A 121,896-nucleotide genomic window follows, 5' to 3' on the forward strand; every position below is an offset into this window, starting at 1 on the left:
TATTCTCTGGGGCCTTTGAGTCCTGCTGAGATAGTATGCTAGGTGTGTTCTCAGAAAAAAAAAAAACTGTGCGTCCATCCATGTGTGTGTGTGCGTGTGTGTTTTCTCAGCAATGCTTTTGTTGACTATGTGAAACAGACACTTTTTAAAGCTGCCTTTTGAAGTTGTAGATCCTCAGAGAGAGAAGAGCAGCGAGACAGAGTGCTTGCAGATAGTGACAAAGCAAAAGGTAGCAGGCGTGTAACAGGACAGGACACACAACCTTGCAAGACATGTGATCACCGATACACACATTTACTCCCAGCTTCTCAGCAGACTGCCAGATTCCCCGCTGAACAAGCCAACGATGAAACCCAAAGCTAACGTGTGTGTTCTCTTTCTGACCACAGCTGCTCCGCTCTCACGCTCCCTGAGGTGTGTCCCTCGCACACACATACACAAACACACACATACGCTCAGACACACATGCAGAAACACACACAGGAGCACGCAGCGTGCAGGGACGAGATAGTGACTGAAGATACAGAAACACACAGAATTTTATAAGCAGAGGGAGAGGGCTTTTCTTTTTTCTTCTTGTCACCGCTCTCATCATCGTATCATTCAGAGCCAGGTCACGACCAGAGAGGCATCAAAGATGAACTCCCAGTGAAGCCACAGAAGAAGAGAGAGAAAGGGAGGAAGAGGTCATGACCACAGTGGCACAGAAATGAACCCTAGACTGGGATCGGGAGACCAAGCAAGAAAAAGAAGAGTTAGATGGAGGTGTGTTGCTAACAAATTAGCTTTGGCTAGTCTTTAGAGATTGGCCTTTTTGATTGGTTCTTTTGGTCTCTTTGGCACACAGCAATTAGGAACCACACAACCCCTGCTCTCCACAGAGAAAAAAGCTGGAGACACCACTTCTGCTCTGCCATGCTGACTGAATCCTGGACAGTTTTTGGTAGGGGGGCAAGAAATAAACACACATTTTCATGGTTTATGGATAGAAACAGAAGGAGGTATGGAAGAAGATCCTCTACAGGACAGAATGGGATTGAATGCATCATGGTTTTTGCACAAGTTAGATGGCGGGAGATGGTTTGAATGCATATAATATGTGCCTAATGTCAGATATTTTTATTCACTGTAGACTCCAGTCATGCAGGCTTGGCTTTATCTGTGAATAAATGTTTACACTCAGGACAGGACACTGTCCTGGTGTTATTGACCAATAACACCAGGAAACCAGTGTTTTTGGATGAAGATGGATGTAGTCAAGCTTGATCAAATAAGAATAAATATGAAAGAAAAGAGATAGTGGATAGTTGTGTAGAGTAGCTGGTGAGCAGATGGAGGGCACCAAACGTTGATTTCAGAGCTCTGCATTTGATTGGCGGCTGGTGTGAGCATTTCAGACTGATATTTTTGGTGTGAAACGTATGCTGCTCTTTGTTGAAGGTGACCATGGCCTTTGCATGTGTGTGTGTGTGTGTGTGTGTGTGTGCATGTGTGTGTTGAATTTCTTGCTCATTTCCAGTCATAGCAACTGCAGGGCATCACTGTGTGGTTTCCGTAGGGTGTCCTCCTGTCCTCCCCTCTCTTCACCCACACCACCCCTAAGCCAGTCTGACATATTCACTGTCCTGTTTTCATGAGCATGCTATACGTGGGTCTTCGGACTGGACAATTCTTTTTAATTGAGCTTAAAACGCAGCTTGAATGAATTAAAATTACAATCCATGATGACATGATTTAAAACAGTTTGCTTTATCAGGAGTTTCACAGCTGGTTTATCTATGAAATGAATCTGCTGACTGGTTTGGCTTGGGGAAAAAAAAAACCTGCATCTTCTATCCTGTTCTGCACCCAGACATGGAGACATTGAACCTCCAGTAAAGTTCCCAGAGGCGAATAAAAGACAGGAAGGGCAAAGCTGCCACACCACACTCTGGTAAGGTTCTCCAGGACTGGTAAATCTCAGATGGGATCCCACAACTACTTCTGTAAGTACCTGATGTCCATCCATCAGTATTTGGAAAAAATTGCTGGACTAACAAAAACTGCAGTTCTTCTAACGGTCGCACCCAAATATGTCAGTCAGCCGAAAGACTCTGGATGCCCAAAACCAGCAGAAATAAGCATCCTTGCAGCCAAGTACAGAAAAGAGCTTCTGTAATAATTCTCCAGGGAGTGCATATTTTTACAACTTATTCATTTAAACATTTTCAAGGCTTAAAGTCAAGGGCTCTGCTTAGTGTGACATTTAGATGCCGACACATGTGGCTGGAGCTGGCTTCTCAGTAGGTGACCTTTTTATCTATCTAAGGCCAGCACTTTGCATACATGGGAATGGATAATTGGACAGATAACTAAAACCTTGTGATAGTTAGCTTCAGACATGCTACTGCTCCTATGACAAAATCATTAGTAGGTATCAGTAGCTATTGTACAGTGTAGCACAGCTACTGTACAGTATCTAATGGTTATTTACTTAGTTACAGCTGAACAGATTTGCAGCGTTAATCTTGGTAAAGGAAAATGAAGCACATTAAATAATTTTAAATTTGTTATCTTATATTTAAATGATAATAATAGACACACATCCAGACAGAAAATAAAATCTGCAAAAATACAATGTACAGTTTTAAAATGAAAATGAAAATAATTAAATAACATTTAATTATTTTTAAATGTTTTTTTTTTTTTAATCATACATTGAATTTTACCATTTACCATTTGTAAAAACAAACACACACTTAAACAAAAAACATGTAATGACAGAAAATTACCAGGACATTCTGTGTTTTTTCTGAGCAGTTTTTGTTTTCAGTTGTAGCATGGCCTGGGTGCGTGTGCTCCTGTGTAACAGCTGTACTTTTATTTGCTTGCTATAACAACACAAGACACAGGACAACAGTTTACCTCCTGAATGTGATTTGATTTGTGTTAATTTGATCATTTTCTTTGTAAAAATGAACACATTTTCCTCTTGTAGTTCACATTCAAACATCTCCAATGTGCTGCTGTCTTGATATGTACTTTCACTGTAAGTTCTTAACTTGACTATGTAGCTCAGTAACTGGTTTGAAGGTGATACAAAACAAGCTGAGCAATCCGCTTGGGCCAATTAAATTTTCTCATTATCACATCATTTTACTCGCTTCCTCCCAATTCTCCCCTTCGCTTCCTCTCTCCGCTCTCTACTTCTCCACACGCGCAGAAAGTTACAGAGAAAGTTTGCACAACTCCTGTGGATTGGGTGGCTTTTTATTGTGTTCTTTATTCATGTGTTATTTGTTTATGTGGATTAATAATTAAAAATTTGGTGCATTTTACAAAGGTTCAAGTCTGCAGATAATGATTCCTCTCCATTCTCTCCCAATGGGTTGTGTTTGTAATTTTCTTGAATATAAAAGTTGCATAATTCATGTGTATCGGCGGGCCACATCTATTAATTATGTCAGTCTTTTAGGTGCTCGCATCTTTACCGCATCTTTTTTTCCCTTTCATTCTTTCTCTCTTGTCCTCTACATCCCTCTTTTGTGATTCACTGCAGTAATAACAACTTTTGGAGTATATCCCCCCCCTCTTTCTGTCTCTCTTATTACTCAGTTCATGAAGGTCAAATGGACTGTGTTCAAGTTTCATCTAGAAAAAGATAAAAAGAAAGAGCGGAGAAAAGTAAAAAGTTTGCAGTGCTGCTGTGATGTAAATGCCCTTATTTAGTAATTTATAGAAGAGGGAATTGAGCACAACTCTGTGGAGATTCATAAACTATTGATGTGTCTAATCTTTTAGATCCTGCCAACACGATGATCATGATCTGTGTTAGCGTAAGATGCTTCAGCCCCCCCACCCACCACCCTCTGCCTCTCATTCTTCTCTCTCCCTCCCCCATAACTCTTAATTCTGTCACTTTCGCTCCGACTCGCTTTGTCTCCACTTTTACTCAAAATAATTAACTTTCTCCGTTGTCATGTGGTAATGACAATGGCCAGGTCTTGAATACCTTATTGCACTACGTGTCTCTGGCCAATGATAATATCATTGAAAACGTTTGGCATTGAAAATGTGAAAAGGTTTTTCTTTTTGAATCTTATGTATGTACACTCAAAGACCAATTCACCAGCTCATTAACACAACTCAATCAGCTAATTACAAAGCAGCAACTCAGTGCATTTAGGCTTGCTGACGTGATCAAGATGACCTGCTAAAGTTCAAACTGAGCATCAGAATGGGGAAGAACGGTGAAACTAGAGACTTTGAATGTGGCATGGTTGCTTGTGCCGGACAGGCTGATCTGAGTGTTTCAGAAACTGCTGATTTGCTGGGAGTTTCTCACACAACCATCTCTAGAAAGGATGGTCTGAAAAAGACACAAATTCATATTAGCGGTAGTTCTCTGGGAGAAAATGCCGTGTTGATGCCAGAAGTCAGAGGAGAATAGAAAGGATGGTTGAAGCTGATAGGATGACAAAATTAAGTCACATAACTATTTGGTATATCAAAGGTATGCAGAGGAGCATCTCTGAATGCCATGTCAAACACGGAAGGGGGCTACAGCAGCAGAAGCGCATGCCAGGCGTCACTTCTGGAGCAAAGAACAGGAAACTGAGGCTATAATGCACACAGGCTTAGTGAAATAGAAGACCTTTGGATTGCAGCGAAAGACATCATGGATGTACTGCCAACAAATCTGCAGCGACTGTGTGATGCTGTCATGTCATTATGGACTCTGAGCACCTTGTGCTTGTTCAGCACCTTTTTAAATTTGTGCCTTTAAGCATTATAAGGAAGTTCTCAAGGCAAAAGCGGGTCCAACCTTTTGCTAGCACAGTGTACTAGCACAGTGTAACTAACAAAGCAGGCGATGAGTATATGTTTGTATTGTTTTAAACCTATTAAAAGTCTTTTAAGCCACTTGTCTTGGAGTCATTTCTTTGAACATGTAACCTTTCAACAGTAGATTTCTCCTTTTGCAGATGTGTAAATGATAGTCATAATGTATGTCAGCTCTCAGCTTGAATGATCTCTGACATTCAACACATCACCTCTGGCCTTATCTCACCCTGTATACAGTCTAACCCAGACATGACTACTTGTAAACATGTACTACTCACTGTGAATGCAGGCAGAGCACTAACCATATTTGTTTTATTATTTGTTTGTTTTGTTTTGTAATACAATATGAAACCAGCAGTTTGTGTAGACAAAAAAAACCCCATCTTTTCCATCATGTGCACATCTCAATAAGCTTCACTCCTCGCATATTAAATTCTTTTCCATCCATCACTTGAAATAATGGGTGGTATAATCAGACGCAGTTAACAAAAGCAACAGCAGGAATAGGAATAGAAATCTATGCACATCTAAATAATACAACCATCAGTATATGCCAAATCTCTCAGGCTACAATCTCCCCCCTAAGGGTGCATGCCTGGAGCTGATTTGTATACAAAACAAATCTAATGTATGCTTTCAACACATATTTAACATATGCCACTCACTGATAAATTATTCAAGAAAAGAGGCTTACATTTTTAATCGTCAGCATTTCGTCTTCCCAGTAAGTGATGAGGAAATGGGAGGACAATGGGTCTGTAGAGAGAAATGAAAATATTTTGTTGACATTAATTGAATGTAAAAGTGACACTAACATAAAATAATAATGTGCTGTTTGTTTACTTCTCATCTATCTATCTATCTATCTATCTATCTATCTATCTATCTATCTATCTATCTATCTATCTATCTATTAGGGCTGCCACAAACGATTATTTTGATAGTCGACTAGTCACCGATTATTTTTGCGATTAGTCGACTAATCAGATCATGCATCCATTGGACGTAAAACCTACATCTTATTGCACCAGCATGCATCTGTTCTTATATAACTATCATTAGCTTACAGCTTTAAGTGTTTAAGGTATGTGCTAAAAATAAAGACAAGAGGATAGTTTATTAAATTTTAATGACATTTGCAGATTGTTTCGGTGGAGTTTAACAAACTCAGCCGTCTGCTCCTTGCTATCTAAAATATAACAGGACACCAGAGTATATTCTCGCGCATCTCACACTTCTGATAATCAGTTGTCTGCTTGACGTTTATTCAGCTGTGTAAAAACTATAACTTTAATCTCAGCCAAATCGATTTACTCAGGAATAAATAAAATACTAAAAAAAAGCCAAACAATAACATTTTTAAGTTATCTAAGTGACTTATATTACATGTTTAACCTGAGTAGCGAAAGACGGCGGTGGGTTTGAAAACGATTTGCCGGGAGTCCGGTGTTCTCACAAGCTCTAGTGAGCCTTGAACCCTGGCTCGCTATCGAGTTGGTGAGACGTCTGTTACCCACGTCGGAGCGCAAAATGTCGGAGCGCAAAACGTCAGAGCGCTTTTGAAAATATGTGGTGTCTTGATAAACTGAGCAGATATTTGAGGTTTACACAACTACATTCTCGCCTGAAAATATGTTAAACGTTTATTTTGTGACCCAGAAAGAATAATATGAGTAATATAAAAACTAACTTGCTGCCGCCATTGTTGACAACTGAGCAGGGCCGCGCTATGAATTCTGGGACACAGCTTCTTCTTCTTCGGGGTTTAAGGGCAGCTGGCATCCTTGTACATGCAGTGCTGCCATCTTCTGTTTCAGTCCGTTATTACACTCTTAAATACTACTACTTATTCCTCTCTTTTGGGATCTTACAAAGCTTCAAACGACGCGTCGACTATTAAATTGGTCATCGACGATTTTAATAGTCGACGTAATCGTGACTAGTCGACTAATCGTGGCAGCCCTACTATCTATCTATCTATCTATTAGTGGTGCAACAATACTCGTATCGATATTGAACCGTTCGATACAGTGCTTTCGGTTTGGTACGCATATGTATCGAACAATACAAAATTATTTATTTATTTTATTAACTTTTCTTCTGACGATGCTGTCTGTGTTGAGCGCGCAGTGGATCTGTGTTCGACTACTCCGCCTAGGTTGAACTGTCAAGTGCAGATCCACTGAGCGCAGCGCAAGCTAGCAAGACAGAAGCTTAGCTCGTTGCAACATGGCAACTGCCTCAACGCTACCCGAAATTGAACCTCCCCCACCCTCATTCTGGCGTTTGCAACTATCTTGGTTTTCATGTGAAGTATGACCCTGATGGTAAGCGCGTCATGGACAAAAGTAAGACAGTATGTCGGATGTGCCACGCAATGCTCAATTGGTGGGAACTAGTCTGTTAGCACAGTTAGCTTGTTAACATGTTGACACCGTCTAGCCCCACGCACGGGGCGATCTGCGGTAACTTGTTAATGGAGATTTGCCGCGTTATGCCATTAATGTTATTTTAATGAGATTAACGCTGACAGCACTAGTGGGATCACAACGAATATGACTGTACATTTACGCTGACATCATCCTAGTGCAAAGACAAGTGGAAGCAGACAAAAACAACAAGCACGCATGCTACAAACTTTACCCGAGTCATTTAAACAGCCGTTAGCACATGATTCTCCTTATGGGGACCTGATATGTTTTTTATTATGCTGCTGAGAATATAGCCCAGAAGAAGCATATAGTATAGCTTTTATTTTGGAAAGAGACATTTCTCTGTAATAAACTCTCTTTTCCAAAGATGTGTGATTTCTCGATCAGATAGATTTTTTTATTATTATTATTTTGTTGTTTTAGCAACATTAAATTTAAAAACTGTACTAAAATATATTCTATTATAATATATATTTATAATTTTAATTAAAGACAAATTAAAAAGGTATGAACATTTTTTTGTATTGAAAAAGTATCGAACCGTATCTATCTATCTATCTATCTATCTATCTATCTATCTATCTATCTATCTATCTATCTCACCTCTACATGCAGAAATTCACCCCAGTATTGTAAACATACAAACAGAGCAGAGAGCAAACCAGCAGTTAATTTTTCTCTAAAAGTCTATATACAGAGACCACTGCAAAAGATCTCCCCCCCAGCATAAACATACATGCACGGGGGGTCCGTACAAGTTGGCAACCCACATCTGCGCACTGACTAACACGTGAACTCACCCAGAAGTTGAACCATGAAGGTTAGTTGTGTTCAGGGGGTGATTTGTGACACACAGATGATTCATAATGCAGCCATGCAAACTGTTGTTCAACATAATAAGTATTCAGATGCATGGCCAAAAATAAACACAGGCAGACAGACTTGGAACCAAAAGGACACACAGAAGCAAGTAAATTTCTATGCGTAAGTACATAAACAAAGGCAAACACATGCACACACACACAAAAACACACCTGCTCTCTTGCAGGAAAGTCCATCTTGAAAATGCTGTCAGTCCATCTTGCTTTGAGATGTAACTGAGTGTTTCAGTGGCTTTTGTCTTTGCCACATGCCTGTTGGCACAAATGTGAGCACACGTGTAGTCGCTGTCTGTCTTTACCCTCAAGAGTCTTTGGCATGTTTCATGCTTCTGTCACGATTAAGGACAAAGACACCTGATATGTCTTGACCTGATAGTATTCTTGTAACATGAACGAGCAGGATAACCGAGAACACAACTTTATGATGAGCAAAGAAAGACATTTATGCAAGTCAAATATTATACAACATAGACAGGATATGGGGAGTCATATAAAAGCATAAACATTAGGCACTGAATTGTTTGTCACGGAGCAAATTTCTTCACTTATGTCAGCCAATTAAACATTTGGCTTTGGCAACTGTCACCATAAGTTTAACATGAGCACAGCCTTTCTCTAAACTTAACCTATAGCCCAAATGTGTTCCACGGAAGTTCCAGACAGAGGTTACATAATTATTCATCATTTTTGGTCTTTTTCAAAGCCTCTGACAAACAATGTGTTTTTTGTCTTTCATGCTGTGGAACAGTAAGCAACTCATTGGCCTACTGCCCCGAAGCCATCAAGGTCAAAAAAGTCAGAGCGAGATCTGCTCGGCACACTGCAACAGCAAATCAACATGGCACGGAAATTTAGAGAAGAGCAACAAAAGAACTAATAATGACCCCTTCCCCACAATAACCTTTCCTCCCGCTTTTGTTCTTTTTACCCACACTCTTCTCGTCCCTTCATAATTTTCTCTTTCACTAAATGCTTGTCAGGTCTCTCACGCCTTCCCTTGCTTTTCTGTCCCTCTCTGTCTGTCTCTCTCTTTCCCCTCTCTCTGGGTAAGAATAAGGAGCAGCACTGCTATTCAGACCAGTAATTACATTTCTGTCCTTTGTTGGAGCCGAGTGTTATTTTCCATTAATGGTTGGACATATTATATAAGCAAGTCTTTATGGAAGTGATAATGGTCAGGGACAGAGGAGATGGTGAGCAGGCGAGTGTATCAGTGTTGCTGTTTTTCACAGAAGGGGCACAGCGGAGCTTTCATTAATCCTTCAAGAGTGCACACCTAACCCTGCTGTAAATGAACACACACGTACGTACAGCTCGACTGGGATGCAGTGACACAAGCGTAAGTACACAACACAGCTACACTCGCATATTCACATATGTGGTTGGCCGCCACAAACATCAGCCATCACCAACCCCACTCCCCATTCAGAAAAGCAGAGAAATAGGCCATGGTGATACGCTGATGCAGAGGTTATGCCCACTTTCACCATATAATTAATTCATCTGTTGTTTGCAAAATGCTGTATAAAATATAGATGGTCTGAGTTTGGCTTTAATGTTTCATACAACCCCGAATGAGAGAGCAGAAAGGCTGGGAAAAATGGCCCTTACTGCACACTCTGTTAAATCATACTGGATGGATGGATGGGATGAATGGATGGGATGGATGGATGGATGGATGGATGGGATGGATGTTAGCCACAGCAATTATCTGACCAATAATATGTAGTTTTACAAGTAGCTTGTTGAGTTTTGTGAGTTAAAGTGCTGGAAATGTTGCTCAGAGATTCTGGTCCATAACAGCTTCAATCCACGATTTTAACACAGATTTGTCCATGATGTGACTTTCCCTTTCCACCACATCCCAAAGGTCCTCTATTGGGTTCAGGTTTGGTGACCATATTAATACACTGAACTCGTTGTCACGTTCAAGAAACCAGTTTGAACTTTTGATACAAGGCAGAATGGATGTTTTCATGTTGTTGACTTCAAGTTTTGACCCTTAATGCAGCAGAAATCGTGACTCATCAATGAGATGTCAGTCTGGAAGAGGAGATGTCCATGAAGTTTTCCAGTTTGTCTCAGTACATTATAAAGGAGCTCTGGCTCAGACGAGATGGCAATGTTTCTGGATCAAGTTGTAACCTAAATTTGTGGATGCTACAGTCAACTGTGTTTACAGACAGTAATTTCTGGAAATATTCTTCAGCCCATGCAGTGATTCTCATGATAGAATCATGTCTGATTTTTGTCCTTACGCAGAGATTTCCTCTTCTGATTCTCTGAATCGTTTCATCATATGTACTATAGATGATGAGATATTCAAAGTCATATTTTTACATGGGGGAACATTATTCCAAAACTGATTTTTGCAGACTGGTGAGACTCCCAATTCTTTCCTGCCTCTACATAGTTCTTTTTGTGCCAAATCATGATACTGATTAGTTGCCAATTAATCTATATTTAGTTGCAAAATCCAGCTGTTTTAGTTCCACTCATTTTTCTAGCCTTTAGTTGCCCCATCACAGCTTTTCTAAGACATGCTGCTACCATCATATACAAAATGAGGAAACATTTTTTTCTGAAATAATAAAATGTTTCATTTTAAGCTTTTAATCTGTTTTTTAATGTGTTATTGTGATTAAAATATGTTTTTATAAGATTTACAAATAACTGCATTCTATGTTGGCTAAAGTTTTTACTACTATGTACAGCAGTAAAAACTGTACCCAACTGTAGAGGTTACTACAGATGAATAACACGTGATGATGTTAATAGCTAGATTTTGTGTTCTCACCTCTTCAGCATACTTCTTTAAGATTTTGGAAAATGTTCTTCTACTTGTATTTTTGTAGTTTGGAATTGAAACTGTACTTAATAATGTTTCGCACAGCATCAGTATGTGTTATTATTGAGTTTGGCTGCATAAATAAATAGCTGACATGTAGCATTTTGTTTCACTACAAAGCACAACTGGTGTTTTCTTTCTTATTAGAAACCAAAAGTCTGTCTTCTACATGATAAAGGTGGATAGGTGGGATTTATGGCTCGTTCATGAATCAATCTTTATGGATTGTCTACAGCTGTTGTTTTCTCGTGAGGGCTGAGCGTGAAGAAATCAATGTGCTTTTATAGAAAGTAAAACATAGTCCAGATCATGTATTATCACTTTGTCTTCTATAGCTGACAACGCAATCTCTTTAAAAGAAAAAAAACAGCATATGTTGGACACCTTTCATTTTCACTTCACTATAAGAGGCAGTGTTGAATTCAAAACAACAAATTAAAAATGATAATAATATAGTTGTGCCCAGCTGGGGAAAAAATAAACATACATGGCAACACACCACACACCCATGTAGCATCACTTTTACCTACTAGAACACAACATGATGGAAAGTGACAGCATTGCTTCAGGCAACATCAGCGAAAGAGAGAAGACAGAAATGGAAAACTGGAAAGGGAAGCAGAGGATACGCAGAGCTATACTGTTATATCAGTGTACATAAAAATGCACATACCTATAAACCATACCGCAGCTAGACACGAATCTGCTAGTCTGACATGTTTTTATTTAGAGATGATCACAGTGCTGGGGAAAACAACTGGGAATACCACACAGGTGGGTTGTTGTAGGTTGAGGTCCAACACTGGCTGATAACGTGAATGTATGACCTTGGGCAGAGCATTAGACCCCATGTTTCCGGTGTTAAGTTAATCTAACAGACTATCGCCCCATGAATATATAAATGGTATCTATCCTCTTATTCAGCTCTTAGCAAACAAATGTAATAAATTAATTTTCCACAATGTCGCATCATTATTATTATTATTGAATAGTTACCGAGCAGTTTAATTGCTCCTGAGTGGGTGTAAATAAAAATGTAGTGATCCTTACTGTCCATCCATCCATCCATCCATTTTCATCCGCTTTATCCGGGGCCGGGTCGCGGGGGCAGCAGCCTAAGCAAAGAGGCCCAGACCTCCCTCTCCCCAGCCACCTCCTCCAGCTCATCCGGGGGAACACCAAGGCGTTCCCAGGCCAGCCGAGAGATATAATCTCTCCAGCGTGTCCTGGGTCTGCCCCGGGGCCTCCTCCCGGTGGGACATGCCTGGAACACACCCAGGAGGCGCCCAGGGGGCATCCTTATCAGATGCCCAAACCACCTCAGCTGGCTCCTTTCGATGTGGAGCAGCAGCGGCTCTACTCTGAGCCCCTCCCGGATGGCCGAACTTCTCACCCTATCTCTAAGGGAGATGCCAGCCACCCTTCGGAGGAAGCTCATTTCCGCCGCTTGTATCCGCGATCTCGTCCTTTCGGTCACTACCCACAGCTCGTGGCCATAGTTGAGGGTAGGGACGTAGATCGACCGGTAAATTGAGAGCTTCGCTTTTACACTCAGCTCCCTCTTCACCACGACGGACCGGTGCAGCGTCTGCATTACTGCAGCTGCAGCCCCAATCCGTCTGTCGATCTCCGGCTCCCTTCTCCCATCACTCGCGAACAAGACCCCGAGATACTTGAACTCCTCCACTTGGGGCAGGACCTCATCCCCAACCGGGAGTGGGCACTCCACCCTTTTCCGGCTGAGAACCATGGCCTCAGATTTGGAGGTGCTGATCCTCATTCCCGCTGCTTCACACTCGGCTGCGAACCGCTCCAGTGATCCTTACTGTCTATCACTATAATGCATGAGGTAAGCAAGAAATGACTAAAGTTCAGTTTAATATGTAGCGTTGCTTTAAGGCTTCACTTTAAGGCTTGCTGAGGGTCTCAGCAAGGAAAACAAACGAATCAGGAAGACATCGGTGACCTTTTGGTAAACCTTGTAGTAGACACACACATTAACACTCAAGTTTCCAAAAAAGGGGAAAAAAGCATCCCATATTATACTCTGAAAGTCAAGTTGTTTGATCTCGTATCAAGACGATGCAGGTGATTGAGTACATTGCGCTGAGAAGGATCTAACCCTGGTGTCCTTCAGCCCGCTATTCTTACATGTGCCTGCAAAGGTAATATTGCAGAGTAATCACAACAACATGTCTCCCACATAATGCCCTATAATGAGATTTCCAGTCGCACATCCATTGATTTCAGCCTATCTCGACCCTCTCAGACAGAAAGAGGGTGAAATTGGTTTTGGCACCAAGAGGTACTAAAAAAGACTCAGAGAAAGAGGAACGAGAGAAAAGGCAAAGTCGCCGGACAGTCGGTCCTTCATTTTTGATATTTTTTTTAGCGGTGAGGTGGTGGAAGATCATTGCAGAGTGATAGGATGAGGTCTGTGTTAGGTGTGTAGAGAAAATGTTTATGAGTTTGTATTTACAAAACAATATATGAATATATATATATATATATATATATATATATATATATATATATATATATATATATATATATATATATATATATATCATCTGCCCATGTGTCGATGGCAAATGCACAAGCAGCCATGCATATAGATGTGTGCATTCATGCATGCACGTGTTTACATTGTGTGACAAAATGTGTGTAAATCCAAAGCTAAATGATGTCAGAATCTTGAAGCGAGGATGTCTACACGTTATAAAGACCTGTAATTAGAGGATACAGTGAATCATTATCAAGATGACACTTATGAAAGAAACCAATTTGTGTGTCATCTTGTCGTACATGACCCTTTTTTAGTGTGTTTGTGTGCGTGCGTGTGCAACTGTATATATGTCTGTCTCCCAGTATTTGTCATGTTAGGCAAGAGTTGACGTTGCCAGCAGGTTTTCTCATTAGTGAAAAACGAAAGCTCTTTCGTGCTTTTAACCCACGAGACTTGAGAGATAAAGGAAGAAAGACAGAATGACAGACAGGGGCTGGGAGGGGGATTATGGAGAAAGAGGCTGTGATTGACTCGCCGAGCAACTTAATAAGTTTTTAAATGAGAGACAAAAGGAAAACAGGATTGAGAGAAAACAAAAAGCTACGCTCGTGAGGTCGAGCCGAAGGGAGGCAGACAGCGCAGACAAGAGGCATAACATTATTTATGGGCTGGGAGTAAGGTGAACATGAAGCTACTTCACAGACTGGAGATGTCTTCTAAAAAGCCATGTGAAGGTTCGCTTTTTCTCCCACTCTAAGTTTCTCCAAACACTCATGAATGCTGACAATGCACAAGCACAGCCCACACACACACCTTTAATCCCATTCACCTATCAATATTTCAGCGTGCCAGAGGACGGACACGATTGTTACCAAGCAGACTGAAAAACAATCACAAGTAAAATGATGAGAATCAGCAAGAAATTACAAGTTACAAGAAAAGCTGAGAAGAGGAAGGATAACATGTTTCAGTGGAGTTGTGTCGCTTGTACCACCACTGCACCCATCGCCCCCATTGGTCTGGCATCGGGAGACAGAGGGCTTGCAGGGCTGGGTGGAGGGACTGAATCGGTATCCAGGGAGAAAGGGTGGGAGGTGGTGGGGGGGGGGTCACATCTGGACCACAGACTGAGCGAGAGGAAGAGCAGGATGAGGAGGAGGAGGGGTGGAACATAGACTCAGCTTAATGAATCACTGCCCTAACAAACACACATGCAGTCGTGTTTCCACCACTTCAGAGGACACGGACTTAAATGCACTCCCCGGAGACTTTTCCTAAGCGCGAGCATAACTACTGCTTTCCAAACCCTTGCCCATTAATCTAGATGTAACCTTTAAATCAGACGTTCACTGTTACATTTAACAGTTTAAATTATGAGGGCTCGCTTTTTATCCCAAAAGAGAGGCAGGTCCCAACGCTGTGGCTGTGTAAACAGCTTTACTCACCTACAACATGAGTAATACACATGCCCTTCCCCGGATGCTGCATGTTTCACCCTGCAGCATCCACTGCTGTACAGCTGCCTCCCCCACAACCCCCTTCTGCTTTTTAAAACAATCTAACACCGACATAGTTGCAGTGTTTTCCCCTCACATAGACACTCAGATAGCCATACGCACACCGTAACCAATTTTATTTCCATTCATTATTTTGGAGATTTAACACCAACCCAACTCAACAAAGGAGAATGTCACAGAACACCACATTAACACGCTCTTTCATCAGCGCTACATTTGCATCTATGCACAGCTGAAAATTTTAGATCAATTTAAAGGAGCGCCCCGTGGTCATGTTTGCCCTGTTGTAAATATCAACTCCCAGCTAATGGCATTTACAATGACATTTCTACCACTCTGCTTTTTTTCTTCTCCTTCTACTTCACAGATGGCATTAATGTCTTTAGTAATGCCCGGCGTGCTACGAAGCTTCTCTGTAAGAACTTTGCCCCTCAGCTTTTTCCCTGCGTTTGTGTTTCCGTGTGCTTTTCCACGGATATGGAAACACACATTCCACAGTGAGGCAGTCAATGGAGCTCCAGCGTGGTGCGGTGATTATGCTGGTCAATGTGCTCCGCTGTGTGACTGCATGCCCCCAAGACTGAGGCTGAGTCTAGACACGAGTCAGCCAAGCCGCCCTGCTGACCTATATCCTACAGTTACACAAAGTGAGAGACATAGGGAAACGGGGAGAGAGAGAGAGAGAGGGAGAGAGGCGAAGTGCAGGGGAGTAGAGAGAGAGAGGGAGAGGGATGATGGGAGACAAGGAGAGAGGATGTAGAAAGTGAAAGGGTGCAATAAAGTGAGAGAGCAAATTCAGAAGAGAGGGGGGGTGGAATGAGGAGCACGCGAGACAGCGAGCAAGCAAAGATGCAGACAGGAAAAAGGGGGATGGAGAGGGGGGGAAAGAGGAAGAGCGAGGGAGCGATGCGTCTATGGATAATTCAGAATGAGTTAAAAGGGAGAAGAGATAGGAGGAGAGGAGAGATTGGAAGTGGCAGCCACTAAAGCAAAGAGAGAGCGACGGCTAAGTACAGCATGTAAAGCAAAAGAAACAGAGGAGAGAGCACTGAAAAAATCCCAAGAGATGGACACCAACCACATTAAACCATCACCATGATATCAGCACCGAAAAGATACAAAACCTGCACTGGGATATTGTCCCAGCCCATCTTCAATATGACTCCTAGTCTTTAGAATCCAAATAACATTTTTCAAAATTTGCCATTGCACCTTAAACTCAATTAACGTGTTATTAAATTGCAGCGCGGTGTACATGTATGACTTACAGTTCTATTGTTAAAGCTCTCAAAGTTTCCAGTAGCATCAGTGATTTGATATACACAATCCTGTCATTTGAGCTGCAGCAGTCATCCTTTTGTTACAGTACACATGTACACATCGAGATTCAGTAAAGCCACTCTGAAGTAACTCAGTGTTTACCATCTCAACCATGAAGCTCAATGGACAACTCATCATCTATGTCCTCCCAATTTTTTTCTTTCTCTTTTTCCCATTACTCTTCCTCCCAGAATGAGAGACTGAATAGGCCCAGACAGAAGAGGACAAAGACTTAACATGTTTTTCTCTCTTTTCTTCTGCGCATTGAGAGGATGAGCTGGACTGTACTAATAGTCTTTGTGTGTGTGAATGGGACAGAGGGCTTTTTGTGTGTGTGTTCCAGACAGCGGCGCATAAGGCAGGACTTAAGTAGATGTTCGCCAAAGCGTGCGTAATGCCAGGGAAATATCAACTAATCCCTACACTCTTCTACCCTTTACCCCTCCCTCAACATCCATTCTTCTCCTCCTCCTACTCATCATCAGCATCGTCACCGTCATCACCATACTGTGCCGCTACGTTAAACCATTTAAAATAATATTTACAAATATGATTTGTTTTTTATCTTAAATGAAGGATTCAAAATTCAGAGATGAACATTCAGGCATGGAAGCCCACTGTACTGTACTCTCCCTGTCACACACACATAAACGCACACACACAGGATGCACTCCATGGGGGATTGTTGTTGTTTCTTAATCCTGGTGGATTAAAAGACTAACAGACTCATTTTACCTCAGCCCAAACAAAGAGAGATGTCAAATCATCCACCCAACGCTAAAGGTGACGACTGTATTAACATGATGAAGCTGCGTGTGTGTACTCGTGTATGTTGGTAGGGGGTAGGGTGTGGTGGCAGGGAGTTATCTGGCCTTTATTACTACTAGGGGGAAAAAAAGGGAAAGGGTGAAAATCACAACTACTGTTGTGAACGTTCATGATCTTATTCAGACACATTGTCGGTTTCTGTTTTTCCACACAACACAACACGCCAAAATGCGTCCACACGCATCAGGCCACAGTCCCGAAGCATGTGCCAGCACTCAGATTGCATAGGATGTCATTAGCCAATGTGCTAACTCCAATATTCTCACAGAGCCGTGAATGTAAACTGCTTAAAGACGTAATCGTATATACCCTGTGGGACACGGTGCGTTCTGTCAAACAGTGGTGCTGCAGAGTATCCACTAATCCACATGCTAGACTCCAGATTAACAGGAGGGGATGGGGATGTGGGCAAGGGAGGGGTTAAAAACATGCCGGCCAGACCCACTCCCACCCCAACAACATCATCGCGCACATACACACACACACACACACATAATCATTCCCCCTCCCCTTCAGATTATATTATGCTTAGTGCTGCCCCTGTGCGACAGACAGTAAGAGGATCTCTGGATGGCGTCCCCCTGGGCTCCGTTATTGGTCTTCTGGAAGAGCCCCCCGTGGATTGGACACCTATAGACAGGAAAGGGTTCAGAGGTCAAGGAGTAGGAGTTGGAAAGGTTTAAAATGAGGTGGTTTTAAAGATACATCTGTTTGTTTTGATGAGTGGGATTACTGTAAATCAATCCAGTGATGTCTCATGAGAGCAAGGTAGAAAAAAAAAGCTTCAAATTCACTAAAGCATGACATGTTAGGAGAAAGGGTATGAAATCTGATTATAATGCAGCGTCACACACACACACACACATGAAACAGCACACGACGTGATCTTTGATTGTTCTGGAAGGTGTAATTTGCACACGCTCGCTAAAATCTGACACGCACATTTGACTTGGTCCTCTTCAATAAAGACTAATGTCGGGGAGTGTTCCTCTTTAGGCCGACCCGTCTTTCACAAACAATCTGTGAATATTAACCGGAGAGGCTGATTTGAAAAGCTGTTTCTGTATCCTCGGCTGGTTTGTATCATTACATACTGCTTCAGAAAATCAACATAAGTATCAAGTAGCCTTGAACATGAAAGCCTCACACAGTCCCCGTTTGCAATTTCCTCCCCATTTCAACGTCAACATTTATTAAGCTCTCCCAGAGAAATCAACGACGACTAAATTATTTTGAGAGAGAGCCTCGGGCTACAGAGGCATATTCGATATGCCTAACGAAAAAAAAAATATATATTTAAATATATATGTATATTAAGAGGAACAAGGATAGAGGAGAGAAGGGGGAAATGAGTGACTCAAAGTAAAACTAGATTTAATATCTTAATGGCTTTGTGTGGAAAAAAAAAACAGATAATAGAGAAATCCAATTAAAATCAGATGATTGGCACTGTGAGGTAGAGACATGAAACTGTTTGTCTGAACCACTGGCTCTATATAAAGCTTTGATTAGATGATGCTCGTAATAGTAGCAGCCAGACTAATAGGTTGTATATTTTTAACGCTGATATACCACAGGCTCTGAACACTTAACACAGATATATAACACTAGTATTAAAAAAGGAGAAAAAAAAGAGGGAAGCAGGCAAAGTGGCTGAACAGTGGAGTAACTCATTACAGAACGACGTGAGCGTAAAGTTTCAGATTTGCATGAAGACTCAAAATTGTACTGTACCGTATCCAGAGTGTGTGTCTGCAGGAGTGTGTGTGTCTGTGTGCGCAGTGGGTAAGCGTTTCCCCTAATGCCTCTCAAGGTGACTTGGCCTTCCTCCTTCAGGGCTTTCCTTTCAATTCTTTTTGGGATTGAAATTATGATGAAGTAATTTTTCTGCAGAAATTGCCTATGTCACTTGTGGTATCTCTCGGCAAATTTCTCAAGTGTATTTTCAATCTCTCCCTCTCTCTGTGTCCTCTTCTTCCATCTCTCATCTCTCCCTTTTTTCTTTGGCTTTCCTTCTCTTTTCTCCGAGCTCTCGCTTGACATGTCAATGTGTCAATGTCACATTACACTGAGGAAATATGTGTGAAACAATTTCTTGCATGGGCTAATGGAAAAAAAAAACGAACAAGCTCTTTATTTTGCACCAGCAAAACAGCCTCGCATGACAGTATACATTTATGATCACATAGTGCAGATGTGTGTATCTGTGTGAGTCCCTGCAAACAAGGATGTGTTATAATAAAACAAGACACTTAGGAGCGCACTGCTAGTGTAGCTGCGCACACTCACTCAAGCTGCAGACCCACATGCTCATACATGCACATGCATATATAGTTTTACTGGGAAAAAAAATCACCTGCTTGTTTCAGGGGAAAATAAGAGGCAGTGTGGAACATGTCGTCAGATTGAGAGGGAGATTCCTCAGAGACCTGTGGCCTAATTTCTTATTTTCAAGAGGAAACTTATCTAATTATATATAAGTTAACTTCCTAGTGGTCGATTCAAGGGCAGCACTGAATGAACAGCCTTAACAGAAAGAAGGATATCACCTCTAGCTCTTTCCTGGCTGGTCGTTTTCTCTCGTATTTCTCCACCGGTGTCTTGTTCACACATGATGTGCTCTGTTTTGGTGTCGTTGCGCGTGTGCATAGACACCGACAACATCACCTCAGCACAGGAGGCAGCGTGTTAAAATCCTCTGATGACGGTTAACCACTGCGATGCATTTAGTGACATTTTGTGAAGGAGGTATAAAAAGCTTAAGTAGGATTTGCGTGTTACTTTAATGATGCAGATTGAAAAAGTCAAACAGGAATGAAATCTGCTGCTAAGTGCTCCATGAGGCTGAACTTAAGCGACGTTCTGTGTTAGTTTACCATGTTAGCCCACCAACAGCCTGAACCATGAAATAATTACCATAAAATTCACATTTTTTTTAAACTGGAGTATTAATTGAACCTTCTGACAAATACATTTAAAAAATAAATTAAATATCAATTGGCATATATGAAACATAATAAAATATATAAGTGGGTTAGGGTAACAAATCACACTGATGTCTCTCAAACTAATGTATAAAATATGATACTCTTGGCATTACAGGGCTAATATTTGCTAATTAGCACTAAACACAGCTGAGGCTGATGGCAGTGCTATTTGTTTCGAGGGTATCTCTGCTGTAACGACTGATTGAGGCATAATGCCAGCTTTACTCTGAGGTTATTTCATTGTAGTCCATCTAATAACTATTGAAATATATATCTAAAAACCACAAATACTAGCAGAGAAGGATGGCAGTGACAAGCTGAGACATAAAAAGTATAAAAAACAACTGGGTGCAAGCATGAAAGGATAATGACAGACACGATCATCTCAAAACAGATCCACAATCAATCAACCAAGCAGTTCGACCTGACATCCTTCAAGGCAGGAGGACCATAGATGGGTGAACAGACAGACAAAGATGTAGCAACGGGATCTTGCAGCCAAGAGAACCAGACAGCGAAACATAAATGGCAGAAGGACCCGAGATCCCATCTCAGAGGAGAGTGCTTCTTTCTCCAAGTTCGGCCCTTAGGCATGGCCCGGTCTGCTCCCTTCCTCCCTCTTTACCACCATATGGGCAGAGCAGCCATTATATCTCATCAAATGCAACCTTTATGTTCTTGTTCACAATTTCTCGCCCGGCAGACGACGTAGTTCATGTTCATGTTTAAAGTCATTTTTCTGCTATCTCTGTGGCTTTGGGAGGACAGTGAATGGTTGGCAATGAGGGGTAATCCTTCTTAATGGAGTCCCCAGCCCTCAGATGGATTCAAGTCCACACAGATCACATAAAGACACATTTTATTGCATTGACAAAATGGGGAGAAACCTTTATTGTATTCTTAACACACACCCCACCCCCCTCAATCGTTTTTTGAACCCTCCTCTCCCCCACCCCGTCTATCTTTCTCTATCTCATCTTGCCCTCATCTCGTCCTCCTGTCTGCCTGTCTTCTAGAGTGTTTCACCCTGACCAGTCTGCGATTTTATCATGCTTGCTTTGGTCATTACATCACAATTATGGAGCTGTTGGTACGGGAGAAATAAGAGATGGGAAAAAAAGAAGAGTGGAAAAAAGCGACAGATGAAATGTAGGTCAGTGGAGATGTGCTTGGGGCAGTTTCTCTCTCTGTGTGTCTCTCCCAGGGCCAGAGCTAAAGAGGCTAAAAGAGACCAGGGGTGAAAGTGCCTCTCTCTCTCTCACACACACACACACACACACACCTGCCTCCGTTCCATCTTGCACACACTGACAGTAACAGCGTTACCTTTTAGAAAACCACTCTGATGGCAGATGCCTATGACTGAGTGTGATGCTAACTGTGACTGACAAGGGTGGCTCTTTTCAGCATTGAGTGGAAAGACACTCACTTCTTTATTATCTTGTCGTTTTGGGTTATTGGGTTTTTTTGTTTTTTTTTAAGTTTTATTTCATTTATTCACATTTTGTTAATATTTTACGAAGCACAGCACCAGAGGTCACCATGAGTCAGTCCAGGGTCAAAGATTAGCTTTGGGAGGGTGGGGGGCAGGTTTTTCCTCTATGAGTTTGAGAGTGTGCTGAGGTTGTAAATCAGCTGGCAAACACTGAAACATAAAAAAGGAGACAGATGGCTTAATTATCCCTTTATAGTTGAAAACTCACCAGGAAAGATCATATGTTACCTTAAATGACTTTATAACAAGTTTTTAGAAGCATTATCTCATGTCCTACTAACACTATTTCACCCTTTTTACTGTGTTAAAGCTTTGCTATCTGACGACAAAGCAACTGACACCGGTGTTTTGTAAGTGCATAAAGCACTGGCTACAATGGCTTTACAAACCAGTCAATCACCTGCTTGATATATTTATTTAATCCATCATTGTGATACTCAAGTTTTGATTGTCATGACTGGGTCGTGAACTTTTGAATTTTCCCTCAAAGTAAAATCCTGCTGGTTAAAAAAACATCTTAAATTGTAAGTTTTCATATTTAAAATAATCCTGCAAAATTAGTTAACGCAGTTATCAACATGATTAGAAATCCAGAGCACCTGGCTGAAATTTTGATCACACACGCAGACATTTTAATACCTTGCAGCATACACCTGCTTAGTCAACACACAGTGCAGCCATGGTCACAGAACACAGACCTTCTCTTTCATTGTCCAGTTCAGCATTTCAGTGATTCTCTGAGGAAGGACAGCACCCCACCCTGAAAATCATCCCCGAGACACCTGAGATGCCTACTGTGATTTGAGCTGCACTTCTTTTGTTGCATAAGCTATTTTCACCTTTGTATGAGTACCCTGGAGAGAAACAAAATGTTTTATCGTCTTTTTAAACATAATTACCTTCAATATAACTGATATAAGAATCGTAGCTGTGTTATTTAGTGCAATCACTATGATTCAGTGTGAACATCTGCAGAGGTTGAAGTGACAAAGTATCCTGCTGGGTGCAGTGATCCATGCACATATGCAAAAACTGTTAAAGTTTCAACAATTCAATAAATTAAAAAAAGGAAAAAGAAAAGCTTCCATTCAATAGAGACAGTGTGTGTGTGTGTGTGTGTGTTCATATTTAGAAATTATTTTAAACATTTTTTAAAGGAATTTTTTGAGAATTTGGTTTAAACTTAAGTGCAATCATGTGTTTCTTTATTGTTTGTCATTATCAGGCTAATGCATATCTCTCATTTAGTAGCAAATTGTACTTCTTTTTTTAAACCAAATTTTATGGGTTTTTTTAACTTTTGCTTTGCACGCCAAAAGTAACCTTTATTCATAAAATCTACTCTGCAGCCATATGAAAGATTCTGCAGAATTATAAAGCCTTGACTTGTAAATTACTTTAGTCAACCGATAATGAGAAAGTGTTTTTGTTAGTGTGTGTTTCTATGGATTTTATTAAAGCAGTAAAAACGAAATAGCACCAGGGGATCTATTCTTGCTGGGCAGAATGTTAGATCTCTATAAATACGAGACCAGATCAAAGACTAACTGTTTATGTGTATAGATGAAAAGTGCCTAAATCGTATAAGATTGTTGTAATTGGAAGGTGAGGTTAAAAACTTCGCGGAGACTGCCAGTGTCTCGCACTAAGAGTGGGTTCGGGCTGTGCATGTGTGTGCGCGTGTTTGTGTGTGCAGGTTCCAGGCTGCAGGCTGAGAAGGAGAGAGTGGGAGGAGCGGAAAGTGCTCCAGTCCAATCCGGGCCGCCGGGTAAAGCTCTCCTATACGCTCTTCCCTCCCTCAGCCCGCAGAAAATAGTGAAACCCTCCCATAGAGGTGAGAGCGCAGATATCATGAGAAAAGCGGCCACACAACCAGAGCGCACAGACCGACGCACCAACCGACCTCAGCCCGCCTCCCTGCGCCCCGCTCTGGGATGCTTTTAGCGCAGAGACGCTTCCACTCAGGGCAGCCAGTGGACGTCGACGCACATCATCTACACTCCTTTCGTTGTTGTTTTTAACCGAGGATCTTTCACCACCACCACCACCCGCAGCCCCTTCTTTTATTTTAAGTGTTTGTTTCTTCATGACTGCTGCTTTGGGAAGCGAGCCTCAGCACCAGCTCCAGCAACACCGACACGATGCGAGGTAAGACCATCCCACTGTGCTCGCACTTTCTCCCACTTAACACACAGTCACACGCGGCACGACGAGCTTTTATCACTCATTTAGCTTTGAAAGTTTATTCTGGGAGGTTTAGGCGAAAATCTGAATTTGTCTCTTTTTTTTTTCAATGTTAAACTCAAGGCAGTATGTTTGGGGTTCTCTGCAATCTCATCAGCCACCTTAAGTAGTCTGTAAAGTTTATTTGGATCCCTCTCCGTGTGTGTTTTGACTCAGGAGCGTGTGTGTGGAACAGGCGCGCGTTCCTGCAAATTTTACTGGAGTCTGGGATTGGAAATTAAAAGTGCCGCATTATATTTAGCTTAATCATTTGAGCTCCACTCCACTCCGGCGGAAATTGCGGATAGGGTGGTAGATCGGATTAGATTAGCCCATGTGCAGAAGAAAAAAGGGAGAAAAAAAACTTTATTCCGTTATGTTCTGGTGGTAAACTTTATTGAATGTTTCAGGGATGTGCACTTTCCACTAACCCATTTTCCCGACTCTCTGCGCCGCGCTGAGAATGTTGAAATTCATTATCAATGCCGTCCTCTGGACGCTCACGCGCACGCACGCAATAAGCAAGACCTGTCTCGTTGACGTTTAAATTCCGTAAACAGCAGAAAATGCGCGTTTTTCGTTTCTCCTTCATGACTATTTGCAGTTCATTAAAAGTCCAGCGCGAAGGCTTTAATATTTAACCTTATTATTATCAGCTTAGTGTTTTGGAATTCGCTTTATTTACTCTCGACGTTGTGCAATTACCGCTGGCGCTAAAGTTGCAACACTCGTTCAGCTGGATGATTTGAACTCTAATTTATAAGACAATCTGTTTTAACTGGCCGGACCGCTTCTTACTGGCCTCAGAAATAAGTTAATTAGTTTATGAGGTGGCCTTTATAATGCCTGAATGTTCCTATATTGGAGGTGAGAAATTATTGGAAAATTTTGATCCAAGGGTACAAAGTCGCCTTCAAAGTAAAGGCATGGCACAGAAATCCACAGCCTGTGATTTGTCAAATTATAGCTTTTAGCTTAAAAATAAAATACTCGTTACTTTTCTTTACATGGAACAATATTGTTATCATATTTTGCATTGTATGTATGTTCGGTCAGAATAATTATTAAGCAAACTTGCGTTACCGTTATTTTAACATGCTTATTAGGTATGATGGTAAACAACAATACTCTGTAATCGGATTATTTTATTGCAGTTATAAAAAAGATCAAACATCAATCTATTCATGTGTCCATGTCATGTAAAGATGTAAAGCTATCTGCTGCCTCAGCTCCAGGCCATCAAACCTTAGGCAAGAAAAAGAAAAAGAAAAAACAGTAGGCCAAACATCTTTTCCTCTTACTCTCTTTCTGCAATCCCATGGCAAACTCCTCTGTCACACACCTTGTATTTTATCCACATTTTAATGGGCCTTGCGACTACTCTTGTGCATGGGAGGCTTTGGAGGGGTATACCAAAAGCTCCTGCTTTCACTTAATAGCCATGGTTGGCAGAAGAGGCCCCTGAAGCGTCTCTCTCACCCCTTTTTTACCATGTCTATCTCTCTCTTTCTCCCTCGCTCTCCATCTTCCTCTCTCCCTCTGCACGCCCCAAAGGGTTTTGTCAGATAGAATTAAATCAGTGTGGGCCGTGCGGCCCCCACTCCCAACCTGTGTGTGCGCGCGTCTGTGTGTGTGGAGTCTCGGCTGCCCTTGCACAGAAACGTGCTCACAACCACAAGGTTTTAAAAAAATAGAGGCCCCTCATGAGCCGTGGTAATTATCATTTAACAATAGCCACAGCTCCTGAAGCCCTGACCGAAGATGATGTCACGCCATCGCCCGGCCTGGAAAAGCCAGAGAAATAACATATAATATAATCATAAGAGGCCTTTTCGGCTTCTCTGAAAACAAAGCTTGCTCAGTGCTGTGTAGGATGTTGTAAACAGGCTCATTATCTCTGTATTTTCAACAGCGATGTGGTGAAGCTCTGCTGTAAGAGGTGTTCCGTTAAAACCCATCAAATGACATTAGAAACAGTGGCAAGTGGCCATATATATGTGTTTAAGTGGCAACAGAGTTTTAGTTTTTACGTCTTTATAATAAGACAATAAATGAATTATAATTAAGTAATTATGCCCTATTTATTTGGATGAATCGTTTTAGTTATTGTAAATGAATGTTTGATTTTTTAAAGTAATTTTTTGCAGAAATTAGTTTAACCTAAAGAATGTCTGAGCTAATCAACAGCAACCTCCTACCAAATCCTTTATTAATGCTATAATCAATAAGAGATCAGAGCCCTTCTGTGAGATTAGCATATGCGTGCTTGGAAACATACACAGCATCACACAAGCATGAACTGACATGTATTCTGCAAGTGAGTAGCTTCCTGTGTTACTCAGTGATCCCCACAGTCTACATTATCCCGTGGATGTGTATCCTTTTTATTACTGTTATAAGCCTAAGTGCTTCCAAATGCACCCGGGTCAGGCAGGTCCACAAGTTCAGCGATGGAGGGAGCAACAGTGGAGGAGGGGCCACTTCTCCTCTGTTAGCAGTATGCGCCAATCACCATCTCTCATTCTCCTAACACTGGGATAAGATGGGATGACAGTAAGTGGAAGAGTATGAGAGCACAATAAAGTAGTAAGATAATGGCAGGAGATCCAGAATAATGTGTGGGTGGGAGTGGGGGGGTCATTAAAAATATTTGTCTCAAATCTACAAGAATTAGTGGTCATTTCCATTTCTGGCATTATTTATGTTACCTTGAAAGGCAGCATGTGCACACATTAAAAATCCGAAAGCTCTGAAAACGCACACTGACACAAACAGCTGCAGTACTACGCATGACGGCCTCATGCCAATAGAATTAGTCCCATCCTGCTTTGCTTTAGAGACTCGTTTGCGAATTGATTTGTCCAGTTCGAAAGCATCCCGGGATCAATTTTTAGTCAAAGACAATGGAAGCAGTCTGTTTAGATAAATCTGTGGCACACAACTGAAATGGCTTTAGTTTACACTGGAGTCTAAACATCTCTATCTTTTCTTTTTTCTTTTTGTATTTTTTCATGTTTGTTCCTATGATTTCTTTTTTTTATAACAGTTTGAAACTATCAAAGAAGCACCTTCACCATTTAGTGCTTTAAGTGTTGTGGCTGTCAGTGTTCAGTGTTTACTGTTGTTTTTCTCCTGAGCACAAACAAGCGGAAGGCCGATGTACAAGCACATGGATGACAACACAGGAAGACTCATGTGAATACATAGAAATGATGCAGAATAATAAACACAGATGTTCACAGCTACACTATGGTTACATTTAACTGCCAGTATTTGTATCATGTGCCATTAAGGGGGATAAAGTAAAAGGTTAAAGATCAGTGGCGCTAAGTTGTGCCTGTGTTTCACTTTCAGTACCAACTATGAGTAACAACATGGAAAATATAAGTTGCCATTATTCGTACTGATTTAGAAACTGAGCCCAAAACTTAATTTATACCAAATCACTGCTTTCCATTGTCGCCATGAAACCTCTTTTTGTGCACCCAGCCTGGGTGAATCTTTGCTTTGCACTGTTATCACTGCATGTGTGGTCTGTTGTCCAGCTCGGTGTTGTTGATTGTGTTGTTTATTGTGTGTTTGTGCTGAGTAATGGTCTAGTGTTATGTAAGAAGAGAGGAGAGATTACCCCAAGCTCATGCAGGCCACACTGTTAATCCCTCAACACAGCCCCACTGACTGAATCGGGTACCGGCACCAGAGTGTTGTTGCGACACACACACACTTAAACACACTCATTTTGCATTCAAGACTCACCGTCTACTCCTCACCTAGTGTGTCTTACCTGACCTTTAGATTTTTTTTCAAGCCATCTACTTAAAACATCCCACCATGCTTTGTGCGTGCGTGTGCTGCCTGGATAGCACTTCTGCGGTCCCACTGAGCCACTATCATAGCCTGTGTTTGTTTTGCATGCGCTCAGCATGCACCCAGTGTTGGTTTTATCCCTCCGCGGCCGTCTAGGGGAGCCTAGGCGAACTGTTTTTCCTCCTCAGTCAATTCTCCCTCTTTCTTAAATCTTTCCACACACAAAGCGTGGGCTACACGGCACGCTTCAGTTTGTGTCTCCACTTTATCTTAGCCAGGAGGGATTTCTGCCTGAACCACTCCTAAACTCTAAATCTGCCTTGAAGTCATAGAGTCCTCTGACAGCTCCTTCTGTTTTGTCAGTTTTACTCATCCATGAAGGCAGCGTGTCTCAGTGGACGCACAATGATATTCAATATTCACATTTTCCTCTGATTTACACTGAAGTAAAAACCGGGGGAAGAGGGTGACTGCGCTTATTAAAACACAGAAAGCGAGTAAAATATGACAAAGATATCATTGGAGGGGTTCCTTTTATAGGAAAAATATGCTCACATCAAAAGCGGGAATTATCATATCATCATAACAAATCAGGTTCTGGGGAGAGGGACATCGAGTGCACCGACTGATAGTCCAAAGTCAGGGAGCATTGCACACACACTTTTACAGTAAATTCTGATTTCCGCTACTCTAGAACAATGTAGAGGTTTGGTCATTTATTCAAGTTTAGTCACTTTATGAATCAATTCATTTCGTTTTTAGGAGGTTTCCTTTTTTCTATCTGCTTAAAGACCATGAATCGAGCTAAGAATCTATAGGGCGAATACACAGAAAATGAAAGGCGAGACAAACAGAATGAGAGAAGGGAGACTATGAGCAAGTGAATGAGTGAGATAAGAAAAAAAGAGGGCAAGTATAAGAGAGAGAGAGACTTAAGAGTTATATAATAGTGCAAGTGTGGACGTTTGTGTGCGTTTGCCTAAGCAAGTTAGTGTGTGCTTGTATGAAATGGTGAGTTAGGGTGCAAAACTAAATTTTCTTGCATGCATACTGGTGCAAATGCACACAGATACAAGCTATCTTGTTCTCATTGCACTTGCACATTCTAGCTGCCTGAAGCAATGAATAACATGCAGTACCTGTTATAGAGGTATCCAAAGTCCACACTTGCTAACCACCTATCAGACTTCAGCTAACATTCAAAGCAGATTAGTCCATAAACTGAAGGTGTGTGTCAGCTTACCCTCTACGCTACGCATAATCATGTACGTATATGATTTGATTATGCACAGCACTGATTACTTGGAACTGCTGCAAGGCCCTTACTTTTAAGAGGTTTTGCACAAAAAGTGGACTCTGGCTCTCCAAAGTTATAGACAAGATGTGAAGACGACAGAGGAAGTGGCACATTATATCCCTATACTGTGAAGGTGTTCTCTGCAGAAAGCTGCAATAAGCCTATAATATGACTTAGCCTACTGCGGCATCTTTTCTTAATGACAAAGATTAGCCTGTTTTAGTGCTTGTAATCTCATTGAAGGGACTCTTATTAGGTCTGCCTTTCTTCCCTCTCTCTATCTCTATCTCTCAGTTACTGTGTCCAAGTCATGAGATACTTCTCTTAACTCTGTGCGTGAGAGTGCTCACATATGTGTGTGTGTGTGTGTCCACAGCACTTGCTGTTGATGTGAGGGATCTTGCCATTCACATGAGGATGCAATTCTGAAACCAAGACGGCTGCCGCTGTTGCTGCTTTCGCTCACTTAACTCAGATTTAATGTTCATAACGCATTCTGTTAAATCATCCCGCTAGAGACAAAGAGAGAGAGAGAGAGAGAGAAAGAGAGCAGGTAAAGAGCAGAGCAGGCTGGGTCGAGCCGAGCTGAGTTGTGTGATAGTCTTTGTGATCAATTTGCCTCTATGAGAGATGCCCCTGGGGCCACTTTGGGGAGAACCTTGTTAGGCTGAGTTAAATTGTTGCCCGAGGCGAGCTATTAGCGGCCATCCCTGGGAGAGGACACACACACATATAGGCACACATGTGCATGCTCACACACTCGCTTAAACAGAAGCACTGAAACACAAGTACATTGAAACCTTTTTAGTACACGCGTAAACTCAAAGGGAACTCGTTCATATGCTCGTGTTCACACTCGAGCTGACAGCCTGTTTCACTACCAGGGGTTTCATGAACTCACAAGCAGCAGGGCAAGAATCTCTAACTCAACACTTTGGCTCTCTGGTCTTGAAAGGTGTTATGCAAAAAGAGAGAAAGAAAAAAAGCAGCAAGTAATAGCTGGAGGTATCACTGCAACATTTAAATTGAAAAAAAAAAGGACATTTTGGTTGAATGCTTTGGGAAATGTTGAGCAGAAACCAGAGTGGTCCTTTAAGAAAGCATTTATTTTTTGTTTGATCATTATTATTAATATGATAATGGGTAAACATAGTTTTAAATCACATCACCTCTCTTTACATAATGTCAGGTATTTTATTTTAGCTTATGGAAGAACATCTTACCATGTACACCCTTCTTTTAAGGGTCAGATTATTTAATGAAGTTAAAAATGACATCTTCTAGAATAGCAGAGACTTTATATTAAAGGCATATGCTTAAATAAATGCTATTAGCTTCTGTTCACCCCTACTCAACAGTAGGACGAATATGTGTATGCAGTTATTAAAGCTGTATTAAAGCTGTACAAGTGTATCAGATGCAGAAGTAAGCCTTGTTAACTGAATTTAAAACAGTCCCACAGACGGGTTTTCCATCCTCTTCTTCGTACTCTAATTGTTAGCTAGTCACATTAAGTGCTCCCCTTCTCGTCAATGCTTTAAAGTCCATTCAGCCTCTCTCATCTTGACACTGCCGTTTCCCTGATTTTATCTGCTCGTCAACTGATTCTCACTAGAAAGGATGCGATTCTGACAAAACTGAGGGCAAATTTTTCTCTGCCTTACGTAAGAAGTGAGAGCAATTTCTGCCCATCTCTCCATGGATGTCCCTCTCTTTCCATTTCTCTCTTACACTGTGATAGCCACCTTTTCTCTCCCTTCCCCCTCAGACACACACACACACACACACACACACACACTGTCATCTACAATTAGACTCAAGAGAATCACCATAGTAGGAGGAGCGTGAGGTTAAGCAAGAATGGCCAATGCTAACATAGTGTTATTTTCTTACCTCAGGAATAAAGCGATGGTTTCTTAGTCAGTGTTTGTGCAAACATATTCTTCCCCGCACCGACTCACTTCACCCAAACAAAGCCTGAACGCTGCTCAGTGTTTCACAGCTCAGTGTGCATCATAGGTGTATGCTAGCATGAGGGCAAAGGTGCGAGATGAAATGGAAAAAAGAGAGAGAGACTGAACTCTAAAGAGTCTTTTTGCTTGTGTTTTCCTGTGTGTATGCATATATTATCACTGTCTGATTTTAGAATGGTAATGACCAGATGCAGGCCTCTCACACTTGGACTTGTTCCTTCCACTCTGATTTCTGAGTCTTTAAGGAAAGGTCAGAGGCTATCAGGGCCTCATAGGTCACCCAGGTGGTTGGAGTGTGCACACCTGTGTACAGTGACCATGAGAGGGGTTCAGTTTACCCTGTGGATTCTTTTCCCACACCTCCGTCTCCTTCTTATCTATTTGAGGACACATGCTGCACTGGATGGGAGACTATGTGTGTGTGTGTGTGTGTGTGTGCGTGCCGTGCATGTCTGTGCGTGTATTGGATTTAGGATGGGAGCAGTGTGACCATAAAAATCATACTGTAAAGTCTGCTTTTTTTGAAAGTGGTATGCAGTAATGTGTTCTTTCAAGCATGTCTCAATGTGCGTCTCTGTCTGTCTGAATGTGTCTCTGGGAGCATGTTGGGGTGCGTGTGTGTGTGTTCATGCCTGTGCATGTGAATCGATGCTCTGGATTACAGCCAGTGGCCCCCTTCTGTTCCCTCTCCGCGGCGTCCAATCACACCACGGCACAATATTCTATGAGCAAACTGCAGCTGATCCCAGACCTGCTATCTGAGCAATTACCCAGAGTGCTTTGGGGCCGCACGGCAAGCTGGACAAGCTCATGCCCTCTGACATACAGCATGGGGGGAGGGCGAGAGCGGCACTGTTTTTTTCTGACACTTTTATGCGTGTGTCTATGTATTAGGTCAGGAAGGGGGTTGATGACAATATACCAATGGGAAAAGCAGAGGCGGGGGGTATTTAATGTATGCTTTTGCAGCAACAGTATGACTGTAAGTACTAAAAAATGGACAAAGACATGTTTGGCGACAACATCTATCACCAAAACTCAATGCACAGCAGACTGTGGAAAAGAAGGGACCGGTGCACGGCTGTGCCAACTTACAGTATTTTAATGAGACTGTTTCATGTCAGCATTATCTTTATTAGTTCAGGCCAGGTCTGAGGTCAGTTTGCATCTAGAAGGCTGAAGCTGGATAATTGTTTCAGTTCTGATTTTTGCAAGTTGTTCCTAAATTAGTGTTACAAGCACCAAAGCTGACTCGAAATCAGTGAAACTTCACCTAAGATATAAACATTATTTTAAAATGAATAGAAAAAGCAGACCCAGCTGGGTATTGAACCTTAAATATGTTTTGTCCCAAAGAAACAAACAGAAGCCAGCGAAAACAGCACTAAGCATTGTTAAACTTTGAAGGTCAGGATTAAGGAGAGAATAGACAATACAGACAGCGATGACTGAGGAGGAATGTGTGCATCTAGCCGGGCCACAGGGCACCTAAAAAATTAATTTGTGGTAAGTACTCAAGGCTGAAAAACGGAGCGGAAAGTCCATCAGTCCTATATATATATATATATATATATATATATATATATATATATATATATATATATATATATATATATATATGTGTGTGTATGTGTATATATATATATATATATATATATACATATATATATATATATATATATATATATATATGTGTGTGTGTGTGTGTGTGTGTGTGTGTGTGTGTGTGTGTGTGTGTGTGTGTGCATTTTAATGTTTCAGACAGTAAAACAGGAAAGAGGGAAAGTGTGACAGCACACACAAGCGCAGAGGTCCGTTTGAAACCATATGCCGTGGCAGTGTTTCATTGATTTTAATGGGACAGTATGATGTGGAAACATGACAGGAAACACAGGGGAGATAACCCAAGAAGCACTGCTATAAACTATTCCCAGCTGTGTGCATTAATCCGCTCAGTGATCACGCCACCAAAAAGTTTCCTCAGTGTTTTTCATCATTGGCAGAGAAGGAGAGAGAGGAGAAAAACCTCCGCTTGTTCCTCTAAGTTCTGTGAGACAGGGAGACAGAGTTTCACTGAGAGATGGAAATAGATCATGAAATACAGAAACTGAAATGATTTCCCAGTCACACAGCCACTTACAGCGAGGAGGAACACACGAATGAAAAAGTCAAACAGACTGAAGCGGAGTGGATGGCGAAAAGTGATAGCGTAATTCACAGTATATAGACATCTAAGACCAGCGCCAGAGCTGTTCAGATTTAACAAGGAGGGGTGTTGGTGGGGGGTAAAGTGCTGATCTCCTTCATTTTCCCAGAAGATATCACGTTAACTGGGAAGAAGCTATGCATATTTTTTAATGAAGTGGAGATACCACCCACATTCATCCCCAACAAATCAACCCCTGGGACTACAGTAGGAGTCATGTTTGCATTTCTGAAGTGGCTTACACTGGCAAAAGTTACGGCAGGAAAGTGAACACCAGTCTCTGGTGTGCACTGTGTCGCTGTAAACTGCGTGATATTGTGTGCTGCTTCAATTCGTTTCTCTTGTAGACCCATCCTACAGGCTAAATGAATGAAACATGCATGTCCATTCTGCCCTTTTGGAAACACACACCCATACTTGCACACACATACACACAACTCAGACTTGTCTAGCAACACCTAGTGGCCTCACTTTGCTGTTACATTGTCAATATAAACAAGCTCCTTTCAGATAGCCGCTTCATTCTCTGTGCATCTACATGTGCATTAACTCTCAGCAAGCCCTGTGTGTGAGCTACTTATGTGCTTTAGAAATAAGTATTGCTAAGATATTGGTGCAAGGCTGCTGCTTTTTTTTTTTCCTGTAGTGCAATATGGATAATTAGGACTCTATTTAGGGAAAGGGCCAGCCCAGGAAATTCACAGGAGATCCTCACTTCATTAAAAATCAATTATCACAACACACGTGCTGGTGCAGTACAACCCTCAGCAACACACACTCACACACGTGCGTGACTCACATTACAGCAACTATCTTTGCCTTCCCAGATTCTTAAGCGAAATTCATCTCTAGCTGGTTCGCTCCATCTTTTTCTCCCTCAAGAGATTGTGCAGGCCTGATCCTCCTCTTAGCTGAGGAATCGCCAGCGCTGCAGTCCCGTTCTTACATAATAACCTCAGGATAATGCTCGTGCTCCGGCTGGCTGAGGACCTTGTCACTCACTGGGTCAGCTCCGGTTGGAAAAAAGTCCCACCCACCCTCAAGAAAGGCATGTGGCTAGGAGCGAAACAATCTCGAAAAACAGAAATGAGTGGCTTGTTCCTCTAAGAGTGGCTAGTGAAAGAACTGCAATAGACTTGTTCATGTTAAGTTTTCATCTGTTTTATTTCCACCGCTTCTTTTAAGGTTTAAGTTTGCTTCTGTAATGGAAAATCATGAAATCCAACGCCCAAGAAGTATTATCATACATTCCAACTTTGAAAACAATAAGAACGCAGCTTTTTCTAAACAGCCAACAGATAAACACGCCTTTAATTCTGCTACATGTATAATCCACTGCTGCAGCTACAGTATAGTCTGTATTGTTGACTGGATGTGGAAGTGGGAGTCCTTAAGTGAACAATTCAAAAAACCTCCGCTTAGGGAGGGCGACAGGACGAACGGTGATGATACACCAAGTTGGCTCCAAACACCAATGACATCATTTCCTTTAAGATTGTGACAGCTTAGCACATCATCGCGGTGACAGCCAGACGAGTGCAGCGAGTGGGTGGTCACCCTGGCAACAGCTATGCTGTCATGACCGTCTCCCTATATCCTACCTGACAGTCCCCATTGGCAATGAGCACAACACACACACATAGACACAGTAAACAATGCACACACCCACACATACACTCACACACACACACAATTTACCAAACACACACAGACATGTGCACATACTTTATCTTTCTGAGTCTTTTTTTTTATAAGTGAAATGCTCACTCAAACCATCCCTGAAACACACACAGAAACAATGCACATGCCCACACGCCCGTGCTCTTTTGGGCATAATGATTTGATACAAAGACAAATACAATCTCCCATGGGGTAAAAAGGAATTCAGTCAAGATATAATGTAATCAGTGTAGAGGATGAGGAAAAAATGTAAAGCGCTTGTTCTGAGAAATCAACAGAAATAATAACGCCGTATATCCACATCAGACAGCAGCAGGTGTGGGCTGAACGCATTCAGATTGTCTAAACCCACGGAGATTAACTTGCTTCACGATTAACATTTTGATCAAAGAGTTTGACTAAAAGTATGGGACTAACAGTGCCAACCGGAAAGAATAAGAGGATTGCGAGCGCTAAGAATGATTAGAAGCATGGCTGATGCACTGTTGTACTGTCTTCTGGTTATACACAAAATGTGGTCTGTTGATACCGGCCATGTCCTGGGTGCAACTGACCTGTTTTACAGACTAAAAATAGGGGCGCACAGGCCGCGTTCATTGACAACTCTGTGTATGTAGTCTGTGTGTCATCCCAGTCCAGTGCCTTTCTGTGACCCAGTTTGGAGAGCTGGCCGAGAATTGGTGGAAATGGGTCACATCTTGGGCTGCACCAGAACTCAGAGTATACCTGTGATACCTTAAGCACACATTCAAACAGTGTGTCATTTTGTTGCTAAGGCTGTCATGGGTGGTCTCCTGAGACGGATCAGGAGCTACTAGGGATAGATAAGAGGATTAAAGGCCCTTTTACATCATCAGTTATAACTATGGCGATATGTGTAACAATACATCTTGAATCAGAGTACATAGTCCAGGATCACAGCAGCATGTAAAAAACGTTTCATGTCTCTCAGTGGCCACCAGGGGGCAGATAGGCAAACATGAATATATAAATATATATATTTATTTATACATATATAAAGATGCTGTTTCATTCTAATTAAAGAGAAAAAAAATCAATTACCTGGGTAGATCTACTCCTATGCCCTGTTAAAAAAAATGACTATGAATATGCAAATATGTTTGGGGGGTTTTTTTGCTTTTTTTTATAGCAATTTCAGATGTCAGTGTTTAACCCTGGCTCTGTTTTCCACAGCTTTCCACACCTAAAACTGAGAGAAAGCATAGAGTAACTTTTCACTTTCTGGAAATTTTTAAAACATTTGAAAGCTTTCTTTCTTTTAGTGCTCCTGAAACATAATAATAATGGATTGGATTTATATAGCGCTTTTCAAGGCACCCAAAGCACTTTATAATACCACTGTTCATTCACACACTGCCCTGGGGCAGACTGACAGAAGCGAGGCTGTCATATCGCGCCATCCAACACCAGTAGGTGGTAGGGTGTCTTGCCCAAGGACACAACGACCAGGACAGAGAGCCTGGGATCGAACCCCCTGAGCCACGGTACAAGAAGTATCACTGAAGGGCAGGGGGATTACATTGAAGTGATTGTACCTGCGCAGTTGCTAGACAGAAAACTGCTTCCATTGATCCTGACAAGAGATTATCCAATTATGTATACTGCAAACTCATTCTGCCAGACACTTAGCATGCATATATATATATATATATATATATATATATATATATATATATATATATATATATATATATATATATATATATACCCACAATCAACTCTGCCAAACCAAAGCACCTACACAAGATCAATGAAATACAAAATTAATACTACACAAATCCAAAACTTGTAAGGTTGCTCTTCAGTGTGCACCCACATACTTTAGACATACATCCATCGATGTTGTACGAAAGGTTTGGTGGCACGCACAAGAGGAATCAAATTTACAAACACGAACATACGTTATATCTGAACTTCTCAGGAGATTCCTAAAATGTACAGAATTTCCCACAGGTGGGAGTATGCAAGGAGATTACATGTGAATGGCTATTTCAGCTGTGGCTAAGCCAGCGCTCAGCAGAGGAGGGGAAGGAGCTCGTCGGGAAATAATTTAGGATTAGATAGGCTGTCTAATCTCTTTATAGAGACTGTGCCATCTCAGCAGCATACCTGCCTACCTCTACACCTATGTCATATCTCTTAACAGGAACTGCAGCTTTCACTTTCCATATAGTATGGACGCTAAGTTCAAAGGCACCCATGACAGGTGCTCGTGTGTGTTGAAATAGTTTCTGTTGTTTATATTCAGTGCCTTTGGTTGTGACTGTACATGGAGCTGCCTATACACAGTGAGTAAAACCTAAAATGAACAAAACGTAGTTAAGTTAGTGCACATGTAGCTTAAGGGCTGCTAAACACTAACAGCATTTGAGTTGGTGGACCAAATGTGTTTGTATATGCGTGTGAGTGTGTGTTTGAAAGAGAGAAAAGATAAAGGTTGAAGAGTAAGTGTGATCCTTTGGTGTTTTCTCATTATGGGCAACCTTTCTAACCCACAGGGGTCTGTCCTTTAAGCGTAACACAAAGAATGCACATGCACAATCTTGTTACTTTGTGCGTGTAACCGTGTGTATGCAGTCCTTGGTGTCCCATTCATTAGAAAACTCCTAGAAGCACATAATAATTGCCCAAATGTCACTGTGCCCTTGTGAATTTGAAGTTAACGTGACACAAATGCAGTATGCAGGCACACTGTTATCTCAATGAGGTCGTACACCCAACTGGGTTATGTACATTTACCATCAAATTAGACCACCAGCCGAGGTCTGACATCTGTGAGATGACTCAACAAGGTGTTCACGAAACTCCAAACTAGGCCACATCCATCTGATTAGTAATGCAAGTCTTTCTTGTTCTCGCTTTTTTTCTTACAGCCCAAATCGAAGTTATACCATGCAAAATCTGCGGAGACAAATCATCAGGAATCCACTATGGCGTCATTACATGTGAGGGATGTAAGGTGAGATTCTATATGGCTGAATCAAAGTCTGATTCATTTGCTCAGAAACATCATATAGTCTATGCTCGACGGGTACCTGAAGCCTGTATTCTCTGCTGACATGTAACCAGGGTTTCTTCAGACGTAGTCAGCAGAACAACGCCTCCTACTCCTGCCCCCGACAGAGGAACTGCCTCATCGACAGAACAAACCGCAACCGTTGCCAACACTGCCGCCTGCAGAAATGTCTTGCCCTAGGAATGTCCAGAGATGGTGAGGTCCAGTAAATACATATTTATATCTATGGTGCATGAGTGTGCAGGCAAATATTTGCAAACAAATACATGTGCAACCCTCTCTGTGCAGAACAGCCAAAAATAGGATCATATGCAATCTTCTCTGATGCAGTCTGAGCTAGTGGAGCAATTTCTTTTCATCCTTCATTTTATTTTTTGTCCCCATAAAGCGGTCAAGTTTGGCCGCATGTCCAAGAAGCAGCGTGACAGCCTATATGCAGAGGTGCAGAAGCACCAGGCACGGCTGCAGGAGCAGCGGCAACAGCAGACAGGCGAAGCAGAAGCTCTGGCACGCGTTTACTCATCCAGCCTAACCAACGGACTTTCCACCCTTAACCATGAAATTGGGGGCACCTATGCCAATGGTCACGTCATTGAGCTACCCAAAGGTGGCCATGGTAATGGAGCAGGAGTCCCCGGGGGTTACTATGGGATGGATTCCACCCAGCCGTCTCCAGACCAGTCAGGTTTGGACATGTCGGGCATGAAGCACATTAAGCAGGAGCCAGTGTACGACCTGACACCAGTACCCAACCTGTTCAGCTATGGAGGCTACCAGGAGAGTCAGCTTGGGCCCAATAATGTCAGCATGGGAGAGCTGGGTAAGAAAGCAGAATCATTCAAAGCTACCTGACTTAGCCACGTGGAAATCTGCATGTCTGCTCACAAAGTAGTTCTTTCAGCAGCGTGAGTCAGGGTCCTAATCTGAGAGCCGCACAGGAGATCAGACAGGCTTAAATTTACAGCTGACAAGGTGTCATACTACCGTATGCACAGCTAAGGCTGCTAGCACAAGTTAAGATTTATTTAAGATTAAGCACTTCAGGCTGATTCTAGAGAATATAAAATCAAGCAGAAAATGTACAGCAATATAAAAGGACGATAGATTGCCCATAGTACTTGCCGCCCAATGTGCACAATGCTTCAGATTAATGTGCAAGTCTGCTTGTACCTAAACTAACACACTCCATATACTCCTATATGCTATATATATAGTAACATTGTGCAGGGAAATAATACGTGAATAATCAGCATGAATGAATAATCTTCTTTTCCAGACCGTATTGCTCAAAATATCATCAAGTCCCACTTGGAGACATGTCAGTACACAACAGATGAGCTGCAGCAGCTAGCCTGGCAGACACATTCCTATGAAGAGGTCAAGATGTACCAGAGCAAGGTGAGGTTTGATTTTATGGCACCATCGAAACATGACATTTACAATTACAAAGTACCTTATATCTTATACACTCCCTATATTTGGGTCTTTTTTCCTTTCTAGTTACATCAATTTAATCAACAGCTACTTCTAAAGTACTGAAAAGGATTAAGAACACACACACACACACACATATATATGTATATATATATATATATATATATATATATATAGTTTTCAATGTCGTAATGCTTTGAACTTTCATTCAAACTCAGTTTACTGAGTTAGTGGGGTTTATTTTACTAGTAATAGAAATGAAACACATTTGAAATCACAGAGCATGTCAGTCATAGAAATGCCGTTTATTTTATTTCCTCACATGAAATAACTAGGCACAAAAGTACACAAACATAACCTGGGTCTTTGGTTCTAGCCCCGTGATGTGCTGTGGCAGCAGTGTGCCATCCAGATCACCCATGCGATCCAGTACGTGGTGGAGTTCGCCAAGCGCATCTCAGGGTTTATGGAACTGTGCCAGAATGACCAGATCCTTCTTCTAAAGTCAGGTGAGCCACGTGAGCAGGCCAGGCCTATCTCTTTATGTAAGCAGAGGTCAAACTGTCAGTCAGCAGACAGTAAATATACTGTGGCTTCTTACTCTGGTTGGCTGTTAGTGAGTATATCAACTTCAAATTTATTGCTCTCTCTCTCCAGGTTGTTTGGAGGTAGTCTTGGTGCGGATGTGCAGGGCATTCAACCCTCTCAACAACACAGTACTCTTTGAAGGGAAGTATGGAGGCATGCAGATGTTCAAAGCCCTAGGTAAGATATTACTAGCTAAACATTTTGTCTTGGTATGAACGAGGAGTGCAGCCAAATATTATTAAAAAAGAAGTGAGAGATAATTTACATTTTTTTTCTTACTGTCTGCTGTTCCCTGTGCCTCCCTCCAAGGTTGTGATGACTTAGTGAGTGCAGTGTTTGACTTTGCGAAGAGTATGTGCTCACTGCAGCTAACAGAGGAGGAGATTGCACTGTTCTCAGCAGCTGTACTAATTTCCACAGGTCAGTGTGAATCTGCTTATAATAATATATTATAATATTATAATAATGCAGGACGCAATGTGCATGGACTTGAATTAAAAACACTTTAAAATAAGGTAGTGACTCTCCTTACATTATTCTGTATCAAGCAGCATAATCAGTCCTGACCACATAACATTTTATACAGTGGCCTCACAGCCGTATTAATTTTACATTTTGCCCTTCAATCAACTCTGTCAGCATTAAAAAAGTCTATTCTTCTTTCAGATCGACCGTGGCTGATGGAGCCTCGGAAAGTTCAAAAGCTCCAGGAGAAGATCTACTTTTCTCTGCAGCACATTATGCAGAAGAACCACATGGATGAAGATGCACTGGCCAAGGTAGGGCTGGAACTTATGGTGAGAGAACTTAGAACGGCATAGAGGCCTAAAATGCATGAATCTATAGGGTAAGACCAAAAGGAAAATCAAACATGAAGACAGGATCTCCTTTGGTAGGAAGGACAGGTGATTCAATAGAAAAAAAACACACAACAGAAGTAGCAGAACAAAGACTGACTTATAGCTTTGTCCTCATCTGCACTTTGGCATTCCTTAAATTTCCTCATCCTTGATCATCTCTCCCTCTTGTCTGGCAGCTGATCAGCCGAATCCCAACGTTGTCAGCCCTGTGCACACTCCACACTGAAGAGCTTCAGGCCTTCCAGCAACTCCACCCAGAAACAGTCAATGTCCTGTTTCCTCCACTCTACAAAGAACTCTTCAACCCAGACCCAAACTCTGCCATGGCCATGCCCAAGTGACTGCCTGTGGTCCACATGCAACAAATGACGCCAGCAGAGGACCAAGAAAGTAAGACAGCCGCATCCAACGAGACGAAAGCAGCTATGTCGACTACGTCATCATCATGGCAACCACATATTTCCGAGCCCCCCCAGGCACATTTCAAGCTGGTGGGTGAGGAGTCATCTGCTAGCAGCTTAGAGTTGCCGCCAACAATACTAGGAATGTCCAGCACTTATCCCATTCTGTTCACCGATACAGTCTGAAGAATGTATATACAAATGAAACGTGCCCCAGGCCACAACCTGAGCGGGGCTTCCACCTTTCTCCTGAACTGAACTGACTGACCAGTAATGTACAGACTTTAAAATATCTAGGAACAATTTTAAGCTGTCAATCTTTAAACAAAACAAAAAAAAGAAATTGGTAAGTTAAAATGATTTAACTTTGAAAAAATCATTTGAATTATTTTCCATGTGAAGATGGTGAAGCTGGATGGGGGAGGGAACTGTGGATTTAGAGAAGCTATTGTAGATATTCTTCTAGTGGAGAGCGGATTCCAGTATTACTTCTTGTTCTGTTAAAATAAGTTAGTCTTAATTTAAATATACAGCAGTCCACTGTGGCTGACTATACCGTGTCTATGTGTTTTTATTTTATTTGATAGTTTCTTGTGTACAGAATTTGTAAAGTTGAGACTTGTAAAACAACACTGGCTAAAAACCGGGATTCAATTTGGGTTTGTTGATATATAGAAGCCTTGTCTGGATTTTGTTCATATGTAAAGAAGGTACTACATCCTTCTGAACCTATAGTAATGTAAAGAGAGCATATGAAGGATTTAAAAAAAAATAATGGCTACTGCTACTTTTCAAGCTGGAGATATATACAGAAATATTCTATTTTGCAAGAAAAAGAATCTGGCAGATTTGCCATCTTATCAATCATTTATTTCTCGCTGCAATAATTACGTCCAATAAAAGCTGGACTGCTTTCGAACAATCAGCCACACACAGCTAATCGGAGACCAGGACCTTGCAATGAACCCCAAATCTCTTCCCAAATTCTCCATGTACCCAGACCTTTATCTCTCATGTATTAGGACCTGTCCATAAAATTCTGGCAGATATAAGTGGATAGAAATCACGGTGAAGGCGTGTATAGCTATCCACCAAAATAAAGGCAACAAAAAATGAAACAAACCTGAATTGGATTCACAAATTTCCAGTCACTCAAACCTGTATGAGTGCTGTATGCCTCATCCCTACAATCACTATTTGCACAATCATTACAGCCCATGGGTGACAAAGACCCTGTGGGCTGTGAATATGTAGGACCCTTTGTCTAAAGAGCAATAATTTTCACACTGCCTTTCTGATCTTATTCCTTTCCTCCTCTTCATGCTTTCAGTTGTTCAGACCAAGGTAGCTGTTTTAACTAAAATGCACTATATTTCACTTAATGGTTATGCCTAACAGTCATTTCCATCGGCGGTACTCATTCCACCACCACAGACTCTGCAGTGTTTTCAGTAAAGAGAGCATTTACTTAGAGTTATAAATTAATCCAGAATAGCCTCCAATCATCTGCAATATGGCATTAACAATTTGAAAAAAAGGAAAGTGTGATAGACAATCAATTTTTGCTTTTTATGTAGTCATTCCATAATTTTTAGCACTTACATTTTGTCTTAGTTTCTATGTTTTGTTGTTTGTTGGCCACTTTTTAAAAATCACATTGGCTCCACTGGGTATTTATCCAGGCATGTTGTAATTGGTCTTTTCTGGTGAAGGAATAATTTGAAATCTCATTGCGTAGACATGTTTCAGTGGTTTCTGCACACTAGAACTAGAAGATGCTCTGTGAATCTCTCTTGGAAAGTTATAAGTGCTGTGAAATCTCAGCAACGCGGCTAAAGAGCTCTCTTTCAAAATGAGCCCAAAAAAGAGACACTTGACAGAACATTAGCGCATGATGATGATACTTTCATTACCTGAAGACATGTTGGACTGACTAGTGACTAAAAATCGCACTTTTACCTCAGTTTTGAATGCTATGAATAATGGACTCTGATCTAGTGTTATTTAGGCAATTTTAAAACATTAAGCTTTTCTGATTTTTGCAAATGCACAGCGGCCAAATCTTTGACTTTCCATCAAAGTTATGTACCCCTGAAGCCCGCTGGTATGCCTAACATTTATTATCCTTCCATCATTTTTTTCCCATGTGGAGAACAACCATGAGGGAGCAAGTACCAATGTTAACGTTAGAAAATCAGCTTATACTGATCTGTTCCACGCTGCATCTATTTAAAGGTTCCCCGAAAGTCCAGCATTTTTCCTCCGACCCCTGACCCGACCACAGATCATAGGCCAGTGACTCTTTAAAAGACAATCACTTGCTCATTAAGGCTTGATGCACTACAAAGCATCTCTCAGGGAGCAGCTCTTTTTCAGATTTTGCATTAAGAGGGTTTAATATTTTTGCAAATTTACAAAAAAAAAAAAAGATTAATTATAAAAGAATAACTTTTTAGGATTAAAAAAAGGCATACGCCACCAGTGTATGCCAGCAATGAAATCTGCCCAGACAAGGCTTTGACAGATGTATGTCTGTGTGTATGTGTGTGTACAGAGCATGAATTCACTGTCCAAATATCTTTAGACTCCAGATTATATAGCAAAAATCATAATAACATAGCACTAAAAAAAACAACAACTTGTATATCAGTGTGCTCTTTTCACCACTGTACGCTCATGTTTACTGATTCTTTTTGCTGCTTTTGGGACAGTGAGGGAAGTCCAGTAGTAAGCTGTGACACAAGCGCCATCACAACACCGCAGGGACAGTGAATTCCAACTCTGACTATGAAGTTTTTGTGTGTGACGTTTTTATTATCCCTTGTTAAGACTGTGAATCAGAGGGCGGGGATGGGGCTGTAAGGGGAGGTGGGGTGGGGATGTGCCGGCAAGAACGAGTGGCAACGCAACACTGTAAGTAAGATACTGTAGCAATAAGAACTGGAGGCATTTACTACTGTCATGTTTGCATTGTAAGATTATTTTTTATTTTATTACTATTTACTATTATTATTGTTCTTATTATGACTACTATTCTTCTATTACTATTAGCCTATTGTTGTTCTGTTCTATTTGCATGATGTTTCAGAGCAATGAAACATTTGGGGCTTATTGTGTTTTCTCTTCTCATGATAATGTGGGTTTCGTGGGAGAGGATTTTTTCTTTTGTTTTGGTTTTTTTTGGCAGGGTGGGGAATGGGTTGTGGGCAAATTCCACATCAATTTAGTCGGTTCAAAGCAATTTTTTCACATACTGAAAGGATTTTTAAATAAATGCTCTAATTTATACGTGACCAATTTTAATTTGTTGCAGGATTTGAAATGTTTTGGGGAGTTTTTTGTTCTCAACCTCTGAATGTGTGCGTTGAACGGCCCTTTCTGAACTGGCCTTACTGAATCGGATAACCCTTGAACCTGCTGTGGGAGAATAATCGATTCTGAATGTTATGGAGTAGTTTGTTCAGTGTGAGGGGCTGAACGCATCATGCGCCTTTACCACTCCATCAACACAGAATGACATCACGGAGCGCACAAACGAGCAGTCGTCGGCTCTTCGACGTGACTCGGACAAATTGCGCAGACAATTTTTTAAAACATGCTGAGTTTGAAATGTTTCCTACACTTAGTCGAACACAATCCAAACCTTCTTCTCCCTTTCCTGAGAAAAACCTGTGTGCGCGTGAATGTGTGCGTGTGAGGAAGAAAACGAGATGTGAGATGATGTTCTGCTCTACCAATGCTTTGTAAACTTTCTTGATGCATTACACATTTGTGCAATTGGAGTAGTGTTGAAAATTTGTTAATTTATTGTTTAGAATGTCTTTGCATCCCAGCAAGAGCAAATAAAACAAAATGTAGCAATCTGTAACCAAAACCTAAAAGGTACTTAGGCTACAGAACCTCTTTTACACAGGACTAACAAAACAACAACAACAAGGACAAAAACAGAAAAAAATACAAAAAAAGAGACATTTGTTTGTTTTCAAAGTGCCATAGCTAGTGAGGAGTGGAAGGATTGGCAGAGTGGGGCGTAGATGCTTTACGGTGTGAGTTTACTTGAGAAACCAATCAAAAAAGGGGAACTCTGAGGAAAAACCTGTATGTGATTACGCTGATGAACCGTTTTTACATTTTATGCTTTTTCATTTGGTGAGGACTCTGCTTGACTCTGAACTCTGACTCTGCCATAAATCCACGAACTCTACTGTCCAACGCTTCATTTTCAGACGAGAACGAAAGAGTGACCGTGTGTGTAAAAGCATGCATCTGCAATACAGTGAGTCACGCCCATAAACGATGGATCAGACTGGGTTGAAGTTCAGAGCCATGCAGGGGCCTTAGTGAGTTCTCCTTTGAGATGTATATACAATGTGAAGGTCTGAAGTGATTTTTTTTTTGTTAAATTCTATATTTTATCGCTTTTGTAGACATTTTGTTGTGGGAAGAAAAAAAATAAAAAGAAATTTTATGGGTGAGATTCTGCTTCATTTTTCTAACTCACATACAAATCATAATATTATATATCAGATTAATCCATAATGTCTCCTGAGAAAATACACCTATTAGTTATATACTGAACTAAAAATAGTACAAAAACTGCTTTTTTTTACAGTTTTTTCTATCACGAATTATCACATACAGTTAAATAACAAGTTATATTTTTATCTTTTTATATAAAGTTTTATGATTACCGCTTTTCCTTCATTAACCCTGAAAATCTATAAACATCCTTAGTGCAAAATCTTTGGTATTATCAAGGATCTTTTGTGAAGAGGCAGAACTTGTGTTTACGGAAGACACCTATAAAAGTTCCCATGCTTTCTTTTCCCTACTTCCTGAGTCAAAGGTCACTTCCTGGTTTCATCGTCTTCTTGCTCTTCTGTCCCCGACGTTGGCTCTGCATCAGTGCTGTTCTCGCAGCTGTCCGGATGGTTTCTTAAATCTGAACAACAGAAACATCAGTTAGCGACATGTCGCTCCAATAACACAGTCATTACCACAAGAAAGAGAATACTGACAGGCCTGGGAGGAAATCCACGCATCCAGCATAAATAATTTGGTTTGATTTGTTGGTGAAATCTTGGAGAGGACACAAGAAGAGGAAGAGGAAACACAACATACCTTTGAAATATCAAAACAACTGTGTCTGAGTGTTTGCGTGTTTGTTTGCTGGGCTTGTTTGTTTGTGAGCACAGTTTCTTTCCGCGCAGTTATCCTCTAGATGCCGGTATCATGTCTACCCAGAGACGTTAATTAATAGCTAATCAAAGCTAATGTCTCAGCAGCACATCGGCAGCACAAAGACATGATTAATACATAATCAAAGGCCGCTCAGCACAAAGACGGGCCCTCCCTCATGCCTCAAACACTACTGTTGTTATAGAAATAAACGAACACTCGCAGCTTAATTAGCTGGCTGTTCGTGTGTGCCGTCTTTATTTGAAGTTGCTGGGGATTTCTCTCTGAGCCAAGCTGGCCTCCTGAGTGACGACACCGAGGTGACATACAAAGGCATGTATGCACACATGTGCAAAAACAGGTACATACAATGAAATGCTAATCCACATGTCACACACTGGATCAGAAAAAAACAGTAGACAAGGTTTTGTATGTTTCTGACCTTTTAGACCTAGTCTGTGGCACCAAGCGCTGCAAGAGTGTTTCTGCAGGAAACCATTGATGCCAGCATCTCCAAGATTATCAGGTCCAAAAAGCATCTCACCCCTGCTAACACTGCAACAGAGTCAGTCAGAGTGCAGACTTTCATCAGTACATATGGGATAAAATGTGAATTTCTAAAATCAGAGAATATAAATATCACTTATACGCATAGCAGAAATGGTTACTGCACCTCTGGTCCTCTGCCATAATGACTGTCGGATCAGTCAGCTCCTCTCCCACTCCTGTCAAAAGGAATAAAGGAACAGATTTTTTTTAAAAAGACTCAACATCTCACGTGTGCGACTACAAACATGCAAAGTAAAGTAAAAGTATCTGCCTTGTATGTCGAGCACCAGCAGCTCTCTGCGTGAGTACTCGTAGGTCCAGTGGGAAAAGGCTAGAAGCATTTCTTCCAGTGAACAGCAGGGGGTGATCTCTTCTCCCGTGTTGTTGTTGTATTTCATGAAGTCACCAGACATGTTCCTTTCAATCGTCAGCCACTGACCATTAGAATGCCAGAGGACCAGTGACACGTCAAGAAATCTGGTGGATAGAAGGGACAGTTATTAAATGCACGGACACACCTAACACACACACATAGGAAAGATAAAATAGTGACCTTGGTGAGTGGTGCAAATCATCAGGTTTGACTTGGTTAAACACTTGCATCATCTTCTGGGCTGCTCTCTGCTGCTGTATCTCCTTCACAAACAAAAATTGATCATAGTGTTAGAAGTACTTGATACTCAATTCAAAACTGTGAAAAGTAAAAGATTTGCTAACCAGCAAATGTAGACGAATCCTTGATTACTTTAAAGATTTACCCTTAAACAAAGCTGCAGTGCTGTGCTACCATGGAAGTACTTCTTACAGACACGAACCACCTCTGGTCTGAAACCTTTCACCACGTATACCAGACCGGGTCTGAGCACATCCTGTTCTGCCCATGTACAGAGAACTCGGCGGCCCTGCCGGAGGCCCCCATCCAAAGAGCCTTCTTCGCTCAAGAGGGGCTGCAGGATAGCAGACAGGCCTCGTGATGACCAGGAAGAGACTGAGCTGGATTCAGGGTCAGCATCAGAGGCTACTTCCTCCAGAGAGTAAATGCTCACCTCTTCACCTCCTACAGAGAATGTTCAAAAACTTGATTAAGTGCACAGAAATGGATTTTGGGGTAAAACAACAGTAATGAAAAAAGAAATAAATCCTAAATCAAACAAGCAAGTTACCCATGATTGAGACAGGAGTGAAAGGGATGGTCTGAGCCAGTCTCATCAAATTGTTTCTCTCCACAGCTGTTAACACACAGGCACGATACAGGCAAAACTACAGATGAGCTAATGTACGAGTATAATCACTGAAGAAATCACAAAAACAATAGATGCACAATAGATGATCCTTTCAGGATCTATTATTTAATTTAGATAATTTTCTGCAGATTGTGTAAATACCTGAGTAGTGTGGATACAAACTGTCAGTGGACTGGAATGAGGAGTTCTTGGCTGCAGCAGGTAAGATTACAGGGCATTAAAAAACAAAACAAATACATCTCACTATAACAGACACTACATGACCACATGTTACAGAAAATGTTTTCAATCTGTACGTCCAGAAATACCTTCAGCGGAAATGCCACTCTGTATTCTGCAACAGGCATCAAGAAAACATTGTTACGTTTAAGTAAAAAGTTTGGATAAATTCAGGGTAAATCTGGAAGGCTAAAAAAGAAAGGAGACTTACGAAGACCTGCGGCTCATGGACCTGGCCCAGCTGTTCCAAGCTGAGTGCGTGGGGCTCCATACATCCTACCAGTAATCAAAGCAAGAACACTGACATATTTTACACTAATTATTTTAGCATTACTATCGCTAATGTTCCCACAAATTACAAAATATTGTTACCACACTTTACCACATCTTTACCTGATGTGAAAAGACCTGTTTCTGCAGCAAATCCAGTTGTTCAAAATCTGAAAAAATATTGATATTAGCAGTTTTTAAGTAAAACATGAGAAACTTCAAGTGGTTGATAATTTAAACATCGCACATATACATATCAAACTTTGTTTCTTTTAATATGAAAAAACATCCCTTGTCGTTCTTCTTGTTCTACTGTACATATATACAGAGGAAGCAGAGTGATGCATACTAGCAGATGCTCTCTGAAAGCTCTGTGTACAAATACAACATGTACTCTATCTAAATGCAGGTCTTACTGAGCTGACTGAGGCTGGTTGAAGCCGACCGACTTGTGGGTTCTCCTATAAACCTCCGGCGCCTTCCCCAGCTGACATCAGACAACTGGGAATGCATGGCTCCCTATTTTCCAAAACAAATAAAGAGATGGAAAAGCTTCTCTGTAAAGAACCACCAAACAAAAATGAAAAACCCATTCACAAAGATAGCAGGGATTTAGTTTTATGACTTTGTGCCATGTTTTGCACCTGACTGATCCTCTGCTATGAGGAGCACAACTTTTTTCATATTACCAAATCTAGATTGCTCTCTCTTATCTTCACGGTCTTTTTGTTTTTGCCTTTGCTGTCCAAGACCTGAGTAAAGTCAGATGATTTGGACCACTCTGCAGAAACACAGATGTACATTATCTGTTATTGTGTGTAAATAGATGATAAAAAAAAAAAATAGACAAGGTACACACAGATTTTCAAAATTTCCTTTTGATCATTTTCATCAGGGGCAAGATACAGAGCAAATGACTGCTTATGACCTGAATGAGCCTTAAAGTTATTTTATAACATTGTTGGTTCTGACTTGCAAAATTGTTAAGATTTGCATGTGCTACATATGACAAAGCTCTTCATGCAAACTCATTGCTTTAAACCATCAGCGTCCAAAGATTAACTTGATTTTCAAACCCATGCGTTATCATACCTTGGCTCCTGCTGCATCTTAGTGATGTATTGTTCTTTAAACCCCTCCTACCAAGCAAACTCTCATTGTTCATTGATTCATTGAGAGAAGGAAAGGATCCCCTGGTTGGGCTGAGGGGTGCTCCAGCGAAAGCCATATTCTCCATGCTGGATGACAAAGATCTGCAGTAGCCATACGGACGGTCCCTCGACAAACATGCCCACCTTGGGGATTTTATGGGTTTTCTCCACTGGTTGGAATTTCTGGACCGAGAAGTTGGCTGACTATCATCACAAGAAAAGGCAGGATTTGTCAAACCCTCTGAGATGTCTTGTGGGTCGAACAGAAAAGCACTGCTGGAGGCTCGGTGCACGTCTATGTTAGGTGGTTCTTTCTGTGTCTTTTCCTCCTCTTTCTCTTCTCCTTCTTCCTCTACTTCATCCTCCTCTTCCATGGATGTTTCTTCCTGACTGGTAAACAAATATGGCTCACAAGTCCAGAATTTAAAATGGAGTGACTCCAAGCCTCTGGGAGAAAGAGGAGACCCACACTGGGATGGTTCACAGGACTCACAGGGTGTCTGATCTCTGACCGAAAAAAAATCCTCCACTGTTAAAGTGGGAGAGGGACGCAAAAGACCCTGGCTCAGAAGCTCCATGCTGATTCTCACATGGATGATCCTATGGGAAAAAAATAAGTGATTAACAAAGTATTTTAAATTCTTTAAGTCAGTGGTTATTTAGTTTTAATGTTATAAAGCTGTGAAGAGAATACATCACATTAAAATAAGGACTTTATGGATACTTTATGGATCTCTTTTAGCTTGTCTCCCTCTAAAGGCCATGTTCAGGTTTGCAACAACTACCCCTCCTTTCAAAGAGTCTAAGGATCAAAACATTGTATTTCCAATTAAGTGTGAGGGAGTAGTGCATTCTCTTTCCTTCTTGTGAAACAACATTACTAGAAGACAACAGTAAGCACCTCTCTTGCCCTTTCTTCTGGTTCTTCTGTGTGTCCATATCTTCCTCCCCTGCTTCCCCTAACTCCTACATGGCACTCCTGTGATTCCCGTCTATTTCCTGCCAAGGTGTAGCCCTTTAGCAATGAAGGCGGGGTACTTTTATATGGCTTGGCCACCAATCGTTGTATATTAGCCGCATCACCGTCTGCTCCACTTCTGTGTGGAGGGGTCCAGCTGTGAGAGATGGCGTGCTGGGATGCTGGGATGAGTCGACACTGAGCCAGGCGTGTCTCCTCCTGATGTAGGTTGTTGGATGCAGAAAGAAGAGTGAGGGTGTCCACAGCCAGAGCAGAGAGGTCCTGGAGATGACCGAGCTGAGAGTCTAAGTCTGACAGGCTATCCTGAATGAAGTTGACCTTCTCCGAAACCTCCCCCACCATCATGCACATCTCTTCTGTTCTGATGGAACAAATATGAGCAAAAATGGTGAATGACGTTTTTACGATTTATTTACTGACATTAAATGCTTTTTGTACACTAAACACAACCACATGTTCAGCTGTAAATTCACACCACAAAAGGCAAGGGAAGCCTGTGTTAGTAGGATCACAATACAAGCACAAGCTATATATAAGCTGGTATGTGAGACAAAGTAAATAAACATTTAAGAATCGACCTACCTACTTACTTTTTTGTAAGAAGGAGCATTGGAGGCACATTAAAAAAGTACTTTGAAACATGGAGATTAAAGTTATCGTTTCAAGTCAAACTGCCACGGCTGCTAAACCCTCTACATAATGTCTTGTGTAGATGAGTTAGTGAAATCATACTTCAGAGTTGGTTTTAGTAACAAGGAAATTATTTATTTTTAAATACATAAACACGGTGTGGTGATAAGCACAGAAATGCAGTTTTAACGCAGAAAGCTGCATCTGGTCAGAAGGAAAAAGGAGTTTTATGCAAAAATGAAATAGCTGGCAATGACAGATGCAAGAAAATCAATGGTTACACCCTAGTGCAGTAAAGGGGGTTTATGTTGTATCACAAGACATGATATGAAAACTGATCAAGGTATTTCAGTAACTCTTCTACACAAGGCAATTTGCAATGTTTGCAATGGGTGCAGCAGTCATCGCAGTTGTTTGACTTAAAATGACAACTTTAATCTCCACATTGTAACTTTATTCTCAAAATAATAATAAGTTTAATCTCAAAAGTTTGGCTTTATTGTGAAAATGAACAATAATATTTTATCTTAATGCGCCTCTAATACTTCATTTAAATCTAGTTACATGAGTTAACTGCTTTCATCTTGGCACAGTATGTATACCTCATTATTTATTATACTTATCAAACTTATCAATATTAAACTTAACAATGTGATGACAGACAGAGCGATTGTTCGTGTTATAGAAGAAATAATCTATTGGCTCTTGCATCGGACACAAAAGGAACTCTACATCAAAGCAATGATCCTGTGCATGGCTCCCAAACAAGACAAATTTACAAGGCTACAAAGTTTCCAGCCATAGTGATTTGGCAGGTTGGAAAGCGAGACACAGATCCAGCAGAAACACACAAGCGCTTGTAGCTCATCTTAAATAATCGGACAAAACAAAAGAAATGAGAAGCCCCTTGTTTGCAGTCCTACCTCTCAGCTGTGACTTTGATCCTGTTCTTTTGACTGCTGAGCGGGCATTCACTCTTCTCATGAAAATAGGCCTGCACACATTTCTCCTCAAACTCATGCAGCTTCTTGCGATCCTCGTGGCCCAGATAGAGCTCTAGTAAAAACAAGTGAGACAGAAGAAGTGACAAGTGTAGAGATAGCTGCCAAACTATCACCATTTTTCTTCCTTTCCAGAAAACATGATGTGGTACTTACTAAGTCCAGAGGCTCTCTCTTCCCGCTCAGCGTCGCCACTAAATTTCTTGTAAATAGCTCTCAAACCCAGGTCCATGTGACTGAGGAGGTTTAGGGGCGGTGGCAGCCACGGTCTCACTTGATAGGTCATAATGTAGCGGTACCGGTTGTACTTCCACAGCTTGTTGGATGTTGATGCCATGTCAAAGTAGACGTTGCTGTTAACAAGAGTTTGGTTTATTGAAGGGTAGCCCCTACTATAAACTAAGATTTTTCAATATGCTTACTTGAAAAATGCGATGAGGATGTTGACCATGATGATATACTGGACAAACATATACACAGCCTGGAGAAATGGTGCAAGAAAGGATGCAGGAGGACATGAATCATCTTCCTGACATGCTGCTGACACACAAAAATACGCAGATCTTACACACAGTGCAATAGTTTTTTGTTTGTTTTTTTTTTAATTCTTATTCATCATACAAAAACTACCAGAGACTTGGTATGAATCTCCTTCTGCATCATGAATGCTAAATTAGAACCACATTCATAGAAAACTCTACAGGGACAAGAAAAGGGCACAGAGTCTCGCAACATATGGTACAGCTGACATGGAGCTCAGATTTTAACATCACTCAGTCGGTCTGAGACATCAGAAGCAACCGAGATTGCCTAAATCCACGCTGGAGCAGAGTACATTAAAAAAATCTTAAAGTAAGAGAATTGGCACTGTTTATAGGGTAAAGTGTGACAGACCTTGCACTGATTTGTTTACTGCTCTTCTTATGGAAGACACAGACATAGCTCTTTGGAAGAATCCAAACTTTATTTTTTGAACAATCTAAGTTACACCTTCAACTAAAAGCAGCAAAAGGACCTACATGTACTGTAACTCCCTTAATCATTTATACCAATTACATTTTAAGTGATTTTGTTATTTGCAGCATATTTTTTATGCACGAAGAATCAGCCCCTGTAATAAGTGAAGTTGTCTAAATTCTGAAACAAAGAACTCCTTTCAGCTGGAGTCAATAACAAGCACTGCAATACAAAGGTGCGTCAAGCAAAGCTCACCTTGTGAGGTAAGACTGTTTGAATGACCTTAATTCAAGTGGAATAGGATAAGTGACAAATTAGCCTTGCAGCAATCTTCAAGTCAGTATTTCCAAGAACTCAGGGCAATGCAAAAATCATAAAGGTTAAATTCTACTGCTTAAAAAAAAACCTTTGGTTAATAAGTATCTAGTGTTATTGGGCCACTAACGGTCTATCTCTGATGCATAGACCTCTCCATAGATCATCCAGTAGGGCTGGAAGACTATGTCTCGAGCCAGGCTCCATGATGGCTCCTCATCTGGTGACAGGACAGCCTTCCTGGATACTCCGTAGGTCAGCAGCACTATTGCCATCATCACCACAATGTAAAACATGTTTCTGGTCTGGGCACAGAGAGAGTGAGAGGCTACTAAAAAATAAAAAACACACACACACTTCTCAACTTTTTATGTTTCCAGTGAGTGCTGTGCAGTCTGTACACACCATCTTAGTGATCATGGTGAGGTAAGGGCCAGCATGCTGATTAACGGCCAGTAGATCCATCACCCTGATAAACCAGAAGATGATGTCCAGGCAGTATGTGAGGCGTCCTGCTGTCCGGTAGGGATCAGAGTGCCAACGCATTGACAGTCCCGCCACGAAAAGCAGGATGGCGATGAAATCTGATATGTTCCAGTATTCTGAGAACCAAATCTTCAGCTTCTGGCTCAGTTTTGTTGCCTCAGACATTAATATCTAATTACAAAAGATAGAAACTTACATTACTACTGACTTGTGATTTTATGTTCTCCTGTAACACTTTTTAATATATCCTGCTAAGAACTGAACCTCTGACCTCTCTGGTTTTCTCTGCTGCAGTTGACAAGATGTATGCTATAACCAGCCACTCCTGAACACTGGGTTGATCCTCCATCTTCACAAGGACAACATAGGAGAATAACATCAGAAAGGCCAAGTAGGACATCTACAGTTGAATCAGAGAAAAGACATTCAGACAGAAGGATGAGAACAATGTATAATAATCATTTGCATGATGCACTTTGAGAAAGAGAAATGTTTTATCGTGTGCTAACTAACATAAAAAACCTACCGTGTGAAACCAAAACTTGACAACAGGAGCTGTGTAGAAATCATAGAGTGTTGTGATCCAGGAAACACAGCGCACAGTTATAGAGGACATGGTTTCTGACACAGGACCAACACGTTTGTCTTGGAAAGAGAGTCCTTGCTCTGCATCATGACTACCCTGCATGGGTAGAGTAAATGAAAAAAAAAAAGAAAACCATACAAGTGAGGTGAAATACTATGAAATACTGTAAGATATTAGCCCGTTGAAATTTGAAAGTACTGCACTCCTACTGTACCGTGTGATCTGAGCCCTTGGTGCCTGGTGCTGGCTTGACTGAGTCGAGTCCAAACAGCATTGCCTCGTGTGTCTGTGGTACGTGACACATTTCAGCTTTGCTTTTAAACTCCAGAAGTAGGATGGCAGGAGGCAACAGAAGGCTCAAAATGATCTAAAAAAAAAAAAAAGGAGAGTATGTCTGCCTACTTTAACAACCTCCAACAAAACATACTGCTTTGCAAAATATGAAAAAAATAAAACACTTAAGGTAAAAACACAATCATTTAGCACAACCAGGCTTTAATGGGGGTGATAAAAGCAGCTGGTGATGTGTGAACCAAAAGAAAACAGCAAATAATGGCTGAAGCGCTCCCTCACTCTACATGACAGGAAGATATAACAATGAATGAAAATTACCGATGTGGTTTTGGAGTGGAAAAACATGGCTTTAAGTTCGACCCTAGATATCAAATCCCAGGCAGAACTTCATTATGTGACAAAATGCTAATTCAAGATTGACAACAGTTAAATGTAAGTGCAGAACACCATCCTCATTGATTGCTAATATGTTTAATCCAGAACACTTTAACAATCCCTAAGGAAATTATGCAAACAGACAATGTCAGAAGTGGGATTCGAACCCACGCCTCCAGGGGAGACTGCGACCTGAACGCAGCGCTCGGTCATCCTGACTTCCTGCCTAATGGATTGTAAATTAGAATCTGGGACCTGATGAAGGTCGACAGGACTGAAACATTGCAATAAATATATTAGAAATAATGGCAAGCTTTTGCAGAGACAGTCACATTTAATTGCTTTTGTGGAATCTTACTTACTTACTGACAATACTGTGCAGGCTCCTGTCAAGTTAACAGGTTAAGTTACTTTTTTGTTAAACTTAAGTGTTAAGCAGTTGTGCTATAAGCACTACTTAATTTCGGATAGTTTTGTGCTTACATTTGACTTATGCTGTGTCATTATATACAATGCTGTGTCAGCACTATGACATTATAATACTGCTGCTGCTACCAGCTTGTAGCAAGAGATTCAAACTTTGAATTAGCTAGTCAGTCATCAATGATAGCAGGTAATAGGAAAAGAAAGATGGAACATGCCCTTCATGGACTAAAAATGCTGCATCCTGTGAGCTGCAATTGCTGATAAGACATATTCACTATTTTTTTCTATAATTCTGCTGAAATATTTTTGTATAATTTTGAAGCTATATTGCCCACCCCTACCCTGTACAGGTTTCAAGAAACATCAAGAAATCAAATCTGATTATATTAAATACAAGTTTAATTTTTTTTTTATTAAAAAAATAATAAATCGCTGTTGGTCTCTTAAAATTCACCTGGAATGCTAAACCCACCTCCTATCTTTATTTTTCTTTTTGCAGTGATGCAATTAAATGACACTGAAATGTGAATTTTATCTGGTTTATCTGCAAAGTTTACCTTCAAGAATGAGTTTTTTCTCATGTTAAGTGGACCGGTCCAGAGATCAGTGAGGAGAGTCTGGGTGCAGGAGTGTGAGACGAATGGTCTGTGACATGAGGAGACAGCCATCTGCAGACAGGTGAAGTGGCTCCATGCCTCCATCTCATAAGTCAACAGCTTCATGGCCATCTGCTCGTTCTGACGAAATGCACAATCTAACACATCCACCGCCAGCTTACCAAACTCACTGACACACAAAGACAGAAGAGATATGTGCATGTCAACTCTGTAATAATTCTAAAAATATGAAAGAACAAAAAAAAATTGTACCCATATCTTCACATATACAAAGTAACATGAAGTCCTGAGGGTAAAAAAGTGTACTGCATGGTAACGGTGCTTCACAGCTATAAAAGGTTTGGAGGTTTCTTGCATTTCAAATCTTCCAAGAGCATTTCAATGAGACTCCAGTCTGGATATTGCCTAGGCTGTTCCATTCAAGGTCAGCTTCAAATTAAACAGTTTCAGACACACCTTATCCTTAATATATCCTTCATAGCTGAATCAATGACTGCAAGCTGCCCAGTTGCTGTGAGACCGAGGCAGTCCCCAAAGCATAACCTTTCCACCACGCTTCAAAGACCGCAAGAAATTCTTCTCCTAAAAATAACTCCATATTTGATTTGTATGTCCAGAGCACATTATGTCAAACGTGTTGCTTCTGTCTCTGTGTTCACTGGGAAACTGTAGTTCTGCCTAATGTTCTTCTTAGACAGCACCTTAAATGCAGGTCAAATATGTCAATCTCTATCCGACTGTAGACGCAGGCACTTTGACACCAGAGTTACCTGCAGTCACTGTGATGACATTTTGAGTTGTTGGAGATTTATTTTTGCATCATGCTGTATACCCTTGAATTTGCTTGGGCAGTCAGTCCTGGATAAATTAGCATTCATTTAAAATTGGTGCCACTGTCTTATACTCGAGTGATTTATTTCAACTAAGTTGGAGACATTTTAAATCCCTTGCTAGACTCACAACACAGGCTTAGAGAGCTACTTAAATCTTAACACGATGACATCACATATTTCAGCGGAAGAGAGAAAACCAGAGCTTGGAAAATCAAAAGGTATTCCATTATGTGCCACTTTTTCAGAGTGTATCACTGCTATTAATAAGCAATGGATCACTGCTTGTTTAAAATAAGTCATACAGTTCAATGACACTCACAGTGAATACGTCTTGAATCGCTCTATAATGTTATCATCCAGGCTGCTTTGACGTGCTTCAAAGGCCATGGAGCGGTAAAGCTTGCAGGCCACCGTTGCACGTGCCAGCGCTTCTTCTCCATGTTGCCACAGGAACAGTGCCATTTGCTGCCTTTGCTGAAGGACTGCCCACACAAACAAGTCGTTGAAGTTGAAAGGAACCAGCAGTGGAGTATCATCAAGGCCTGGACTAGACACCTCCCCACTGGTACTGGGCGACACATCTTGCTCCTAGAAGAAAAAGTTAGATGTATGAAAAAAAAATAAGGGACAAGGAAATGAAAAAACAATAGATGGGAATGTGAGATTTTTTTGTCATAAAACAGATAGAAAAAATAGGAACTGTTAATCTAAATCTTAAAAAAATAACTCTAAACCAACCTTGCGTTTGTAAGGCTGGGCGGTCCTAAAGAAATGCAGGTCCTGGAGGCTCCTGTTCCTCGTAGAGCTTGGCATCAGTCCATGTCTGAGTTTAGAAAAGGTGGCTGAACTGTCTCGTCTACCATTCTACAGGCATCAAAACAGGCATTTGTATGAAAAATGTAAAAGTCATTAAACCAAAGGATTTTTAAATGGCTTTTATCAGGGTGCAGCGGGCAAAGAAAAAGAATACGATCATTGCTCACTTTTTCGTGCAATCGGCTGTACGCAGCTCTGAATTGTTTGCGTGTGTAGGTGCTGCGGTATGCTCCTCCTATAAGATATTCTATCACCAAGCCCATGTCAATGATCAAAAGACGATAACCTGCAGGAAGGGATGTCTCCCCACAAACACATACAAACACGATAAATAAACATATACTGTGCACATGTAAATGTGGCTGCTACAGTAATCAGTATTTATAACACAGAAAAGGTGAGGAACCACCCAGGTTGCTGTCAGTGCACAGTTCCTGCTATGGAGGAACATCAGTTCCACACATGGGAAACTTGCACATCTGTAAAGGCCTCTTTAATGCTGAACAGGTCTTGGAGCAACATATGCTGACAATGCCTTTTTCGGGAGGGAAAGGGAAGCTAGATGTGCACCTACAGCTACTCTCAATAGCAAAACTCACCTGTTTTGCATCTTCAACGAGGTGGTGCAAGAAGCGGGCTGTTGGCCCTTGTGCCTGCAGGGAGGATTTTGTATAATTATATAAAAAAAGAAAATGACAGTTAAGAGAAAATGCAAAGCGCAAAATCAAAGCAAACCAAATTTACTAGTTACTTTTAACGGCTGCATAATGCACATGCAATCACAGCTCCACAAATATCAAATTGTCTCTTTAAGGAACTACTTATTCCAGCGTTATGAATAAGTGAAAAGGCTTTTATACACAAACATAAAGACAACATAGAGAAAGCTGAAGGTGAATGTATGGCAAAGAGCTCTGTGATTTTAGAAGCATCCTAAACCAACTACTGGGAAAATATTTTGGATGCAACTGACCACAAAACACAAGAGATCCTGGTGCAAAAACACTTACAGTGACTGTGATTTGGATCAAAGAAGCTTTGGGAATTGTGAGAGAAATTCAAGAGAAACAAACATAAAGGGATTTTGTATGTTTGCACAGCAAAGTGAAAGCCAAACGCAAGAGGAAATACCCCAAGATAATCAAAAGTACTCCAGTGAGTAAAGGTTATTTTCTGAAAAATATATTTCACAGAATTAATTGTACTGTTCTCCTTGATTAATAAAATGATGAATAACAAATAAGAAAAAAGAAGTGTCTTAAATATTTAAAGCAGATATATTAACATATTATAGTAACCATGTTGTAGAGCTCTTCAAGGCGATCGACTGTGAGGAAGCGGGTCATAGTCATGCCGTTATCAATCAGCATTTTGACAAAACTGACACGGTCCATCACCAGAGCATCCAGCATGGCTTGCTCCAAGGAGCCCACCTACACAAGTAAAAAATAATTTACATATCTCCTTTTTTGCTTTAATGGAAAACAATTGCACTACAGTTTTGCATTAATGACTCCTGTCAATAGAAAATTGTACTTAGTAGTCAGTATAATCTTTTAATAATATAAGTTTACATATGGTAGTGATAGGATGTGCGATCCTTAATAGTCTGCAAAGGCTTTGTGTGCATTCCAGAGTGCTCTGGCATTCATACCCACATCCTGGGAGCATGGGAAAGGTTATACCTTTTTTTATTGTTTTACGGTAGGATAAACGTAGCTATGTCAGTTTTAGTTTAAGTGCCTTTTTTACATATAGATGAACTGTTGGATTTTCCAGACTAGCAGGTTTAGGGAAGTCATTTATGGGATCACACTCTGACACACACATGCACACACACACACACACACACACACACACACATACATATACACCTCCACATTCCAATGTAAGGAACAAACACCCACTGATGTATAAATAAAGACCAGGGCAGTCTCAGAGCTGCGAGTCCCTGAGCCCTCACTCTCGTGCAAGAGCTCAGAGCTGCCCTTGCTAAGCAACAAGTAAAACTGTGTGTTTCTCCTCTCTGATTCTCAGCTGAAGAAGTGTTTTAGAATATATCTCTTAACAACTCCCTTTGTTTTTGACTTTCTCACCTGCCAATGCTGTCCATATACAAGGACGTCTTTCTGTGCAATGTCAGCCCTGTCCCACGCCAGAGTCATACTCAGCTGCTCTGACGGACTGGCCTTTGTGCCTGTTTTTGATTCAGAGCAACAAAACATATAACATAACTCAGATTTTCTGACTTACTAAGAGAAACGCTCCAGTCCCACGTTAATGAATCAAAGTCACTTGAGAGAAAATGTTTGATAATTAAGAAGGAAACAAGTACCCTTGAGAGTAGCGGTCAAAATGGCAGCATCTGGTGCCATCTGGTCATCTGACTCTGAGTCAAAGATGGTTATCTGTTGTTCAAAGAAACGCTGATTTAGTAGTCAGTGTCCTCAATCACAACACACACATGCCCCAGAAGCTGCTTTACTCACAGACTGTCTATGATCCATACACTGCAGCAGGAGAGTATAGAGGTCAGTGGCGTCAGTCCTCTCCATTCCAAACACATCTCCAATCGTGGTGAGGAAGTTCTCTTTAATGTCAGCTTCCAAAGGTCTGAAAACAAACAAACAAACAAACATAAAAACACAATCAGTGTACATTTCGGCCGGCTCGGCCCTTTCCATGTGGAATTGCATGTTCTCCCTGTATGGTGCTCTGGCTTCCTCCTACTTCCTCCTACAGTCCAAAGCTTGTTAGGTCATCCACCTAAGTTGGCAGTAGGTGTGAATGTGATCGCAAATTGTTGTCTGTCTCTCTGTGCTAGGCCTGCAATATGCTGTTCAACGTGTACCCCCGGGCAGCACACTAGTTAGCGCTTTTGCTTCACAACAAGAAGGTCCTGAGAAGGTCGCAGAAGGTGGAGTCATGTTCTCATCGTGTTTGCGCAGGTTCTCCGGCTTCCTCCCATAGGCTAAAGACATGCAATTAGTGGAGTTGTGTCAATTAGTGATTCTAAATTGCGCACAGGTGTGAATATGAGTACAAATGGTTGCCTGTTCCTCTATGTTAGTCCTGCATCAGACTGGCGACCTGTCCAGGGTGTACCCCACCTCTCGCCCTATGATAGCTAGGCTTCCGCTCCCCATAAGACTGAATTGGCGAAAGGCTAAGTACATGTATGGAAGGATAATGTACATTTGAAACAATTTAATATTTGTAATCCTGTGTCTTTTTGGTAAATGTTAAATAAGTGAAAATAAGAGTCTAACAAACTCATTTATGAGCTTACCAGAGCGGCCTTTTGCTTTTTTGCACTAAGAGGACACTGCTATCTAGTTTCTACTTTCTATCTCATTTTACAATCAGTTAATTGCATCATCATCATCAAGTTTTTATATGCACCTATTGGGTAACCCTTCCTAAAATATAAACATCACTCAAATGTAGTTAGCAGGACAGGATCATATTAGTAACTGTGTGTTTGGGTTCATCTGAGATGAGGAAAAAACAAAGAATGTGGCTGGGGTCTAACTGCCTTTTCAAATAGTTGGCATGTGCAGCTCGGCAGTAGTGTGAGGTATCTGCTAATTGGAAGGTCAGTGGTTCAATCCCTGACTCCCCTAGCCTTCACACTGAAGTATCCTTGAGCAAGATACTGAACTCTGCGATCCATCTACTGGAGTGTGAATGAGGCTTGTTGTAAGGAAAGTACTTTGGAGTGCTCAAATTGAGTAAAAAAGTGCTAAATCTGTTTACAGTTATTCACTCTAATGATATAATGGTAAAGGGGAGATTCTCCCTTTGCCCATTTTTCTCTTTTTCACCTTAAAATATGCCCCAATACTCATGAAGAAGGTTATAACTTCCACTTTGCCATAAGTATAAATAAGTATAAATTATGCTTGCTTATTAAACCAGCTGGCTCAAAAAGACCCTGCTATGCATCCACTACAGGCCTATACCAACCTATGTACTGTACCTGTCAACAGCAGTCTGCTTGTGTAAGAAGGCGAGTAGGTCAGCAGCCCTGCCTGATCCCTCAAACACAAACACTGGCACAGGGGGCACAGTGCTGACGTAGTCCAACACTGTAGACACCACAGAAGGACCTCCCTCCACCACCACACACACCACAGGCACTCCTTGGTTCAGTCCTGCAAAAAAGAGAAGGGATGATGTAAAGACTTCAGTCAAATCTGTGTGCTTCATATTTTGTTTCTTTTGTTAGTTTTTGCGCAAAAACACCCACGGGGATGTATTTTCTGTAGTTGTATGTGCTTCTCCAGCTTCCTCCTGAGGCCTTGCTGACAGCCATGCTTGCCCAGCGTTCCATCATCCACCAACAGGAAGTGGGAGTGGAAACCATTGAGACAGGCTCTCTTGCTCAAAGGGTTTCCCAGAGGCTGGTAAGGCCTGAAAACCTGAAGCGAGGTTGAATCAGTGTCAGTCAAAGACAAAGTAAAGCAGCGCAGTGGGATATGGTACTCTGCATATATCAAAAAAATGTGGTGAGGAATGAAGTAACGTGCAAAAACACAGTTTCAGTACTGACATCTCTGCCTATAAGGTCCATGTTGTTGTCAATCACTCCCCAGGGTGTGATGCCAACTGTGTTTCTCTTCCTCAGGTCATGGCTTCCAAAGGATTTAACTGCATCACCTACATATTTAGACACACCTGGAGGGGATGCAAATAGTAGCTGAATGCACAGCAAATACACAATAAGAACAAAACCTCTAAAATCCAAGGGGTACTTTTACAACAGCACGCCATACAGAAATGTAAGCTAACAGAAACTAACCAAAACTGAACCTTCTAGAAACAGAACACAGATCAACGTAGTTTTTTTTCAGATGTAAGTAATGAGATTGCTGCCAGTCACTAACTGGAGATTGGCAGAAAATAATACTCCACAAAAAATTGTAAAACTTACCTGTATTAATGCCATCGGTGAAAATCCATGCCCCTGTGCTGAGGGCAGCAGTGATCAGCCCTTTGCTAAAGGCCTGGTTGACTTTAGGTGGCAAGGTAAAATTTTCGGCGCCTCCGTGGACACTCAGCAGTAGCTTGGGTCTTTCCATCTGCCATTCCCTCAACATCAGCTGGAGTAATGCTTCTGGCTTGGAGTCGACAGCAACACGAACATACTGGAAAAACATGAAAGTGTTTCCAACTGAGAAGCTCTTTGTACTTTTCTGAGGTGCTGCTGAGCCGATTGTTTTGTCACTACATTAGATAGCATCTCTGCTTTCATGCATCGCGACCAAGCCTGCTTACATCATAGCAAAGCAAACTTTATGCAACCATCAAAATCTAGGTCTTATTAACAGAGTGCAAGCATTTGCTTCTATATTTGAAGCAGTCTCTTGAGCGTGTATACATTTACCATTTTACTTTTGAAAAAATGTTCCTTTGGCCTAAAGACATGCACAGAGCTGGTAAACTCACAGACCTTGGCTCGACAGACACGTGTGGCGGTATCTTCAAAGTCTACGGTGCCATAGGCATTTGTGGGACTGGCCCTGGTGTGGCGCTCCATGGACCACTCCTCTCCACTCCACCATTCCACATCCTGTCCAGGACCAGGACAGAGGGACAATGGAGGAAGGGAGTCTTGCCAAGAGTGTTCCCCTATCAGGCGGCCGCAGCAACATCTAGCAAATAGAACGACATTGCATAGATGCATAGGAAGAAGCATCGTAAGGTAATTTTTTAGAATGATTAACTTCAATCATACTTTTACAACACTTTAGCATAATGTTGTTGATTTTAAATAAATTAAATTAAGTAGCTATTTCTGATAGTCTGCTTTTAGATAATAGGAAAGAGGCCAAAAACAATAACAAAATTATCAGTGACACTTGACTACATGTTAGCTCCTCAAAATAGACGCAGGGTTGTTAATAAGCAATAATAATATGCAGGCGCATGACAAGCCCTAAAAGATGAAAGAAATCCACCTGGACTTTTTAAACCAGCCTTCAGTGATTCTTCCATTTATTTTCTAAATCCCACACTTCCTCTCCACCTCCCTTTGCCCTTGAGTACACATTTCTATGTCTGGCTGTTGTTATCATTTAACAGACCATGAAAATCACACATTTCCTGCCATTTCCCCATAATGGTGCAGTGCAAATGTAGGAGAAAAAAGGCAGAAAAGGACATGATGAAATGCTGAAAGAATGAGGGTGGAGAAAACAATACAGACGTATGTAGTAAGAAAATAAGAAAGAGTTTGGTAGGACAGCATCTTCAGCACACAATTCATCAGTGATACCTTATCAAATTTTGGCAAACGTGGCATATTGGAATACATCTGAAAGAGACAGGAAGCAACGCGTTATCAAAATATCCACATGGCTGCTATTCCTGGAAGTAAGGGCTACATGCCAAATAGTTCTGCTCTCAGAAAAATGTTATTTCAAATAGCTGCTGTTAATGTTATACTACAATCTGTGTGTTTCTTCTCAGAATCATAAAAGATAATCAGTGCAATCAAATCCCAGTTTACCTGTGCTGATCCCAAGAGGAAGGGATGAACTTCACACACTCTCTCCTGAAGAAGGTTTCCTCAATCCAACACTTTCTGGACTAAAAAAAAGAAAAGCAGAAAATATTTACTTACAGCACACAGATACTGGAGCTGTTAAGCACTATATTGTCTTCTTTATTGACTCGTATTCTAGGAAGTGGAAGCACATTAGTCCTGAAATAAAAAGCGCGTTTATCAGTGACCTTCTCAGTGAAGCTCATTTTAGTGTCGATCACATGCTGAGCAAACAGTGCAGTAAGTGTAGATCCCTCCCCATCACAGAAAGCTGAACTGCAAACACCTAAACCCTGAGCTGCAGCACTCAGCCGCTCCTTCCCCTTCACAGTAAACTTTCCTTCATGTTTCCCAGGAATATTCAACAATGGCCTCACTGCAGGGAGAGAACTGCTATCAGGAAACATGAGCACATACACAGACCTACACATCCTCTTCCTCTGATTAGTCTACACGGTTAGCGAAGTAAACAGTGCTCAAATGGAGCTGAGTTTTATATGCACTAAATAAAACCGCCCATTGTGCAGCAGCAGGACCAACAGTTTAACACGTATTATGCACAATGAACACCCGTGTTATGTTACTACACTAGTTCATTAAAAGTGTATTACTATTACCCGTTTTATCTAACTTAAAATCACCGCTAAGCGCTGCTAATATCACTGTTAGCAAACCGGTAACAGAGAAATATTGTTCAAATTTCTCATGAGTTCAAGTTCACATTTCGTAAAAAGTACACTTGTTGGAAATAAGCTAACCTACTTAGTACATATATATATTTATATATAATATTAGCATATATCTTACCATGGCTGCAAACTTCATTTATAAACATGTTCGAGTCTAGCAAAGACACTCCGCTTCATCATTACTTTCCCGACAAGGACTGAGCGCCCTTTAATCAGTCGCTGGTCCAAAGTGCAGGTTTCCAGGAAGCCTTGGGGAGTTCATGGCCTCCTCTCCTCTCCAGCTCGGTTAGGAGTTTTTCACCTCCTGAAGTTGTCAAGGAGGTGAAAACTTAAGGAATGGAGACACCCTTATTGGTTGAGGCAATAAGGGTGTCTCCCCCTCTTTCTCATGAAGGAATGTGGTGTTTGGTTACAGTGGACACTGGTGAGTCAAAAATCATACTAAAGTGTTGTCATCAGCTCTGGCTCAAGCAAAGTTTCACACACACTCACGCAGTGAGGCTCAAAACACCTGCAGTGGCAGTGAAATAAACAGGGTTGTACACTTGGGCAGGACAGAAGAGCAAGTTTTCCATTGCAATAATGATATTAATATTAATAATAACAATAATAATATATGACAGATGTCTGTCAGATAGATAAATCTTGAGCTACCCCTCAAATATTTATATTTAGCTAAGAATTTTAGAAATAGGTGCAGGTCCAGTTTTATTGAAATGTCCAAACACACAAAGTCAAACTCTCTGAGGCAAACTTTCTTGTAATTTCTTCAAGTAGTCTTCAGAAAGAGTTCTTCAGGGTTCTTGAAGCACATTCAAAGTTCGTCTTTAGGTGTTTCTGCCTTTTGATCTGTTCTCTATCACCAGGATCCCACACTGCTTCAGTATTGTTGAGGTCTGGGGTCTAAGGAGGCCAATCCACGAAAGATAGTGTTTCAGTGTGGGTTTCTTTTCAGGTATATTTATACCGTACAGACATGTGTTTGAGATTGTCATTGTGCAAGAATGAACCCACTGCCAATCAGATGCTTTCCAAATGGTGATATATGGTGAATCAAAATCTGTTGTGCTTTCATAATTACATTAGTTTTGACAACCTTCACAACACCATTGGCTAAACTGCAGCTCAAAACATGACAGCCTTGGTCATGTTTTACACCTCTCTCCTGCCCTCCTCTTTGCATTCTCATGGCAATTTCTACAAAAAATTTCAAATGTTGATTTTTCACTCCATTGGACAAAGGATTTAGAAAAAGGAGCAGCAAGACATAAGAAGTAGTGATGGGTCGTTCGCGAACGAAATGGCTCTTAGAGCCGGCTCTTTGAAGTGAACGACGCGAGCCGGCTCCTTATTGGGAGCCGTGAGTTTTTTTTTTTCTTTCTCTCACCCTCTCTCTCGCCCTTTTTTCCGCTTAACTCCGCATGCGCGGCCTGTACTTTGCGCTGGGCAGAGGGGGGGAGGGGCGTTAGTTACACTCGCAGTAGCACAGGAGCAGAGCCAGAGAGAAAGAGAGTGAGGGACAACAACGTCACATTAGAAAGGTATAGTAATCATCCACTATTTTCAGTTGCAGATGATAAAGGATTCAGAAATCATGCAGGCCCGTATGACAGAGAATGTGCATCTTCTTTTTGTTTTAATATTTTAATTTATATTTAATTGTGTTGTGGTTTGCAGTGTTTTGTGTTGTTTCACGTTAAATTTGTTTAAAAGGAAAAAGCTGAAAATTTAAATAGTTAAAAGTTTAAAATGTAAATAGTTGTTTTTTGTATTATATGATGTATTTATTACATTTTATGTGGAGTGAATAAATAAAGTATATTTATGGTGGACCTTAGAGACAAAGCACGTACAAACTCCAAAACACGTACAAACTCCTAAGTATGTACAAACTCCAAAATGCGTAAAAAATCCAAAACACGTAAAAACTCAGAAGCGCGTACAAACTCCAAAACACGTAAAAACTCAGAAGCACGTACAAACTCCAAAACACGTAAAAACTCAGAAGCATGTACAAACTCCAAAACATGTAAAAACTCAGAAGCACGTACAAACTCCAAAACACGTAAAAACTCAGAAGCATGTACAAACTCCAAAACATGTAAAAACTCAGAAGCACGTACAAACTCCAAAACACGTACAAATGACAACAGAAGTGCTCCAGGTTTCTAGGGTGCAGTGTTGAGGTTTTGTTACCTAGTGGCTACACAAGCCAGGAAGTATTAACAACCGGATTTGGTGTGTGGTAGTAACAGGTAAATTAACTTTTTTTGTTAAATTATTTGAATAAATATGAGTGCTTGTCTATAACTACACAAACAATACACACATGTTTTCAATTGTGTAATTTAAGTGATCTGGGTAGCTCTGTTTTGGAAGTTCAGTAAACGCTAGAAATGTGTTTTGGAGTTTGTACGTGCATTTTGGAGTTTGTATATGCTTTAGAGTTTGTACGTGCTTTGTCTCTAGGGGCCATATATAAACATATATAAATAAAACCACTTTTTTTACATTAGTAATTCCTTTTCTGCATAATTTTATATTATTGTTAATGATTAAATAATTAAAGCAACAAAACAACCTGAAGAGCCGGTTCGGAGCCGAAAGAGCCGGCTCTTTTTAGTGAGCCGAGCCGAAAGAGCCGGATCTCTAAAAAGAGCCGGAAATCCCATCACTAATAAGAAGACCATGAAGAAGATCCATGGACGTGGTGAAGGAGCACGTGCAGGGTTGGTGCAACAGAAGAGGATGCTCTTGATGGGATCAGATAGAAGCAGATGTTTCACTGTGGTGGCCTCTTGAGGGAGCAGTCAACTGAAGATTCATCACTGCATCAGAGCCATTGCAGCTGATTTTCAGCTCAGTTCTTGTAATTGTGCATACATCAGCCTATGGCTGCACAATTATCCGATGCCCGGTCCCCTGTTTTAAATTTAAAACCAAAGTGCTTTATAATGCAGCATCTGACCACCTGCCTGGATACGCCAACCACAGCTGTTCCCTGCACAACTGATGTTAACCAAACAGAAATGGTATGCAAAGAGAGCTGAGGACCAGCTGAATTTTAACACAAAAACCTTAACAGATGTGAAAGCATTTTTTTTTGTTACAGTGCAATAAAACTTTTTTTTGTCACTCTTTGAATAATCGTGACAAATAATCATGATTATCATTTTGGCCACAATATTTCAGGCCTAATAAAATGTGAATACATGTGGTATGAATGTGTTACAGATGGTTCTCCGCTTCCTGTCCAGTATGTGGTGTAGAGGGTGGTCAGCATTATCGTTGATAAAACCAAACAATTAAAAGAAAAGGCACAAATATATATTTTTATTGTCAATGAATACAAAGGCATGTAACAACCAGCTCTAACTGGCAATCAAGATGTGTACTAAATAAATGTACAACCAACAAACATCTACAGTTCAGTCACACAATTTAAAAAGTGCAACCCGACACAACTGGACCAAATTTGTTCTGAAAGGCAACTATTATCTGCAGACCAAGCATACATCTTTAATTAGATCTCTAATTAGTTAGACACATATTTATATAATCCTACTCAGCTGTAGGTTTGCAAAGTAAGGACTCAGCATTGAACATGGAAGATCAGTCACTGCTGTTATCAGGCTGTCTAAATGCTGGTCACACAAAGCTGCTGGATCTATAAAAAGTTTGAAAAAAGTTCCACTTAGGTCTGTAAAATCTTGCATTAGACTGTTTTCCACTTAAGGGGGAAAAAATAAAATAAATAAAGCCTGTATTGTTCTACAGGGGCAGCCTTGGCAGGTTTCGGTTATCGCATCTCACCTTGATGCATTTCAAGTAACCTGTTCTCGATGCCTCTATTTGCTAAAGAACATCACATTGTCCTCATCATGTTCCCATGCTTTAAACGGGAAGAAGCAGCTTTCAATAGGCCTCGCTGTACCAATCATCTTCAAGTCTCCATGGCGTCAGAAGAAGATGCTTTTGACTTGTCTTTTGTTTTGGAGTGGTCGCTTGCATCTTCTAGCAGTGAAAGGTCAAGCTCAGGTAAAGGCACCCTCCAATACTGGAAGGAGTTGTAAGTGCAGTCTTCAGTGTTTGCGTCCTCATCAGCCTGAAAGGGAACAGACAGATAGAAATGTAACGTCCAAACACAACTACGTGGCAACATTTTGTCACCTGCTGACCAATCAGTCCCCTCTCTCACTGGTACACTAAAAACAAGTCTAGAATGTGTAAATGGTGACATCTAGTGGACACTCACTGTAATCACACCAAATTCAGTTGTATTGAATGGCCGCTAAAACTGCCGTGAACATCCCCGACTTCTGTTATATTCTCAATAACTTACTTTATCATTAGATTTGGGAACAGCGGTATCTGGCTCCTCGCTGTCCTCTCGTGGTCGTTTCTGGGAGCTCGTGACTGAAGAGCTGCGACGGTCTTGGAAACTTCCAGACGTCTGCACCGCCGAAACATTTACTGCACGCTTCCTGGCATCGCAGTGTGAAGTCTTGCGATAAGAAGCGGTCTCTTCTTCATCGAAATATTGCGGCCTCTTTCTGCAGCGGGTCCCCAGCAAAGCCAGGAGGGACGGCGGACTCACGCCCCCGGACGGAGCCATGCTCTCCGCCTGTATGTCAACAGCGCAAAGGGAGCGGTAACACCTCTTGGAGGGAGAGTTGTGCAGCAGAGTGTCCTCGGCGCGCCTCTTTGCCATGCAGTCTGCCGGTACGCCACCGATGTGCACAGAAAACCTGAAATCCCTGTGATTGCTGGATAACACCGAAAGTGCGCAGGAGCGTGTTTAGCGATGCACGATCTCGAAATGAGGAGCACCGGTAGTAGAATTATTGTAAAGAACCAATCAGAATAGAGCACTGCTTTCTAGCCCCGCCCAGAGCACCCAGTCTCCAATCACTTAACTCTCATCTACTTCCTGCAATTTACAACACTGCCTGATACTCATCGGTTTGTGTACATCAGGGCTCAGGAAAATATGTGCACTGACCCAAAAACACAGAGCACACTGGGTGAGGAAAGTCCTTAATGCATTTTAACAGTGGACCAGTCCTGAAGAGTATGAACACACCTCAAAGAGCATGACGAACGGGATAGAGCCTTTCACTGGCCTGCTATCTGACCCATGCTACTCCCTAAACATCAGACCCCTATTTCTAACCATTGATTGCAAAGAACAACCTAAACTCCCAAGTAAGCAGAGAAAAAGTATTGACCAGTCACACAAATTAGATCTAAATGTGCTCACATTCTGTCTCATTTCTCACTACAACCTCTCTTAATGCACTGCTTTCCTAGCTGGGTCTGCAAGGCTGATATAAAAAACAAAATCCATAGCTTTCTATTTGTAACTATCTTCAAGCCTATGAAATACTACCAGCACTGTGCCTGGTATAACTTATTTAGACAGCTAAAATGTATCCATCATTTCAAGTCACGTAAAGAAAAACATAGTTGATTCAGTTATTGATTATTAATTATTTGATATTAAACTGTCACCGAACATTTGTGCTTTTTGCATATATCTCTGCTCTGTTTTGACCTCGTGATCTTTGTCCTTCAACATCTTTCTGCTGAAACACTTGAGATGTGACTGAAGTGCAAGCCTTCAGATTCATGGGGTTTGGTAAAAGTTCTGCATTAATAATTTAGGAGAGCCTGTTGTTTTTATACAGTCCTCCATTTTTAGAGGCTGCAAATTGATTGGACAATTTTTTGTGGTGCAGTCTTATGGCAAGGTGAGGTTGGTTCCCTTGTTATTACATGATAAATTAAAGAGATAAATTATCTGGGGGTGATTCCAAGTTTTGGACTTGCATTTGGGAGCTGTTCACTGGAACTCTCAATATAAAGCCCAAAGAGAAAGCGGACATTAGGCTGACAAACCAAAATAAACCTCTGAGAGAGATGACAAAACACTTTATGAGCATTAAAATCAGCAACACAAAAACACGCACAGGGCAGACATGGAAGCCTGCCAAACACAACTAAGTTGATCACAGAATTTTTTCCTTCACAACATCCATCCTAGTGAAGAACATTGTCAAGGAGGTAGGAATGTCATTGTCAAATGCTACTACTAATCAAGAGATGCCTTTGTGAATGGAAAATACCAAGACTTTAATACAACACGCAAACCACTGGTTACACTCAAGAACAGGAAGGCCAGATTAGACTTTGCCAGAAAACATCTAAAAGAGCCTGTGTGGTTCTGGAAAAAAATATCTGGACACATGAAACCAAGATTTACTTATAATCTTGAGAAAAGTATGGAGAACGAGCCCTGAAGCATACCACATCATCTGTCAAACATGGTGGAGCCAGTGGTATGCCATGGGCATGTATGGATGCCAGTGGATCCAGGTCACTAGTATTTATTACGTCCGCCAAGGAGGTTATGTTGTTGGTAGCGTTTGCATGCGTGTGTCATTCTGTCTGTAAAAACAATAACTCAAAAAGTTTTGACGATAACAATCCATTAAAATCTTGCTTACAACCACCAACGTCTTCAAGGTCAGCTCAATGATTTATTGGTCGAAAACTGACAGAAAAGCCTTTTACATGACAAGTGTCGTGTGTGTTGTCGACATATAGAAAGCATGCACCATATTGTTAGTCATTGGTGCTAATTTCAGTCATTATAGAGATGTACTGTTTAAAGGTTGGGGAAACCTGCAGTCAGCTGAACTAAAGAAGTCACTTGGATTAATGACAAAAACCTTTCTCACACTGAAAACACTACGTCCAGATAAACAGAATCAACTTTTTGGGACACTTTATAAAGATTATAAATAGAATGTCACATTTGACCTCTGACCTCTCCTTTAAGGTCAATAGATTGATCTGAAGGTTACAATGGTGCTATATAGAGCTATTTAAAACTATGTTTGACCTCAAATAAGGTCAAACTTTCATTAAAAAAATGATTCTTCAAATTCTACTACCTTTGTTTTTATTGGCAACATTCATAAGATGATACTTGTATATAGAGATTCTAGATATCGTTGACCTGTTGCCGTCTTTTCTGTTATGTTGGTGTTAATGTATTTGAAAATGTGTTTAAGTAAAACTGGAGAATCACATTTTTAAAATGTGCGGCTTTATTTCAAAGTGTGATGACAGTCCAAAACAAACAATATAAAAAAATATTAGATGTAGTTATTGGCACATAAAAGAAAAAAAGGAAAAAAGGAAAAGCAGGCATTCACATCACATTCTCCTATCACATGCACACACGGGGCCTAAAAACAAAATGATGGTCTTCGTGGCCAGCAGCTGACACACAAACCACAAACACAAAGTAGCAGCCAATGGTAAGTGATTCATCTCAGACCCAGTATTTTGACTTTTGTTCAGATGGTACAGATCACATCACCTTACTTCATATTACATTCCCCATTTTGAGCCACTTCAAGGTCTTGTGGATTCGGGCAGACATTTTTAAAAATATATCTGGCCAAAAGGAAAATGTTCCTTTTCCTTTGTCATATTTCAGCCAAGGATTGTGCTCTTCACTTGGTTTTGTCAAAGGACATCTTGTCACGTCGGGCTGTCGGGACCCTCTCGGCGTGGCGACTTAGCAGCCGGTGGAGAGTTTTGTAGCTGGTCTTCGTTTTGACCGTTAAAGTACTGCAGCTCTGCAGGCTTCCGCACAACAAAGTAGGCACAGTCGTAAACGTATCTCAGCATCGACCGGTCATTCTCTGTGTAGGTGGTCTGCATTGACTCCTTCTCCACCTGCGGGAGGAAGTTTAATTTGATTTTACTTATCGAGCAAGGCTTCGGACAAGCGTATGGCTGAAGCGGTGATATGTAGGTCTTCGGGTTACCTCGATGTGGAAGCCAAATCTGACCATCGCTGTCCTAATGTCTTCGTAGCTAAGCTCAACGGAGAGCTCGTTGGCCATGTTCTCAAAGTGATACAGCAGTGGACCTTGAAAATATTAAAGAACATTTACACTGTTAAGTTCACCGACTTAAGAGGAGAAAATCTCATCCATGTGAAAGTAAGACTCGTGTTTCCTTTCTATTCAATCAAAACAATTTTGTTTTAAAACTGAAAAAGAAAAAAAACTGAAATATAAAGATCCCCTCTATTTATTGTCATGGCTCATTTTTTCTAAACAAGCCAAAAAAAAAATAGTCAACATAAATAATTACTAATGTGAACAAAATCCAGCCCTATAAAAAGATATTATAGAGTGAGTGAAGAAGATCTAATAAGGCCTTAATGGGGGGATGATAAGATGCAGCAACTATAACTAGCTTAGCTTAATGAGGACCTGCAGTAGTTATTTATAGTTTGAATACGGACACTCACCCAGGTTGATCCACACTCCACCAGGCTTAAGAATCTTCCAGATAGTTTCCACATACTCCAACACATTATGAGCCGTGTCGATGAAGAAGCAGGTAGCCACACAGTCCCAGGACTCTGCCAGAAACACACAATATAATCATCTTTATTAATACTTTTATGCATTTTTTATTACTAATATTACTAAGGTGGACATGAGTGAGATGTATTCATCGTTTCCAGCACCTGTGCCATCAAGAGCTAAAGTAGTTATAAAGGCAAAGGGAATCCAAACCAGCAGAAGCAAAATGTACCTAATGAAGTGACCAGTGAGCATATTTTATAGTACATCCACATTGAAAAGTTTGAGTCAATTATATTGTGCTTTTTGTAGACGTAAAAATGTATACTTTCGACCTACATGAGTAAAGTTTGGTCCCTTTTTTAGAGATATCTCATAGGTTAAAGATACATTTTATTTACCTGGCTCATTGTAGACCTCCACAAAGTCCCCTGCTACCATGGAGAAGTCTGCATTTAGTGACAAGCTCTGAGGGTTGACATCAGGGAATCTGATTGGTCGTGTTTGGTCAGAGGATCGCTTGTTGTTGCTAAACTGGTGGATCCAGGGGTAGAGTGTCAGAGCATTCACCTTTTCACACCTGAATAGAGCAGTGAAGATTGACAAGAAGAGTAAGAGTAGCGATTACAGACGCAAAAGAAAATATTAGTTAAGGTGTCTGTTCAGCCTGTGCATTTCTGTGTAAGTGTTACCTATTGAGAACAAAGTTTGAGGAGAAGAGCATGAAGAAGCTCCATTCGTTTCCCTGGCACATGTAACCCAGCCGAGCTATCTCCCAGGCTAGACGGCCAAGCCCAGCACCCGGAACCAGCACGCTCACCTTAGACACATCACTGATATAATAAAATGCACAAAATGCACATATCACATAGAAAAAAACTGTGTAAGTCACATAATCACACCAAGATGTTGAAACTATAGCACACAAAAAGCTGAATGCACATATTCAGCAACACTGACTTTCTTATTATTGGCATGCATGTGTGTGTCCAATTTACCATGTAAGCTCCTTACTATTGATCACTTGGGAAAAGTCTTTGGATCTCTTGGATGATGGGCTTATAGCAGGAGTCCCTCTCAGCCTGGCCTGACTCACTCCAGTCTCTCACAAACTGTTTTATGGTAGACTTAAGTTTGTCCATGTCAAATGTAGAGGATGGACGAATCTTCCTTAGATCCTCCTGCTAAAAGAATGGAGACATAATTAAGTCACAGTCTTTTTTCATCTGCTCCCTTTAGGGGTCACTACAGAAGATCACGGGCCTCCATCTCATCCCCTTCCAAGCATCCTCCTCTGTCACACCAACCATCTGCATGGTCTCCTTCACTACATCCATGAATCCTATCCATTCTGGTCACACTCAATGAAAATCTTAACATCTCCAGCTTGGCCTCCGGTCTTTTTGTCAGTGCCACCGTGCTCAAACCATACATAACAGCAGGACTCACTACCATCTTGTAAGCCTTCCTTTTCACTCAAGCTGCTGTTCTACGGTCACAAATCACCCCTGCCCCTCATCTCCACCCACTCCACCCCGCCTGCACTCTCTTCTCCATGTATCTTTTGCACTTTCCAGTGCTTTGGATGGTTGACCCCAGGTATTTAAACTCATCCACCTTCACTACCTCCACTCCTTTCAGATTCACCTTTCCAGGTAACTCCCTCTCATACACACATGTAGTTGGCCTTGCTTTTTTACTGACTTTCATTCCTCTTTTCTCCAGAGCATACCTCCACCTCTCCAGGCTCTCCTCCTCACTACAGATCACAGTGAAGTCTGCAATAAATCATAACTCATGGAAACTTCTGGTTGACCTCATCTATTCATCATCACTGCAAACAAGAAAAGGCACACCTAACTCCAACCCATCATTAACTCTTACCTCAACCTCACCACTGTCTTGCTGTCCTCGTACATGTCCTGCACCAGGCTCACATACCTGTCTGCTACTCGTCACAGCTCCCATCTTGGCACCCTATCATATGCTTTCTCCAGATCCACAAAGACACAGTGCAACTCCTTCTGACCTTCTCCATAATCACTCTCATTGTAAACATTGTACCCACAGTGCACTTTCTCACCATGAAGACATACTGCTGCTCACAGATCATCACATCTCTTCACACCTAGCTTCAAAAACTCTTTCCAATATCCTGGCTCATCGGCTTTATCTCTCTGTAGTTGCTACAGCTCTGCATAGCTTGTTCTTGAAAATCAGAAGCAGTAGACTTCTTCATTCCTCAGGCATCCTCTCACTCAAAAGATTGAGTTAAAAAGTGCACTGCCCTCTCCTGCAGACATCTCTATATCACCCAAGGTAAGTCATCCAGCTCAAACTGCCTTTCTATTCTTCATCTCTTTCATAGTTGTCCTCATTTTCGCCTTACTAATCACAGGAAAAAGACAAAACACTAGAAATAGCCAGCTCTGGATCTGTGATTACAGTTCATACAGCAGATTTAAGTCATACCCTCTCTCCGTATTCCATGTTCTCAAACATGTGGAGGCTGTGGTGGACGATGGCCTGCAGCACCTCCTGGTTGTGGTCCGCACACTGGCCGATCCGGGCCAGGTTGGACAAAACGTGTGGCAGCAGATCCTGGTGGTGCTGCGGAAGACTCTGAAACTGACGCTCCGCGCGTTTGACCTGCTCCTGAACATGGATCCTGGCAGGAAGACACAGAGCTGAGATTCAGGCTTCACCAGCTACACTGATCACCATAACCATACTGTGCACAAGGTTCACTTTTTTTGTCTTTCATTCTATTTAAGTGTGTTGTGAGCAGTGTGAAAGGCAGAAAGGACTGATCAAAAGAGGTCAAATGCAGCGAGCAGAGTTGGTTCAAAAGTAGGTGTCGCTATTTAACGTTTAAATACAGTTTAAACACATCAGTAAGCCTTTTTTTTCTTTAGACTTGGTGTTCTTCTCTATGCTATTATTTGCTAACACTACCATGTATTGACACAAAACACCCGCGGCCTATCCTTATTTCAAAACACCTTTTCATACCTGTAATATCTAAAAGCATCAATTATTCTCCAGAAATGTTTCCTTTCCAGCCTGGCCTCCTCCTCCGGGCTGTATTTTATTCTTTCTTTTATATAATGTGGTCCACCTTTAGCTCCTTCTTGTCCTGTTGTTTCAGCCATATCTTGAAAAAAAAAAAAAAAACCTTCACATCCAATCAAAGCGAGGAAAACTTCTTCTTCTTCTGATTGGTTTTCAGCGCAGCAGACTCTACGAGGCGCAGTGCTGCCACGTAGCGTCAGGTGACTAAACTACACTTTGTCTTTAAAAAAATCTATAAATTAACAATTTATTTTACATAAATACAATAAATAAATACAATATTATACAAATATAAAATAAAAAGTAAAAGTAAAAGCATTCTGAACTCAACTCAGAAAACTTACTCTGTTGCCTAATCCCTGCTGGCATGCACCTTTCAAGAGAATAAATAAAATGTATTTAATGTAATAACATGTAATAAACGCTATTTGTACTCACAGTCAAATTAAATGTGAAATATTGAAATGACTATTTAGTCTTTTCAGTCTTTTTTGACATAAAGTGCAATAGTGCATGACTTGATAGTTTAAGATGTATGCATCTTTATCTCACGCCTTTTTTGGTTTTCCATGTGCCTGGCCCAGAGGTTTCCAAGTGTGTTAGTGCAGAAATGTGTAAAATCTATATATGTCACACAATAACGCATCATTATTAATAAAGATGATTGAAAACATGCTATATTATTGTTTACCCCTGATGCTGGGAATCCTGTTGTTTGCATTTTATCTTCTACTTGTCAAAAACAGGTAGAACAATACTAAAACAGTCATAAAAGAAGAGACATGACAAGTGAGTGTTTTTTGTTTTTGTTTTTCTGAGTATTTTATGTTTACTGCAACAACCATGGAAGAACACAAAGCATTTCCTCCATCAGATGTTTGGGTTAATAATCTTTCCCATGAAAACAATGTTTTCTGTGTTACGCTCAGTGATAATGACCATAAATGGGCGGTTAAACTTCAAGACCGGGACAATCCGGAGGGACATGAGCATGATACCGATGCCTGTAGCAGCTGCTGCTGTGGCTCCAGCCTCATCAACATCCAGGGTGGCTTGGTGTACCACCTACAGCGCAGTGGAGTGAGAGACATGTGAGAGGATTGAATAAAAGGGCGAAATGTGTGTTTGATAACACTATCCTTACCTCTGAGACTGCCAGTTTATGCCCCTCTGAAATACCGGTCAGATTTGCACTATCACGAAACATGTCTGCCATTCCCATTTCAGTCAGCACTTTGTTCAGTTCGTAGGAAGTCTTGATGGAGAACTTTGGCACATATATATTGTATCTCCTAAAAATTGTGAAAGGAATCAATAGTATTGATATTCATCCGGCAAGCGTATTCAGGGTATGACAAAGTATTTTTACTCTTCCCGATTTCTTAGTTTTTGCATGTTTGTCAAACTTCTATGTTTCAGATCATCAAACAAATTTTAACATCAAACAAAGATAACCTGAGTGGATGCAAAATGCAGTTATTAAAGCATCATTTCTTTTATTAACAGAAAAAAAGCTACCCAAACCTGCCTGCCCCTGTGTCATAAACTGCCCCTCCTTGTTAAAACATGAATTTACTGTGATTAACCACACAATTAAACACAATTTCATAAGCCACACACAGACCCGATTACTGCCAGGCCTGTTGAATCAAGACATCACTAAAATAAAACCTGTCTGACAAAGTGAAGCTAAAAGATCTCAAAAAGCAATACATCATCTGAAGAAACTGCTGGAAAACTAAGTCAGTGACACCTATCAGTCTGGAAAGGGTTACAAAGCTTTTTCCAAAAAGTAAATATATCTTGATGATCCCCAAGACTTTCAGTATGTGGACTGACATGACAAAGTTGAAGTTTTTGGAAGGTTTGAGTCCTGTTACGTCTGGCGTAAAACTAAGACAGTGTCCATGAAAAGAATATCATAGCAACAATGAAACATGGTGGTGGCAGCGTGATGGTCTGAGGCTGCTCTCCTGTTTCAGCATCTGGGAGAGTTCCTGTAATTGGTCGAACCACGAGTTCTGCTCTCTACCAGAAAAGTCTGAGGGAGAATGTTTTGCACCCTGAAGCTCAAATACACCTGAGTTATGCAGCAGACGATCATCTGAAACACATCAACTCAAATCCACCTCTGACTGGCTCCAAAAAAACAAAACAACATAAAGGTTTTGGAGTGGTCAATGAAGTAAGGATTTCATGTTTTTTTTTAAAAAAAACCAAAACCCTCCAATGTGTTTGAGAGTGGGCCAGAATCCCTGCAAACACCCGACTGCACCTTGTGCTGCAAAGGGTGGCCCAAGCAGTTATTAGGTTTAGAGGGGAATTACGTTTTCACATAGGGATGGGTGGGAATCTGTAGTTTTTTCCACTTAATAAATGAAATCATCGTTTAGAAACTGCATTTTATTTTTACTCTAGCTTTCTTTGTTTAATCTTAAAAATTTTAAGTATATGTAAATATGATGAATGTGTCTAAACCAAGAAATTAAGCATGATTTGAAATTCTACCCAACCTCTGCTTCTTCCATTTCAGCCATTTGTTGACATGGCCCGGGCAAATGGCGTTCTCCAGCGTTGCCATATTATCAGGCAACATCAGCAGCATGGAGTGGGTGCCGTTGAAGGGGAGGTGGAGGACTGTTGTGTTAATGGGCTTGTCATCATAAATATCAACATCCTCTTCCATATTCATCATCTGGACTGGAACCTGGAAATGTGACAGTTTATTGGAAAACAGGCTGAATTAGGCGCAGTGGTGTATAATTATTGCAACTCATCTCTGTTCTCAATCAGCTGTTTGAACCTGAACGTTCCCCGCATGGAAATGGTCGTCTGTGGTGTCCTGAGGATCGAACGGAGTCTCCCACTTTCCTGTTTTGTTTATGAGCAGAAATAAATCACACGTTACAGATGACACATCAAACTTAAACCTTGGAATAAAAGAGAGACCAGCCAAATCTCATCTCAGTTGACCTCTTACCTTTAAAGTATATGTAGCTGATAAGATACATGACTGTGTTTACATCCAGGCTCTCAACCAGCTTGTCAATCTTCCCATTGGTCTTGGTCTCCACATACTTGTTGATGGTATTGACACTCTCCGTAGCTTGGGTGAAGTCAACATTAAACCCTTCGGCAAAATAGGACTGCTTCAACACCTCCAGGAACTCGGGTTGCGGCTTAAAGCGGTTGTCCACGAACACGGCAGTCCCCTCACTGGTGTCACCACTCTTTGCGTTTTGCAGGAGCGTACGGAAGGACTGATCTACATCTGCTTGCATGAGCTGGGAACTGTTGAAACCTAGACCACTGAAAAGCTGCTGGTGGGTCTCCCCCCGAGCTCCTACGGACAAGGCAGCCAAGGCAGTAGAAATACTGACTGGTGAGAAGAAGATGTTTTTGCCTTGAAAGTCGGGATGAGCTGCTAACTTTCTGTACAGACGGAAGGCAAACTCTTTGTTTGCTGTGGACACCTGTGAGAGGCTGCTGTCAGTTTCTTGGTCTTGATTGGCATGGCCCAGATGGTGATGGCCTCTACCCATGCAGAACACTGCTGATAAGATCCAGATAGCCAAGGCTGCATGCATCATGGTCAACTGAGACAAAAGTTCAGAATCGATTGTTTGTTCATGTGGGTTATGCAATATTTGTTCCTGAAAACAGTCAGTTTTGCTCTTTCGTACTGTGAATTGAGTTTCTGACCAACACGCTATGCTGCAACAGTTTCCCAACAAATTTCTGTGTTTCTTTATCTCCTCACTCATTTGAAGCAGAGGGGCCAGATTTAATCCCTAATGTTGCCTATCAGAATTTACTTACATTGTGTATGGGCTGGTTAAATCTGTTTATAGACTTCATGATAATTAGCTGCAAATATTCAGCGTCATTAAGAAGAGCTTAAAATCAAAGTTACAACTTACAGTCTACAGATGTTACATATTAAAGATAACTGTGCATCTGATGGCGGGACAGTTAAACACGCTATTAAAAAAACATATCGCTTACCTTCTTCTGGTTGGAGCTCACTTTATGTATTATCAGACACAGAGAGTGAAGCTGGACAGAGAGAGACCTTCTATTTATGAGGACGATCAGGCCGAACTTTGACTTTGTTTGCTCTTTGTCTCAGCCTCTTACTTGCTCAACCTCTGCATTTGTTCTGTGCAATGACTCCCCTGTAATCATGGCATCAAACTGAGTTTACACAAAATGCACAGAAAAGCCATTGTTTGTTAACGCAGGGGTACAAAAAATGCCATAGGTGATCACTAATCACCAGCTGTGCTATACAGTATAGCAGTTGAACTTTGATATCACCCGGTCAACACTGATTTCAGAGAGAAATGTTTATCTGTTGTGCAATGAAACACTAAAACACTTTTGAAAAGTTAATTTCTTTATTTACGCAACAGCTATTGGTCGAGTTAAAAACGGGCATTGATTTCAGTGCAGTGCTGAAAAACACATTTAATATTTGGCCATTAGGAGGCACCATGGAGCCACATTACTGTGCAACGGTCTTGAGGTGCCCATTATTTCTTCGTATTTTGTTGGGAAAACGGGAAAACAGTTATTGAAACAAATGCAAAAATACATGTTAATACACTATATAAGGCAAAAACAGAGCTTAACAAAGCTTGAATGCTAATATTCGGTATGACTACCTTTACTCTTCAACACAGCCTGAACTGTCTTAGGCTGCTTTCTTGCGTTTTCTGTAAGTAGTCTTCAGGAATAGCTCTTCATGCTTCTTGAAAGACCTTCTTTGTTCTGTTCTCTGTCAAGATGATCCCAGACTGCTTCAATAAAGTTGAGGTCCAGCTCTGAGGAAGAGCCATGACTGATAGTGTTGCATTGTGTGTTTTTCTGTCCAGGTATGCTCTGACTGTGGTGGAAGTGTGTTTGTGATCATTATCATGCTGAAAAATGAAGCAATAACAAACCAGATGCTTTCCAGATGATATTACATAGTGGGTCAAAATCTTTTCTGTGTTCATTGGTTTTGACAAGATCATCAACACCACTGTCCTAAATGAATGTCCAAACCATGACAGCAACTCCATCGTTTTCTTCAGCTCTCTAGTGCGCCTCTCTCCTGACCTTCCTCGTACATACTGGCAACAATTTGAACCCAAAATTTCAAGTTTGGATTCATTCCATAAGACTTGTTGCCACTGACATTCAGTACAGCTCTTGAGTAATTTGGCAAGAATTAAAAATGGCATCTTAACAGATCTCAGCCTTCCAATGAGAACATTTCTGATGAGGCTTCAGCGAATAGTAGATGGATCACCTGAAGTGCCCAAAACATAAATTGGGTCAGGATTTGTTCCTTTTTCCACAGACAATGACTTTCAGATGCTGCAGCTGCTGTAGATAGCTTTTTGTATTTTTGGCCTGGTACTTCTACTTTAGTTCTCACACTGGTCCATTCATTGAGTTAGGTGCCTTTTTTATACTGAAGTGATCCATGAGTCAGTGTTAAATGGCTTAACAACATTAGAAAGAAACAACAACAACAACACATTCCTCTGAAAATGGTCAGGTAGAAGCGGCCAATGTCCAAAGAAAGAGCTTCAGAAAGCCTACAGAACTATTGATCAAGACCACGTTTAAAAAATTACGAAAAAGTTTTGGTTCCTCGAATGCGGCATATAAAGAAATCAGTGGTGGCTCAAAACTTTTCCACAATATTTATGTAAATTAAGCTGACTGCTAAACATCTTGTAAAACATCAGTCCATTTAACATGTACAAATTTAATGTTTTTATCTTAACATTCATAACAATAAAGACCAAAGAATAGGATCACATGCTGTAAGACCCCAAAGTAAAACGCAAGAAATCTTTCATGCAACACATCATCTTGACATTAAAGATCAATCTTCTGGACCCGTGAAAGGTGACTAGTAATGCTGTTAGACGGGTTTCAGCGATGTTTGCCAAAGAGCTGCCCGTCCAGTTTGATGAGCTGTCGAAGGAAACCTCGGTTAGGAATCACACCACGGCTCTCTTTCACAGCACAAATAGCCTCGACGAGAGTGAGGTTCTGCTTCAGCATCAGGTAAGCCAGGACCAGGGTGGCAGAGCGGCTCACTCCTACATGACAGTGGACCAGCACTTTGCCTTCACAGAGAAATATTAGATTAAATTCCACACATCAAATCTATTTGCCTTTGAACTGTATTTATATCTTTTTTTAATGTTCTCCTCTTACCTCCTATGCTCAGACCTCTATGGATAAAGTCTGCTGCTGCCTGGAAGTTGACACTCATGTCATAGTTACAGGAGTCATGAGCCTCTACGCCCATGTAGGTGATCTTCATTCCTTCATAGATATCTGGTTGTCCCTTACGAGTACTGTGAGCTGCATTCAGGATGTGAGTGATGTGATTCTTGTACAAATCAGCCTGGTTCTCTGCACTGTGTCTGGAAAACACACCACTCTGTATTTAGACAGTAGGTTATACGGCATGTATGCAATATTTCATCGTGATAAACTGATCCTTAGAAAAACACTTTAAGCATGCGAGTTCGAACATTCGAGACGTGCTTTCATGCCAAGGCATCAGTGCAAACGCTTACATGGCGTTGTTGTAGTTTATGCAAGTTCCCACTGTGGAACGCAGCAGGACAAGTGTCACGTTACTCGTTCTGCATTTGAATCAGATTTATGATCAGCTCCTCTTTCACATATGTGGTGTGAATCCAGGACTTTTGATTTATTTGAGTATTTTTACTAAAAGTATCAGATGACTCTCTCAACACAAGAAAAATATTTGGAGATTTACAAGTCAGGAAGCTTCCTCAGAGTCATAATCTCAATTTGAATCTACTGTATATAAGTAAATACTAACGCTAGAGGAATAGGTGCAGTTAGATTATGTCAGAGTTCATCAAAAGAAATAAAGGAATTACTTACTGGTCACCAATGTACAGCCTAGGCCACACTTCATCTGCATGACTGATTATGGCTTTGCCAGTATACAAGAGTTTTTCCAACTCAAACACAGCTAATCCAGGTGAACTCAGGTCAATTTCCAATTTCCGTGGAGGCGGCTCTGCATTCCACCACACAGGAAGCTTTGATGTATAGGACATCGCTTTTTCTGTCGACATGGCAATTTTATCTTTTGTAATGGTTTGTTAAGGGTAGGCAAAAAGTTTAAAAGGTGAAAAAGTTACGGAAGAGTTTGCAGAGACTACCTTTTACAGCTTCGCTGATGAAGAAAACTGCAAACAGATTATTCCACAGTTGGTCGTCTGTAACCAGTGACTCAAGTGGAGCAGGCTTGTTTGGCTCAGATTCACTCACCGGAGGGTGTCCTGTGTGTTGTCAGGCCATTTGACCCTTGAATTAAATTAGACTGCACTTGGAGCCTTCATGGGAGGACATTAATGCTTTTGCGTCCAAATAGCTGTCTATTTAAAGAGCTCAATGCAGGCCTGCAGCTGAAGGCAGTGTGACGTGTGACCTCCAAGCACCAGTTTCTACTTGAGAAAAATAAGCAGCCTGCCCATTTTTAAAACGGAACGACATTTAGAAACGTTGTATGACTGATACCTAAACAGTCTGATATTCATGTGTGTTTGGTAAAGGCAAAGCAAAAACTAATTTGATCAAGAATTTAAAAAAAAAAAAATACTGATATTTAATCATTTTTCTGCCCCCCCCCCATTTCACTTGTGATCTTTTTACCGTTTATCAGGCAAATTTCCCCATCCTATGTTGGAAACATGCATTACATCTAAAACTACACAGTGAGCTGCATTTGAGCAGAAGGGGAAATAAACACACAGAAAATGATTTTCTTTTCCATGCAAACCTTGTGATATTTTTATATTTTTTTCCTCTTAATTATATAAAACCATCCTCTTAAATATGGCACTTTTTGCTAAAACACATCAAGAATGTCTGAGGAGGGAAAAACAAAACAAAACATACATACACAAGATAATGGACAGTGATGCGCACACAAAAATCAGTTCGATATAAACATAGATTTTCGTCCTCATTATCAAAAGGACAGAAAGAAAAACATTTAATCCAACCTTGTCCTTCAGCGTAAAACATGACTGAAAATGTTCAAGTAGAGATTTCAGTTTTATATATTTGAATGTTCAAAGATGGAGAAAAGGAACAGCTTGTCCAGTCATACTTAATCAAGTCTTTATCAGTGAGTGAAGTAAAACACATGGCATTTATATGTAGGTCTGATTCTAGGTCTTCATCAAAAAAGATGAAATAATTGGGAACAGCAATCTTCTGGGGGATTTTCACTAATCTGCTACACTCAAGGCCCAGTTCTGAGCTCTGAGATATCATGATTGTATCAAGTGCCTATCTGACATTACAGTGCATGCAGGGCTTAAACTGAGTGAGAAAAAAAAAGAAAAAGAAGACAAAAGAAATCACTGCACCTACAGAGGCAGAGGCATGGAGAGGTACGTGGCTATGGACAAAATGCATTTACTCTATTAGGTGAAAGCACAATTTCCTGATCATGCAAAGGGACCATGAGATGAAACGACAGCCTGCTAAAGAAGTGCAAGAGCTGATACACTTTGGATCAGACTGAAACTGACCCACATTCCTGAGGGACAGCGTGATGATAATCTGCGTCATGAGTCAGAGACAACAGAGAGCTGCAATGTGGCACTACACAAGTTCATCTTCCAGTGACTCGCTCCTGCTTTTGCAGCTGATAGAGTCACTCACTGAGGCTGACGCAGATAACCATGAGCTTTCACGTCTAATGCCACCATACCTTTTATACCAGCATTATTAGGCTTCAAAGTTTGATTCCACGTGCCAGTAACTGCTGTGTCTTTTTCTTTGGTCCATGCCACCTTTCACAGGTGTTCTATAGTAACATGGTGGTGGGGAGAAAAGAAAAAAAAAAACAAAAAACCCTACAACACTGGTCAGCAAAAGACGACAAGAACCTGAACATGTCCATGGAAGATCAGGAAGATGAAAACAAAGTGACCCACAAGCAGAACAAGTCCAGCTCAGAAAGCTTTCTTTTCCAGCTGGTCCAGAATAGCCTGGATTCTCTGTACAGCCTCCTTTCGGGCTTGCCGGACACTCTCCTGTCCCTGAGTCTCCACAGAGTCTAGCACCAGCAGCTCTTTGGTAAGCAGTTCCTCCAGACAACGATAACTCTTGTCTGTTTTTTTGCCAACAAACTCATCAACGTCTTCCTGAAGCAGCAGTACTCTGGCCATGACCTGCTGGACCTTAGCCAGACTGGGGTTATCGCTCAGGGGCTGAGGTGCAGCCTGACTTTGAGTTGATGCTGGAACCGAAGGCGGGGCTTCAGCTTGCGAAGCAGGATCACCTCTCCCAGTTTTATACATTTGTGGAGGAGAACTTATTTCAGTAGGATTACCACTGGGGGGATTCGGGGATGGTGCTGGCTTCGGTTTAGGTCCCACCGGTGGGGCGCGTTGGTGCTGTTGGTCCTACAGTAACACAAGAGTTTTTAAAAATATTGTGTTTAAAATGTTTGATAATATAAGGATACAGGCTGTAAACTGACTCAAATAAATATACGTTAGCAAAAATTTGGTATTTAATTTTTAGAAAATCTAATCCCCCCAAAAACAGATGCTATCCACCCAGAATAGATGCGTGATTACAGAAAACAAAGTGCAATGGCTGTTCTAGTTTTACAGTTCATCATGACAGTTGTAACACATTGTGTGCACATCTGTGTTAAAAAAAAAAAAAAAAAAAAAAAAAAAAACCCACACACACCTCTTAAGATGCTTACCTTGGGCTGGTACGGTGGAGGAGCACCTGTTCCAGTTCCTGGCCACGCTGGAGGATGTGGTGGACGGACTGGATTCCCATAATGGTTTTGTGGAGGCTGTTGCCCCGGCGGCCATGGCTGCTGTGAGGGTACATATGGACCAGAGTGTCCCCATGCGTCAGCCTGCTGGCTGGGATGAAGTGACTGGCCAGTTGGGTATGGGGGATTTGGAGGCAATGCATGGCCACTCTCATTGTAGTGAGGGTACGGTCCGGGAGGATATCCAGGACCCTGAGAGCAGAAATAAGACAAATGTCTCACATTCAGAAAAAGTTTCTTTTGTGTTTAAAAAAAAAAAAAAAAAAGCCATCAGTTTTTAGATTAAAAACAAATATAAAATTACACTGTATAATATACCTCATTTGTAAGACTTTATTTAAACTATTGTTATATTTGAACACTGTGTGCGCTTAAATGCACCAACCCCTTGGCAGTGTGGCCCAGGATAGTGATGATGTTGGTGTTGAGAATGAGGCTGTCCAGAAGACCCACTGCTTTGCTCTGCATGGCAGCCTTGGTTAGGATAAGAACCCGGAGCCGGTCTTTGAGGGTCAGCACAGTAGAAAGGGTTGGATGGGTGGAAACCACTTGTTGAATACTGACTCTGTGCAGGACTGTAGACTCCATGGCCGTTTGGATAACCACCAGGCATTACCTATGTGAAAGACACAAGAAGGGGACCTAGTTATTTAAAATAAAAAGTATAAATCCATCAGAGATACAACAACTTTGACAAGATAGATGTTAATATGAAAATGTAAGCATAAATCCACTAACCCAACCTTAGAGTTAGAGGTACTGGTTATGCTGCATCGGTATAGCCATACCTGTGGATTGTACTGTGGTTGAACATCTGATCCAGAGGGATAGGTATTTGCATAGTGCCCTGTGGAATGAGACTGAGGATACCAGTAGTGTGGAGGGTAGCCTGGATACTGAGGAGCATCCTGCAAATACAGTCACAAAGCATGGTTGGCACCAGAGTACTTACAAGTAGACATTGGTATGACACAAAACTTTAAAACTACGCCTTCAACGTCACAACCAATCCCAGGACAAACAATAACTGTGCAAACAGGGACATTGATTCATCTGCCTGAGGAACCAGTTATGCAAAATCCTTAAGAAAAACTGACCGGAAATAAAAAGGCCCAACATGTCACAAGAAAGACACGAAATACTGACTCATTCTTTCAAACACGTGGAGTCTTATTAACAGTGGCGTCACGTCAAGATTAACGTAAAAGTCCCGGAAAACAGCTGAACTCCGTCCTTAGCCGTTACTATTACATAATGCTAGTTAGCTCAGTTAGCCACGCCGCTAGCATAGACAGAGCTTTGTGCGAGCTGGCTGAAAATGATCTCGGCCATAAATTCACGCTTTTCTCTAAGGTTTAAAGACACTAAAAGAGAGTGTGAATACCACGAGAATATGTCTGAGCTATGTCCACTTACTTACCATACTGTTATTCCAGTTCCCGTGATTATTTCCCGAGTTGCAAGTCGAGGGCCAGCCGGGTTTCAGATTGGACTGCATTTGATAATGATGATGCTTGGACTAAGCGCTCTTATCGGCAGCCGCCCTGTCATCTATCATTGTGGGGGGGGAAACAAATCTGCAGCGAGCCTCGCGTTACTTATCGGATGTCTCAGGTCGTCTGAAACGCCAGCAGCAATGTTGTCAGTGCGGACCCCTTGGTTGAAGTCGGGAAACGACTGAATGACGTGAGCGCCCCTGTGCTGCGCCTTTAATAGCGACCGCTGCTAAACCTACAGAGGTCTCACTCCACCAGATTTTTTCTGACCAACGTTTGGACGGAGAAAGTAACGCCAGGGTCTACCCTCATTACACTAGCTATAAATTTATGATATGATTTTAAGACGTTAAACGTCTATTTTTCTGGGCGTATTTCAACAAAAATATACATTTATTTACATAATGCACGGCGTTTTGAATTGTTCCGGCTCTGTGACCATTGTTGTGTAAATACGATCTTTGCCGACGCATGCGCGCCAGTAGACGTTATTAGCCAATGGGGGGAAAGGTCATAAAAGTAACATTTTAAAAACATTAACTGCTATTTTAATCTTCAAACCCCCCCATGCCTGAAGTTATATTTATTTAAAGATGTATTTTTTAAAGGGCCGTTCCTGCGTGTTAGAAATGTAGTGAATCGCCAGTACACGAAGGGTTAAATGCTTACAGGAAGTTCATCCCTGGCGTGTATAAAGACGCTTCCTGTGCTAATTTTGTGAGAAACATGTATTGAAACATTAATGGCTTGACGGTATATACAGATACAAGACTAAAATAAGCAGCAGCACAAGATGAACTACGTACCAGGGACGGCAAGCCTCATTGACGACATCGATAGTAAGTTGGAGGAGTGATTTGATGGAGCTGATTTGGTTTAAAAAGAAACAATCGTTTCAAGATGTGCAGCATCGTGTCCGACGCAATCTGGATCATCTGCAGCGGGTTTAAATTGTCATTTAACTTGCTCCTCTTGTTTGTATCCGGCAGAGAAGCACCTGGTGCTGCTCCGAGATGGAAGAACATTGATTGGTTACCTGAGAAGCATTGATCAGTTTGGTAAAACTCTTTTAATTATATCCACCTTTAGTATTGTTTTTCTGAGTCAGGTCACTGCATTGGTTACAGCAGGCTCAGTTTATCTGTCATTATGATTCCCATGATCGGGTCTCTTCTTTTCTTCTCTTTATTTACCCCGGTTCTTTTGTCCTCCAGCCAATTTAGTTTTTCACCAGACAGTTGAGCGCATCCACGTGGGAAAAAAGTTTGGTGACATCCCCAGAGGAATATTCATCGTGAGAGGAGAAAATGTGGTGCTGCTTGGAGAGATAGTAAGTAGACACAATCTCGTTTTCACTTTGGTTTTTGAAATGGTCAGAAGGATGCAAAGTAAAGACATTGTTACTTACTTTTCCTTATGTCCTTCACACACTGCATTGATACAGTTGTGAGAGTAGGGGTTGACATAAATGGTGGCTAAGGGTCCTCGGGCTGGAGCCTATCCCAGTTGACACAGAGTGAGATCTGGCCTTTCTCACAGAGATGCACAGCCATTCGTGGGCCAATTTAGAATCACCGATTAACCTAACATGCTTATCTTTGGACTGCGATAGGAAGCCGGAGAACCCTCGCCAGGCTTTCTGGCACAAACAGATGCCAGAAAGACTGGCGGGCTCAGAAACTCCTTCCTAAGAGGCAACAGTGCAAGCTGCTGATGCATCCTTAACATCTGACTCTCCTTAATCATGCTTGTCTGATGTACGTCAACAGCCAAGGTGACGCATTACAGGGACACTGCTGTGACACAGGACCTTCAAGGCCAGTACACTGAGCAAAAGTGATTCATGAACTCTTCTTACTGTTATTCCTACCTAATGCTTGACAGCAGTACTCTGCTGTTAATGGGATCCACATCATGCTGTAACAATACAGCATGTCATGATGTAAAACTGCTTCAGTCATAGCAGAGGCTCGACAGCACCTGTACTCTAATCTGCTTCTCAGCGCTTAAGATGTTGCTGCCTTTTGTGACATTTGCCTGATGATTAGGTTCATTTGATTGTTAATTTATTTCTGTTCTGAAATGCTGATTGAAATGGAACGGCAGTGATTAACTACTTGGTGCCTTTTGGTGAGCTTGCATCTGGCAAACGATGACAGTAAGCTGACATCAAATCCTGTGTCATATCAGAAATGATATTGAAGCACAAAACGGCACAGTCTCAGCATATGACATCTTCTGCACACATTCATTTATGTATAGTTTTAAGAAAATGTTTGTCAAGCATGAATAAACAGCATTTTTCTTCATGCTGCTTATTATCGGAAAGCAGTTTGATTGATGGTTGGCATGAACCATGCAGTCTTCTTGAAGACTTGCAGAGGTTTCATGCCTTTTAGTTCTAGGAAGTGGTGTGCAAGTGGTGTGCAACCTGTCCTCCTTAACTGGAAAAAGAAAATGGCTTTTGGAGAAATCTTTAGCACAGAGGTTCACTTTATTCTTCCACATTATTTGTGTTTGACACTTGTTTGCTTCATTAGTGTAATCAGATTGTTTGTCAATAATCAAATTTTTGATCAGGTATTTTATTAGTAATAATTCAAAGTTACAGAACACCCAGTAATTCCAATTAAAATGTGTTCAGTAGTATTATCTGAGTGTTTCAGGCCTGTGCAAGATGTGACACGGTCTCTTGTCTTTGCAGGACATGGATAAGCCCTGTGACACGGTGCTGCAGCAAGTCTCCATTGAAGAGATCTTGGAGGAGCAACGGCTGCAGCAGCAAGCCAAACAGGAGACAGAGAAAGTCAAAATGCAGGTCCTGAAGGACCGAGGCCTGTCCATACCCAAAGCTGACAACCTAGATGAATACTAGCAGCCTAGTTGCCGTGGGCCTCTTTCTCAGTTGGACTGACAAGTTTGAAGTTGAACCTGAGAACCTGACTTTTTGTTTTTAAGTGGGGAGAACATACCATTATGAGTCAATCTACTGTGATGTACTGTATCGATTTAATTTGAGTTTTGTAAGGGGGGGGGGGGGGGTGTCAAGTCAAAAAAGTAAAAAAAAAAAAACAACTTTTTTTTTTCTCTCTGAAATCACTATGTTGACAATTAAGAATCAATAGCACTTTGTATTCTTTCATCATGTGGCGAATGTTTAAATAATGTGGAACTGCTATTGAGGGGGGGGGGAGACTATGTGCTTTGCCCCATTAAAGAGTTTAATTTTTCATGATGGAAGCTCTACTTGGGTGGGAGGGGTGTCATGCATTAAAGGGATGTGAAGCTCGTCACTTTGGGTCAATCAGGGCCCGGTGCCCTCTTTTATGATGGCGCCACAGACACCACCAAGCAGATCACGTTAGCCGCCGCAATGTGACATCAAACCGGACACTTGTGCATTTGTTATGTGAGGAAATGCCATAATTCATTGTGGTAATTGCACTTAGGCAGGCAGCATATTGGTGCATCAGGCTGCCCCACGTGCTGTTTATATAAATGAGAGCCCGTCCGCACACTGAGAAATCGATCCTATCTGCCTTCAGCGGTCAATAAGCTTGTTAATCGTTTTGACTGATCCATCGTGGCTTCTGTGAAACGGGGCAGCCGCGAGATTGTACTCGCTCCTAAACGAGTTATCCTCGTGCCACATGATTAAGCACTTCCGGTGGCAGTTTCATGTATTTTTCTTCCTTTCGTTTTATTTTATACTATGAACCCAGAGCCTGACAGCCTGCAAGCCATAAAAGTTTCCACATATCAAGTCTTATTATATAAAGTGCAGTTTCCGGTGAAACTTCAGCGTAAAGTACTTGTCTTCCGGAGGAGGGCAGAGGACCCCACACGAAGGTTTGTCGGTAACGTTAATCTCGAAGCAAACGCTACAGTGGACACTTGGACTGACTCGACCTGATTTCTTCACTAGATATTTTTTTTCTTTATACACTCCTGCCTTCATTTCACCAGCAAACGCTCATAAAGTTGTAAAAACGCAATAATACAGCAACAGCGGGCTGATGATGTAAACATTTTTTTTTAAATATGAAGAAGCGAGTCATTTGTAAGAAATGAACAGAGCTGTATAAGTTAACGGTTTGAATCATATTTCTGATTCAATGTCCTGTCGGACAGTGCTTAAAAATCTTTGACAGATTTGTTATTATTTTAAGTAAAAATGCGATTTAAAATGGGCCTTTTTCGTTTATTTTGGAGCAGTAAATGGCAGTGTATTTTTGCTCGTCCTCAGCTATGCCAGAAGCTCATCTGTGGAGATGTTTAGAGATAATTAGTTTAATTACAAAGATAGCCCTTCTAAAATGTGGATTTGCTCCTTGCTGTCATAAAGCCTTTGAAAATCCTTACCTTACAAAATTAGTGGATTCCTCGCGAAATGGCCAATCACCTGGCATTCAGTTGTTATTTATTTAGATATTTTCAAAGGTGAAATGCTTGTTTAGCTTTGTTGATTCGCAAAAGTGATCCATAACGTTATGCACACCAGTTCTCGTATGTAGTTTAAAATTGAACTACAGAGGGCGACTTTACCTCTTACCCTTTTCATCTTTACTGCCACTAGGAGCACCTGTGCTTGCGTTACTGGAACAGAAATGGAATCACTTTGGCGGAAAGAATCTCACTAGTTGTAGAAACTCTTGGGTATGAGATTCATGGCTACTCGAGGTGAAACGTGCGGGACCAAAGAAAATGTGAATGTAGAATCCAGAAAAAGCATTTTATAAAATGTGTCGCTTCCTCCAGCGAGCCAGGCAGTTGTAGTGTGCTTTTATTTTGCAGACACCGTGGCCTAACTTCTGGTAGAGGCTGACTGTGTGACGCCGCTTAACTGAGAGGCCCAGCCTATTTTGATTACGCACCAACAGGGGAGGAGGGGGCCCGCTGATGTCCTCTCTCGTGCACTCAGCCAACCCCTGCTGCTGCTGCTGCTGTTGTAAGGTAAAGCTGGCGGTATCCTAGTGTACCCTTGTTAAGGATCCGCCGCCGAAAGAACCCGGTTTGCAGACATCGGATCTTCCAGAAATAATTATTTTATGCGTCGGGGAGATTTCCTACCCAAATTACGCATGGAATGGTTTTGGGGGGATTGGAGTAGAAATGCAGCGCCGCACTTCCAGCCCACAACAAGAACCATGCCCAGCTTACACTGCAAGCAAATTTATGACATCCTGTTTTATCCTTTACGACTTTGATATGAGTGAATTTTATTTGGATAGTGACCAGGAGTGAAGAAAAAGAAACGCATCGCACAGAGCTGAAGGACGCTGTATTCGCCGCAGACGTTTGTGTGCCGAGAAACCTCTACGTTTAGGATTTTTTTCTTTTTCTCTTTTTTTTTCTTTTTGATGGAGCTGGAGAACATAGTAGCCAACACTGTACTGCTAAAAGCCAGAGAGGGTAAGTTGACACAAATAGTAAGCGGGCCTGCTTTTGTCATATTTTGAGCTGTGCAGAAAAAAAAAATAATCGTAAGGATGACGGCAGCCTGCAGACTGTGTGGCTCATTACGGCAGGTAAATCCTAAAGATGCAACAGAAAAAAAATCGGGAGGGGGGTGCTGTGCAGACAGTGCAGACAACATCAACGGAACACCGCGAACCTGCTCGTCTTGTAATCAGTGATAGACTCGAGTCAACCAAAATCCTTGCACATTTTGACAAATTGTATGCCCCCCCCCCCCCCATTATATATATATATCAATATATATATGTTGGGGGACGGGGGTGGCAGGGGAGGGAGGATGGGAGGGTGGTCTGCCTCCCACATCCGCTTTCGCTGTCTGTGCATATGAAAGCGGCTCTTTCGCAACGTTATGCATGCTGGAGCAAACACTGACACGGGGAATAACTCCTTTCTAGAGGGGGAATAAAATGAGCTTAGGCTGGCTGACATTTGAACGGTGATCCGATGACGTGACTGGTGTTGAAATCTGTGTAAAGGGCCCCTGCGGAGAGACGGACTCTGGTTATCTGTGTAGAAAGAGTCAAATGTCTGAAAAGGCCAGTTGCAGCCCGACAGCACGGTCTGAAATATGAAGGCGCACGGTGTCATTAACAGTTCATTCTGAGGAAGACAGGGTTGCGCTGAGGGCACGAGGAAGGCCTGGAGGTAAACGCCGCGCACTGTGTGATGCATTGAGCGTTTTGGTCGTTGGGATCATGTGGGCACTTTTATTTCAGGTTTGGGGCCTGTGGGAAGTTACAAAACAAAATTCATTAGGTTTCGCCTCATTAGCCAAAATTGGGGAGTGTTTTGGTTGTGCAGCTACAAACAGCAATATAAATCCTGAGAGAAATAGGCATCCTTTTCCCTTATTCAGTCTGGGTAATGTCCAGAAACTTAAATAAAATGAAAACGGATTACATTTTGTCCTGAGTGTACCTGCGTCCCTTTGGGATACCCTTTGAACCCTCCTCAGTAATCCCAAACCTGTTTTGGGAATCAGTGGGGTTTAAAAACCACCACTCACACTCATCCCACTTTATTGTCATGATTATTCTTTTTTTTTTTTTTTTTTTTTTTTTTTTTTGGAACTGGTTGCAACATTTTTCTGTCTTTCTGTAAATGCATCAAATCTTTTGCTTCAGTTTAAAATGACTCGGTGTATGTACAAGTGCAAGTGTACACAGGTCTGGTTGCAGGGAAGCTCATAGTTTGATGTGGCAAAAGCCTCTGCAGGTTTGCAAGATGACGCAGGAAAAGACTTTGGTTCTCTTGCAGCTCCTTCCACGCGTGTTACAACGTTGGCACGTTTTTAAAATAAATGGGCTTCTTGCACATAGAGCTGGAAGTGTTTCATAGGCACTAATAGAGTAATAAAATGAACCAGGATGGCGACATGCTGTCAAAATCCACACGAAGAATGCCTTCGCCCGTGGGTTGGACTGGACGTTTGTTTTATGGCAGCAGAACACGACTGGGCCGAGTGAATCAAGCTTCATGAATTAATAAGAGCAGTTAATGACCCATGACAGATCTCGCTTGTCCCAGCTGCTCCAATGGTGTGCATCTGCCCTGACTGTGTGTGCGCGTGTGTGGAGGAGAGAATAAGGCCTTATACAATTATTGGATGAGATGGATCTTTGAGTTAATAGCTGAAGCACGACTTTCTCGGCAGTTTGATCAATGCCTCTATAAATGTAGCTGTGTGGGACTGATTCAACAGTTGAATTGGAGCCGGCTGCAGTGCACACACTGAACAATTTCACAGGTTGTCGCGAGTGCATTATTGGTTGTATCCTCTAATGGTCTAAATCATTAGAGGTTTTGTATTACGTGACGCAGTGCCAAAGGCTATGCACATCCATGTCTGCTGCTGTTAATGCTGCTGCTTTCTGTGCATGCATGCATTTAAGCAAGGCACAGTACTGTACACACAGAGACTCATTTTAGATCATGCACTAGCAACAGCGAGAGAATGCGAGTGGAGCAAAGTGAACAGTGTTTTTTCCTGTTTGTTTATGTGAGCATATCTCCAGCCATGCCTGAACCGAGAGGCAAGCATCCTCTGTCTAAACTTCTCCAGCTACGGACAACAGGAAGGCCCAGTTTACACTGCAGTCTTTGGCTTGTTTATGCCAGCATCCTCACACCTCCCAGATCAGTAAAAATGTGCAAGTGGGAGAAAAGAGGAGAAATAAGAAAGCTATTGATATCCCCGGGCCAAGAGTGGCAAAACAGGCCTCGTGCCAGCCTCTTGTTGCTCTTTGACTCTTCAGTGTCAGCGATGGCTGCTCTGACGGTGCTGGTCTGGCATTTGCCGCCAAGTTTGGTGAAGGCTCATCGTCGCTTATCAGTATTCAGAGATAATTTTGAGATTAGTAATTAGCTGGAAGATTGGAAACACTTTAGAAATGGAGGATTTCTAATCAAAAGAGTGCTCCGTTTAATCACAGTAAAAAACCTAACTTGATTTCCACAAGAGGATTTTTTTTTTTCTTTTTTTAAAAGAGAGGGGCTCTGACCACATTGGACCATTTTGTTAAGTGACCGCTGTCTTACATAAAGCTCAATGGTATAATACGCTATCAGTTTGATGCAGCCCATAAGCTATTTAATCAAATTGATTGTTACATAACAAACTGAGTGGGCTACTGCCATCCGAGCTCCATCTTCCTGTAGAGCTCCTCTCCGGTCTCTGCGGAAGATACTTTATGGATGATGAGTATGCGGTGAAATGAAACACTTCGATGGTCATCTGAGTATCATCTGACAGCGACAGCACTGCTTACTGTGTCAGAGCAGCAGGGGGAAACGCTGGTGCGCTGGCCTTAAAAGCTGTGATGTCTGTGTGAGTTTGTCAGCTGAGGAAATTGGGGCTTTACAACAGATCAAAAAGAACAAAGGCACTTAGGCCTGACAGGGCTCTTTGTTTCAGTGGGATCTGTTACACTGTGGCCTTTAATGTTATACATATAGCTGACATACAGTCAGAGCGAGCGAGCAGGTATAATATCAGAACATACTGTAGATTTATGTGTGCGATAGCCGATGAGGGGTGTGGGGCAAATTCCTTTGTTTAAATGTAACCTGAACTTAGCCGCTGTGACGCGAGCAGCATCGGTGCAGTAGACCCTTTGCTTATTGTGTGTGTGTGTTCACAAGCCTCTGTCTGCCTGCCTCCCCATTCACAACTCTTGCTGGCAGCAGTCGCAGATTCCAAGCCAGGCGAGTGAACGTCATCGGTTGTTTAAGTGAATGAGAGCAGGGGAAAAACTGCATTGCTGCATCCAGATGCCTTTCTTGAATTGTGGTAACAGAGCCCGGGCATTTAGTTTGGGCGACTAGACAGAATTCCACTCCGCTGCCTGTGGGCTTTCTCATTCGAGCTACAGCGTTTTTTGAACGTTGTAGTTACATAAGTAAAACTCCCGTTATATAAAAAATAAAAGCAGCTGAGGTGCTGTGGACGACTAAAAGTGATAGAAATACAGCAGGCGAGGATTTATTATTTAATCATCACTGAACTGAATTCTCAGTAAGCCTCCTTTCTGTAGCCTCTTAATTGAACTGGTAAATGTTTTGTATTGTTATGAAGTCACCATTGGTAATAACTAAGGAACAGCTACTACGTAAACCCAGAGAAACTACAGCTGAAATATGAAGAAAAACTCATTTCTTCACCGACCCAACTGCAGTAAAAACAAGCCCCAGTTTTTTCACGACGTTACTTGACTTTTACAATAAATTCATGTGTGATCTCATGCATGCTGTGGTGCAAGTTCATGCTGGTTGCATAGAAAAGGGGACAGTCTATCACCATCTGAGACAAGACAGCGAAGTAAAACCACGGAAAACCTTTACAGTCCAGTTTCAGCTTAGTCACTAGGTAGATTGTCATCCTTTTACTGAGTTACTTTGTTGTGGTTAAATAGGCGATGGCATGTTCTATTGCAAAGGTTATGAACATAATAATAGTGCAAGCAATTGCACAGTTTTAGGTTACTGGTAACTTTTTGAAACATTACCCAAAGGAGGTGTATGTACATATGCAAACGCACGTTAAACACGGCTAGTAAGCGCTTGTCATTCTGCTGAGACGGCTTCCTCGCATAACTAAAACAGGTTATTATAGTAGTGAGAAGGCAGCCGTTGAGGGCAGCACAGGGGTGCAGTGGTTAGCAATGTCACCTCTCTCCAAGACAGTTTCTGGTTTGAAACTGTTGGCCAGCTGGGAGCTTTCCGTGTGGAGTTTACATGTTCTCCCATGTGCCTGTGTGGGTTCTCCGGGTACTCTGGCTTCCTCCCGCTGTTGAGAGACACACTTGTTAGGTTAACATGCCATTCTCAATTGGCTGCAGGTGTGGATGTGAGAGAGTGTGTTGTCGTTTGTCGGTGTTAGGCCTGTGATGGACTGGTGTGTGACTGTGGTGTACTGTGCCTCTTGCCCAGTGTCAGCTGGGATAGGCTCCAGCCCCCTCCCACGACCCTACTTTGATAAGCAGGTTAAAATAGATCGTGCTTGTGCATAAGTGAGAAGACAAACATGATTCACCTCAAATTTTCTAGATTTCACGTGTGAAAACAGCTTTACTGAGTAGATTGTGAAACAGTCCCAGGGACCTCTCACTACAACACAAAACTTCCTGAAGAGTGTTACCAGATGTGCTGATGTTATTTTTCAACCTAAGTATAAAAAAAAAGTCCCTTGTCAAAAATGTAAATGTTTGAAAGGTTTTTGTAAGGAAGTATAACCATGAAAAACAACATAACAAAAAAGCAGTTCATTGGAAAGTACTGTTTTCATTCCTAGATAGTACACAGTTAAATTTGGGTTGCACAAAATTTGGATATTTACAGCTGTAATTTGAATGGACGTCTGTCAGAGGACCTCCTTTTTTACACAGTACCTAATTATACATGACTTATTACAAAGCAAACACAGTCACAAATACATCATAGTTAAAGTTAGTAATACCTTTTCTTTTTTCTTAGTGTTTCAGCTGTACATTTACTGTATTTACCTACTGATCATCAGTGGTAATTACCCTAGAATACACTAGAATTTACCGTATAACTGCCAGTAAATAATTTGTAATCGGTGGAGTGAAAGGAAAAGGGTTATGATATTATCGGGCGATCGTGGCTCAAGAGTTGGGCGTTCGTCTTGTAATCGGAAGGTTCGAGCCCCGAACCGGCCCCGTTGTGTCCTTGGGCAAGACACTTCACCCGTTGCCTACTGGTGGTGGTCAGAGGGCCCGGTGGCGCCAGTGTCCGGAAGCCTCGCCTCTGTCAGTGCTGTGGCTACACTGTAGCTTGGCATCACCAGTGTGTGAGTGTGTGAATGTGTGTGTGTGAATGGGTGGATGATTGTGTATAGTGTAAAGCGTCCTTAGGACCAAGTAAAGCGCTACCATTATCAGCTATTTACATAATCATTTAATCTTTTGTGACATTTTTAGGCAAACACCAAAAAAATTTTTTTTTTTTTTTTTTTTTTAGATTTACTCAATTAATCTACAAAAAGAAACATAGATAGATATAGAATAGAATAGAATAGAATAGAATAGAATAGCCACTTAAGTGTCATCCAGTTTAGTGCACATCACAACGAAATTTCTGTGCATTTACTCGCCGTCAGACTGTACAATATAAATCTAAAGGTATAAAAAAGGAATCTAGGATATGTACACGTAAGAATATAAGAGACATTTGTGTGTATTCACTGCTGTTAGGAAAAATGACTATATTGCATAGTAATAATAGCAGCAGAAAAATATAGTGTAAATTACCATTCCAGGTATGAAATTGCATTGCCCTAAATATACAGTCGCTGATTATTTTGATTATTAACTCAACATGGCTGTGTCTTAAATATCTGGAAGTCTCCAAAAGTTTGTCAGAGTCCCAGATTCAGCCTGCACTAAGCTCCGATTGGAGCATATTGCGTTTGAAACCAGTCCTACACATTTTTTAGGGTTTTTTTGCTGCAGTTGTTTTCTTAAGAAGACAACTTAAAACTACATAGATTACTAGCTGATAAGAACTGATTAGTCATTGCTGCTAGGAGAGTTACAGTTAGTCTATTGTCTTTGCAAGAGATTTACAGAGGGTTGTGTGTGTGGGAGAGGAGGTTGGAGGGATGTCGGGGGTGGGTGCTTCAGCGTTCCATAGGACAGCAAACCTAAGCAAGTCCAGCTGCTGTCGTTACAACTCGCAAAATGTAGTGAAATGAGCTGCACCCTCCACTATCAAATGCACAACACTGATCTTTGTTGTTTGCACCTGCCAGCTAATGGTAATCTGAGTATGAGCACTATATTGCAGACTCTGTAGTCTCTGTTACGCACAAACTTTCTGCCCCGTTTTCATATAAACAAAAACATTTGCCTGGAGTGCTCCTCTCTTAGGACCTGTCTGAAAGGACGGAACCGAGGAATAAAACTGTCAGCTTTTATTTAGTAGAGACTCTTATTGGAGGGAAACCAGCCTCTCATTTCCTCATCGGGTCCTCCTGACAGGAAAGAAGTAAAATATTTTTTTTAAAAAGAGGACCTGAAAAGAATATATTGCGTATACATGCAGGACTGTTTATGGCGTTTTTAACAAAAGGTGATTCATTTGAATACGAGATGGATGGGACCAGACTGGCAATGCCCGACTATCCCATTGAATCCCATCATGTGTTTTCTGGAAGTGAGATCACTGCTAATGTTGTTAAAAGTATATTACAGATAGCTTGAAAAAATTCTCGGTCCCCATAAGATGGAGTCTGCTGACTAGTTATTCTTTAGTGCCGTGCCAGGCTGGGAATTGTGATTTTTTTTGAGCTCTTTGAAATCTTTTGAAAACTTTTTGTTGCCCTCCAGGTGTGCAGATTTTAACCCTTTAAAGCCTGAACCACAAAACAATTGTTTAAATTGAGTGTTAACTAAACCATATGACAATATTTTAAAAGTAATTAAATATCCATTTGCATATATGAGTCTTAATTTATATAATATTTGCTACATCCAGCATATTAATATTATTATTTTGTAATTTATTACTTTAAAATGCATTGCTCAGGTTATCCAGGTTTTTCCAAGGCGTGAAAATCACACTGATGATGTAGTCACAACAACTCACAAAACCTCATGTGTCAAATATGATACATTAGGTATTTTAAAGGAGGAATTTTTCATTTGTTTTTTTCATTTTCATTTGTCTGTAAATTCCCATACATACCCACAGTTAGATCGCTGTTAGCCTGGCAGAGCTGCTTGCATGGCATGTCTTCATTTACATTTGGGGTATTATATATGACCCTGCATGTACAGTTCACACCATTTCAATTAATATTGTTGGAACATTTTTGCTGTTTAAGTTTGTTTTTTGTCTGTAGATTCAAGGATAGGGGTTCCTTTATTGCCCTTTCATTCTATAACAGCAGTTTTGCACTGAGATTATAAAGCAAAGACGAAGCAGAGATACCCATATCTCCACCGACAACACGCCACAAGGCTCGCTGTGTTTTGAGTAGGAGTGTGACTCATTTTTTCTTGAGTAGAAAAAAATTCAGCTCTCTGGCTCCTACTATCTCTATTGTTATTGCTGCCTCTACCCACACATACAGTATACGTAACTCAGCTGGATGCAACAAGTTCACGCCTGTTCTCCAGGGGTTGTCGAGTGGAATTCTGGGAAATACAGGAGATGATTTTCTAAAGTAAAAGTAGGCTCGGTAAGCCGAGTGAAAGTGGATGGAGGAAAAATGTGAATTTTAAGCGCTTGTCATTAAAGTACTCCAGGAATGCAGTCAGAAGCCTCTCAGACACACAGGTGATTACTTAAGTACTGTTTCATCGTGTCTGCATGTGCTTCCTGCGCTCTGCACTGCTGCCATATTGCTTTAATGGAACAGCTGATGAATTTTTGATGTGCATTAATCCAATAATCTATACAGTAACTTCTGAAACTTTCTCTCTGATATCTCCTGCTGGATGAAGAGCTAAATGCCAGACTGTATACGTCAATGCAAACACACTCAGAACCTACATGATGTTAAATGAGGCTGTTTATTTCCTTAAATGTCAGGACAATTAAACATAAAGAAGAAATGAGGGATCTTTTATGTTTGAGGAAATACACAACTGTAAAAAAGTGCTGATCCAGCCTTCGGATCCAAAAAAAAAAACTCGGAAAAAAGGCACAGGGATTCATTAAAACATGTTTTTTGATGATGTTGAGGTCTGGGCTCTGTGGAGGATCATGACTGATCCATGTTTTTACTGCATTGGCAGCATGTTTGAAATTATTGACATGCTGAAGCTGTTGTCAATCAGATGCTTTCCAGATGGGAGTGCATGATGGATCAAAATCTAACAGTACTCTTCTACATTCGTAATTTAATCAATTTTGACAAAATCTCCAAATGCAACTCCAAACCATGACAGAGCCTCCACTGTGTTTTACAGATGGCTGCAAAGACTCACTGAGCAATGTCTCTGAACAGTGAACATCAGATGGATTTGTGCTAACACTTCTTTCTTGACTTGTCCAGTTTCTTTATAATTTTTAAGGACACACGGCACACCATGCCAGGTTTTCCACTAGTAGCCTTTTAGGAATCAGTTTGTTGGTGTCAAAATAGTATTTTGGCATTTTTCCCAGATTAAATTAAAGACATGGGAGCAAATGATGTGTGTTTAGGCTGCTAGTAACAAAGTGCCTGCAATTTAAAACTTGTTCTTTGCAAAGTTTTCGGTTATGTGTGGACACAACACTGGTTCGTCCCTTGAGTTAGTTGCCTTTTTTATGCTTGAATGATTCATAGGTCAGTGGCTTAACAAACAAACAAAAATGGTCAGGTATAAGGACTGGAGTGAAAAGGCATCCAGTGTCCAATGAAAACCTGGAGAACTATTGCTCAAGACCATTTAAAAAAAAAAAAATAAAACAATCTGGCTGCTTGGCAGCAAAATATTAATATTAAGAAATGAGGTGTGGCTTTGTATTTATACATAACATATTGTTATTTATAGGAACCTATGACACGGGGATTCTTTAGAGTGCATTAGAGTAAAATCAGCTAATTTATTTGTATAATATAGTAAAAACATAAATCTTGAGTAAAGCTCCTGAGAGTTGATAAATGAGGTTGAACAAGTTCATTAAGGAGTTTGGCTCATTTAAGGCCAAAGCAGATTTTAAAGACTTTTTTTTTTTTTTTTATTCAATCGAGGCATGTTTTCGTGGCAGGACATCACAGGAGCAGGACAAGGAACAAATATCTTTATGAAGAGACTGTTTGTTTCATGCAGAAGGAAAGAAAGCACCCACCCGGTAATGTCAGTCCACAGTGCCCCATGAGTTCTATCACACTGATGAGTCGGCTCTCTGCCTTTCAAGCACTTTCCTCAGTGTTTGCTCACTTAACTGCTGATTTTCACTCTGAATAAACTAAAAATCATTCCTCGTAGAGATGTAGGACTGTATCGCGACACTGTTCACACTACCAAAACATTTATCGAGGTAAACAGATGTTATAATACCTCGTCAGAGCACAGGAGCATCCTGTTACGGCTAGCTTCATGTGGACTATGCTCTGTCCTCTTGGATCTTTATGGATGAGCAAACAGCAAGTATTACCCAGCGTGCCCTGCGCTGTGTGTGGTCCTTTGATCGGACAGCACGGTGGGTTATATAATTTCAGGGTTTTTTCGTGCTTTTTTCCCCCTCGTCACATTCCATACTTTATATATTTATAGAACAGGAAACTTGTGGCACCTGACTGTTCCCAGACAGGATATGTACCCTGCCTTCTGCTGCGCTTGTCAGATTTCTGTCCTTGCATGCAAGTTTTGACACTGAGTGTCTTCCTACACCGTGGCTGTTTTGCTCGTGAACACATGAACTTTAACAGGCGCCGCTTCTCTAGTGACAACTGCCACAGCGCCCTAGCTCTGAGGTCATGGACTGGTTTGACCACCTCAGTTTGTATTAACACATTGCTGCTGCCCTTGGGCTGGTCTCTATTAATAGCAGTAATGTTTACAAGGACATAAAGACGGGGAAATGGGCAGTGTTGTGTGTGTGTTTTTTCCCCTCAACTCTTTGTGCAAAAGTAGCTGTTGGCAAAAGGTTAAACCTGGAATTTATGTCTCAATCTTAAACGTGTGTCGAATGCAGCTACTTCCTTAGGTCAAGCTAGATTTGGTTGTTGTTTTCAGCACACAGCTCGCTAGGTTGTTGGGACACAGCTGAATAGAACGCCAATACTGTTGCTGATAAGATCTCTGTTTTATTGTCTATGACTGATTTTGAGTTTATGACCCCTCATTAAGCGGTTCAACATGTGACCCTCACAGCAGCCAAAAGAAGCCGAGTGTGTTGCCAGGTAAAAAGGTGCGCGTCATCAATGTTTGCTTCAAGCATTTCAGCAGATGTTACAGGCAGACCATCCAGTTGTTATTATTGTGATATATGTGGACACGGGAGCTCATTTAGGATGGTAATAAGAACAGAGGCACATGACATCATGGTGGAACAGACCAACAAAGACCGTCTTCCTGCTATAGTCCACCCCTGCTGCTCAGGTCTGGGCAGTGTTTCCCCTGCCTTCCTGTGGCATACACACACACACACACACACACGCACTTTTAATATGTGGATTAAATCTTCAATAATGAGTCTTTCACATCTTGTTTTGGTTTGCTTTCAGTGCTGCTGGCTGACCTGATAGGCATGTGCATGCATATATGCTTATATTTTTAATAAACTGGTATGCAGTGTAGTACCTTAAATCTTTATTTACGTCTACATTCCTGTTTATACTGCATATATAGGAGCAACATTCACACATGGCTCGATGCACCCCCCCCCCCCCCCCCCCCCCCCCCCCCAAAAAAAAAAAAGCAGTGTGCCAAGGTATGATTTTCTCTTTGCTCCTCTTCTGTCTTTGCAGCAGATGGATATGTAGTACAATTTAATCACATTTCCCGTGATAAAGCAAACCCGTACATTGCTACGAATCGAAGAAGCACAAAGAGGATGTTTTGCAAATGCAAAGCTCCCGTCTTCCTTCGATAATATGCTTGCTGGGTGTTTACCACTTGTGTTTTGTATACACAAGACCACTGGCCCTTACCTGGAGCTCTCATGCAAATAAATCCCGATCACCAAACGGTTGGATGTGCCCGGAGGGATGGACCGAGGGGAACAAAGGCATTTGCATCATAGTCTGGTACTGGTCGGCCACAATGTATTTGTAACTCGCTGACCACCACAGTATGACTCAACCGCGAGGCCGACATTTAACAGATCAGACAAAGGAGGTGATGTGGGAATAAGCGAGAGTTAGATAATCAGAAAGGGATAGTGAGTTGTTTGTGAACAAAGAGGGTCAGTGCAGCCAGGAGATGAGAGTGAAGAGTCACTGAAACCTACTCAAATCTTGCACACTTTTTTACACAGTGTAGGTGTAGAAAATAGCACATATTCAGAGCGCTCGGCTCTGCTCACGCTCGTGCTCTTAACATCACATTCTGTTGCAGATGTTATTGCATATATGCCAGATGCACAGTGTGACAGTCAGGATGTGGTTTCAGCTGGTTGTCCACAGCACATCTAACTTCATGTTTGGAGTGAGATTGTAAGTGGAGGTGTTCGAGACCTCAGAGATGATGTGTGTGCACGTGTGTGTGTGTCAGGCACTAGATGTTAATGGCTTGGGTTCTTTTGAGTGTCAGCACTTTGTGCGTATAACCTCAAATCTAAGCAGGGTTGTTTTCGAAGGTGTGGATGGATGGGGCCTGCAGGATTGCCACGAGTTGATTAAATTGAGCATGAGGATAACACTAGAGAGAGGTCACAGTAGTGACATTGTGCGTGCACGTGCACACACACACACACACACACACACACAGATGTTTGGGATTCGGGTAACCCCCTGGTGTTACGCCAGACGGTTGACGTTTCGTCTCTGACCTTCGTTTTGCTTTACTTGACATGCCTTGATGATGTCAGAGCTCCTAAGCATGAGCATAAATAAAGGGTGGCGACCACACTGCCCACATGGAACAAATTAGACTGACAAGTTCCTGTGTGCAGCAAATCCACGCCACAGCACATATTTCAGCTCGTGTGTAAGTGACAGACCACATAAGAGTGAGAACGCTTTAATAGTGAAAGAAATAAACAGACGGCCGAGAACAAGATGGTTTATGGAGGATATTTACGAGCATATTCATACTTTTAAGAGCCAAGTTTTGTTAAACAGGAACCTAGAGTTACAAATCTGGACGTAAAACGAAACATGTGAATGTTTTTGTCTTCTTCAAAACATGATTTCAAAAAGTTAGCACTTGCTTTCATCTTTGTATATCTAATACTGTTGTAAACCTTCCTCAAATCCTGCCAGAACATTTCGTAAAGCCGTGTAACAGCAACGTGTCAGACAATTTTTTAACCTCTGTTAGGCTGTGCTTTCTTGAGCCCACAGACAAAAGAGGCCAAAGGGCACTAAGGCTAAACAGAACTTTATTTGTTGTTGTTACATTCAGATGAGGAATAATTGATTCGTTATGTTTGCATGTTTGTGGGAGTGTTTCGGTGTGCTCTGTATTCTGGTCTTTGCACCACACGGGCCTCGAATGTTACAGTGGGACGAATTATAAATATGCTTTCGAGCAGCTTTATTTGCAGTGATGAATGAGAGAAATCGAGGGGTTATAAAAATAACATAAACAGCATGACAAGAGACCACACGTAGAAAAGCCCAAAAGGGAGGCAAACCACTAATCTATAGCACTGTTCTATTTTTATGGCCAAGGAGCTGTAGACGTCCTTAAAAAAAAGTCCTAAAACAAAAGGGGGTTGATAGACTTGAAACAGCAAATGAGGTCAGTGATTGGCTGGCAGCAAACTTGGTGACAGTGATGTGATGATGACAGGAAATCTTCAGCAGTGTGTCAGAAGGGAAAAAGATACTGGATCACAGGGAAGCAGCAGAAGAGCAGAAGGTGATGCCAGGAGTTCCAAAAAGCAGGAAAGGGGGGGAGGCGGGGAGGGAGAGAGAATGAAAAATAAATAGGCTTGGAGAGCAATGAGAGGCAAAGAAAACAGGACACAGAAAGAAAAAGAAGGAACTGCATTATTTGTGGTTGTCTCAGCATTGTGTAGAAGTTGAATGCCTGGGTGGAGCACCCATGTTTGGTACAATTATTTGACATGGCGTTGACCCTTCACAGGAAATTTATGCCATTTGGTTGGACACTTGTATCCACAAATGCCTCACACTAGCACAAGTGCATACATTTTTAGCATGGCGTCCCTCCCATGGGGAATGACCTTCTTCATTCGCTGTATTCTTTTGCCTTTTTGGCAGATGTCATGTTTTTGTTAAAAGAGATTCAAAAACTGGAGCACACAGCAACGCAATGGTATTTTTGTGTGGGGAGCATAAGTTTACATACGAACTGTTTACAGAAGCGATCAAATAAGGAAGTGCGCCTGTTTATAGCATAGTTTCGTCTACAGTAATGTTAATGAGGCGCAGGTGCTCGAAGTTAATGATTGTCTTTGGGGATATTTTTATTCGGGTTATTAATACATTCGTGCTTCGTGTTTGTCTTTGGTGATACGAGTATCATTCTGAATATGTGAGCTTTGCTGACGTAGGGTCCCTTATCTTTAACACCCCTCCCCCTAAAAAGAAAAATACTGCAGTTCTAATAAGAGTCAGTACAACCCTGTAAAACGTTTTATGACTCAAATATGTAAGAAGTGGATTGAAATACTTTTGTATACTTTGCTGTGAAATCATCTGTTCAAAAATGTTATGTCAGCTTGTAATGATGGAAATGATCTCTAATTAAATCCCTTTGTGCCTGTATAATGTATGGTTATGGCTGGCTGTTGCAATGTAATCCTGAAAGTATGACACACGAGGGTCATACTTGGTAAGTGAATAATAACCATAAGTGTGTCAAATGAGGCCTTTGTACTATGTGGGCAAAATAACCCGTACCATGCAAAAGTCTTGAGCCACCCCTCATTTCTTCATATTTTGTTGTAATTTTTTAAAAAGTGGAAACTGGTCTTAAGCAATAGTTCTCCAGGCTTTCTGAAGGTCTTTCAAAGGGTTTCTTTCAACATTGGCTGCATTGTTAATCATTTTTAGTCCAGTCTTTGAGCCTGATCATTTTTCTTAAGCCACTTAACACTGACCTATGAATCATTCATGCTGTAAAATTGTACCTGTTGTCCATACACACAACAGACAATTTAGCAACGAACAAAACATCTTTGTTATCAGCAGCCTGTCACAAAAACATATAATTTGTTCCCATTTCTTTAGTTCAATATGTGAAAAGTAAGTAAATTAAGTAAATACGTTTTTTTTTAAATATTCATAGAGCACATTTTAAGATAAATATCACAAAGAGCTTCACAACAAAAAATAGTTAAAAGTTATCAAAGATTACACAGTCTGACAGGCATAAATATTTCCACCAACAAAGTGGTTCCCAAAAACCTATGAGCTCAAAACGTCATATCTCAGCATGTTGTGCAGTGTGTCCTTAAAAACCTGAGGAAACCGGACAAGTGGGGGGGGGGGGGGGGGGGGGAGTAGCAGGCCTACAGCACGTGGAGAGTATCTGAAAGTCATGTGAAAAATTTGAGTAGACCTCATACAGGACCCGAGAGATGTATCTTGTCCCTCAGTTGATCCATCTAAAGGGCAAGAAGAATGGTACGGTAATTATATGCTGTGTTTCCGTATATATTTGCAAATGTTTCAGCAGATGACTGCATCTATTTCCTGTTTTCCCAGCAAAGTGGAAAAGAACTGAGGTGTGGATTAAGACTTTTGCACACTAATATAGAGCAGAACATCCATTCTGGGTGCAGGATATTTCAGTATCGGACATTGTAGCACACTTTTATGATCTTGCAGAGAGAGTGACAAAAACATGAATGAATGTATTCATGTATAAGATAATGTATTTGCTGTTAGATTAAATATTACATATAGTAAATATAGAGTAAACATTTCCTTAGTCAGTGATGTATGTATATATGTATGTTCTGTCTATACCAACATTCATGTGTAACGTAATTCAGCAGTCAGCACTAAGTCTGCTATGGTTCACTTGCTTGACCGTTGGCTTACTTTATCTTAGTCAGTTTATGGCTTTCTGGGGAAGAAAGTATCCCAGCTATGGTCTAATATCACACCAAAACATGCTAATTTGAGACTAATCTTCACCTTGTTGAGTGCAATTTAATTTTCTTCGCAAGTAAATCATATAATATTACAAAGGCAAAAGTGAGACGCAGAACAGACTGCAGAGCAGGAGGAAAGGATGAGACAGTAATGCAGCAGGATTGATGGGAAAACTGCTAAAAGCTTTCACTCAGAGCCTCCACAATGACGTAGGGCCTCTCGCATTCCTGGGTTATTACTTAAAGATGTCTGCTTGTCATTGCTCTCAATGCCTCTCACATTGGGTGAGCTGCTTGCAGCAAATTTCCACTGCACAGAGTGGTTAAAGGAAATCCCTGTCATTTCATTAGAGCAGTCGTAACATATTAAGAAAAAATAACTTTGAGACGAACATGGTGTAAGGGCAAAGCGGGCTGCGGTAGAAGTACGAGGTTAAAAGTTGCATTTAATCGCATCTGGTGGATACTGTGAGAAAACGCCAAAGGTGATTTAGACATGGCTTTGATGAATAATGGGAAAGCGGTGAAAGTTAAGAGGCAAAATAATCAGCTCCGTTGATGACTGCACAGTAAAATTTCTTCAGAAATCTAAGTAGGCGATGTAGATCTAAGTGGTTTTTGTTCGTGATGGTGTTACGTAGCTGCAGGAAGCTGATGCATCATTATTCAGTGCAGTGGAATCCAGTCTGGGTTCTGATGGGAACTGAGCCGGTCAGAATGGGCTTTCTGTCTGTGTGGACACAAAAACACACACACTCATATTAAACACACACTCACACACTGTTCCACTTCCAGCGAAGCCACTCACATAAAAAGTGAGCAAGAAAGTCAGTGGAGAGAGGAGAGCGTTACCGAGGAAGTGAGACGTAATCTATGAATTATATATACACGCTGAGACTATGATTTCATTCAGGGGAGAGCCCACACACAACCCCCCCTCTTCCCCCTCTCTTTTAGCCATTGGGCCTTCATTTTCTCCTCACTGACGAAAATAAATGTGGACAACTTTATTAATTTCTTTCAGTTGAACATTTTTAACTCTTGTTTTACTTGTCACCACAGGTGGAGGAGGGAAAAGGAAAGGAAGGAGCAAAAAATGGAAGGAGATCCTTCGTTTTCCCCATATAAGCCAGTGTACTGAACTGGGAAACAGCATCGGTACGTGTTTGTGTACTTCCTTCATCTAAAGAGAGTGTGTTTGACTGTTTGTTGGCAAGGCTGAGATTTAAAGTCTGTGTTCATTTTATGCTTTTTTTGTTTGTTTGTTTTTCTTTTGCAGACAGGGAATATTTCAGCATCTGTGAGAAACAGCCTATCGGACGACTTCTCTTCCGTCTTTTCTGCGAGACCAGACCGAAACTCCAACAATGCATCCAGCTGTTGGATGCGATGGTAAACATGCACGCATACACGACTTACATCGACCTCTTTTTTATATTTGCATTAAAAATATCATATTTTTTTAAACTAAGGAATAGAAAAGTCAACCATCAACTCCTTGTGACAGATCACACCAACCCTCAACCAGTGATTGTAACTGAACCTGATCGCAACAGGATTTCGGTGTGACATGTACTTTTGTTGTTTTTGTCATCTTACCGCTGCACAGAGTGTCTTTGAAACACAATTTAAAGCTTTGACTTACACATCCAGTGTCATTGCATTAATACAATTGAATTCCAACACTAGGATCCCACCTAGAAATTAATTTTTTTTATACCCTTTTTTAAAATGTTAAGCATTAATACTGATAAACTCCACACAGAAAGGCTCCAGCTAGTTGGCAGGTTTGAACCCACAAGCACCTTGCTCATGTAGCAGCAGTGCTTCCCCAGATCATAACACTGCTCCCCACAGGGTAGTATGGTAGGCACTAGGCATTATGGGTTCATCTCATCGTGATTTGCCCATCACATTGAATCATTCATCAGACCGTGTGACCTTTTTCTGTTACTCCGATCTTTCTGTCTATTTAGCCTCACTCATAAGTGGTTTTCTTTAGGCTACACAGTTGTTTAGTTCCAGTCCCTTGAGTTCAGTGAGCTTTTGGAAATACTTTTACTTTCACAGTCAGAAATAGCTGGGATTTTTGCTTTTGATTTGTTGTCATTTTATTTCACCAAAATTGTCATGATTTTTTTTTCCCACCACATTTGTTTCTATGAGATGATGGTTCACCAAGTTTTAATGAAACATATTAAAACAGTTTTAGTAGTTACAGTTGTTAGTTGTTTTCTTTGCTAGATGCAGGCCAATAATTTAGCTCTTCTGAGACAGTGTAACGTCTTTACCACGACCATGGAATACCATGTCTTCCAACAAGGCTGTTTAAGGAATGAGAAGCTACTCACTACAGCAGCAGTTAGAGTTAGGGTTAAACAGCCTGTAGCCAGCTGAAACACATTGGACAACTAGGGCTCTTACTTATTTGCCTAGTTAAATCCAAGTTTTGTTTGGTTGTTTTTTTCCCAGGCAGAAGCACGCATTATGACGCCTACAGAGGATGTTAATAATGATTTTGTTGTTGGAGTTTTCTAGGAGTGGAGTGCTTACTAGAGGGATTCTCAAACAGGAAGTTTTAAACTTTTCAAAAGTGTTAATTTGCACAGAACTGAATAAACAGCATAATGTAAAATGTTAGTGCGCTACGTTATTTCATGAAATTACATTTGAATAATCCACTCTGGCCCTCAAAAGTCAGTCTTGTGGAAGCTCATATTAGACTAGAATAAGAAAAGTGTCTCTGCATTTCAGATCATTTTAGATTTGACAAACTAATCAGTCACATCCTTTTCATGGGTAAAGGTAAAACAAAGTTATCAGAAACATAAACTACAAATGCACGGATTGCAATATCGTGAACAAAGTGTGAAGAAATCATTGAACTTTACAATATAACCCAATCCACGGTCAGCTGCAGGATCATCTTTAACTGAAACAACTGTGTAAAGTGCTCTGCTACTGGACAGATGTACAAATAAACAAAAATCAGATGTTGTACATCCACCTTTACCTGATATATTTTACCTTACCAAACAAAAGCAGGTGTAACAAAACCAATGTCAGTTGCTTATATAATTCTCCAGTGTGTTTTTAACTTCTCCAAATAACAGGAGAATGACCTTTTTCCCTTTTTCACTTGTCTCTATAATCTTCCCAGTAACTTCTTTAATCTTTTGCTCATGCTGAGGCTGCTAGCTTGTGGCTAGCTTTGAGCTCTGGATTGCTGGATAGCCATTTTTATTTTGTTAGCTTCTTTAAAATGTCCAAGCTCAGCTGGGTAAGTTTCTGTTAAGGTTTGTTAGAATTTTGTTGTGGTCCTCCTGCAGTTTACTTTGGCTAATTCTTTATAACCGCTCACAGGAAGTGGAGCTTTCACGCTAACGACATGCAGCTAACAATGTGTACCTGACTATTTGCCTGCAACCCTGTCCACATGCTGTGTATCACTGGACATGGTCAGGAATGCTGGAAAATGGCCGATTCCGCTCTCTTCCTAGAAGATCTTTATTAAACATGAAAGGATTTCAAAGGCATTATATTACATCTACTTTATAGGTGACGTTTTGAGAGAAGTAGTTTGCACTTCGACTTTATATCATCTTGTAATGACGATTTGCGCTTACTCGTCCTCTTGTTTAAAAAATGAAGTAAATAATCACCTATAATTTTGAATTCATCTTTTAGCCCAAAAAATCAATGGTTATTTCTGGTCGCCACCCTTTATTTAATTCTTTTGCATGGAATTAAAGGCTCATCTAAAAAAAAGACTAAAAATGTTAAGTTGTACGGTTCCCTTTTATTGTAACCTGCGTGTGATCAATTATGTAATGGACAGCATGTTCTCGGATGCGAGAATCTGGAGTAAAAAAAATTGTGTTTATTGCTGGATAAATGCAGTCCTGGAAACACACTCATCAACTTTTTTAGTGTACTCACTCTGATTAGAGCGCAGGCTGCAAAAACGCCGGTGTTGCTGGGTCACACAGCAAGAGGACACAATTAAATGGAGTAGTGATTATTCAACCATCCACATCCCCAATCTATCCAGCTTTTCGCCTCCTACCACCCCATGTCCACGTCTAGACAAAATACCTCCCACATGACACATTTAAGTCGTTATCTATCTATGCCCAGAATATCTTAGCGGACATGTGACGGGCAGAAAGGACGCATTGTTTCCCTCGCCAGCCCCTTCCAGTCCCAGCGCACCCCCGTCTCTCCACTTTTCTGCCCACTTTTAACCGACCAGCCCTAAAAGTGACCATTACCCTCTCCATGCCACCCCCACTCTGTGTAGGGGGAAAGCACTTACACTCAAGCCAAGCACGTGTTGGAGCTAATTCTACAGTCCATGTGACAAACTCAGCTTTATGAACCCCATTTGACAATTACTCAGGTCTGAGGGTGTTTACAACCAGGCAGGTGGTTGTATTACAAGTGATTAAACAACATTGCAGTCCATTGCTGGTATGAGGTTTACTAGACAGTGTTATTGTGTAATCTAGTGTGCAGTAATTAGTGTGATCTACAATTTACAGTAATTGTTGTTCTTTTATGTATGCAGGTTTTTTTTTAAACGTGTAAGCCATGTGAAAGTATGAGCACAGCGGTTCAAAAGGAGGAGGGAGTGTTTGTACATGTGTTTTTTCGGTGTGTGCAACTTAAGTGGTTCCAATGGTTCCTCTTACATCATGAGAAGGTGTTTGTATGTGTTGGATCTACTCTGCTTCCAAAAGGCTAAAGAGGCGTCTTCTTTCCCCTTTGGCTGAACCCCCCTCCCCCCTTTTCTTGCTCCTCCAGTCAGACAGCTCATTTACTGTGTGTGTGTCTTTCTCTGAAACCTCTGATAACAAAGCCTCAGTTAATCAACACTTGGCAGCAATCACAGCGCGCTCTCTCGTTCTCTGTGACTTTTAGTCATAATCTTACATGTTTACGTACAGTGTTGGCTTCTTCGTGTTTCATTCTGTAGTGTCTGTGATGCTGTGGTTTTTTAAAGCCAGTTTAAGCTCATGTGTGCTTCCGCGGTGCATATCATATATACGTTGATGTGTGTTGTAGTGGAAAGCTGGTGACGCTGGTGTGACACACTGTGACACTGCAGGACCTCAAGGAATCCCACCGTGTTTACTGTGTGGTTGCCAGGCAACACAGGGCCATGTTGGAAAAAGCCCACTAATAGAAACAGCCATGCCAGCGTGCCGCATGGATGCCATGTTGCCCTCCCCCTCCCGCTTTTGAGAGGTTAAAAGTGCCGGCTTCCAAATGCGTCAGCGAGCTTTTCATGTCACTGCCCCTGCGAGAAGTCCAGTGTGTCCGCCGCGTAACGACCCAACCTGTTAGTGTCATCAGCTGCATGTGTGCAAACACGGAGCCAAGAGCAGCATATGTTTATGTGAGAGTGACAGTGAAACACAGATATACAGAGAGTGAGAGGTGTGTGTTTCTGTAACCGCACAGCAGCTGTTTCGTCTTTCAAAGGAAAAAAGCAGGAAGAATTCGAGAGACATTTGGTTTTTTGGGGGGGCTTCATCCAGTTTGAATGCCTTCTAGTCCGAGTTCTAAATCATCGTCAGTGTAATTTAAAAGGATTTTAGTAACATGTCATTTATCACAGCTGACTTTCTCTGGTTGAAAGATTATAAAACACTTTAGTTGTGTTTAGTTTTTCTATTATCATCATTTCCTCCTGCACTTGTTTGAGGGGAAATTTATTTCCTTGTTTTAAACAAATCTCCTGCGCAGATTATAGATCTCGTCGATGTAAATTGGGGATTTGGGATGCTTGAGATAAAAACCGATTTGACTTGGCTTGACTGGGAGGGAGAAGTTATTATTTTCATTCCAATAAATTCTGTTATTCAACAACTGCAAAAGAATAATGGGTGTCCACTGAGACTTTGTGGTTAATAAAACATGTAGTCATGGTTTGCCGCTAGAGAAAGTCAACAATCAAGCTGTTACAAATGTCAGTGAAGTAATTAATAAAAGGTCAGATTGAAAGACAGTTTCACAACACCCCATCCAATAAATCATTGCATTACTAAATGCTGTCTGTTGTTGTAGATTTGAGATCTATAGAAGTCTAAAGAAACGTTTCACAACTTCACAACAAACTAAAGATCATATTTTACATCTGAACTTTGAAATTAGCCAATAATGGATCAAGTGATGTAAATGCCACTGTTTATAGTCTATAAAATGTTCATTACATAAGTTGCCTTGTTTGAAATTGGCACTGATAAATAACTACTTGACTGCAGACGATCAAGTGCACGTTAATACTTTTTGTCACATCTATAAAAGTATGTAACACAAATCTATAACAGGAGTTTTGTTAACAACACTGAGTTGTTCTCTTGTTTAGGAAGACTATGAGGTAACACCTGATGAAAAAAGAAAAAGCAGAGGGTGCCAGATCATCAAGGCCTTTCTATCAGAAAATGTAAGTTTTCTCATTTGATGCTTTTTAAAATTTTTCGAGCCTTCTTTTTTTCACGCCAAGATGCCTGCATGGGTTTAGTAATCAAGTGTACGCATTAAAAAGTCAATGTATTGTTACTTCATCGTCAATTAGATCAGGCGTTTATGTTATCTCTTTAATTTGTAGTGTGTGTAATAAAGAGTGACACATTCCTGTATGTGTGCTACTGTTTACATGTGTTGATGTAGTCACCTCAGCGTGTAGACATAGCGGAGGTTTTTGCAGACCAGTGCAGAGAGAACCTCGAGCTGAGTCCATGTAAGGAGATCTTCAGCAACTGCCGCAAGTGAGTTCCTCATTCATTCACGCTCACCTGTTTGCAGGACTCTCTCTAATTTGTCTCTGCCTTGTCTCTGCATTTTCATCCCACAACGTGCGTTTTGGTAACTGATTTTTTTATTTTTTTATTTTTTTATTTTTTTTGCGCTGCACCAGGGCTGTCCATGACTACCTGAGTGGAGCTCCGTTTGCAGACTACCAGAACAGCATGTACTTTGACCGCTTTCTACAGTGGAAGATGCTGGAGAGGTTGGCTGGGTTTTGTTTGCTTATATCCATTTATGACCATTTCTGAATGCAGACATTTATAAAATGTAATTTAGTAGTTGTAGTCAGGGATATGAATGTGGGGAATAATCAGTAATCAGGATAATATGGATTACACATCATTTATTTGTAAAATGACTAGTAAAGATCACTGTCCTATAAATACAGCAAGGTTAAAATTAAAGTCGAGATAAAAGTTTATGTGTATAACGGTAAATAAGCTCACATTCATTCAGTGCTTCTTTTGTCTGATTATTTTTGGCGTGGAGTTTGACAGTTTTAAAACAAAAATTAGCCGCTGTCTGTTCTCCAGATCACGTTGCGGTAAAGATTCAGTGAGTCAAAGAAACAACCTAAAAAGAGACAAACATAGACTCCAGCGACAGGTAAATAAGAAAAACCCAACATAAGTAAAGTCCGGATTATGCAAAGTCTGTATTGACTATAACTGTGATATTTGCAAACGAAATATCACTATTATGTTAGTAAAGGACATTTGATAGTCTGGGAAATAATCAAATCCCAGCAAATCCCATGAATCCATAATTTATTCACAATAGAACACAGAAATTATATCAAATAATGAAAAACTCTAACTGAATGTAACTGAAAATTATTGGCTCCTTTTGATGTTGATATAGTTGGGACAGGGCCGTGTTCACCACTGTGTAGCACCCCGTCTTCTTTTAACAACAGCCTGTAAACGTTCAGGAGTTGAGGAGAGCAGCTGCTGGACTTTTTAGAGAGGAATATTGTCTGATGAGGGAACAGCATCATCAAAAAAACGAACCTCTGCCTATCTATACTTACTGAGAAACTGATGCTCTTTTTATACCCAATCATATTACTGGCCTGTTGCCACGTCACCTGATTAGTTGCAAAATGACGTGTTGCTGCAGTAAAATTGAAAACGAGCTCCATTTTTTCTCCATTTTAACCATCAAGTAGGTTTTCTGTGTTCTGTTGTGAATAAAATATGGCTTTATCCGAATTCCAAATGGCGGCATTCTGTTTTTATTTACATTTTGCACAAAATCCCAACCTTTTGGGTTTTGGGGTTGTTATTTTTTTTCTTTAAAGTCATTTCACAATGAATAAAATGAGACATGAATTGAATACAATGATATTGCAATAATATTATATCTAGAACTTTCTGTGATAATCATGAAATGAACGTCAGATGTCATGACAGCCCCAACAACCATAATTTAAAAAGTTAAGAAGGTATAATTTTCCAGATAAGAAATGACTTGGATAGAATTACACCTCATTCTAAACAGTATAATATTTTATGCAGATGGCATGTAAATAAACAGCAGTTGGAAGTAAACAGCGGGCTTTCAGAGCAGCCTTGATTGTATCCGTGTCTGGAAAGTGAAATTATGTACAAGAGGTTCCATCATCTATACAGGAAAGAGACTCAGGATGGTATTGAGTTCTGCACATAATGCCTGTCTTAATCAATACTATGAACATCTGTTAATGGGTTTTGCTGTGCCTGTGTTTTTCCAGGCAACCAATCACTAAGGACACGTTCAGACAGTACCGAGTGCTGGGAAAGGGGGGATTTGGAGAGGTGAGAGACCCGGAGATAAATTTTGATGTTGACATTAAAAGTATTGCCATTTCACAGTGAAATGTGAGATAACACGGTGTCTTTAATCCTCAGGTATGTGCCTGCCAGGTTCGAGCAACGGGGAAGATGTACGCCTGCAAGAAGCTTGAGAAGAAGAGGATAAAGAAGAGGAAAGGAGAGTCCATGGCTCTCAACGAGAAGCAGATTTTAGAGAAAGTCAACAGTAGATTTGTCGTAAGTAGAAAATTAAGAGGAATAAAGTGCAGCATTGATGCCTTGCGGCTTCTGCATGAGCGTTCTTGTCTTCAACCAGGTGAGCTTAGCGTACGCGTACGAGACCAAAGACGCCCTGTGTCTGGTGCTGACCATCATGAATGGCGGCGACCTGAAGTTTCACATCTACAACATGGGCACGCCTGGCTTCGACAAAGACAGGGTCCAGTTTTACGCTGCTCAAATCTGCTGCGGTCTCGAACATTTGCACAGGGAATCGATCGTCTACAGGTAAATTTCACACAGTCTTAAATGCATTTTAAGGTGTAATTCAGTCAGAGGAGAAAAGCCTTTGAATGTTAATGTTTTTTAAAAAAATTTGTTTAATAATGTGTGTTGTGAACTGATACTTTATGCTTTAACACACTTGCATGCTGTGTCATCTTCAGGGATTTGAAACCTGAGAATATCCTATTAGATGACAACGGTGAGTCTTGAAGTTTCAGCAGTTCTTATTCGTAAATATTGCGATGCAGCATTTTGCATGTTAAATTGCACATTTGCCTTATGATAAATTACAGCCAGCTAGTTTTGCACAAAGATCCTGTCAGTAACATGTGGATAACACCAGCAGTTCTACCTTACCTCACCTCACCTCACTAACACTCTGTGTTGCAGGACACATTCGCATTTCTGACTTGGGGCTGGCTATCAAAGTGCCTGATGGAGAACTCATTAGAGGCAGAGTGGGGACAGTAGGCTACATGGGTAAGAAGCACTGTAGTCAACATTTTGAAAGGAGAAGGGTAAAATGTGCAAGTTTCATTAAGTTTCTCCCTTGGGTCTACAGCTCCGGAGGTGATAAATAACGAAAAGTACGCCATGAGTCCTGACTGGTGGGGACTGGGCTGCCTCATTTACGAGATGACCGCAGGGCGATCGCCCTTCCGCGCACGCAAAGAGCGAGTGAAACGGGAGGAAGTGGAGAGGAGGGTGCAGGACGAAGAGGAGGAGTACAACGACAAGTTTACAGAGGACGCCAAGGCCATCTGTAGAATGGTGAGGCTTGATGGAGAGATGTTTGTATAGCGAGAGATGAATGATGAACAATTGAGTGATTCATCTCTGCTTCTACTTCACCCAGCTGCTCACCAAAGACCCTAAGCAGAGGCTGGGGTGCAAGGCGGATGGAGCAGCAGGCGTCAAGGCCCACTCGTTCTTCAAAAACATCAACTTCAAGAGGATGGAGGCTGGAATGGTGGAGCCTCCCTTTGTGCCTGATGTGAGTTGTTGATATTATTCTGCACTGGAGGTTTAAATCAAACTCACTGCTAAAACCAAGTATCCTTACTGACACTTCCTGCGTCAGTAAGGACATTTTTTTTTAAGTTTGTTATATCAGTGGAAATATTCAAAAATAGCCAGCATAAAAAATAAAATAAAAAATCAGAAACAGCAAGCAAAATTCCATGATGATAAATTATCTATTAAGATAAACTTGTGTTCTGTTTTTCCCTTCAACCCAATCTTTTTCATGGTCATTGCCCTCTCTCAGCCTCGGGCAGTGTACTGTAAGGATGTTTTGGACATAGAGCAGTTCTCCACAGTCAAGGGAGTCAATTTGGACCAAACAGACAATGACTTCTACTCCAAATTCTCTACAGGCAGCGTTTCCATCCCGTGGCAGAATGAGGTAAGCGCGTTCATGTCATACGGCATTTTAAACGCTCAGTGCGTTTCTCGTAACTTGCTGGGAAAGCTCACAAGTTTTCCTCTTTCTGCTTCTTATGCTCATCTTATCCAGATGATAGAAACCGAGTGTTTCAGAGATTTGAATGTGTTTGGGCCACATGGGATGAGATCTCCAGATTTGGACTGGAACCAGCCGCCAGAGCCACCTCGACGCAGCCTGCTGGACAGGATCTTCAGGAGGCATGTAAGTGAACGGACAGGCGCATTTGGAAAGCAGGCAAAGCAAATTTCGATTAACCCACACAAATCTATCTCTCTTTTTCTGCCGCAGCACCCAGAGGTGTCCATTTCCAACAGCCGTGTGCAGTCTTCCAGCGTAAACTCTGTGGACTCCATGTCCAACTCTGCCCCCTAGTGGCATTGTGGCTGTGTGGGCGCCCCACACACACAAACACAGAACACATACACACACACACATATACCGTGCAAAGGGAAGGAGCTACCGAGGGCTTCCCTCCTGCTGACTGGTCCACTGCTGGGGCCTGAGCAGCAGCCGGAGACAGCCGGTCTAAAAAGCCTTGATGGTCAGTCCATTGGGTGGGAGGGAGGGGTGGGATGGGATGGGGAGGGGGGGGGGGGGTGACCAGGACATGGGTGACCTAATGTCCTGGGTATTTGAAGTAGGATGGTCAGTGTTGCAGAGTCTTTTGGAAATATTTAGACAAACTTTACCTACCCTCAGGATTGTTGGACTGTAGAACAGAGCCACTGATAGTGATGAAATTAAACAACAAAAAAAAAGGATAGAAAACAAGCTAATATTCAGGGGATCCACTGTATAATAAAGACCACCACAGGGAATCGAAGATGGGGTCTTGGTGAATTTTTATTTTTATTTTTTTTTTGGTTTATTTGTTTATTTGTTTTTTCAGACAAAAAAAAGAAGAAAAGATTATCTTTTTTTCCCAGTCACTTTCAGTCGTGTACTTTCTTCCTGGCCTGTATCTCGTACCAATATCTCTCCATCTATCGACAGCACCCTCCCCCCGCCTCCCCAGGCGTCGCCATCTGCACAACTTTAACATGTTTTTTCTTTCTGCATTTCACCTGCCATACCTCAGATCACTCCTAAACATTCAGAACACATCACCTCAACAACCTCAACACATAAATGTACATTGCCTTGCGTACACTCAGGCCAAAGATTACGGTTTAGTTTTGTGATACTGTTGTCATTGTTGAATTTTTGGGTTTTATTGAAGGTTTTTTGTTTAGTTTTTTTTTTAGCCGTTGTTTGGAACAACAGGAGGATCAGACTGCGTGATCCCTTTTCGACACTTTTTTTTTCTCTAAATATGAGCCTGCAGACATATCATACCGCTTAAAGCACACATACATGCATACAGTACATACACAATCAGATCGACGCGCACCCTCAGAATTGTGAGACTCGTGTTGTGTTTTCATTGCATGGACAAGTGTAAGTATGGACAGCTGTATCCCTTTCGCTTTTGCATACCTCATTCCACTGATGTTACCATCATATACACGCAGACGTCCCCCCCCTCCCTCGGTTTACAGTGTCACTTTATATTTGAGATTATGTGGAGTTTGACAAACTAATTAACATGCTGTACAGAAACAGAACTCTACTTCTTTTCTTTTTTCTTTTTCTTTTTTTTTCTTTTTGTTGTTTTTGTTTTGTTCGGTTTTGCTCAGATTTTCTGCACAGTCCCCACAGAGTGGAGAGGAACACATGCACTCAGCCTGACCAAGTTGCACAATTTCAAATAATGTCATGCTGTTTTGTTACCAAATGAAAATGTTTTACCTCTGATCATTAAGGCACATTATTGTCGTGATATTGTCACATGACGTTTGTTTTTCTACATCCAAAACTAAAGTGTTCTTGTTCTCCCTATGCCTTTTTGTTTCTCCATGTAAAAGATACTGCTGCATAGACATTTACTGTTCAGGTTATGTTATGTTTTAGCCCTCTTACACCTACCCTCAACTCGCTCTTCAAAAATGCCTCACAAATCTAAAGGGTCTTCCTCTTGATACCCTGTGTCTTCGATTACAGTTGGACACACAGCTATGTGAAAGGTTTGCCTTTTGATTTTTTTTTCCTTAATGAGTCCAGTTCAGTCATGCTAGAGCCAGGAGGAGGAGAGGGAGACACCAGAGGATCTCCGCGCATAGAAGTGGCCTTCTCGCAGCAGCACCGGCAGTTAAAAGGGAGGAAGAGTTCAGGCTCTTGTTAATTTAAGAATGTAGTATTTTCCCTGTTTGAGGTAGTGAAAGCTGGTCCATGCAATACTTTTTAATCGTCCTTACCAATCTCACACAAGCCTTTTTTTTTTCCCTCTGCGTACTTGATATGAAAAAAAAAAATCTGAATCAGACTGAAGTGCCTCCTTGTTAGCATGAGCTCTCAGACAATGCCCACACAAATATCAGCACTTTGTTTATTCTCTGACTGTCATGCTCTGTTTGCTTTGCTGGGGGAACGTGTCAACACCAATACACACAAACTCACATGGTTTGTTGGAAGTGAAGGGAAGGAGGAGCAAAAGGATGGAGAGGAGTGAATCAATGAGGGAA

General features: G+C 41.2%; 9 protein-coding genes across 15 annotated transcripts; 3 read left to right on the forward strand and 6 right to left on the reverse strand.

Moving 5' to 3' along the window:
• Positions 1-23,446: 23,446 nt before the first annotated feature.
• rorb (RAR-related orphan receptor B) lies at positions 23,447-45,619 on the forward strand. 3 transcript variants are annotated; one of them, XM_085180323.1, is made up of 10 exons: positions 23,447-23,786; positions 37,719-37,804; positions 37,915-38,056; positions 38,250-38,681; positions 39,138-39,259; positions 39,672-39,804; positions 39,953-40,060; positions 40,193-40,303; positions 40,550-40,662; positions 40,920-45,619. In XM_085180323.1, the coding sequence occupies exons 1-10, from the start codon at positions 23,780-23,782 to the stop codon at positions 41,082-41,084; spliced, it is 1,419 nt and encodes a 472-aa protein (XP_085036449.1). In that variant the 5' UTR covers positions 23,447-23,779; the 3' UTR covers positions 41,085-45,619. The 3 variants fall into 3 exon arrangements, with proteins under 3 accessions (XP_085036449.1, XP_085036448.1, XP_085036447.1); XM_085180322.1 differs by lacking the exon at positions 23,447-23,786 and adding an exon at positions 36,547-37,133; XM_085180321.1 differs by lacking the exon at positions 23,447-23,786 and having other exon boundaries at positions 37,140-37,804.
• On the reverse strand, positions 45,490-65,280 carry trpm6 (transient receptor potential cation channel, subfamily M, member 6). The gene is given in 41 exon segments (XM_085180327.1): positions 45,490-46,086; positions 46,765-46,877; positions 46,996-47,047; positions 47,143-47,348; positions 47,425-47,507; positions 47,630-47,928; positions 48,035-48,100; positions 48,257-48,307; positions 48,424-48,449; positions 48,546-48,610; positions 48,728-48,774; positions 49,021-49,123; positions 49,294-49,385; positions 49,697-50,277; positions 50,279-50,355; positions 50,645-51,095; positions 52,288-52,420; positions 52,522-52,718; positions 52,788-52,902; positions 53,768-53,942; positions 54,043-54,294; positions 54,395-54,523; positions 54,650-54,805; positions 54,924-55,076; positions 56,362-56,590; positions 57,574-57,842; positions 57,993-58,118; positions 58,238-58,372; positions 58,670-58,723; positions 59,369-59,503; positions 60,167-60,267; positions 60,406-60,478; positions 60,560-60,683; positions 62,050-62,224; positions 62,320-62,491; positions 62,623-62,747; positions 63,004-63,217; positions 63,523-63,724; positions 64,348-64,386; positions 64,582-64,661; positions 64,806-65,280. Coding segments are annotated over 41 exon segments (6,213 nt in total). The 5' UTR covers positions 65,049-65,280; the 3' UTR covers positions 45,490-45,991.
• A 3,344-nt stretch (positions 65,281-68,624) lies between these two features.
• Positions 68,625-70,155, reverse strand: LOC146507082 (uncharacterized). Its single transcript, XM_085180326.1, has 2 exons — positions 69,649-70,155; positions 68,625-69,411 (listed from the first exon to the last, which is right to left on the reverse strand). Exons 1-2 carry the CDS (start codon positions 70,015-70,017, stop codon positions 69,250-69,252), a joined length of 531 nt encoding a protein of 176 aa, XP_085036452.1. The 5' UTR covers positions 70,018-70,155; the 3' UTR covers positions 68,625-69,249.
• Positions 70,156-72,400: 2,245 nt separating this feature from the next.
• carnmt1 (carnosine N-methyltransferase 1) lies at positions 72,401-76,867 on the reverse strand. 2 transcript variants are annotated; one of them, XM_085180325.1, is made up of 8 exons: positions 76,709-76,867; positions 76,169-76,364; positions 74,711-74,877; positions 74,389-74,529; positions 74,098-74,276; positions 73,639-73,752; positions 73,148-73,251; positions 72,401-73,055 (listed from the first exon to the last, which is right to left on the reverse strand). In XM_085180325.1, exons 1-8 carry the CDS (start codon positions 76,846-76,848, stop codon positions 72,858-72,860), a joined length of 1,239 nt encoding a protein of 412 aa, XP_085036451.1. In that variant the 5' UTR covers positions 76,849-76,867; the 3' UTR covers positions 72,401-72,857. The 2 variants fall into 2 exon arrangements, with proteins under 2 accessions (XP_085036451.1, XP_085036450.1); XM_085180324.1 differs by having other exon boundaries at positions 74,711-74,880.
• Positions 76,868-77,546: 679 nt separating this feature from the next.
• Positions 77,547-80,931, reverse strand: LOC146507084 (serine protease inhibitor A3K-like). The gene is made up of 6 exons (XM_085179133.1): positions 80,774-80,931; positions 79,749-80,364; positions 79,572-79,639; positions 79,282-79,475; positions 77,913-78,060; positions 77,547-77,833 (listed from the first exon to the last, which is right to left on the reverse strand). The coding sequence occupies exons 2-6, from the start codon at positions 80,356-80,358 to the stop codon at positions 77,639-77,641; spliced, it is 1,215 nt and encodes a 404-aa protein (XP_085035259.1). The 5' UTR covers positions 80,359-80,364; positions 80,774-80,931; the 3' UTR covers positions 77,547-77,638.
• Positions 80,932-81,833: 902 nt separating this feature from the next.
• On the reverse strand, positions 81,834-83,980 carry LOC146507085 (dual specificity protein phosphatase 26-like). Of its 2 annotated transcripts, XM_085179138.1 has the most exons (4): positions 83,690-83,980; positions 83,353-83,421; positions 82,985-83,196; positions 81,834-82,893 (listed from the first exon to the last, which is right to left on the reverse strand). In XM_085179138.1, the coding sequence occupies exons 1-4, from the start codon at positions 83,884-83,886 to the stop codon at positions 82,697-82,699; spliced, it is 675 nt and encodes a 224-aa protein (XP_085035264.1). In that variant the 5' UTR covers positions 83,887-83,980; the 3' UTR covers positions 81,834-82,696. The 2 variants fall into 2 exon arrangements, with proteins under 2 accessions (XP_085035264.1, XP_085035265.1); XM_085179139.1 differs by lacking the exon at positions 83,353-83,421.
• On the reverse strand, positions 83,682-89,806 carry bag4 (BCL2 associated athanogene 4). Of its 3 annotated transcripts, XM_085179134.1 has the most exons (6): positions 88,042-88,319; positions 87,410-87,529; positions 87,007-87,237; positions 86,544-86,813; positions 83,974-86,232; positions 83,682-83,876 (listed from the first exon to the last, which is right to left on the reverse strand). In XM_085179134.1, exons 1-5 carry the CDS (start codon positions 88,117-88,119, stop codon positions 85,780-85,782), a joined length of 1,152 nt encoding a protein of 383 aa, XP_085035260.1. In that variant the 5' UTR covers positions 88,120-88,319; the 3' UTR covers positions 83,682-83,876; positions 83,974-85,779. The 3 variants fall into 3 exon arrangements, with proteins under 3 accessions (XP_085035260.1, XP_085035262.1, XP_085035261.1); XM_085179136.1 differs by lacking the exons at positions 83,682-83,876; positions 88,042-88,319 and adding an exon at positions 89,526-89,806 and having other exon boundaries at positions 84,575-86,232; XM_085179135.1 differs by lacking the exon at positions 83,682-83,876 and having other exon boundaries at positions 84,575-86,223; positions 88,042-88,567.
• lsm1 (LSM1, U6 small nuclear RNA associated) lies at positions 88,678-91,606 on the forward strand. Its single transcript, XM_085179140.1, has 4 exons — positions 88,678-88,956; positions 89,107-89,175; positions 89,332-89,447; positions 90,822-91,606. Exons 1-4 carry the CDS (start codon positions 88,911-88,913, stop codon positions 90,990-90,992), a joined length of 402 nt encoding a protein of 133 aa, XP_085035266.1. The 5' UTR covers positions 88,678-88,910; the 3' UTR covers positions 90,993-91,606.
• A 1,439-nt stretch (positions 91,607-93,045) lies between these two features.
• Positions 93,046-119,902, forward strand: grk5l (G protein-coupled receptor kinase 5 like). The gene is made up of 16 exons (XM_085179132.1): positions 93,046-93,529; positions 109,841-109,936; positions 110,058-110,170; positions 115,149-115,226; positions 115,454-115,551; positions 115,701-115,793; positions 117,324-117,387; positions 117,481-117,621; positions 117,701-117,891; positions 118,050-118,087; positions 118,279-118,368; positions 118,451-118,659; positions 118,745-118,882; positions 119,156-119,293; positions 119,405-119,536; positions 119,624-119,902. The coding sequence occupies exons 1-16, from the start codon at positions 93,478-93,480 to the stop codon at positions 119,705-119,707; spliced, it is 1,755 nt and encodes a 584-aa protein (XP_085035258.1). The 5' UTR covers positions 93,046-93,477; the 3' UTR covers positions 119,708-119,902.
• The last annotated feature ends 1,994 nt before the right edge of the window (positions 119,903-121,896 follow it).

Source organism: Neolamprologus multifasciatus, chromosome 12, assembly GCF_963576455.1.
Source record: "Neolamprologus multifasciatus chromosome 12, fNeoMul1.2, whole genome shotgun sequence".
Classification (NCBI taxonomy): Eukaryota; Metazoa; Chordata; class Actinopteri; order Cichliformes; family Cichlidae; genus Neolamprologus; species Neolamprologus multifasciatus.

Bases quoted from the DNA above. Each gene is read 5' to 3' on its own strand.
- rorb (XM_085180321.1), top strand. From the start codon at position 37,682: ATGCAAGTCTTTCTTGTTCTCGCTTTTTTTCTTACAGCCCAAATCGAA. The intron at 38,057-38,249 runs GTGAGGTCCAGT...GTCCCCATAAAG, and splicing joins CCTAGGAATGTCCAGAGATG to CGGTCAAGTTTGGCCGCATG. The intron at 39,260-39,671 runs GTGAGGTTTGAT...CTTTGGTTCTAG, and splicing joins TCAAGATGTACCAGAGCAAG to CCCCGTGATGTGCTGTGGCA.
- LOC146507082 (XM_085180326.1), bottom strand. From the start codon at position 70,017: ATGGCAAAGAGGCGCGCCGAGGACACTCTGCTGCACAACTCTCCCTCC. The intron at 69,412-69,648 runs GTAAGTTATTGA...GTTCCCTTTCAG, and splicing joins TTCCCAAATCTAATGATAAA to GCTGATGAGGACGCAAACAC.
- carnmt1 (XM_085180324.1), bottom strand. From the start codon at position 76,848: ATGGCTGAAACAACAGGACAAGAAGGAGCTAAAGGTGGACCACATTAT. The intron at 76,365-76,708 runs GTATGAAAAGGT...TCTTCCTGCCAG, and splicing joins GATGCTTTTAGATATTACAG to GATCCATGTTCAGGAGCAGG. The intron at 74,277-74,388 runs GTAACACTTACA...TGCTCTATTCAG, and splicing joins TCAAACTTTGTTCTCAATAG to GTGTGAAAAGGTGAATGCTC.
- LOC146507084 (XM_085179133.1), bottom strand. From the start codon at position 80,358: ATGATGCATGCAGCCTTGGCTATCTGGATCTTATCAGCAGTGTTCTGC. The intron at 79,640-79,748 runs GTAAGAGGTCAA...TAAACAAAACAG, and splicing joins CAGCTACATATACTTTAAAG to GAAAGTGGGAGACTCCGTTC. The intron at 79,476-79,571 runs GTTCAAACAGCT...TCACATTTCCAG, and splicing joins TCCATGCGGGGAACGTTCAG to GTTCCAGTCCAGATGATGAA.
- LOC146507085 (XM_085179138.1), bottom strand. From the start codon at position 83,886: ATGTCGACAGAAAAAGCGATGTCCTATACATCAAAGCTTCCTGTGTGG. The intron at 83,422-83,689 runs GTAAGTAATTCC...ATTCAAATGCAG, and splicing joins AGGCTGTACATTGGTGACCA to AACGAGTAACGTGACACTTG. The intron at 82,894-82,984 runs GTAAGAGGAGAA...TTCTCTGTGAAG, and splicing joins TAGAGGTCTGAGCATAGGAG to GCAAAGTGCTGGTCCACTGT.
- bag4 (XM_085179134.1), bottom strand. From the start codon at position 88,119: ATGCAGTCCAATCTGAAACCCGGCTGGCCCTCGACTTGCAACTCGGGA. The intron at 87,238-87,409 runs GTATGGCTATAC...TCTTTCACATAG, and splicing joins AACCACAGTACAATCCACAG to GTAATGCCTGGTGGTTATCC. The intron at 86,233-86,543 runs GTAAGCATCTTA...GTGTTACTGTAG, and splicing joins CTCCACCGTACCAGCCCAAG to GACCAACAGCACCAACGCGC.
- lsm1 (XM_085179140.1), top strand. From the start codon at position 88,911: ATGAACTACGTACCAGGGACGGCAAGCCTCATTGACGACATCGATA. The intron at 88,957-89,106 runs GTAAGTTGGAGG...TGTATCCGGCAG, and splicing joins CCTCATTGACGACATCGATA to AGAAGCACCTGGTGCTGCTC. The intron at 89,176-89,331 runs GTAAAACTCTTT...TTTGTCCTCCAG, and splicing joins GAGAAGCATTGATCAGTTTG to CCAATTTAGTTTTTCACCAG.
- grk5l (XM_085179132.1), top strand. From the start codon at position 93,478: ATGGAGCTGGAGAACATAGTAGCCAACACTGTACTGCTAAAAGCCAGA. The intron at 93,530-109,840 runs GTAAGTTGACAC...TTGTCACCACAG, and splicing joins ACTGCTAAAAGCCAGAGAGG to GTGGAGGAGGGAAAAGGAAA. The intron at 118,660-118,744 runs GTGAGGCTTGAT...TACTTCACCCAG, and splicing joins CCAAGGCCATCTGTAGAATG to CTGCTCACCAAAGACCCTAA.